The sequence below is a fragment of the Tauraco erythrolophus genome, chromosome 2 (assembly GCF_009769465.1).
Source record: "Tauraco erythrolophus isolate bTauEry1 chromosome 2, bTauEry1.pri, whole genome shotgun sequence".
Taxonomy (NCBI): Eukaryota; Metazoa; Chordata; class Aves; order Musophagiformes; family Musophagidae; genus Tauraco; species Tauraco erythrolophus.
The window spans coordinates 106,499,212-106,643,390 of record NC_141466.1 but is presented as its reverse complement, the minus strand read 5'-3'; the positions used below and the strand labels follow the sequence as shown (position 1 = coordinate 106,643,390).

At 38.7% G+C, this 144,179-nt stretch overlaps 2 protein-coding genes across 5 annotated transcripts; both read right to left on the bottom strand.

Annotated features, from left to right (window-relative positions):
* Nucleotides 1-22,022: 22,022 nt before the first annotated feature.
* Nucleotides 22,023-26,814, bottom strand: SERTAD4 (SERTA domain containing 4). The gene is made up of 3 exons (XM_086629115.1): nt 26,655-26,814; nt 25,938-26,053; nt 22,023-22,775 (listed from the first exon to the last, which is right to left on the bottom strand). Exons 1-3 carry the CDS (start codon nt 26,812-26,814, stop codon nt 22,023-22,025), a joined length of 1,029 nt encoding a protein of 342 aa, XP_086485241.1.
* A 27,833-nt stretch (nt 26,815-54,647) lies between these two features.
* Nucleotides 54,648-110,395, bottom strand: SYT14 (synaptotagmin 14). 4 transcript variants are annotated; one of them, XM_009982125.2, is made up of 7 exons: nt 110,239-110,395; nt 103,453-103,671; nt 76,724-76,992; nt 74,333-74,782; nt 58,990-59,179; nt 56,165-56,221; nt 54,648-54,961 (listed from the first exon to the last, which is right to left on the bottom strand). In XM_009982125.2, exons 1-7 carry the CDS (start codon nt 110,348-110,350, stop codon nt 54,648-54,650), a joined length of 1,611 nt encoding a protein of 536 aa, XP_009980427.1. In that variant the 5' UTR covers nt 110,351-110,395. The 4 variants fall into 4 exon arrangements, with proteins under 4 accessions (XP_009980427.1, XP_086485197.1, XP_009980428.1 ...); XM_086629071.1 differs by lacking the exon at nt 110,239-110,395 and adding an exon at nt 108,017-108,968; XM_009982126.2 differs by lacking the exon at nt 56,165-56,221 and having other exon boundaries at nt 110,239-110,350.
* Between the last annotated feature and the right edge of the window lie 33,784 nt (nt 110,396-144,179).

Sequence of the window (144,179 nt, the reverse complement as noted above, 5' to 3'; positions counted from 1 at the left end):
TGTCGCTGATTTATAGGCAGTGCTTTGTTGTGCCTTCCTGGTGCCTGCAGGATTCTGCTGACTTTACGCTCGCTTAACTCCCAGTAAGATCAGTGGCAACTTTGCCTTCATTGAGATCATAATCTCGGAGCCTCCAAGAGGGAATATCGACAGACCGTGCCAAACCGCTTGGTATTCTGTGTTTAGAAGGCTGTGCAGGCTGGTGGATACAGCAGATGAGAGTAATTCAGGGTGTATTTATTGCCGTAGCGTGACTCTGACAGGACCGTCTAACCTCCTGGTGCATCGGCATGCCCAGCTGGGGAACACAGGCTACAATGGGTGTGAATTCCCATTTGGGAAACGTGTTGAGATGCTTCAGAGAAGCGAACAATTGTTTCTGCAGAGTTATTGTTCTCTGAAGAGAATTATTACTTTTACAACTGAGAACTATCAGCTTTAAACAGAGATTTCTGTCTTAGCCTCTCTCTTCTTTCAAGTGAAGTATTTTTTGTACTGAGGAAGTCTCAAAGGCATTATTAGTAACATGTTTTCTTTCCTCTTTCTAAAATCCCACTTTTCGGTTTTCTTTCACTATCCAGTCTCAGGTTAGTGAGTACTGACAAATACTATCAACACATCTCGACAAAGAATAAAGTTCTGTCTAGAGCCATTTCACTCCCTCAAACATGTTGAACTAAGAAAGCTAAAGAAGAAGCGGGGGTGGGGGAAGAAAGAGAGAAATGAGAAACATTTCCAAACATAACATAAAAGGTCTTGCCTTAAGACCATGGATTTCCTTTTTGGTACTTTCAAAGAATGCGTCTTTAGTTCTTTTTGGCTGTGTGACCAACAGTTGTGGGGTGTGTCTGTGGTTTTCTTCTCTTCACAGTAACTCTATTGTTCAGAAACTGCAGCCAATTTATGGAAAGAGGTGGAATGTTTATGTAACTTACTTTGCTTTAGACAAGAAATAAAAAAAAATAAAAAAAGACTGGTGGAGGAAGGCCAGTCAAAACAGGATTTTTCTTCCTTTCTGGACACAGATGTTGGGGGGAAAAAAAGCCAGCTCTGTCTTCGCGTTAAGCTAAACAGCATTTCCATTTTTAGACACTTTTTTAATTAAGTAGGTCAGAAAAACAAAATCAGCCATTAGATTAGAGCTGTAATTTACTTGTTTCGAAACGTTCCATGTTTGAGAGCTGCTCTGTTGACATCCTTACAACACCATAAACTGAGAAATAGATATATTAGGGTCAGATGATACCACTTTAGCCTAGACTGCTATGTCCCAAACATATAGTTGGCAAGTACTGCTAGACTGCAGATGGCAAGTGTCTCTTCATAACTAGACTGGAGTTTCCTGCCATTTCCAAATTAGCTGAGCTACAAATACGATTTGCAAATAGCAAACCAAAACAAGGTAGCCAAAAGAACAAATCTTTGTAAAAGCAGACAAGTTAGGATCTCTGAATTTCTGCCTTATCTATCCAGTGCCCTAATGCCTTGCTCAAACTCTTCTTTAACTGCGGTACCTATCTAAAAATTTTAGGTCAAATTCAGCTTTTCTAATTGAACAAAACTTCCATTTACTGCAAAGTTTTTGATTAAATAAGAAGAGAGATCTTTAAAGCTTAGGGTATCCTCAGGTGGGCTCTCAGGAGCTTCCATTTGCTTGGTTGGACCTGACCTGAGCCAGGCAGGTGCAACCCACCTGAAGCCAGCACATTTGCATCAAAAATATCTCAAAATGAGGTTTCGAAAGTAAGAAACAATTTCCAGCCATCACTCAGCACCATCACAAAACATACACTCCTCACATCGTAGTGCCACCAGCATGAAACCAACTAGGCACGGAGCCAGGCTGCACAGACACCAGTACTGGCAAGACTGGGTTGCAGAGTCTAAATTCAAATTTTGGTCTTTGTTTCAGACATACACACAGAAGTCTCACAAAAAAACAACATGGAAAATATTATAAACAGAAAACAGAATGGAGTTTGGTGGCTCAAAACCCCAAGTGAATGCAGCGTTCTCTTAAGCCACAAAAATACAGAGCTTGAGAGGCACTGAGGAAGCTGCCCCTGCCAAAATATTTCAGCCTTGACTGGGAGAACAGTTTCTGGAGGAAGATTCTGTTTCTATAATTATCTGGTCCTTCGCCTCACTAAGACCACGACTTTATAGTATTGGGCCAATAAAGTCTTCTCAGGTGCCAGGAATACCCAAGAGTTTCCACCCTCTCCCAGCACTCAGGTGGCAGAGAACTCTTAACCTATTACCGAACCCATTAAGCCTTTCAAGAGCTCCGAAAGGCAGGGCTGCACCAGTGTGAGTGAGGGATGGAAACTGTTCCAGCAACATTATTCAGCTTGAAACCCCTACTCGAGTGTGCAGAGAGTTTATTTGACCCAACGGGCCAGATCGAGCTGCGATTGCCTTACCTCCTCGCCAACTGCAACAGAATTGCACAAGCTTGAGCAGAGCCTGGTCCAATAACAAGTAATTTGCCATATGGAAGCTACTGAGCAGACATCTGCAGGACACTGAAAGTGCTTTTCTATATACAGCGCTGAGTGCTACAGTTGTGCATTCCGCAGAGACTCAGTTTGCAGAGGGATAGAAATGAAACATTATTTAGGGTTTTGGTTTCTTGGCCTTGAAAACTGAAATCTGAAAACAATTAAAGCCCAGTGCCATACCAAATCAGTTATGCAGTCATTCCTGGATTTTCCCATGGAATTTTTACATAAGAATTGGGCTGTATTTGATGCAAACTAACACACACACACAAAGAGCTGTGCTGGTAAGAGGCAGGCCAGCTTTCAGATGAGTTTCAGGCGTTTTTGCAAACGCACGTGAAAATCAATCAGAGGCATACTGAAACATGCTGCTAAAGATTACTAGAAATTTGATGACAGCTCACCCATTAAAAGCTCTATCGTGCCTTATATCTCGTCCCTGAGAGATAGTTTTCCACACCCTCCCATTCAGGCATTGCTTATCTCTCTGTCACCACAGATTTCCCTCTCCAGCCCACCTTGTACAATCTGTCCCACAACTGGGACACCGGAAATACCCTTCCCATCTCTCTTCAGGCACCTTTCAGTCACAGCATTGCTGGGGGATGGAGCAAGCTCTGTCCTTTTTCAAGGAATGAGCTACCTTTGATGGTAGGTTGGCTGCTGTCCAGGAACACACAACGAAGAGGCTCCCTGCAGCTTTCTCAGCTCTTTGTGTACCCATGTAGCAGCTGAGCAAAATCTGGCCTCACAATGGTGTGTCTGTAATGACACAACCAAATCCAGTCCTAGCATGGAAGGGAAACGCTATCCAACTGGAGGTCAAGCTTTGAATTATAATGGTGCCCTCCAGACTCCAGATATCTGAATCAGCTGCTTCCCCCTTCACTCAGAGCACTGTAGCTAATGTTTCTTTATCCCATTAAAAGTCCGATTGCCTTTAGAGAAGAGGATTTCTGCGATTCTTTCAGAAGAGTGAAACTTTTGCCCATGCAAAAGGATGAAAAACCAGCATATTCACCAGGCAGGAAAGTCAGGTGATCAAGTCTCTTTAGTTTGCCTTCATTGCAGGAGACCTGGTGCAAGCTTCTAGTGAGCACAACTGTGCAAGAGTAAGTCTCTGAGTATTTTCTAGTACCCTGTTTAGTGCATTTGATTCACTTCTCTAGACCATTCATGAGGACCAAACCCACTAGATTTAGCGATGGGTGTCACAACTGACCTGTACAAGAGTCCTGGAGGCAGCCTTACCCAGTTCTGAGATGTGGACACAATGGCGCAGAGCGCAGAGTCACCATGGTGGTCTGGCGCAAAAAAAGTTTTCCATTTTGAGCATTTTATGGTTAACGCAAAGCTTTTCTTTCATTGAGCCAAATGTTGTCATAATTTTCACTGCATTAATCTCTAGAGTTCAAATCCCTTTTTTAACATGACACTTTGGAAGTGAGATGACAAGTGTTAATATTCATTATTCTACAAAGCTATAAATATCCTGAGGTATAGCAACTCACTGGAAAGGACACGACCAAAATGATTTCCTCAGCCCTGTGCTTACATTCAGATCTTCATCACAGATACTGTTTTTCACATACTGAAATGCTTTTGTTGCACTTATTTTGGCACTAGAGTTCACTCACGTACTTTTATTTTAATAGATACTTGTAAAGTTAAATTAAAATATTCAGTCAAACTTTCCAGTTCACAGTAGGCAACTTGCACACATGCATTCACGTTCAGCCTATACACCATTATCCTGTTGCAGTGCATGAAGAAAAGCAGTCATTTCAGAAGCTACTGGAGTTTCCCTACTGAATTTTTCCTACAGATTCTTTTTCTAGCAAGATCTTACTTGCAAAGTGTTTTCCCATCAGAGGCTTGCCAAATTTTTAGGGCAACGCTGAACAAAGGTCTTACCACCTTTGTAACACTAAACAGCGTTTAGTCTCTTTCATAAACTTGATAGCCTGTAAATCTGAGATGGTCCACACCCTCTGCATTCCTATGTCGCATACTAACAGCCTCTTCTTTAATTACAAGGTGTGGCATTTCTGGACAAGAGACAGCTAATCCTCCAGACGTGTGTGTGTTATTTACATTTACCACAGAACTTCTCCTTTATGCAAAGCTTTGGCTCTGAAACTGCAAAGGTTAACCCTCACCAACAAAATTTCTAGCTCATGGTCACACTTTGATGACATTTAATATTCCGGTTTACTAATGTTTAAGTAGAAACATTCTGAACGTACAAGATTCAGACCTAAAAGCTGGGAGGCATTTGGATCTAGGAGTTTGGTTCATGCTGGTATCTGTTACAAAACGCAACCATCTGCAAAACTAAAACTTCGACAGGAGCCCATATTAGCATATTACTTCAGAGCGCGCTCAACTGCAGTTGTCTTGATGAATTCTTGGTGTGCTTCAGCCACCAGCTCCAGCAAAGCGAGCACGAAGCTCCACTGCTTTGCCCAGCACAGGGGAGGATGGCTTCCCACAGAAGGGCGGCCGACGCTTCTCCTGGGCCGGTGCCCACTGCACGCCCAGCCATTTCCTCACCTCTGTCCAAGTCTGTCACCCACGGTGCTTCCCACATCCCACAGCTTCAGGAAATCCAAAAAGCCTCAGCCCCAGCCTTCCTCCAGCTGCACATGCCTCCTCCCTGCCTTTCCCTGAAATACTTCTCCTGTTCAACAGCTTCTCTCTTGTTGCCATGTTTTCAGCCCAGGGGAAAAAACACCTTCACTTCCTTCGCTCAGCTCTGAGAAATCCCCAATGAACATCATCCTTCCACGGGGCACAACAGCATGGGCAAGGCTTGACCGACAGCAAGCGCCAGACAGGGAGTTACTTGGTTTCAAAGTGTGACTTCTAAAGGAAGAAGACTTCTGACCCTTTGTGCACACAAGCGACAAAGGTCCCCAGTCTGTAACGAAGCTTTAAAAGGCAAAAAAAAAACCCCAAAACCCAGGACTGAAGCACTCTGGCCAAGGCGATGATTTTGCTGCGGTGTTGCACACGCCACGCGCTCATGCGTCCACATCTCCGTGCAGCAGTGCCCGTGCCACGAGGGAGCTGCAGCCCCAGGATCCGTGTCGCTGGCAGCCCACCGCCACCCTCCACAAACACACCTCTCCCTCCTCTGGAGACATCCTGCCACCATACCTCTGGTTGCCTCCGCCACGAGCCCCGCTCGGCAGCGTCTGCCCTGCTGCACACCCACGCGTCACACTTCACGTCTCCATCCCAGCTCCCGCACTCAGCAGCATCTGCCGGAGGCAGCAGCCGATGGCCCCGGGCACCCACTACACATCACCGCTGGGTTACAGAGAGCAAAAACCTGACTTCAGCCCCTCAGAAGGGACCTTCTGACCATCTGAGTGAAAGTCACAGTGGGTTCGGACTGGCTCCAGTGGACCCACCGCAGGGCACAGTGGAGCCCTTCAGCCACGACGGTGGCACCTTGAGGAAAGCCCATGTAAGAAAGGGCAAAGCACCACACAGGCAGTGAGGAAAAACACACAACAGAGCCCTGCAGACACCCAGGTTAGGCAAGAAGGAGGGCAAGGAGGTACTGCAGGTGCTGAAGCAGAGATTCCCCTGCAGCCCCTGAAGAGGACCATGGTGGAGCAGATTGTTCCCCTGCAGCCTGTGGAGAGACCATGGTGGAGAAGGTCATGAAAGACTACAGCCCATGGAGAGGATCCACACTGGAGCAGGAGAACAGCATGAGGAGGAAGGAGTGGCAGAGAGGACCCCTTCTAGACTGACCACAACCCTCATTCCCTATCCCCTGCACTGTTCAGGGGAGGAGGTGCAGGAGTTGGGAATGAAGTTGAGCCTGAGAAAAAGGAGGGAGGAAAGCTGCTGTTTTGTCTGTCTTTTTTTTTCTTTTTTCCTCACTATCCAATCTATTTTAATTAATTTATTAATAAATTACTAAATTAATTTTCCCCAAGTTGAGTCTCTCTGGCCTGTAACAGTAATAGACAAGTGATCTCCCTGTCTTTATCTTGACCCATGAGCTTTTCTTCATATTATTTTCTCCTCCTACCTATTGAGGAGAGGGAATGAGAAAGCTGCTGGGTGGGCATCAGGCAGCTAGTCACAGCCAACTCACTATAATCATAAATTGGACCAGCCACAGGAGAGAAAGAAGAGAGCAGAGTTACCCTGACACTGTGGTCCAGACTTGGTGCTCATGGTGCTTCCTGATGAATTGAGCCATTATCTGAGGATTTCCCTAGACACAGAGCTTCAGTTCACTTCTTCACTTCAACACGCGCTCATCATGAGGTCGAATTTGTGGGTTTTGAAGTTAGTTATGTGCAAGGGCAAGGCTGTCCCTGCCTCCTGCCCAGAGACAGTGTTCTTAAATAAGACAGGATCTTTCCTGAAGCAGTCCAGGAAAAGTCCACTGAAGAGAAGGAACAAGAAATAAATCAGGAAAGACACAGATGAGTAATCCAGAGCGTAACTGGAAAGATGGTGAAAAGTCATCCCTCTTTGGGACCGCTAAGAAAGCTAGTACGAAATATTGGGGTGGTGTTTTGCTCATAACTTTTGCTAACCAGTGTATCTGTCAGCAGATGCAGCACTGCTACACTAATGCACTCCTCCGCCCTTTCTTCTTGGTACTCCTTTAGCCTGACTTCCAACTCCACTGCATAAGAATGCCAGGCAAGCAAATAAACTGCCTCTGCTTCACGGCTGAACACAGCAGAAAATTTATTAATGGACAAAGAAGAAAGGCAAAAGGAAGATCATCTCTGGACATAGCCCAGGCAAAATGTAACTTGCCATAACACAGCCCCTGAAAGGCACTACTAGCAAAATAGCCTGGCATGTTACAGCATCCTTCCAACTTGTACAAAAGCTGCTTTATTGCTGATCTCAGTTTACTCCAGTCCTAGGCATAACTGAATTGTGGGGTTTTTTATGGGTCATCTGGCCTCCTCAGTAAGTGTTCTGGGCCATCATTAAGGCTGGGCACGGCAAAGCTCTTAGTTTGTTTTTTTTTCTTCCTTTCTTTTTGCAGAGCCTGTTTCTAGCCTTTTATCAGCTGATCTGCAGAAGCTGCAGAATGATATGCAGTCCCTCTCCTGAAGCAGGTCCTGAATAACCAACTGCTGTTTCTTCCTCCTGGAGCCACTAGGAATGAGTCAGGGGCTGGGGAGGGTGGACAGTATCACCAGCGTTGCACTATCTCCCAAGACCCAACGGCCTCATCTTCTCCAAGCCTCTTCTTTGCAGCCCAAAAGCAACATGGAGAAGAAAATGAACTCACATACGAAACCCACTTGCAAATTCAGATCATTAAGAAGTTTCTGGGTGGAAAAAAAAAAACCCACATCTAAACTCAGAATGAAAGTCTTTGTAAGCAAAACTGCTTCCTTCCAGTTCCTCCAGCTTCACCTGCTTCCCATGCTTGACACAGCGAAAAATCCCATAAGAAGCTCATCTATTCATACCCAGGAACTGATCATGTTACTAATGTGCATAATCTGGATGCAAAACTCATCAAGACATTAGTGCATTCTTAAACCATATCCTGTCATATTCATTGCGGGAAGCACAGAATAAAAGTATCAACTTTTATGCAAAAACCTGACTTCTTTTATCTGTGCGGCATGTAGTGAGCATGGAATACTAAGTTTGCAAGGGAAGTCAGAATTATCCGATTTGTTTGTCAGGACCCTCTGGTAATGTGGCAAGGAAAAGGGAATTATTAATGAACATGTTCAGAAAATTGTGGTTGAGGTAAGAACAGGGTGGGCCTCTCTGCTTCTGCAGCTGCGTAAGGACCGGTCCATACGTATGGAAAAGCACCATCAGGGAGACGACCAGCTTAAAGAAAACTAAAGGAAGAGTGATGAGAAATGGTGGTGAAATAAAGGAGGGAAATGGAAACTCTAATGAAAAGCTACTTGTCCATGACTGGAGTCAGAGGAGGGAGGCCGCAAACGTCAGAGAAATACGTTTCAATTCATGACCCAGTTACAGCACATTTCTCTTCCCTCTCTCTGTCCTTCCAGCCCACTGCTGGTGGCCCTTTTGCCATCACTATGTTCTCCAATTTACAGACAACATCCAGCAACGAGCCTTCGATCAGGGGAGAGGACACTGGTGCTATTTGCTTTCCTTTTGCACCTGCTCCACAACTGAGGAAAAGCAACAAGCCACAGCTCATCTGACAGTCCATTGCTTGGGAACTCATCAGTCCAAAACCCAACATTGTTTCTGGGATATTCTTAAAGTTTACAACCAGCAGGGTGATGCAGGAGTAATTGCAGAAGTAACTGCTCTGCAAGCCTACCTAGTGCCAGGGGGCTGCTAACAGATCTATAATCATCTTTCAGAGTGGCAAAAACAAATTTCTAGATCGCAGCTGCCTCTGCCACCTCGATGCTTTGCAGCTCACAAACCAGAGGAAGTGCTTCCTGTAGCTCCAGGAAGGTGTCTTTATCATGCAAACCATCAGGACTCTTTTCTGGCCACCTCTGTCTTCATCGCACCCAAGTCCCCACCTCTGCACTTGTAAAGAAACGGTGGGGGTGGATGCAAGGGAAAAATAGCGTAAGGAAAAACCAGCCTCTGTTCACATCTTTACCTTCAAGAGGTCCAATGCTATTTGTAATTGCTAGTCACTGTCACTGCTCTGGAAAAGAACCTGTCTCTGATTCACTATCTTGGCAGTAGGTTCTACAGCAGCACAAGGCAGAACCAAAGAAGCTGCACTTCAGATCTGCCCATTGTTGACATACAAAGCTCGGACCTGGATTCAAATTTCTGTCTGCAAAATCATGGCTCCAAGCCCACTGCTGGCTTAATTTTGGATTGAAACTCCTAGCTTTGTCCTTTCTAGAGAATATAAAATTTCACTAGTTAGATGGAGGCTTAACAAATGGTTTGAGCAGAGATTTCACAATGAATATATGAGGATTAACTCCAGGATCCCAGAGATTAAAGGTGGGGAAGAACTATTAGATCATTGCAGCCCTATAGCAGTTGCAGAGTTGTTCTCTGCACTGTATCTCTCCCAGCATCTTGTTCAGGCTAGTTTTGAGTGGCTCAAGCAAAGGCTCTCCCAGTTTCTGGAGGCTGTTCCACACATAAGCAGATCTTGCTGATATTTACTTGATATTTAATTTCACCTTGCTCCGTTCTATAGCCAAGAGCAATCTGAAGCAGTCCTTTTTCCCACTGGTGTCTTTGTGTTGCTGTTTGCTGCCCTTATGTCCCTTTGTAAATTCACATCTATTTTTCTGTTTCCCATCATTTCCCATGATCAAGATCAGCGGAGACTAAATAGTATACTTCCATGCATGCTACACCTTTTCCAACCTCCATTAAACCAATCTAGTCTTTCTTGGAACATACGACATTGAATTTCTGTAGTTTGACTCATGATGTCATTCCCTGCTCCTGCTTTTGACTCTTCATGAGGTGCCAGCATGACAGAGAGCAGGACCCGCCAATTAATGAGATGTAAAGATACCAGAAAGGCTTTCTCGAGATGATTGTTTTTGACAGCTTAGTACGACAGGAGATAGATGGAGACTTGACCTGAGGCCGCATGGATGGCTTCAGGTCAGTTCCTGCCCTGGCTTGGATCCGTAGGTATTTTTTACTCTGCGTCGTGGGTTTTAGGCATAAAGCGCTGCAGCTGCTGCCGACGAAAGGACGCTTGACTCGGTCGTAACGTACAAAGCAGCACGCCTCAACTAACTTCACAGACTGAGGCCGGGGAAAAAACACGTTCCTCTCTTCAAGTCACGTTAACGGAATATTTTCTGCTGGATCGGGATCAGACACTGTAAGGTAGACATTGTCTAATACAGAGAAGGATGTGGGATGAACAAATGCCAGAGCCAACAGTCCTAATGACCCTTGCTTTAAAGAGCCCAGAGACAAGACAGAACACGGCCAGGGCTCCAGGAAACAGCCCGGCGAACGTGTGCGCACATGTGCGTGCCCTCCGCCACGCTGCGCCCAGCCTCCCTCCGGCACGCCAGCAGAGCCTACCGCTGCCTGCGGGCAGCCGGCTTCGGAGAGGGTTCAAGTTCCTGTTCGGAGAAAATGACAGCGTAGCAGCTACATGGCTACACTCACAGTTTGAGCTGTGAGAGCTATCACAAAGGCGAGCGCCTGGTGTTGATCCCAGCTCTTCTAAATTTTCTGAATTCCCTGCTTACTGAAGGGTGAAATTAGACTCACGCTCACCACTTCCAGCTTGTGGAAAGCAGCTCAGAGCAGGTAGGGGAGGGTACGATGCACAGAGGATAAAAAAAGATGATTGTGGGTGCAGAGAAATATATTCCAGCAACACAGACTTTGTTGTAGCGAAGTTCAGACTGGGAATTTGCATATGGAAATTCTTTATGAAGGTACTCCTATTAACAACCTGAATTGCACTCTTAAGAGATTACAGCAGTTAGGGAGAGGTAAATGAGCTCTGTCAAAACAGGAACAGCTCTAAGTGATTCCCCAAAGCAGGATCAGGGCATGCACCGTGGCAGACTTCCTCCATATTCTGGCACTGGCTAGGGAAATTATGGAGGTGTTTCTCTTCTGCTTCAAAGCAGAGGGTCTGGCAGCAGTTCTTGTCCAATAAGGTGGAGTTTGAAAGAATATGAGTTAAAGCAGTGTTCATGCAAAGAAATTAAAAAAAAAAAAAAGAGTGAGGGCTATAGTTCATACATCACCGAGCCACTCGCAGTTTGTCAGATTCAAAGGAACAGGAGATGCTGTGGTCATGTCCTTTCAACAGCCTCTGAGCATCACAAAGACTTTAGGAGCAGAGCAGGGCAGGAGGGCGGACCTGTGGGGTCACCTACAGTGGAGGGGTGCACCCGAGACGCATCTTCCCGTCAGAGTGGCTACCTTTGGGTGCCGTGTAGCCACACTTCTGTGAGCCTCAGCAAGACTGCAGCTCTTCTCTAGACAACCGTATGAGAGCCACAAAGCAGCTGTTTCTTCCCAATAAGTCCCACTCAGAGGCAGATCTTTCAGGCAGAATCTGCATGTCTCAGGGAAGTCAGGACCCAGGACAAGCACAAGGACAAAAGGACAGCTGGAGAAGACCACTTAGTCCCATGCAGGGCAGGGGCATGGAGGTGCTTCATACTATGCAGATTTGGCTGTCACTAAACAGTTCCAAATATTCGCTGTTCCTCTTAGACATCGGAAGCTGCATACAGATATACCTACAGAAAGTCCACACACAGAGCTTTCTGATCTACCTAATCTTCTCCTGTTTCTCAGGGAAGGTCTATCTTACAGACCCTCGCAGTATACTTTTAGCCCAAAAGAAGTACAATGGGTCTGGCAAGCATCAAGGGTTTAAAGTGCTGCAGCCAGCTGCTCACACTGACCCCAAAAACTTCTCAATCCTGCTTGATTTCAGTTTCCTCAGTCCAGCTCTTTAAGAAGGAGGAAATAATGACTTCATGGGTGTCCTGCTACGCTATGTAGCCTTGCAGATCTCCTCTGATGAGCCTTGCCCAGGAGTCTGCCCTGATGCCAGGTTGCTAGACTCATTGAGGTGTACCAGAGCATATTGTGTGCCCGTCCTCTGCTGAGTCTGGCATGCTTAGCTTCAATCGACCACACTTCTTATGAAAGAGTGAAATTCGAATGAAAGAAACAGTAGAGCCTGGTTTTCCATATAAGTACTGTGAGCTCTAGAAAATGGACACTGTCAACGGATATGGTTGATGAAGCTATATGGTTGTTATAGACAGGAATAACCTATTTTCTGAAGCTGTGTTAGAAACAGGCTCTGAGAGAACAGACCTGATGGTGCCTCCATAAGACCCAGAGTTAAGTGCCATTACAGATCCTAAGAAAGAGATTTTTCATACATGAGGCAAATCACATTTGCTGTGACTTTGAGGAGACTGTCTCAAGGTCTGTGGCTGTGCACCATGAGGACAGGATTAAAGCACTGTGGGGTGGCACTGCCCCATGCTCTCAAACCTGCAGGGAGCTTACCTGAGATTCTTGCTTTTTAAAATTTCATCAGTGCTCTTATGTGATGCTTTATGCTCTTGGGCTGCAAAGCAGCATTCTCTGCTGTAAAAAGACAGTCTGTTTCAATCACTTTTTTTTTTTTTCCCCCTCCCTGAAATGAATGAATGTAAAGCATCACCCAATGGCACTCCCTACTGCTGAATCCATCGGCATCCTTTGTGTTTTCATGGACATATTTTCTGTATAAAAACCAGTTCTGTCTTCTCCGCTGCTATGTGAAAGGCTCAAACAAATGTCAGAAAACTGACTGACAGACTGTAGAGGCAAAGCGGAGAACCTGACTGTGTTCAGGGGCTGTCAAGTGCACAAAGTAAACAAAAGAACAGATCTATGTAATTTTTCCTCACGAATCTCTTTCAACTACAACTCTTATTTTAGACATTGCTTGTGAAGGAAAGTGCAACACAATGTCAGCACGTCTTAAATGTAAAAAGTCTCATTAGTTTTGACAAATATGTTTCTCCAATAAATTTTATTATCACTATCAGAGGCATAAAGCCTAAGCAACGTTGTGTTTTTAGTAACCATTTGAAAGTTATGGCTTCCTAAAACAATCACAACCATTTAAGAACCATAACGTGTTGTCACAATGCCCTGGTTTCATCCTTCCTCAAAGCCTACCTCCAGCTCTTCCCCCAAGTTATCTCCATTGGAGGCTCAGCAGCACATTCCATGCACAACCAGGACGGAGCACTAGGATCTTCCGTGCTCTTTGCTCAAATTGCATCTCCCTGCTTGACGAGGTTGTGCTGAACGCAAATATCTGGGCAAAGTATATCCAGGTTTTGCAGAAACTGACAGCACCATGGATGACAGAGCTTACACAGCTCCCCGCTGCAATACAGATCACCTGCAGGGCTGACAGAGCCACCCTCCTAAGCTGGGATTTACTCTCCTGCTCTGCCAGGGACGCTCAATCCAAGGGAGCAAGAGAAAGAGTTGTATATGCAGGTTAGATTTCTAAATCCCTCTTTCTGACAGCATGATGCAGCTCCGTGCTGCAAGTGCATCTGACAGACATTGGACCCAGGGGAGGAGCAGCTCTGAAAAACCTTCCCTAGGATATTTTTTCTCCTTTTACTTCATTCTCTACATTTTTTCTAACTCCTGGGGTGGGTAATTTTCATCAGCCAAAAACTAGACAAAAAGGGGGGGAAAAAAGGAAGGAGAGAGGTACACCTCCAGGAGTGGGGAGCCAGACTGCAGGTGGGCACGCTGCACGTAAGTGGCACAAAGCAGCTTATTTCACACGAGCCAGGAAAGGGAGCAGGGTTTTTTCCAAATGCCACAGCAGGCTCCGTCCAGGCTCTGCTGTGGGGCTGGAGCAGACGCGTGGGACAGCTTTACTGCGAGTGAAGGGAACACAACATGCCTGGGAGTGCCCAGGGGAAGGCACTGGGGCATGGAGAAAAGCCTTCCATGGGGAGCGCAACCTCTTGCGTAACTAAACCAGTACGAATCACCAAAGCTCCCACAGATGCGACTTTGCTGTTGGCTAATGACAAAAACGAAGCAAAACATGAAGCGTTTGCATCCGCAGCCTTCTCCTTTGGTGACCCACCACCCGTGCACAGCTCAGAAAGCAGCTGCCAGGGAGGCTGGGGCCATCCGACTCTTCTCCGCTGGCCCAAGCCCACATGCCTCATGTACCCCAGTCCATCAGCTCCCACGCAACTGGAAGAATTCACCCTGCATCCCCCTTGGACCCTCCTGCCAGCTGGGGAAAACCACGCTCCTTTGTCATGTGTGCCGGGCAGCCATGCACTAGCACCTGGGTTTAGATAAACGCACTTGCAGCATGGCTACACTCAAAACATTGAGGATCTCTATATTGGCAATTAGAGCATTCAAATTGTTTTCACTTTAAAGGTGAAGGGATCTACTTATTTTCATTTTATTTTGTGTTTTTCTGGTTCTACCTGGAATTAAGATTTATGGATCATGCAACCGAACGTGTCAAGGTATCTGAAGGCTCAAAATGCACAATGCAATAATATAATATAGCTCTTTGTTATGCTAATTATTTCTTCCCAGCTGCTCCTGCAACGCGCACCAGCCCGACCTATCAATGGGGAACAAAACCTCTAGGCGAGCTTTCTGCTGCAAGGTCCCTTACCTCTGCACTCGAGGGGCTGGGGCTGTATCTCTTCCGGCACCTGTAAACCAAGCCGAGAGGTAAAACAAAACAATTTAATATTGCAGCTCCACTGCCGCTGGGAACATGAGCTAGGTATTAAAAAGTGATACCCTCTTGACAGTCAGGTTACCATGATTTATATATTTCTCTCGGGTCCCCTCCCCCTCTACATGTATCTTCCCACACTGCTTCGTTTTTCCCCGTTGCTCCAAAGTGCTGAGAAAACATTCAGCCAAACCTCAGAGGCTCTGCCGAGGTTCTGATTTTGGCACCCACCAGGGTAGTGCTATGTGATCACGAAGGATTTTTAGTGAGCGGGTGTCAGATTAGTGACAGCCAGAAAATGCTGTGGTTGCATTATTTAAATTAAAATTTAGTTCCCAAATAATAATAATAATTTTAAAAGTTTCTTAGATTCAAAATTAAAAGAATGAAATTATCGGCCTGGTTGCGTTTCTATTATTTATGTTGATATTCAGTTAAAAGAGAGTTTGTCTTGTCCCTGTGTTTCCAGAGCCTGGAAAGATATTTTATTGATAGCACATGGAAATATTCAAAGGGAAAAAGGAGCTTTGGCAGCTGGGAAGGGACTACTGGGGGCCACAGGCAGCTTGAGAGGCTCGTAAGACCACTGGGAACGCGAGGCAAGCTCGTTAGCGAAAGGCCTTATTTATAATGGTCACTGGTGAAATATCTCAAAAGCTGACATTACACTGTCATCTTTAAGGCTCAGAATTAGTAAGCAGGCACTTCTAATGGGTGAGTAAATTCATACAATAAAAATGCTTGTCTCAGACTGCACACAGAATAAGGAAAATGATCTGACAGTAGCTTATGCCTTTCTCATATTTTAAGATTTTCTTCATGACTGTGGTGACTATACAGGTTATTTTGAAGTTTCAGTATTGGAGCGATTCTGCAATGAAGGTACATTTCAGGATTGCATTAACACTACTCACCTTCCTTCTCATAGCAAGCACTAAATGAAATTTGCCACTATTACACCAATTAGTCTGCTGGTAAACCAGAATTCAATCTGTCACGAAGAGAAAGGGGTCAAAGAAGGAATAATACGTATGCAGCCTCCACAGGTATCACGTAGGCTGCTCAACATTTAAAAATTAGTCAAACTATATTTTCAGGATAATAAAAATGGTAATATTAATAGAAGTTGAGAAGCGCCGGTCACTTTGGTCATACTTGTTGAGACTCACAGGGGATAAATTTAGAGAAAACATAATATTGAAAGCACATTACACTTCCAGGGTAGCAACACTTCATGTACGTGCACTGTCTGATGATTTGTGATATAAAGGGTGATTGCATTTTGAGCCCAAACCACACTACTTTATTGAAAGGAATAAACAGCCCCATGGCAGCCATATGGCTAAGAGAATGTAGATGGTGAGCAGCGCCTACTCACAGAAATAAGTACAGAGGATTTCACCCTGAAAGAACAATGGATAGAGGCAAAAAAATATTACAAGAGGTTTTAGGTTCGATGAAGGAATAAAGCACAGATTTTACATGTATACTGAGAGACAGAAATTATTTTGGAGTCCAGGAATAAAACTGGTTTTAAAAATAATCTGCTGCTCAACTCCAACTCCCACTGGCAGAGGCTTTCCCCAACTAAAGGGGTAAATACAGAGTAACCTGTCCCACACTGTATGGGGCAGAGGAGGGGGATTGCCAATTGAAACTAGTTTTGATTAAGACAATGAGGCAGGAGGGAAAGACAAAACCAACAATAACCACAGGAGAAAGTGGTCAGCTGATACAAGCAGGCACAACTTCTCCAAAAATCAGTAACGCAGCATCATCTCAAGCCAGCTGACAGTCTGATCACTCGTCACCTGGCTGCAAAAACTCTCTGAAACATCACCCAGCAAACTGCCAGAGAGCATTTGACACCAGTCATAGTTCACAAGTGAAAATGCCATATTAGAAATATATGGTGGTGAGGGGAGAGCGGAAGTGATGATGTGGGGTCCTCCTGGGCTTGCTGGAGACGTGCAGCACGACAGCTACCACGTTTCTCATGGAGGAAGCACGGTCACTGACCACTGCCACCCCATCACCCACCTTCGCAATGGCCAGGGCCTCTAGTTGTTTCAGGAGGCAGCTACAGCCCATGGTACAGAAAGATGAGCCTGGAGGGGTATTCCACAGGGAAGTACCACAGCAAGAGGTAGCACTAAACAGACTGACCTTGAGCAGATAGACCTTTCATCTCCTTTCTGCAATCCCGGTATGGCAGTTTAGGTGGTCTCTACAGTTAATCAGAGAATCATGCTGTATTAATTGAGAAGAATTACTAGCCATGAAAGAGAAATTGTTTTTCCAATTCAGTATCTCTCTATTCTGGGACTTTTGTTGGGTTTGGGGTATTTTTCGCTCAGCACTCATACTTCTGAGTGTACGTACACAGACCACCTGTCTGTGACTTCTCCTTGCACGCCCTGCATTCCTCAGAGGGGAACTTGAATACAGAGATTAAAATAAGTTAACATATGTGCCTACCTGGCCTTTCAGCTGGATCTGGTGAGAAAGCTTTGCATACCTTGCAGCCTGCACCACTTTTGCAAAACTGAGGAACTGAAACTCCACCTTCCCCAGGGTGTGCTCACTTCCTTGCTATGACTTAAAGACTAGGGAGAGCAACAACGGGCCAACTACAACCCCAAAGACAACCATCTCCACATGATTACTCCCCTGGAGTTTAATATAACCTTCCACACCTGACCCCAGGCCCCCTGACACGGAAAGGCACTGATCTCAAACGGCACATTCAATCTGGTCTTCCAGCCACAGCTGCTTTGCTTCATGCTGTCTGTGGAGAGCCAAGAGGAGCGAAGGTCTCATCCCAAGACCCCTCAGCCCCAGGGCTGGTTTGTGCTCAGCTCCCCGGCGCAGAGCCGGCCGGCTGGGCACCCCTCGCGTTAGCAGCTGTAAGCTGAGCAGGATTAACCGCTGCAAAGGCTCTCGGCACCCTGCCACGGCTGTGTTTACATTGGAGAAAACGGACCTCACAGAGACAGTTTGCAAACACCACAAGACGAACTTTTGTAAACTCCCTCGGTTTAGTCATCTTTCCCCATCTGTCAGAGAAGTTAAAGTGAGATTGAAAAAACACAGGAAATTGCTGTGTATTCCAAGTAGTTGTGACTGAGCGGCTTGGCTGTTACATGGGATGCCTTGCGGAAGATTCACATCTCCGAACGTTTCCAGCAAGATCCTCTGCAGCGCTTCCCCGGCTGCGATCTTTGAGCAGGCTCTGCACACCCTGCCAGGAAAAAGCCTCTGGGGTGCTCCGTGCAGCTGCAGAAAAACTCATACCAGTGCTGAGGAACCCAAAAGGTTACCTCCAGAAAGCGAGAGCAGCTCCTTTCTTCAAGGTCACAAAGCAAGGGACAGGGAATGAAAAAGGTTTGGTCCCTCTGGGAGGCTTCCATGTGAGTTACATTCACTGAATGAAACACCAGATGAAAACCTTTACCTCACAGCGGTCTAAACCTTTCCCTGATGTGACTGACTGGCTCTTCTTGTGATAAACTTAAGAAACTTCTTTTATCAAGGTTCCTGCACCTCTGGCTATAGCCTTTAGCTGTGGCTCTGCCGGCGTTTGTTTTCACTGCGGAGCCAGCTGCTGCGCTGGCACTGCAAATTGGTGCCAGCTGAGGCGATTTGAGTGCTGGGGATGCTTAAGTAACCACGTTAAGCTGTTGCAACAGTCTAGCTAATCCAGTAAAAATAGTAAAATTTTACCAAAAGTGTTAAGTATATATGAAGCACAATGTTATTATGCTAGTGTGTTTTGAAAAAAAGAGCATAATTTTTTCAACTCAAATGAACTATGCAGTTCCAAGGGAAATGTATTACCCAGTGGAAAGCGATCCTGAGGATAGTACGATGCTTCTGTTCTTAGTGACAGTAAAACAGACCTGACAACAGAAACATCTTTTTCTGTTGCTGTTTTCCATGTGTTATTGAAGTACCATTATAGGCAGGGATTAGCCTGCTGAAAGGCACAGTACCTTATAGTCTTACACTTTAGAAGCAAACTATCTTACAACAGAGAATAAAACAATCTCTCTAGAGAGCAGCTCTTCTGGCAGTTCTTCGAGGCAGGTAGACCAGGATCAGGTTCAGGAGCACATCCATTTAGCAGATATGCGTGGGACATATGGATGAAAGGCATTAGTATCATCTTGGAAAAGAACTATTTCTTAAGAAAAAATTTGTGACACTAGCAAACATCCCTAGTACTGGAGTGTGCACTGGAGAAAAGGCCCACCAGGTTTACACTTCTCATATGCCATAAATCAAACAAATTTAAAGCATGAAATCCATTCAGCCTAGCCCCGGTTGGAAATCCTATCAAGGTCTATGGCATTTCTGGCAATTGGACAAGGGTGTTACCAACTCCTTTTTCTAACATGAAATACCTCTGTCTCTTCCAAAGCAAACAGGATAACTCAGTGGACTCCTGAGTTTAACACATCTCCTTTCAGTATTGGCCATCATTTTGTGCTGCAGGGGACAGAGAAAGGCAGAAAAGGTCTCTTACCCACCCTTCCTAAACTAAATGACATTTCATGCCTTACAGACCCTGATGATGCTCAATAAGGCTGTCCAGAGCTGTAACAGGTTAATTTCTAGGTGTCTCTGGAATTGAAGACGCTGTTGGAGAGGCCAGAGTAGACAGAGAGTTCTGCTGATCCACCACTTAAGCCGGTGCAAATTCAACTCAGAAGACTCTGCAACAGGTTCTATGTGCGGGCTTACTCTTGAAGACCAAGGAGCCCCTTGGGGTCAAAATGCTTTCAGCCCCCCGCAAAGTGTTAGCTATTTGTGGCTTGGGCAGCACTCAGTCAGGCATTATCCTCGGCTGTTTGTGCAAATCCACAGAGAAGTCTGTTGCTTCTCTGTGCACCTTCAGACTGTCCTAAAGCCTCCTGAAACCCCAAGAAGGCTGAGCTCCATCCCAGATTCAACTTTGAGATGCACAGTAACTGCAGCCTAACCTCTTCAGCAGAGACCAATTTGGCATTTCCTCAGGTGAAGGAGGGGAACATGGGGGAAAGGACCAGTTAGCCATCGGAGATGTAAAATTAAAATGAATTTTGGTCATTTTAATAAATATATATCAAGGAAATTTCACTTTACTACAACAACACATTAGTATACAAGCATCTAATATTTAAGCTTAAAACATCAAGTGTTTATCAAATATTGGAAAAGAGCAGACATTACTAGACTATCTGGGTATAACACAAGAAAAATCAGCTTTTTTTAAAAAATTGGTCCTTGTGGACAAATGTCTAAATGACGATCCTACTCATACACTGTATGAATGAGATCTATATTTAATATTATTTTTATTAATAAAAAAAGCTTCTGTCTTGGAGAAATCAGATGGGATTTATACCTTGCCATTCTTCACAACAATAACCCTTACAGACTTGTCAGTTCCAACTCACCTGACCACATAAAGGTTATCATTGATTTATGTCCTGGATACTCCCTTTCTGGTCACTTTGGCTGGTGGGGGGGAGCTTTTTCCTGTGACCGCTGGGCTTAGTCACGAAAACTGTCCGGTTTGCAAGTGTGATTGTAGGGTGCACACGCTACCCAAAATAACTGTGGCCCCAGAGGACTCAGGCTGAACCCCTGGAAGCCAGAGCAGGAGGTCTCTGACCCAAAGACCTGGCTGACTCCAGCGCCAATCGGAGACACTCCAGGCGGTATCCTCACGGGGATCCTTGTGCCTGGCACTGAGCTGGCTGCTCCCCCAGCACAGAGGTGAATTTCACCCTTTGGACAAGAACCAAGTGGAGAAGATGTCACTTGGATGCATGACGCTGCGGGAACAGGCAGCTATTATGAGTCAGCCGTGGCTTGGATGTGGCTATTTTGCCGAGCACATCCTGCCAGTTGTTATGGGGACTGCGGGAACTAATTAATTTGGTGGATCTAAAACTCTCAATATTCTTGGTCCAACCTGGACTAATGCCTTCTGGGCATTTTAAACTCCACACTTTTGCAAATGATCTACCTAGGGATGACTAAATGTTGTCCTTAGCCACTGAAATCTCAGCTCATTTCTCCAAAATGTTCTTTTTTAAAATTAAACCCCTTACATTCATTCAGATAAAATCATGTTTATCGCCACATTATCGATTAACATTGTGCTTTTTGCTTTCTTATTTTTTTTAAATCAACAGCAAAAGTCATAGAAAACTCCCGCATGCTTTTGCAATCTAAAAGAGAGAAATTATGCAAAACAGAATAAAGTATAAAACATGCCACTGGTTCATGAACTTCATTATACGAAGAAGGAAAAAAAAGAGCCCCAGCAACAGACAGTTGCCATAGAAACACTCAAGCATCGAATGCTTGTTTACAAGAGACATCTCTCTATTGTTTCTTAAATCCCTTCCTAAGGATGGCAAATCAAAAAGCAATTGAGCATCAAAAAGGAAGAACAGAGATGTTTGAATAGGAAGTTGAACTCAGTACTTCAAAGGTTAAAGGTTTCTAATAATATTGATCCACCCTGTGGTTGGTTTTGTGGTTTTTTTTTCTCTGTTTAGGTTAAATCCCTGCTGTATCACTGATTTATACTTAATTTTCACGCTGGCAAAAATTAAGACAAAAAGTAAGGCACCAAAAAAAAACCTGCCCTGTGTAACAACAAGCCTCATTAGTTATTACAGCTGAGGTGAAAACGTGCAAGTACTTGAGCTGCATGTTGTGTTTCTGATTAACATCCCCAGAAACAGGTTATTTCTTTATGCTACGTCCTATTTTGTCAGTTGAACGTCGACGCTGAATCCAGGAATTCGTGAGCATCAGTACAAAACGTGAGGATGGTTTATTCCCAGTCTGTGAAGACAGTCCTTTGTCAAAACAAATACTGAGTTACAGGGAGCACATCACCCTTGCTGGTAGCATCAATTTGTTTACCAGACTTCTAATTCCTCGGTAAACATAACGGAGGTTCTTCTTAATTAATGGCAGACTTCTTGGGGGCGGGGATATATAAACCGATATGTTTTCCCCATCTGGCTGACTGGTATTTTCAGTAATGAAAGCTACACCATAGCTGTACAGACTATAGCGCTGAGCAGTAACGCAACCGCGTCCTTTATGAAGTCTCCATACTTATAAATAGCCCGCTGATGCAGATCGTAGAGACGCTTTACGCAATCTGCTCGCCAGTCATTTAAAACTACACGTAATGTTTGTGGCATGATTGTATCATTTGTAGAAAACTATTAAAAATCCATTCAAAATAAAAATTTGATAGACGACCGAACATGCTGCACATGCTTCAACAGGGCAAGAAAGATGCCTCATATTTTACTTCCTTTGCTGCAGCACATTTTATTACTTGGTAAAGATTCCTTTTTCCTCAAGGATTTTTTCCAAGATTCACTTATGTTGCTCTTGTCATTACATCCAGTCTCAAAATAGTCGTAAAATTTGCCTTTACATTCAAGAGCATGGGTGCCTCTGACAGGTTCACAGTTTAGGGCAATGCTCTCTCGCTCAGGCTCATCACCTCCTTTCTCGTCATTAAATTTTGCCTTTTCCTGATTACCATGAGACCTGGCGTTAGTGATGAATATTTCATTAGCAGGTATCTGGTCATCACTCCTGTAAGAAGGGGCGTTGCCAATGTCATAATCCACCTGCTGGGAACAGCTTGGCAAAGAAATGGGGGGGGAGGAGGAGGAGGAGGAGGAGGAAGAGGAGGAAGTATTTTCTGTACTAGCATTAACAGAGTAGGGTAGATTTAAATAGTGACTGCCACACTCTTGATAGAAGCAGCACGTGTGGAGCTTCTCGTACTCCTCCTTTGCCATCCGAAGGCGTTTCCTGTATGGACAGTCCTGAGGCACAAACCACTCTTGTGGCGAGGTGCCACCAAAGGAGCAGGCGGAGAAGCACCAGTTGTTCTGCATGATGATTTCTCCATGGATTCTCTTCATGAGATTGTTGATGAGGACGGATCTCCGCAGGTAGACTTCAGGATCATCAATGAATTTCAGCTTTTCCAAAGACATGTAAAGAATATGGGCCCGCTCCTCAAACACGGAGATTGTCTGAAAATGCAAAAGACAGAAGATGTGGAACTGAAGGCAACCAGTTTTGTTCCAGGCAAGGATAAAGAAAATGAAGTAAAGAATTCCCCCTGTGCCACTACTTTTCTCATTCTCCGAGGTGCCTAAAACCAGCTTTTTGTTTTGCACACCCACATAGCCCAGGACTTGCTTTTTCTTGGCCACAGCATTCACCCACGTTTAGGAGGTAAGCAGCTGGGCGTTACACCACAGAGGCAATCGCAGGGCACAAATCCAGGATGGGAGAGCAAAATCCAGATGTGCAGATCTGGCTCTTTATTTGCATTTGGGGGTTAAAACATTAAAACTGTTGTGCAGTTTTGCTACAGCAATGGCTGGGCTCTTTTTGATGTAAACGGACCCGATTCCATCATTCCCTGTGGGGCTTCTAACAAAGCTCTGAAGCCAAGTGAAGGTCCCCTCCTGCAGCCTCAAGGTTTGCAAGACGCAGCCAGCAGCCGTCGCCTCACGCAGCAAGTGTCGGAGCATTTCATCCGCTGCCAGTGGAAGAGGCCCTCCAGCCAGGAGGTCTCCATTTGCCAAGCTCCCTCATACTGCTCTTGCGTACAAAAGAGCATGCAGGGAGGGAGGCAGGGAGAAACCCGTCTCAAAGCATCGCAGCATCTGGAGAGCAGCTGTTGGCCTGCATACGACACCCGGGGCTCTACGGGACCGGTGGGAACGCGAATAGGCAGGGACAAGGTCAGGAAACGAAGAGAGGATAGGGATTTGCAGAAATCCTGGCTGGACGCCCACAGATTTGTTCTCCCTTCCATGGTCCTTCCAGGACTCCCTTTCTCAGCACTGGCAGCACAAGCAGGTTACTGCCCTCGGGAGGCCCCAGGTTCTGCGCTGTAATCGCTACCCTGGGAATCAAAATACGAGAGGGGGCAACGCGTGCTACTGTAAGCACTATTAACTAATTTTCATTTTTAGTAAGAATTTGGTTTGCGTAGGAGGAGAGCAGCGCAGCACAAAGAAAAGACTGCTCTAAATCCCCCCCATCTGTGGCTCAATCATTATTCCCTTTCCCACATGGTTACAGCATTTTTGCAGAGTGGAAGTCGTAGCTATGAGGACTGAAAGAGCTTAAAGCACAGCTGCTTTTCACATCCATTCAGCTCTCCTCAGCCCTCTAGCTCTTTCCACAGCCTGGTCCTGTCTGCAGGGCTGAGAAGCAGCACAGTGCCTCGTAAAAACAAAAATTGGCCGTGTTTTCATGCGAGTTCACAGCTGAAGCTCTTCTTTGTTAGAGAGAGCAATTTTCTATAATAAATGACTCATTTAAAATTATATTAAGCCTATAGGTTAATTTGCATCCTTTGTACCTCCTGCAGCAATAGTCAGTGAAGCCATAAAAGCCTGGAGCAAACCAGTAAGCCTTGAATTGCGATCCTCCTGGAGATACATTCTGGAGGGCCACCAGTAAGAACAAGTTGTCAAAGGCTTTCTACTACAAATGTTTGCCAGCAGCCCTCTGGAGAGAGGCTCTGGGCCCTACCATCACACCATCTACAGGACAAGGAATCTAAGAACATAAATCTCTATTGGGCAGCGGAGGTAAGAAATTCGAAGAAATCTGGTGGGAATCCTCCCTTCTCCAGAGCTCAGTGCTGCAAAGTAGAAAACACATTTGTGCTGAACAGAAGAAACTGGTGACCCAGAGCTTCTGACACGATACACCTCTACAACAGCACAAAACAATGTCCGGGACAGGTCTATCTTACCAATACCCCTACAACTGGTCTTAATGCTGTTAGAAGGGGGTAACTTCCTCCTCTTTGCGATGAAAACAATCACTGATACAAGAATCCAACAACCTAGCCAAGAAAAAAAAACTGGCTGAAATCAAGAGAGTGATGTGACATGTGGGAGACACGCTCACTAACCAGAGCACATTTTTCAACACCCTCAGTGCTCTTTATTCGTTGCTCTGGCAGCAGGACCAGACACCTTCTGGAATGAACGACAGAGCAGCTTTTCACCTTCCCGGTCAGGTATTTATTTCTAACCAAGACTACTTGTAGCTGGAAATTCCTTTGGCTACTCTAAAGTCCTTGGGAAGCGAGCTCAGAGTTACTGCTCACTTCTCCTCTGCAGAAATCGCTCCAGGGAAACAGGATCCCATCTGGCAGACCTCTCCGCCCAGCTTCTCGTGGCAGGGACAAGGCACTCGGCTCTTCTCCCATCTCAGAAGGCTGCCTCTGAGATGAGGCATACATCTCAGACAACATATAAACTTGCTCCACATCTTGATCTGGTTTAGCTTTTTCTCTCTGGGGCTCTTGTGGTACTATTGCCTCCCATAAACTGTGCCTTAATCAGATTATGTTGTACCCTTTCTATCACCAACAGTACCTGGGGAGCACTGGGCTGCCATGGGCCAGGAAAGATCCAGCAAAGTAAGGATGGTGTCTCAAGGCATGAGCTATCCTTAAGCACATCACTCCAGGCGTTCAATTCCCTACAGGACTGAGCCCGTCATGAACAAGAGCATAAAATCTCGCATAAAAAAAAAAAAGTTAGATTTCAATTTATGTACTCACTGGCCTGGGAAATGTTTGCTCTTAATCCCTCCCTTGACAGCTTTCATTCAAAAAAAATATTCTTTCATTAACTAATCTGTTCTTTTGGGAGTTACTAGCTTTCTAATAAACAGGATTAAATAGTGAAGGAGCTTGTGCTCGCTTTCCAAATCATTCTGTTTTTCTACAGGATCTGTAACCCATTTGGGCTACATGGAACCTATTACTTTTTTCTCCCCTGGAAAAAGTTTTGGATAAAGTGGGGAATCATGGGTCCTTTTTCTTTATGTTCTTCGTTTCTGCTGTTCAAACACTGTTACGGAGCTGTTTCTGTAAGCATGATATAAACTATCTGAGAACAAAATAATCTGAAAAAGAAAGTTATTCTCAGCATTTCCCTTTACAGTTGTTATAAATGAAGAAACGCCTTTGCTTCTTAAGCAATTCGATGACAACAAAACAATAAATGTGAACAAGTGACAACTATTTGCTTCTGAGCAAACAGCTGGATCATTCTCCTAATTTCAGCAGAGTATTTCAGCCTTCTGGAAATGGGTCAATCGAGTGTTACTAAGCATCTGAAACTCGGAGTAAAAATAATGACTCTTAGAAAACATACTTTATGTGTACAGCTGCTGAGCGGTGGGTGAAAATCCTCTTCTTCCACATATTTCCTTTTAAAGTATGTGATCTTGGATGTTGTTACAGGATTTGAAATTCCCCTGTAATGTGATCCTGCGGGTAATAAATCAGATATGACAAATGACATGCGGTTTGCCGGAGGTTCTCCAAACAAAATACTTTTCATTTCCCTTCGCGCTACAGGAGAACTCCACCGCATATTTTCACATACATTTGCAGCGACCAGAAATAAACCCTCACCTGACTAACACCGAACCCGCCAGACGCACCGGCTCGGGCAGCCGAGGGCTGTTCTAACAGGCGGCACGGGAAAACGGTGCCGTCCTCAGGACGCTGGGCTCCGGCAAAACTTTGGCTCCAGCCCGCGGCCGGCCGGGCGGGCGGGCAGCCGCCTCCCCCAGCGCATCCAGCGCGCCGGAGAAGCCGCGGGCGGCGGCGCCCGGTGAACCCCGCGCACCTGCGGCCCCACGGCCGCCCGCGGGAGAGCCCCGCCTTCAGCCCCCGCCACGCCGCACCGCGGCCGCCCGGGCCCGGGCCCGGCCCCGGGCCCGCCGCCGCCGCCCCGGGCAAGCCGGCGGAGCCGCCGCGCCTCCCTCCGCGGACAAACCTCCGTCCCCCCCGCCCACCGCCGCGGGGCCGGGGAAGGGGACCGGGCGCCCCCGCGGCGGATCGGCGCGGCCCCGGCGGTGCCTACCTGCGGTGGGGGGCCCGGGGGCCGGCGGGGCCGGGGGGGCGGCGGGGCCGGGGCGGCCGCAGCAGGGCGGCTCCCAGAGGGCGCGGTAGGCGGCGAGGTCGGCGGCTCCCTCGGCGGCGATGGGGCGGCCGAGCCGCTGCATGGGCAGCACCAGGGTCATCGCGGGCGCCGGCACCTGGAAGCGAAGCAGCGCGGTGAGCGCCCGGCACCCCGCCGCCCCCTTCACCTGACACCCCACCCCCCGCCCCGCCGTGTTCCGCCCCCTGTGCCCCCTCGGCACTCGTACATCTATGTACACATGCATAAAAATTACACACGTATATATATCTTACATAGACACACTTCCCCCCCCCCGCCTTCTTGCAGCAGGAAAAAGACCGGAGCCCTCCTCCCACAAAGGGCGCGGGGTCCGCGGCACCGGGAGTTTGTGCGCGCTCCCCCCGCGCCGCCGCCGTCCACCGGCCCCGCCGCCTCCGCCACGGCCCCACGGCTCCGCCGTCGCCCCGACCCCGGCAGCCCTCACACACCGGCACGATCCGCTCACTCGCTTCCCATTTTCTCCCGGCGGTGTTGGCAGAGCGCGCTCGGCACCGACGGGTGTGCGAGTGTGTCTGTGTGTGTGTGTGTGTGTGTGTGTGTGTGTGAGAGAGAGAGAGAGAGAGCGCGCCCAGCAGTTCGGGATCGCGTTCCTTTCTTCTTTCTTCCCTCCCAAACGCAACAAGACAGCGGAGACTTAGGTAGTTGTTTCCACTAGCCCCGATCGGACTGAACTGGATCTGCCTCCAGTCAAAACACTGCGAGGCTGAGACACAAAATTGGCTCCGGTTTCAAGCCGCGAGTTGCGGTCCCACCGGAGCCAAGCACAACATCGGCGGAGCAGGCGGAATATTAAGCAGGAGCGGGGACTCCGGGGCCGGGGCCAGCGCCAGGCTGCGAGCTGCCTCCTGCCGCGGGAGGGGAGGGGAGGGAGCAAACTTTTCTGCGAGGGGCAAGGGATAAGTTCATAGCCACCTACTTCTTGGCAGGGGAGCGCGGAACAATGCGCCCAGACGCGGCCCGGCCCCTCCCTCTCCTTCCTCCTCCTCCTCTTCTCTGCAAGAAAGCGGGATGCAGCTTCCCCTCGGTGCAGCCTTCCCGGAGGAAGATGAGGGCCCGAGCGAGCGGTGGGAAGGAGGGGCCGCAGGTGGGCAGGTGGAATTTCGGCGATTGTTTGTGTTAGCAGCTGAGCGCTCGCTAACAAGAGGAAAAAATAAACCGCAGCAGAAGAGGGAGGGAAAATAAATCATTCACATCTGCCAGTTGTTTTCTTAAATCCTGGAAGAATGCACAAGGCTGCTACTTTATTAAGAAATGGGCTTCCAGCAGGCGCTCTCTGTTCCTTAGATGCGTGTCTGTCCAACGCTCCTCAACAGGGCAGAAAATGGGAGCTGAAGGGGAAATCCTTGAGCAGTTTGCCCAAGTAAAGGCCACCAAACCTCGCTGCAATCGTGCTGAGGGGTGCCTCCACCCCTTCCTCAGAATCCATGTGCTGATCATGCACTGCATGTGGCCCTCAGTCATTTTCGTGCACTAGCCTATTAATGCCATTTTGCTTTTCCTGGGCAAAGAGATGACCACATGGGGAATGGGAAGCCACTAGACTGGCCCGTTGGAAGTCGTCCCTGACATAGACAATAAATATTGCTTATTCCCCACACTTTTTGTTACCAGCTGAGTACTGATACATGGAAAGACTGGTCAAAACAACAAGTGGGTCAGTGTCCTGACCTAAGAGCTGGGCCAAAAAGCAGCCCAAGAACCAGCTAAAAAGTCATGTATTTTGTGGCTGAAAAGATTACGCTGTCATTAGAAAGCACCCATGGACTCTTTTCATTAATCTGCACCGAGAAATCACTCACAGGGAGACATCAATCTTCTCACGTTGGCATGATGTCAACACTCAGTGTTTGTCCTTAGAGAGTAAGGATTGGAAAAACTCACTGCTGCTTTGGGAAAGTCAGGATTTCTTTGCTCATAATGAATTCAGCATCTCTTTGTAGAATTTTTTTCATGAGAATCGAAGATTTTGACTGTACTTTGTTTTTTTACCATATTTCATCACAGATAGGTCTTTCTATTCTTAAGCAGAAAAAGGAAGGAGGGAGGGAGGAAGGAAGGAAGGAAGGAAGGGAGGAAGGAAGGAAGGGAGGGAGGGAGGGTTGGGATGCCTTCTGCAGAGTGCCGCTGATTTATCTTGGAAAATGGAGTTCCCTGGACAGCTGGTAAAGTAAATGAACCGCTTCTACTATTTACAACATGCAAATTAATAGAGGCAGGTCAGTTAACTTCTATAAACAGCTACTGTCCATGCACTTTCTCCATGTTTCCAAATTGTATAAAACCAAGGCATAAATAATAGAGTTTTCCTAGAGAAAAAATAATAATACCCCCCCCCCCCAAAAAAAAAAAAAAACAAAAACAAAACCAGAACTCACAAAACCCAAAACAACCAGAAAACCAAAGCCCCAAACCAAGCTTGTAGGTCTCAGCATGTGTTACAAAGCTGCAGAGGTGGCACTCAGCTACAAAATAAGCCCCATTTTGTAGCGAAGGAATTGCTTCAGCACACAGAAGCTGAGAACCAGGCTTTTAAAAGGACTTGTGACTCGGGGCATGCTATTTATTCCCATTTGATTTTCAGAAGCACTCATTTCCAGCTGCTGCAAATGAGTGGGAAGGGAGCTGTGAGCCCTCAGCACACGGGGAAAGTCAGCCTCCTCGAAGGTAAAGTTGGACACGGCAAAACTGAAAGCTTGAAGTACGAGGTGGTATTTACAGAAAAAGTGCTACTGGACCTAGCTCCATAAACAGGACCTCTGGCATTGCTCCCGAAGAGCCAACCTACTGTTTCTCCCCATTAAAGGTGGCAAAATCCACTCATGAGTATCTCGCCAGAAGTCACACAGCGAATCAGTGTCGGAGCCAGAAATAGAACCAGATCTCATCGTCCTCCAGCCCTAAGCCCAACCCGTTTATATTACATTATCATATGCAATGGAGGGATTTCATCCAAACTCCTGTTCATTTCAACGAGACTTTGCAGAACAGCACACGCATTGTTACATTTCCATTAACGCCACTGGAAATAAAGGATGAAAGATGTACATTTGAGTGTACAATACATTTACTATACAAAATTACAGCAAAAGGTTGACACTTGAGGCTGGATTCAATTTTGAAAAATCCATTTGGGAGCCTTGTGTGGGCTTCAGTGGCATGGAAGCCAGGCACAGTTTTTTATTGAACCCAGCCCTCCATCCTTAGGCTACCACAATTTTTCCGTTTTGTCAGCCAAATGCGTGCAGCGCAAGGACACCCCGAGGCATCTACAGCAGCCTGAAGGTTAAAATGTCAAACTTTTTCCTTATGCAGTTTTACACAGTAAGACTACTATACATTGCCACGCTACTCCATTTGCTGGGGTTTTCACTCACTGTTCCTCCAGAGCCATTATGATGTTAATGAGAGAACTGTAATGATGCCATTCACATTATAACAAGCCTGATACGATGTCAGTGAAAAGGGCTCTTTATACAGTTCCAGAACGCCTCTAAAAACCCAAACTTAAATATGAAATGCCTGTGATGATAATGCTGCAGGTCTCACCCAGACCGATAAAGATGAGGGGATAGACTTAAGACGGCTATTCCTTTCTTAACTCCTTGGTTTGTACCCAAGTACTGCAGCGGTTTCAGTCTTCATCATATATTCTGGAGCGTTTCCATTGCATAACAACCTGACTTGAGAGAATAGCGTTTCTTAACTGCACTGTACCATTGTTAACATCTGGATTGCAGTGCTTAGAAAAGAAAATTGCTGTCATTTTGGTAGCTGTTACCTTTCCGGCGTTATCCAAAATTTGCACTGCAGAAGCAAGCAGTAATTCCACTGCACACAGGCTGTGCAGAACCACAGGCTAAGAAGGCAAGTGACAGCCAGAGGGAGGAAGGGGAAAGGCACAATCACGTACCCAGACTGTTGTACGTACATTAAAACCAACAAAACCCAACTATATTGCATGTAAATAACTCCAGGCTGACCTCATTGTTAACTATCTGCTTTTTATGGTTTCTGCAACAAAGTTTGGTATCACCAACTTAGCTGAGGGAGGCAGGGCGTCCTGTGGGCACGAGCGTCATGGAAGAGGGCATAAAGGCTCCCCTGGGAGCAGCAGATAAACGCACAAGGATGCCAGTGTCACTAGCGAAGAGAGCAGAGCCATGCAGTAGAGACAATGGTGGAGCGATGACAGCTCAGGTGGAGCTGTGACAAACTAGTGCACGAGAATAAAAGATGAGACACAGGCAAATAAGGCGGAAAGGCGGGAGGTGGGTGGCTCTGACCACAGCAGTGGAGAAGGAAAAGGATGTTGGGAGCTTGTGTTTGAGTAGATCAAACTGGCTGATATGTCACAAGTTCAAGGAGGAGGAAGTTACAAACAGAGATGGGAGATAATGAGGGCCTTGATTAAAATGTTTATTGTCTGGATAGACATGCATGGAGTTGTAGCAACGTTATGAATGAAGCAGTGGAAACACTGGGGACACTGAATTGCAGCACACTGCGGCAGCCCACTCACAGCAAATGAAAGCAAAGAGTCAAAGACGATCCCTGCGCTCAGGGCTCTGGAGGCAAGGCCAGCAGCAAGGTTGCAGGAAGTGGAAAAGCATCTAGAATTGGCCATGCTGGATTTAAACTGAGAATTGGACTTCCAAGAGACAGGCCATGAGTTGGGAGCAGACAGAGATCTCCATCTATCCCTTGATGATATAAAATAGTTGAGAAGAACGGCAGTATTTCAGCGTGCCAGTGCAGAGTGGTCCCTGGTCTGCGCTGAGGGAGGTGCTGAGCCACAAGCTGGAGACTGCAGGGAGGAGGCAGAGGGAAGAGAGGAATGAGGACAGGTGGCAGCAAGACAGTGCAGGCCCTGAGTAATATTGGAAATGCATATAACACCAGCATGATTCAAGGGTGAAATGGAAGGTTTAAGGCTGGCTGAAATAACTAGACTGGCAGAACAACAGGTCTGTGTGCCAACAGGGTCAATTCAGCTCTTTATCCTTCAGAGGTATATATAAATTATAGACCTGCCAAGACTAGTGTTTCTCCCTATATTTCTTGGCCCTCACTTCAGGGAATTTCAAGGAATCCACTTTTTGCTTTCTTTTTTCCCCCCTTCTTTTTCTAGAGCTGGACTTACTGTTTGGTAGAAAATAAATTAACTTGAAATCAGAAATTGATTTCTGTGTCAAGATGCAGCTCTTCCATGAAAGCATTTCAAAGATATCTTCACTTCACTTCTATCCTACTTCAGATCATACAACTGCAGATGCTCGAGTGTCCCTTCCTCAAGAGAGAGTTCCAGGCAAATGTTTCTCTAACTTTCCTAATTCCCACATACTAATTTTTTTTCTTTTCGTACTTTTCAGTTGAATTCTTCCCAGAAAGACTTTTCAGAGTTACTCTGTCCCAATTTGTCAGAGCCCTCCGGTTTTCTTAGCAAGCATTTTTTCAGAGAAAAAAAAATTAAAAAGAGAATGTCCTTTTGAATTCTTCTGGTTTCTATGAAGCAGAGCTAGGGAAGTTTTCTGTACGGACAGAAAGGAGGTTTCCTCTTCTATTTCTTTGCAGTTATATGTCAACTGTCAGTGCTCTTGGTAGCCTGTGTGCAATGAGCTCTTAAATGGTGGTGCTAACAGAGTTTGCCCCAGAATTTATGCAAATATATGAAAATACAAGCAAATTTGCAATCTATTTTTTTTGCCACAGGGCTCCGGCAGATATGAGAAAAGGTGACATCAAGTTTACTGCAGCCTTCTCCTGAAGGCTGCTTCGCCTGCCTGCTCGAGGAGAACAATAAAGCCCCATGGTACTTATTTCAGTAAGCATAAATATTTTTTCCAGTGTTCTTAGCCAAAATGTCTCATACGCTCTCTGCCTCCACCCCGCTGGTGGCTGCATGGCCCTGCTAGACATATAAAGCTCGGTCCAGGATCCACTCAGCTTAGTGGGAGTTTAGCTGGCCAAACACTTCAGCATCCTGAGGGTAAAAGTTGCTCCTACTCCTGCAAACTATAGGCGACGGTATTTCCGACGAGTTAACCTTTGCAACGGGTTTTGACACTGAATAGGTGCTAGACGTTATTACTGGGACTGAAGTCAGAGAGAAGAAGGGGTCTCAGCAGTCAGGCAGGGCTGAGAAAGCAAAGCCCTTCTGTTACATAAGGGGACTTCCCAAATCACAAGGCAGTTCTCACTTGTTCTTTAAAGGAGGTACCAATTAAAACCATTTCCCCACTTAACTTTCACCCCGGCGCAGCAGCGCGTGCATGTCACTGGCACTGTAAATTAGATGGTTTATGGGGTTAATTATATTGCCTTCTTCACTTTTGGTCTGCTGAAGAAAGTAAACAAAACAAACAAAAAAGTGTTTTGGAACAAAGAGCGAGTTGTCTCCCGCTTTGCTGTGTGCTACTTTCCACGAAGAATGAGAGCTATTATTATTCTTTTACAAGTTTCCTTCTAAGGGAAATAAACACCAAAGGTAGGATTCCAAGGAAATGACTCACAAATATTGGCAACAGGCTCTGAAAATTGGATCCAGTCTTTGCAAAAAGCCTTTAGCAGAATACTAACCCCTCTTACTGCAAAATAAACTTTTCCCAGACAAGCTGCACATCAGCTCTGCGCGTGCATATGTGTGTGTGTGTGTTCGGAAGCAGAGACAGGAACAGAACCCATTTCTCACGTCTCCCCCTCTTCCCTCCGGGGCACCGCTTCTGATGCCATTTTTAGCTGGAAGCTGGAAATTTTTAATAACCAACTGAGTCATCCTCGGGAGAGGGAGGGAAAGGGATGCGCCTCACCTTGCCGCGCAGCGTGCTGCCCGCCGGCCATCCCTGCCTGCAGAGACCCCCGGGAGAGCTGGGCTGGGCAGACGGTTTACTGCAAGCTGATCGACAAGAGCTGGCAGGAATCTTTTCCTAGAGCTGTAAAAAATGAGGGGCAGAGCAGGGAAAGGATTGTTATCTTTTTTTTTTCTTTTCTTCCAATCCTCTGACATTGTGTTGAATTCAGCAGGGCAGGATCAGCCTCTAATAACCTGTTTTCAGTCACTGAGTTACCCTTTCGGATGTGCAGAAGGTAACCGTGCACCGTGACTCATATTTATTTCTTAATCAGGAACCCCAGGAACCAGGAATGCAGACACCGAAAAATCAGACAGCTGAGCAAAATCAGTGTGGCAGGATTACCATCTGCAAACAGAACAATCTACTTTGCATATTTATTTTTCAGCTGTTTAAAATTTTGAATCATAAATACATACTCTGTATCACTTGTAATGCAAGCGTTCTAAAACACTTGTGCTCTCTCGTGTTGGTTTGGGGGGTTTGTTTGTTTGTTTTGTTTTTGACGACATAAATCTGGTTAGACAAGTGCGACAAAAATTGCAAACCTTACACTGAATTCCTTTGTCGCTTGGTTCTACTTAGACAAGCCTTTTAAATGAAAGAAGCTGGTCCCCTTATTCATTTCCTTTGCAAATTCCTATTTAACCACTCCAAATCGAGATGAAACAAACGGGGATGCTGGTCCAGAGTCAGACTTTTTTTAGAAAGTCCCTTTACAGCGTGCCTAAAGCTGATTGGCAGCCAAGTACCTACTTAAGACACTAAAGGCTGCATTAGTGGAAGTTTTACGTCTGGTTCAAGGTCTCCAGCGTTGCCAGGTAGTTTCTTAAGCCTGTAATTCACTAAGTGCCCAACAGACACTTCTTCCATCAGGATCTCTAAGTAGGAACGATGTTTATATAGACTGTCTGAGACATCTGAATTGTGCTGAACTCCAGCCATTGCTCAACCAGTTATAACCAGCTGTCAGGGTTGGGAAGAAAACCAGGATAAACCAGTGTGGTGTCACCTTCCAGAATCTGCTGGCAGGGTGGCACAGAGAGCAGGGAGGTAGGAGCTTCTCACACCCCACCTCATTGCAGTGTTAATGGGTGAATTTTAATATTCATAATTGCACAGCTGGTCATTTTAGTGACAAGAAGAAGGGATCAGCTGGGAAGCAGCGTCTGCTGCAGGGAAGAAGATGCAGAGGCATGAACACCAAGTCAAGGAAGGGGAGAAACAGGAACAAGGGCAGAAAGAGGGAATAAAGGAAAAAGGTAGCAAAGTCTTGTCAGTCTCCAGGTTTTTCATCCTCTAATCTACAGACTTCATAAAGGAGAAGAAATGACCCATCACTAGGAATAAATTCATTTCGCTAGCACATGATAGAAAACACACAGGTATCCACAAGTCAAAAATCACAGTAACCAACTGGCCTACACCTGTTCTCAGCCTTTTACAGTGCTCAGCTTTTCCCATTTTCTGGAAGCACCCCTGAAGCGGCCAGAGCAGCCACAGCTGCACGAGGCCAGCCAGGATCTGATCCCACCCGGGCATTGCCGCTTCTCCCCATTGCCACTCTGCAAAGACTGAATGAGGGGAAATAGCACTGACCCGCTGTTTGGGTGGAGGCACCAGCAGGAAGCACCTTCCCAGGAACAGATACTGGGAATCACTCTCATGTATTTTGTAAAGGTTAGGAAGAATGAGTTGAGTTCCAGGATAAAGGTCTCCCACCTGTAACAGCACGGCACGTCTGTGGTGAGGAGCTGGAAAGGGAAGAGATGGGAGAGAGTCCACTGTGGTATGGGATGTAAGGACTTGATTTTAAAACATAATTTAAAATGCTTACTTTTCATAATAAATGTTTGCAATGTACATAAAATAAATTAGAAAAAGACAAATGTCTAAATAATGAAAAGATAATAAAATTATGACACCAGTGCTGTTGAATATCCATTCTTATATCTGTCACACAGCTCATAAGGTAACTGGGCAGCCCAAACAACCTGTAATTGGCAAGAAACACTTTTGGTGGGAATGGATTAGTCATTCACCTCTGTGTGCTGGGTACATCTTCCCAAAATCAGGCTTTCTAGGGTAGCATCACAAATTACAGTGTTAAGACAAAATATTATATTTTTATGCAGAATTTCATATTTGACTGAATTTTTTTGAGACTTACAGCATTCATATTGACTCTTACTAACACGACTTTTTCCATTCATTTCTCAGTCTTGTCTGTGTCCCTGTTTTCAGACTTCAACATATATCATCTACAAAAGCAAGCAAACAAAAAAAGATCAATTTTAGAAAATTTTAGCATTTTAGAATCTTCAGAAAAAGATCAAAATTTAAAAGGATTTATTTATGTTTTGATTTACAATGCAGACCCAAAAAGACTAAGTTTTTTTAAAACCAGAACATTTTAGGTTGAGTTTTCATTATAAGTCTGACCTATTGATTTAATAGCTAAGGAAAAACTAATCTCTTAGAACCAGGGAAAAATAACATAAAATACTTGTATCATATGGAATAATTGCACAACCAAAGAAAATGAGGAAAAAAGAAATCTTGCACAGACAAAATTGAGGTGACAAAAGCAGCTGAGGTAACGAGAGAGTTAATATAAGCAGATCACAGCCATTTATAAGCAAAGCATTCCGTTGCACAATTTGTCATTGCAAAAGTGGAAACGTAGATTTTGTCTGTCCTCGGACTGATAGTATTCTACAAAGATCTGCATTCAATCATGTAGCTGGTGCTCCAAAAAGTGGTTATTCCTTTTACTTGAACAGTAGTATAAAAAACTTGAAGTTATTCTGAGAATTAATTTTAATTTAGAGAACTGTTTTAAGGCGTATGTCCTCGTCAAAGCCAGGACTCGCAGCTCTCTGATCTGCACAAGTGGTTCTTCCTCTAGCACTAGAATTTGGTCGTTATTAGCACTTCATTTTTCAGGAGTACTTTATTGCCATGAGTAAGGACTATTTATAAGGACAGCGCAGTCTCACGTGGATGACATTCCCAGGGACCAGGAAGGATCATGTGTCCTGGCGGAGTCTCCTGTGCGTGCTCCTGGCAGAGGGAGCAGATAAGGGTCTGGAGAAGGGGAAAGTGCAGGTGTATTCAAGCTAGAGCAATCCAGCTCTCTGCAGGAAATCACCCCCTCCTTTACACAGGGGCAGCTTCGGGCAAAAAGAGCTCAGATAACCAAACACTGGGCCCAGCACTGAGGAAGAGGATTTACTTTCCTCTGTCATCAACCCGGGTAGCGTGAAATGTCCAGAAAGGAAAACAGTGTTGATGTGTGGGTGGGACAGCATTTTAAGAGCAGGATCTGGTGCAATGGCAATTACCCAAAGACGTTACTGCTTGCCTGGTTCAAAACCTCCATCTAGCTACTGCACAGCTGTGTCAACCCTCTTGTTTATCCACATAGCATGTGCTGGACTACATCTAAGCTCCAGGGACTGAGGAGATGCCCAAGCTAAGTCCTATGAAGTTTTCTAACTAGTACGAGTAATGACTGGGGATGGGTAACTGCTTTAGTTTAGACAAACCTGTGCAGCAATACTCATGATTTCAATGGAATACACTAGTCCCCAAATTTCAAAAAACAGAGAGGACTATAGGGGGAAGCACTTGTGTGTTCCTTTATATTTTCATTGTGTTCACAGTACATCGATACTCCAGTGCCCCTATCCACTTTCACCTTCATCTCCAGCAGCAATAGCAAAGGCTGTGTATCCAGTCCTTCTCAAGCAAGCACTCTGGAGCTGAACAGTGACATTTTTTTGCTAAAAGGTGAGAGATTTTTAAACTTCACTATCAGTTCATCCATCAAACAACCAAGAAAAACTGAATAATGATCAGCTTCAGTTCAATTATTCAGTTGATTCATTTTTGTCATTGCAACGAAATTGCAATATGAACTCTAAAATAAAATTTAGATCTCATGTTAACTCTCTAAAGTATTTTTTAACTCCAGCTAGGCTGCTGTTCCATGATAATGAATTAAAGATTCATTTCCTTCCTACATCTACTTCTGCCTGATGCACTCCTGTTCGCCATCCCTCTCTTGTTGCACAGGCTCTCCGCTTTTCACAAAAGCAGGCGAAGATTTTCCTCTCCCGGCTTCCAAGGACCAGACAGTGCCAGCCCAGTTCCCGTTGAACAGATGCTCAAGCTCACCTCACTCCATGGATAGTTTCACTGAGCACAGTGGGACTACTCAGCCTGAATAAAGCTGGCAGAACCTGGCCCCGAGAAGAAAGATCCAATCAGTCTAAGGATAAAAACAAGCTCGCAGCAACATCGCAGGGTACAGCTCCAGCCCGACTCCAGGATAGCCAGGAGCAAGGTGCCAAGTTTCTGTTGCAGTTTGGGAGAAGTTTGTGCAAGGTTACTCGAGGATTACGCGTAACTGGAAGAGCGATTCGCTGGCGATAGTCTGCTCAAGCAATTTATTATTATGAGCTAGGGAAACACACGCTACTTGTCTTAAATAGGAGTACATTGCAAGCTCTGAAGGATATATCATCTTAAAAAAGAAATCCCAACAGCTAAAAATCTGGATGATGAGAAATGTACCATTCAATTACCAAGTAAATTATATGAGCCTCCTGTGTGTGATTCTGCTCTCAAAAAGCTTTAGCAGCTTCCTACTACTTTACAGCAGTGAGAGCAATTTCTTTACTTAGAGAAGCACAGTAAATCAGAAATAAATGGTCCTCAAGAAAAATTTCTAGGCAGCAGTTCTTAATCTGAGGGGCACAAAACGAGTTAAAAAACAGCAGAGCACAGCCAATGATTGAGAAATAAATTGGTAGGAGACATTATTTTGGGAGCCAGAGTGGGTCACAATAAGTTAAACCATAGACTGTGTTTGTTGTCTGAAATTATTCCAAAATCAAAATTGTTCCAAGAGAGAAGGATAAATACCCTTGAATAATCCAAACCAAAAATCAAATATAAAAGTAAGAATATTATTTAGTTGGTTTCCAAGTCCATGTCATCTTTAAGGAATTAACCGCTCACCTAGGTTTTGCTCTCTATTTGCTTCTAAGGACAGAGGCTGGAGAGGAAAGCATTAGGGGAATGCAGGGAATCTCAGGCAGGGCACTAAATTTAAGTTTCTTATTCAGTTTACATTCTGTATATGTTTTTAAATATAGCTGATTCTACCCTCCAAAATCTGATCCGGCTAATACAGAACACATATTATGTTTCAAAGTATACTTGTACAACGGAAGTAATCACATTAATAAAAACGCAAAGCTAAATACTTACATTTGAATGCAGATTTTAGAACTGGGGTTCACTCTCAGGGCCACTCTATTCTGCAGCAGGGTACCAGTTAGCCTAAGTCTGGTTCACCTGGTACCAATTTAGCAATTCCACATGCAGGTGTAAACATTAAGGCTTTTAATAATTCCAGAGTCGGTAATGATACTTGGTATGTCAGCCCCTTCTCTGTCTGTGTGCTAGGAACTACACATCCACTATGAGGTTAAAGAGAAGAGTAAATGCACAGTTAAAGAAGGAACAGAGAAACAACTATCTCTGCTAGTTCAGCAAGAACTTAGCTTTAACAGATAGCATTAAAAAAGTCTAAATTAATGGATTTGCTCTTTTCTTATTCTTAACAATGAAAGCGACCAAGCTAGTTACCTATTGTCGCTGTTCTGGGGCTGTCCTGGTGCAAAGCAGCATAATGCATCAGTGTTTCAAATTCCATATTGGAAGATTTAAGCACTCATATGAAGTTTGGCTTGTATATTTTTTTTAATCTCTGAAGTAAATACCTTCATATGCATTTTAGAGGCTGTTGCTTTTAAAGGGACTTCTATTGCAGCTGATCAAGTATCACACACTAAAGGTGTTTTACAATAAGAAAATATAATTCCTTCTGTACATACGGTAACTTACATTTTGGGGTTCAGCAGGCTGACACAATTCTTTTCACACGGAGAGCTTCAAAGGCAAACAATTCTAGTATCTGTAAAGGATCAGTTTTCCTTCATTTTTAGGCTGCCAAAGACTCTCCCAGTCATGCTGCTTTTTTTTTTTTTTCCGACCATTAGCTATATTCACAGATAAATATATAAGAAATCCAATGCAACTGATAGATATGGAAATATCTATCTATGGAAAGTAACAAGTCTGGAGACCTTCCTCTTGTTCAGCCTACCTGAAGAGCTTAATAGACTTGTTTGAAATTATTCTGCAAATCAGCAGGATTTTTGAGACAAAAAGGGAAAAAATCATCAATTTAGTTGAATTCAAAGTAGTTCAATTTAATTCAATTCAGGATTTCTTTACTTGCTCAGTGGGTATTTCTCAGTATTGATGTGAGGGTTATTACTAAAATATGAGCCAGCTACTCCTCCTACAGGTCAACGCTTTGAGATCTTCCTTGATGAGAAAATGGTTCTGGCATTTCAGAAGATGGCATATTTTTTTTCAATGCTCCAGCCTGACTGCAGGCAGCATAGTATTTCTGGAGGGAAATGAACATTTTCTGCTATCCCTTGCAGAAGAGATGAAACTGTGATCTCAATTGTTTGCATTCATTAGAGATCCTCTAAAACATTTCATAAGAGTAGGTTCTTTAACCTCAAGGCTTTGGCCAAATTCCAACTCAATTACTGTCTACCTGAAAATTCTCCCATTAAATTAGGATTGATGTATTTGTCTCCTCCCTTAAACTGGTGTGCAGCAGTGGCTTGAACTGCTAAGAGCTTTCTAGGCTTCGTCTTCATTTTGGCTCATTACAGGGTTAGGTTAAAAATATCAATACACTGACTTGACACAGGACTATATACTGCAATTAGTATTTAAATGTTTCAATGTCCATTTACACAAGGAAATATTAAAGTGGAAAGCACAGCTCCACATTGTACCCAGAAAAGAAACCAATTAAGATCACGTGCAATAATTTGCTGAGAAATCCACTGACAGAGTTAGTGGATGCAAGCAAAGGCTGAAGATCTAACCGCAGACCACCATGATGTGTTAACATTTTTTTCAGATCCACCCCTCACATAAACTATGTAACTTCTACTTTTTGTACAAGGCAGAAACGTTTATCATCCAGTGGTTAGTTACATGGACTATAAATTCATTGAATCGTTTTACAGCTTTTGTTCTTTCGATTGTAGCATTTACTGGGGACACTTAATTTGGATTGCCCCGAATGACAACAATGAACAGTTTAAGCGTATTCTGTATTTCAGGCTGTTGATGTAATAGATCTTATGCCGCATGTCTACCTTTTGAGAAAGCTTTCAGCAAATTATTATGTATAATTAGAGAGGGTGGGATACGCACTCAGAGAAGAACAATTCCTTGAAATATTTCTGGCAGTGAAATGCTTGCCCAAGGGCAGATCATCCCATTGCACAGAAAAGCCAGGGAGGAAGCAGAGGAGCAAATCTGTGCGAGATGTGTGGTGGCTTGTATACCAGCATCCTTGGATTTTTACAGATTGCCTGGAAACGCCTGCTTTCAAATTACCTTCAGCAATCATGCTCTCTCAGCTTCCTAGCGGTGTTGGTGCTCCCACATGGGTCACCCACCACCAACCTTCCTCTCCAAGGGCTTCCTGGGGTCCAAGAACCAAGTAGCAATTTCTGTCCCATCAAAATGACTCTCCATGGTGTTTCAAAAGTATTTAGGATGGTTGCTGCCTGCCCCTATGAATTTTACTTCTAACGATTTTTACAAGATTATTTCAAAATGGGATGAGAAGTGGTTGGATAGATTCCTCACAGGCAACAGTCAGCAATGTAAAATGCCTCCATATTCACAACAGTTTTCTCAGGCAGTGGTTTCAGCATCGTATTTAGCTGAGCTAAGCGTGGATTGCCAGGGAAAGAACAGCTCAGCTCCAGCTGTGCACTTCCACTCCCCTCCTTGCCCTGGCACTGGCACTCATTTAGGCTCTAATTAGCTCACAATGGGGTACTGATCCCCCTGAAAACTTTTTCAAAATCTTCTTAGGCTTCATCCTGATTCTTCAGTAACTCTTGTTGATAGCAAGAATCACAAAAAGACTGCGTAACTGAGGTATTCAGCGTACATATTTGGCATGTTTAAGCATTAGCAGAAAAGGATTCCTCCTAATAAAGTACCACATGCAGCAATTTCTATATAACAATGCTTTAGAGAGGATATTTCATGCTACCTTTTAACAGAAGAAAAGATGTGCATCAGTTTTACTGATTCATTTACTAGTATGACAGGTTATTCAGTGCCTGATCTATCAATCTATCTATCAGTACCTAAAGGGGGCCTACAGGAAAGCTGGAGAGGGACCTTTTACAAGGGTGTGTAGTGATAGGACAAGGGGCAACGGATTTAAACTGAAAGAGGGGAGATTTAGGTTAGATATAAGAAAGAAATTCTTTGCATTGAGGGTGGTGAGGTACTGGAACAGGTTGCCCAGAGACACTGTAGATGCCCCATCCCTGGCAGTGTTCAAGGCCAGGTTGGATGAGGCTTTGGGCAACCTGGTGTAGTGGAGGATTTCCCTGCTCATGGCAGGGGGGTTGGAACTAGATGATCTTTGAGGTCCCTTCCAACCCTAACCATTCTATGATTCTATGATTCTAATAACAGGGAAGAAAATGGGAATTTTGGCAATGAGAATAAGGGCCAAGTAAATCAGCTAAGGCTACAAAGCCAGTCTGCATCAAATATGGAATCAAAGGGTATTCCCATGCTTAGACCAACAAATACCACCGCACGCTCACCCTGCTTTACTAACAGGTCTGCTCAAGAGTCTGGAAACAGCCCAATTACCATTTCCCATTCAATGCTACTACTTTACAACACATACTGGTGCTGTCGACGACACCAGTCTGTATCTGCTGGCAAGCCTTCTGCGAAGTTCAGTTCAAAAAGCCCACGTGCTTGGAAATGAGGAAACATATAGAACGACTTCATCCCAACTGTCAGCTTGGCTGCATGCACAACAGATGGTGAAGGCTGAAGGGTTAACGCTATGACTTAGCCTGCTGGCCTGGCTTGTGGGCTTCGAAGTGTTTTATACTGCCTCAGAAAACTGGAACAAGCTTGTGCGACGATTTGCCACTGAGGCTTGGATCTAGCTACGTTTTTATGACCTTTAGCCTAGCTGACTGATTTAGAGCTATTTAAAATAGCTGATTAAATGCCTTTTCTTTTCCTGCTTTAAAAACAAAAAAATTACAAATTATTTCTATGTTCTGTATCTCCCTGGTTTCTTAAGAATACAACATTTTCTGATGAAGGCATTCATTAGCAAAGGCTTGTCTGACTGACATTTTAGTCTATTTGTACTTTAGGTCTCTGCATAGGCAGGTGAAAATGCTGTGATATCACGGAAAACATGTACTTTAACAAACAAATGGGGTTCAAATCTGGTCTCCTTTGGTGTGTTTGAGCCTGCTCCCTTTCTGAACTGTTGTACCACCGCAACAAGAACTGTAACAACAGGATATAACTTAAGCTTCGATTATTGACTGATTATTATCTTTTATACTCTTATTTGTTACATTTATAAAGCTAAGTTGGCATGGTATTCTGAATTTCTGGTTAGAGTTAATCTTTAATTGTAAACAGTTGTCTACAGAGATTGAACTGTCCTCATTGCAGTTCTTGAAACCAGGACTTTCTCAACTAAGAATGAAAGACGATTTGAAGTTTTCTTATTTCACACGAGCAAAATTAAAAGCAGAATGTAATTTTTGCATAATGCAATGAAATAATATGAAAGACTACGAGGGGAGATGTTATTCTGCCTCTAAAATATACATATTAGTTCAACATGATCTTACACAATTTGACAAGAGGATTTTCATTATTAATAAGATGAAATGCAAGGCTTCTAATTAAGTGGAAAACAAACCAATGTAAACTACACTCAGAACACACAAACCTATTAGGTTTTGAATTTAATAATAAATCATTTATTTAAAGCCCAGCTGAGTTGTTGCATGATCTCACTTGATGAGAGTTTATTTCATTTCTGCATTTTTTGCTTCCTTCTATCTTTACTATTCTTAATGCTGATACAGCAGCAAATTTTTTAGAATCCCTGTGCTGAAATGTATCTACTCAAAATGATTAGCAGGTAAAAAAATGCCTTAGTAATGGTCTCATTAGTTTTGGGAAAGTAGAGTAATTTACGAGAAAAATGAATCGAACACTAAATTGGAACTGCATTGCTGGACTGTAAAAACAAAAATACTAGAGAAAGAAAATGTACACTACAAATTTCAGCAGGAAAAATGCTAAACAGCACTTAGCCACAGGAGTTTTTGGAAACAAGTAACTAGTGACTTCAAAGTGATTTTAAACATTATCTAATGTGGAATTTGCCACGTGAAGACAACTATTCAGAGAAAGCCTTTGACAGGTAAAGGTGTATCTGCATAGAAGTGATGTAACTTGGCTCTACCTGTCTGAAGCAATTACTGTTGCACAACAAACTACTTAACAACTATAAGCATTACATGTAATTTGGTTCAGCTACATGCATGAAATATAGGTGACTGAAAGGTGCCACACATGCAGCTGAAAGCTGAATTTGATTCACATGTGTATTAACTCTTTTTTCTGTGATCTTTGAGTAGAAAGTGGCTGTTCTTCAATGGTGAACAACTATCACCATACAGATAACATATCTATTTCACTTATTCTGCTGTGTTTTCACAGTCTCATAAATCCTCACACTTTTTAAACAAATAACTGATAATTCATATTACCACCTCTTAATAGATCTCATATAATCTAGAGAAAAACATTGGTGTGGTTTTTTTTTTTTCTGATAGACAAGGGTACCGAATGCCTTGCGACATCTTCTAAAGAACATGGACACAACTTCAGCGTTGCTCTCAAGTTTCTCAAGTACCAGATATGTACCACTCTCCATATGGAATGACAAGTTATTTTTAAACGTACAGCCTTTTGAAAATGCCAGTCTTAACAGCAGCAAGTACCATGTTATCTTATTTGTAGGAGTCCTAGGATTTGCATGGATGACAAGGATGGGTCCATATGATCAGGATCATAGAGCAAAGAAATGCACCCCTATCTCCACTTTCATCTGGTAAAAGCCACTGAGATATGCTCCTTCCATTTGCAGAAATGGGAAGAAATGACAGAAGCTTTTTATAACTAAGTCTTCCTACCTTTATGATAGCAAAAAATGCTTTAATTGTTGTAACAATTCTTTTTTTCATGTATGCTAATATGTATGAAAACATACATATTATATTCAGGCACATCCTAAAGCAGAGCTGCCATAAGAGCCCAGAAAGCTTTTTTCTAATATGTACCACAAAAATCAGTAGAGAATATAGAAGATCTAAGCTGGGTCACAGTAAAATTATAATTGTTACTTATGGAAAGTGTTCCTTCACATTTAAATTAAACCTCAGTTATTTCAGCCTATTTATTCCTTAGAAAGTGAACTTAGGCATAAATATGTCAGATCAGATCTTTTCTGAGAAATATACATGAGACAAATAAGCAGAGAGGATTGCAGACGACCCCAGAAGAAGTCGAACAGAACGATCACCTGAGTGTGTCTTTATTTGCCAGTATACACATCATATTTGTCAGAACGTTATCACACTGGTTAATTTAAAATTCTCTAAGTAGAAGATTCATGACATCAACAAAGACTGTGAACAGAAAGGAAACGGGAAACCTAGGAAATTTGGAAACGGAGACAAAAAGTGGGTTAGGGTTAGGATTAGTTAGCTTGCCAAAATTAAAAAAGTTTCTCTTCTCTTTAAAGCAGTTCAAATGGTTGACCAAGTGTTACTATCTTCTAAACAGTGAAGTCTATTACATTTGTTTATGATCCAATGAATTTGAAAGGAAAGTGACAACAACCAGTTTTGAAAGTGATTTTTCCTTTTTTTCAATTCTTTCCAGCAATTAAGTTCACATGCAAAAAGCTGATTCCACAGACAGAAAATACTTTGAGATAACCAAAGGATACTAATTCCAGTCCTCAAATTGACAAAAATACATTCTACAGAGGTAATAAATACAAATAGAGAGAGCAAACAAAATACAAATCCACAGCTGCAAAGCTTCAGGTACACAAAATGACTACTTTAATGTTGTGACAGATCCATGGTTTGAAAATATACCATAGCACGATTTAATCAAACTAACACGGGATTAAAGTTACCTGTGCTGTACAGGTAAATACAACTAAAAACAGCTGATGGTTTTCTACCTCTCCCCAAAATCAGAATAGTCATGGGATGCATATGCTGAAAATCCACCTTTTTTTACAAAAAGAGAACTGACAACATTAAAACTAATCTTGTACACAGTAAACCCTCTAGATTAATATACAGTAGCACAAAAATGATAAAAGTATTTTTTTGCTAGGTAATAATAAAGAAAACGAAACAAGTATCTGACAACACAAAACTAGAGATACTGTAGATAAAATGTGACACTTAATTATAAATCCCTCTGGGGATTTACAATCTGACACCCAATATGCAGATCTGCGTGTTCATCGCCAGAGCTCCCGTTTTCACCTGCTGTGGATCGCAATGCCATGAAACGTATGTCTTCATCAGGATTCTAATGACAGTTTCAAACAAAGTCCTAAGACTTTAATAAGCTGCATAAACAGTTGCAAACAGTCATTTGCTCTAATTATGTTACTTGTCAAAATGTAAAAAAAAAAAAAAAAATAATTTTTAGAGAATTTTAATTACTGCTTATTCAACTTAAAAATGTAGCAGAAAAGAAAGCAGCTCAAGGAATTCTGAAAATAGGGGTGAATTCAGTCATGGACGTTTTTAGGGGATCTAAGGTTCTGTACAGAAACAAAAGTATGAAAACAAAATAAGCAAATTCAAGAAAGGAAATGAGCACTGATATTTCACCTCTAAAAAACTTTAGCAAAAATGTTTTTTTAAAAAAATGCATATAATTAGGAGCATGGTTGATAACATGACTGTAATATACCCATTTTCTACAATCTTTGATTGATATATAAAAATAATTCTCTGACTTCTGTGCCAAAAAGGACTTGCCAATCTAACCTGTTCCCATTAAAACTGTGCTTGGTGTCTTCAATGTTTAAGGCTATACATGCACTGAAATTTAAGGAATTTCAAGTTGAAACAGTAGTTGAAAACTGTGTTATACTACATAAATTATACAATGAAGGGATACTGGTAGGAAATGTACGTACAATGCAGCAAGAGTCTGTTTCTGTAAGACCAGCATACACTAGACAGTTATTCTATAATATAAGGACTTCAGACGCAGAAAAGCCAAATCTGTTCTCAAAATTGCACACTTCAGATATAGGTATAAAATGGGTAACACAAGCTAATTTGACAGCACTGACTGACTTATATTTTTGCTTGTGATAGGATTTTGATTAAAGTGCACAAAGAAACACAACTCGAACACTTTGCTACTGGTACAATAATGCACAACCAGTCAGAAAAGAGGTATCTTGAATTCTCAGCTGTGAGTCACATTTACAGAAGCCTATTTTATATTTGTTCAAAGAGATCCATTCTATCATTTCTGGCTTTAAGTAATAGCAAGTCCAAACATTATTTGTCCAAAGAATTAGAAACAGACATGGTTCTTTGGTTAACACCATGTGACTTACATCAGACACAGGAATCAATTAAGAATAAACAGTCGTATGGGGAGGTTTCTTGGAAAGGGGGTAAGGAAGGAAAGGGGAAAACTTCAATCTCAAAGAAATGCATTGTGTTAAACCGAACTGCCATTTGAAACCTCCTGTACTAGGAGTAATCAGGTTAAGACATCTCTTCAGTTGCAGTGACATCGCTTACACAGTAACTTTAGTTTCTCCACGTATTCACTTTATACAAAATAAAGAAGGCACCGAGTGCATCGGTGGCATACAGGCAGTATAAAAGTATGCAAGAAAATGCTACATACTGTATGTTTCATGTTTTAAAAATGCAGTGAGTGTGTGCTTTCTCTATGCAATATAATGCTTCACAAATCCAATTCCTGATATCCCAATAAAGAATGAATTAAAATCATAAGATCATAGAACGGTTTGGGTTGGAAGGGACCTTAAAGATCATCTAGTTCCAACCCCCCTGCCACAGGCAGGGACACCTTCTACTAGATCAGGTTGCTCAAAGCCTTATCCAACCAATGTGAAACACGTTTTAATAATTTTGCTGATAACACCACGATTCAATATTTGTATTCACTAAGATGAGTTATTAGCTTATAGTCACCAGAAAACAAGTTCAAAATTACTTAAGACAAAGGGAACTATAATCTATAACTATACTTTTGGGACAGAGCCAGCAGCCTTTACTCATGACAGATGTCCCACTAAGAATGGAGAGGAGGCTCAGTTTTACCACTGTTATTCATGTTACTAGTGCCTTCCTCTGAATCATCCCGGAGAAACAGATGTAATTGCTTATAGGGAAAGGTACTACACAACATGAAAGACATGTGGTTAAACCAGGACCTGAGTAAAAGGCAGTAGGTTCAGGCCCTTAGTCATTATATTAGCACTTTAGATTGTGTAACAGTGATATAGCTTGCTCATAGAGCATTTAGTTTTACATTGTTAAATCATCTTATATAAAAATAGGTAAGAAAGCTCTGTAAGAAAGTATATATACTATATAAGGAGAAATCTCTCCTTAAAAAGAGCAAAGAAAGGGAAAAATTGAATAAAAGGTTTCACTAATTATACTTTGTCATGAAAATCACATTAAAAACAGTTATCATAAATGAAACAGTACTGAGCACTAATGAACCTTGTGGTTTACTGGAAAGGACAGCAAACTAGCTGTACAGTAAAAAAAAGATCATTGCTCTATCTCCTTTTTTGTAAATATTCCCTAATACATTCAACTACTTAGAAATTTTCTTAAAATGTCATAATAAGCCATTTGCAAAATTTACTATCAAAACTTGTTCAAAGCCCTGCTCCTTGCTCGCACTATGCCCTAGAGATTACATCTCAAAGCTATGATAATGCTTCAAGTTAATTCTGTAAATTCATTCGAACTCACGCTTTGGGAATGAACCAGAAGTTATAAAGCAATCCACTTCAGACTCTCAACATGCAGTGAATGTCCATAGGATTTGCAAAACACCGCAAAAAAATTAACTTAATGCAATGGGCAAGACTTCTGTCTTCAGATATAAGAGAAAAAAGGACGACATTAATTACATCCCTGAACATCTATGAGGTATTCCTTCAGTGGTATGGTATTACTTATTCTGCTCTCCTGAGTAGGGTCCTCAGAGACAGGCAGCTTTTGGAGGCTTCATGCCAGCTCTACCAGTAGATTTTTCCAAAGAAGTGAATGAATTCTTCTTGCTATTAGGCTAGTCTCGTCCATTTTCTGGGCATAGCTGTTTCCTGGTCTTCATTCCTACAGGAGCAACACTATCCAACTTTCCTGACTCCTGGCACAATCCACTCGATAAGGATCTTATTTCTATATTACACTAGTATAAGCCTGCACAGCAAGACATGATCCAGCGTGTATCAGACCAGTTTATTAATTCAGTCACACCATGTTACATATGAACTAATCCTACCAGCGTCAATACGATGGTGCCGTATTCAGGTAGGCATAATATAAGCAGATACATTGGGTGTAAAAGATTTCTGCACAGTCTGCAGAAAGGAAGAAACCCTGCTTGAACTTAAGGAAGTGCAGTGATAAGTTCTTAAGGCTAAACTAATCCATGTCACTGTAGGCCAGTTGGTACTCACCCTACTTACCCTTGGCGAACAAACACCATCTACCCTGCTCACATCTGTAAAATACACTAGGTTAGAAGCCATGGGGTGTCTACACAGACCTTTGCTGACATAACTCACATGTCATGGTTTCTCTGAGTAAGGCCCTCTGAGGGTCACAAGGCTCCCAGAGTGGAATTTCAGTCAATGTCACTACGACTGTATGAAGCCATCTCTTATTTTAATCCTCTCGCTCTCAGATGACATCTCTTCATCAAGCACATCACTGACAAGCAAACGCTCCTGTGACTTTCCCCTCAAAAACTACCATCAGAACAAAGTAGTCTGAAATCCAGCTGTGATGCGCTAAAAAAATCTGGCAGCTGAGTTAAATAGACCAAAACACAGAACACTCTTGATGGATTCATCTAACAATAAGCTTTGCTGAATGTTCCAGTTAAAATGATCAGTATGTATGGAGATTGCTTTAACATTTTTAGTACTAACTTTTAAAAATATTTCAGAAGCTAAGGAAAAGAAGAAACAAAAATAAGAGATAATGATTAAATCGCAAGTTTGTGACGGTATCTGGATATTTGGGGTTTTTACCTCCATTCATAATTTAAATCACATTTGACTGTGTTGCAGGTGCCATGCTGTATCACTGGTCTAATCTGCCGATCCTGTTGCACTGCACACTTTCAGGGTCAGTTCTACTCTCCTGTTGATGCCCATGGGCTCCTCTCATTAACATTAATGGCAGGTAGGCATGCACATCAGTGGGAGAATTAAATGGATGTTTAGCTGTTACTGAGAATTCAGCTTCAGGAGGAAGTCAGTCTGCCTTACAAGTGACAAGCCACAATATTAAAGACTGCTTTAAACAAGAGAGCTTTTTTTCCTCCAGAAAAGTGTGATGAATAAGTAAAGGGCTCAATACAACTCTCATTTATTGGAAGGGCATTCTGCTATTAGTTTCAAGTTGGAGCGGCTCAGGCCAAAAGGCTTCCCCTGAAACCTCATTCGGATTTTACCGCAGACTTCTTGTCAGAACTCATATGCGTAAGAGCGATCTGTATTCAATTCCTACATTAAAATGTCTCCTTCAAAGAAAAAAAGTTTGCTTCTTCTGCGTCACTATATTAAAACTGATTGTTTGCATTTCAGAAATATTAGGGAGTTGTATAGGTCACAGAAATTTTGCACCAGTACCTTATTGAAAGAGGTGCAGAGCACTTTTGACTTCTGAGGTCCAGTGACTGCCACAGACAGCTTCTCGGGTGCTGGGGCATTTGCAGGAGCAAGTCATTAAGCAGAAAAGAAAATCAATCAGTAACATAAACACAAATTTTAGACAGAAAAAAAAAAATCACTCCAAAGATGGAAAAATGGGAAGGTACTGATGCTGGCACTGCATCCGCCATCAGGAATGGGTGAAAAAACTTACAGGTGAAAATATCTCCTTCAGTAAATATCATAAAATCTGTTTTCAGTTCAAGTATTCTCTTAATTGATAAACAATGTTCAGCTCCAGAAAGAGCACACACATTCATTCCGAGGGCTCACCATATTTCAAAATCTAGTTATTAATGAGGTTAGAGGATTTTAATTGGATTTAGAAATTATGTCATATTTCTCCAGTGGCAGAACTTACACCTTGCCCAACTTCTGCATTTGCAGTCAGACCTTGCTGTGTGGTCACAACACGGATGTCTTAAGCCCTGAGCACGAGGCAGCACTATGGGGACCAAGCTTTGAATCTTACCAGTACTGTCCTCCTTCCCTGTGCCACCTGGCTGAATGTGGAACAGAAAGATGGCTCTGCTGACTCCTTGCCTCCATGTATGTGGGAGAGAGTGATGTCCTGCAGAAGCTGTATGACCTCTCGTCCTCATGCACAGTGATTTCATGCTTGCCTGTACTGCCCTTCACAATCTTGCCCTTATCACAGAAAGTAACTAATCAACTTTTTTATATTTTTAATACTTTAAAAAGACCTATGTGAAATGTTCTAAACATGAAACCAAATAGATCATATGCAGAAAGGATGCAATATTTTCAAGAATAGAATCAGTAAGAACATCACTGTTCTATAATTAAGGCTACACTGACAGGAAACAGATTCAATTCAGAAACTGTAATCTCTACATGGCATATTGGCACACAGAAAAAAATAAATAATTCGATAAACTCTTCCAAGTACTTACTGTACTTTCAAACAAAGGTAAACAACAAAAAGCTATGGAAAAAAAAAGCACAGACAACTCTGAGGAAAACACAAGTGCCTCTAATTTGTTTCCAACACTTCATTCTTTAGAAATTCTATTCCATGCTGAAGACCTAAATGAATGCACAAAAACACACTGTATGTATAAGCCCTTATGCAGAGTTTAAAAAATACACAACAATATCTAAAGGTAGATTTCAAATACAAAAGTATAGGTTTGCATAAAGCAATAAGAAAAAGAAAATGACAAATCGTAAAAATGGGATCTAGGAAGAAAAAAACAACATGACAGCTATTGATACTATAATTCATAAAAATCCCAGGGCAAATCCAATTATTGGTGTGGCAAATCCATGTTCTACTGCCTCAAAACTAAACATTCATTTCCATTTTTATACATTCAGTTCCCTGCCTTTGTACAGTATAAATCCAAGTAAGTCAAATCTCGTATGAAGCACAGACTGGACCCGGATATCTTGGGAAAAGTCACATGATCTAGAAAGAGATTCCTCTTCCCAAACGTGCCCAACAGAGACTACTATAAATCTCTGCTATGTCTAAATCAAGATTTCATTGTCTTAGAAATCTGAATGGTTAGATGTAAAACTAAAGCAATGCAACCTACAAACAGAACCCCAAGTTATGACCGAGTTTAGTTTAGTTTGGTTCTGTAAGAGGTTATTTGCTGTGCCTTCCAAACTGACTTCCATATTTGTTCAATGGCAACGTTAAGTATATTCTCCGCTGGAATTAATTTGCTCAGTTCTTGCTGTTAAATACTGTACAGTATTTTATAAAGCAAATAGACAACCATCAGCTTTAGGAAAGAGCATCCAAATATCCACAAACAGAATAAGTAAAAACATTTCCACATGCACTGAAAAATTGCTTTTGGTCTGCCTCTAAACCAGTGTTTCTATTATATGGAAAGCTGAAAAGATTGAGAAAATCTGAGCATTTTCCTTATGCACATAAAATAAATGTTGATTTTTTTTTTTTTAAACTCTACACTCTAACATTACATTTCGCAAACTGAGCAACAAGAAGGACTGGAAGAGACAACCTGTATTGTATTACTGCAAGAGCATTCCTGTTTAAAGAAAGTTTTTGCATTGTTTGTATTTAGTAAATAAAGCTTCTGTAAATGAAGCAGCAGCGCAATACCAGAAGAAAAAAAACAAGGCCTGTAATAATGTTTAAAATCTTTAAATCATTAAAAAATGAAAGCCTGGCTCTGCAAATAAACCCCACAAAAGCCACCAAAGAAACCAGGAAGTGGAATTATAATATCCATTAAAAAGGAGTTAATGAAATTGTTAAGTAGTGTGAGGATTTGAGAATCATGTGAAATATGTTTATTATAGCGTACTCACTGTCTCCAGTCTCACTGTACTTGACTGTCTGCATACCTTAAAGCCAGGATTGTTCAAAGGTATTTTAAAGAAATTCAAGAGAAAAACATTTGTGCTAATAAGAATGCTCTAGACTACCATTAATTCTCTCAACAAAATCCAAAACATCACTCTTCTACCCACCAAGTGCTACAACACTCAGTGAGGTCTCGTGTTAGTAAGACATCACCATCATTTATATGAAAAAAAAATGCTTGCTTTCCATACAGCAACAATTAAAAGTAAGTGAAACTTATAATTACAGACAAAAAGAATATCTGAATTGGGAAGCTTTTTTTTTTTTAAAAAAAAAAATACGTTTACTCAATAGTCTACAATTTCAGTAATATGAATTAGATTCAGCAGTCAGTAAATTAGTGCGATTCCATTTAAATTATTTGGGACAAATAGGAATCTCAGAAGCACTGATATTTCCCTAATATCAGTGGAAGCCATGAGTGTTTATCTGATGGCAAACTCTTGTGATACTGCGGCTTCTCAATCATGTCGTGAGAAAGTTGTGTTTCCCAACCTGAACACAAGCAAAGCAAACTTTTGTTTTGGGTGTGAACATTCATTCAATTGCTGGCAAATCACTAGAAAAGTAACTTACTGATGTTCTCTTCTCCAAGAAGAAAGGTAAAACTCCTGGTCTGCTCTCTACTTCCAACAAACAGCATATGGTAATCCCTAAAACAGCTCAGAAGAGACTCAAACCAGATACCTATTTCAACTAAAGCCATAGTATTTCGCATTCATTCCGAGTAGTTCATCTGCTACCGCTTCTTTCACGCTCTTTCAAACTAACTTCCAACTGCTGACATTGTAAAGAAATCCTTATCAATTTGTTTAACGAAAATATATTTTAGTAAAGTCGTGCTCTATGAGCTTCCTACATTGGAATACATGAATACAGGAAGTGCTTTCAACAGAAAGTTACATAGTTTTACAGTACAACCTGTCTAAGGAGATTTGGAAGGGACCAAACTAATGATCTGGTCTCTTTGGATTAGGCAGAAGTACAGGCAAGAGGGAAAAACCCAATTTATGCCATATATAGAGCTCGTTCCTGTCACAGATTGAAGAAACATTATTTTGATTTCAAAGGTCACCTGATGCCCAAATGCTAGTATTTTTCAAACCAACTGCATATCAAAAAATGAAAACTTACTTGTACTAAGCTCCTGGAAAGAAATTCAGTGTAAAACAACAGTATATTCATATTTGCTATATTACTAAGTGTTCTCCATCGGTGGGTTTTTTTTCTTTTGCTCTACAGATCATTAACCTTTTCTCAAATTATTGATCTTTAATCCGAATGCAGGCAGGTCAGAAGCTACCGTATTAGAGCAATACAAAAAGTACACAAAGAGGAGCTTACATAAATTTGGAGAACCTTACATAAAATGTTTCTGAGTTGAAAACCACAAAACAAACCCAAACAAGTACAGCATCAGGTGGATGGGGGAGGGACCGCTAACGTATCTGCATACAGCAAGGCTTCTCTGACACCAAGGAAGTGTCTGACACGAAGTGAAGATTATACATTAAATCCCGCCATTTTGCATGTTGTGCATTCTTTACAATGGAATGTTGACCTCAATTTTTGTTGTTTATTTCCACAACAAAACCGTCGATTGTGACTGGGGATGATCATCTTCTTGAGAGACCAAACTCCCTTAAAACCACAACTGCACTTTGTACCGTCCATTACGATTCTAGTAAAGTATGCCATCTACATACTTGCTGTCCTTTAGATTCTTTCATTTCAGTCCAGTGATTGAGTTCATCTTCTCCTGAGCTGTTGAGACCTAAGGAAATCCACCCTATCATCTCTTTTCGTTTCATGCTGCGCTTATTATATACAGACAGTATAAGTGTCACGTCTGAAAGCTGAAACAGTGCCACTTGGAAAATGAAGGTTTCTTTGTATACCGGATTTGGCTGTCCTCGGCGGATTGAAGTTTTGCATTTGGACATCTCTTGCCCCATCGAGTTCAGCAGTGTTAACTTTACATATGTATCTACAAAACAGATCGTATTTTGGAATGTCAGATACCGTAGAACAAAAGTTTCTAGAATGAGATATTTACAAGACACATGGATATGGTGTATACCAGGCTGACTGAACACAGCTTAGTTTAGACACATGAAATGATGACAAGTAAGCAAAATATTTCGAACACAATAACAAATTAACTAGCTTCAGTACTATGTAAACGAGTTAAGTTAAAGGTATACCTCATAATCCTCTTCCCATTGACCCCCTTATTTGTTCTAAACAAATTTAAATTGCATTAACACTTAGCAAGCTCCAACTAGCCACAACACTGTAAAGCATACCACTGAATTTTCAGAGAATAAGAATAAACAAAGTAGAATGAAGGCAACCAATGAAGAGGAAAAAAAAAAAAAAATAACGCTCATATGCAGTGATGATATCAGAACAGCCAAAATGAGATGCTTAAGAGTAATCTCTGCATGGATGTGGTTCTCACTTTAGGCTTTTAAATTTTATTTATTTTAAAGACTAAAATGTAGCAAAGTGCATTCAAAGGCAGAAGCTTACACAATTCAAAAAGCCTCTTAATTCCCAGATTCATGAAGGAATACATTTAATACATCTTTAAAGAGAAATAAGTTTTTGCATAATTCAATATGGTTGTTTAAACGTAGCTTCTACAGTGCTCTTAGGAAATACATTTAAGAAGCTGATGCAAGTAAACATGGTTAGCATGCATTGGGTGTCAGTATTTGGGTATAAACTGTTATTTTTAAAGCTCTATTTTCATTTGACTAGACGCACCAAGACATACTCCTGCAGAAGGATGCACATTTCATAAAGTCATAACTGATCTTCAGAAACATTTTAAGAAAAAGTAATTTTAAGAAAACTGTTTAAGACAGTCTGTTTTTTCATTCTTTATTCCTATGATATTCATATTAATGAATAATATTATATTATATATAATATAATATAATAATTATATATAACATTGGAGTTTATGTAAAAAGAAACACATTGAATATTTTCACTTTGCAGGTACTCTGAAATCCCAACATCCATAATCAGAGATAAATGCAACTTTTGCATTAGAGAGTGCCACAAATAATAAAGATATACTTTCATAAACCAATATGGTAGGCAGACGTGGATAGCTTTACTGCTGGCAAGTTTTCTTTTGCATGAAAAAGACAACATCCAATTAGTTTCTACAGGAACTCACCTCGGATTATATAAACCTGTCCACCTATCAAGTGTTTTAGACAACAGAACAGTCCGTCTGACAACAGGGGGTGGAAAGCAGTAAAAGAAATAATGACCAGATGTCAATAGTTGGGTGAGAGAGGATCAAAGGTTAAAGCTTAAGAGGAAATACTAGTCACTGGAGTGGAAGAACACAAAAATATAGCAGTATAGATCAGAAAAAGGATTGAACAAAAGGATTGTTGGGTAAAATTTAATGAAATGAAAATTTTGTGCAGTTTTTGTGTAATCTTTAACAAAAATTACACCACTTACATAATGGGTTATCTTAGCACTAATAGTTACTGGGTTCTAAAGCACACTCAACACAAAGAATCATGCAGACAACTAGGTTATAGAAGACCAGGTAAAAAAAAAAAAAATCACTGTATCCTTTTTATCAAACCTTATGCTTTTTCATGCAAACTCCAGCATATTAAGAAAAACTGCACACAGTAATTATACTTTATATATTAAAAGCAATAGAATGAAAAATCACTGAACTGAAAACTAAGCTGGTTTTGCCCTTAGCTGTTATAGTTAGATATTTGATTGCAATATTTCAGTTCTTGAGTAGCGATGGACTTGGGCATGAGAATGACTCTGACCTAATCTCTAAAAATAGCTGAGGGATGCTTACCTCTGAAATTCAACTCTGGGTCTCTATTTAAAACGTAAATATCTCACTTGTTAAAATTTGTGCATTTATGGACTTAATGTGTGTTGTCATACACACACATGCATTTAATGTGCAAAAGCTTGAACCTCATTTCGACAAAATTTTAAAGGATAATAAGAAGCATCTTTTTCTCAGACAAAACATTAACCTTCACACAGAGAAACAAGGACACATTCTAACATCAAATGTTATTGCCTGCAGGATTTGGCCTATTTGCCTGCACTCAGTTGCTAAACGAGTTACTATATAACATACAAATATGCAGCAGAGGAGTATATGCTCTACTTCAAGAAGTAGAAACGTAGGACTCAATCCATATGTGCTATAGAAACATTTCATGAAAATTGCATAGGTTCACAACCCTTGGACTATGGAAAGGATCACACATGAGAAATAACTGCTTCCCTTTCTATCATTGTTTCTCAAGACCTGAATGAAAACTGACCTGCACATGCACTTTGCAGCACCTCTTAGGATTCTGGACCACTGATGGTCCAAACAACAAACTCGATCAGAGCATTTCATCACCAACCCTATGGGCCTCAGTCCACACTTTGTGGAAATGATGGCACAGAGAGAGGTTGGTGCGTGTCCATCATGCACTTGACAGGGAGTTAGGAAACGGCAGTGGTATGCACCTGAATACAGGAGTTTTTAAGAAGGTGCCCCAAACCCTCATTTGCCTAAACAGAACTGGACTACTGTTATGGTGAACATCAAAACTTCCCCCTATCCTTCACAGGGGACAACAGAAGGTAACGCACAAGATCTTCCTTTGAAGAAGATTAGACAGAACATGATATTGCAGGGCTACAATTTGGATTTCTCTAGAGACTCCAGAATAAGCCACCTACTGTTTTTTGCTTTAAGGGAACACATGGTCCGTTCTCTCCTGTTCATTCCTTCCCCCTCCCCACTGTCCTTGGGCTTTCCTGGCTTTCCCCATCTATTTCTATGCTTTGTCTACAAATACGCAACTCTGGGGCAGCTAAATAATTATGTAAAAGTATTAGATTCTTCTTTCGCCTTCTTTCTCCAGCCATGTTAACAAAGTCTGGCTCCATCAATGTGAAAAACATAGAGAAAATAAAGCAGAGTAAGGCTGAGCCAAATGTAATTAACGAATGGAATAAAACGTGGGTCAAGAAAGAAAGAGGAGAGCAAGAGTCTCAAGTAGTTTGATTTACTTCCTAAACTCTGAAGACAAATTGAGATGCGTAAACCCCTTATAAAATGTTGGCAGCCTGCTACATAATTCAGTAGTGTCAGATAAATCTCCTACTGCCATAGAAATCTGGGGATTAAGAAACAGAAAGAGGCGCTAAAACCTGAGCCTCCGGACAAAATCAAGAGGAATAGGTAGGTATGTCTGGCTACAACTTATGTAAATCAGACTCATCATCTAAAAACCAATAAAAAATAATTTTTAAAAAAGTTCATTATTGAACTTTCTCAAGCTTTATCAAAGAATTAGAGACAGTAAAAATGTTCTGTGTGCGCGACGTTCCATCTGGCTCCAGTTTAAAAGTATAGAAAGTTCACAGATATTTTAGACAAATGTATTTTTGAACAAATGCTTGAACACACAGTTCAAGTCCTTTCCAATGATGAATATTCCTTCTGCACAGTATATATGTCAAAGGTCTCAATTTGTTTCCCTATTGTCTTCACTGACATCCCCAAGTTACATATGTTACTACCACATACATGCAGGCACATAAGCAATTAAAGACTGCAGTATCAACCCCTCTAGGAACAGCAATAACTGTTCAGAGTGTTTATATTAATATTAGCCAGCATGTACTTTCTCTTTAAACCCCGACTTTTTATTCTTGGCCTGTGATGTGAGGCATTAGCAATTTAGCAATTAATCATTATGATAAAGGTAATTTATTAGTCAGTCATCATGAAAAATTAAAATGGTCTTGTCAACTTACAATTAATATTTTGAATTTTACATTTTTGCTATTTCCCAACTGACTAGAAATATAAAACATGAAACAGATTAGTTGATGATTGCTCTATTTCATTTTGATTGGGTAAGACTAAATGATAGGACTGAAGTCCTTGCTACTGAGAGCCCCACCAGTACAGAAGCATTAGGATGAAAAAAGATTTTCACTCACTGGGTGGTCTGTTCGCTGCCAAGTTTTTGAAGTGGCTGCCTTTTATCACTTCTGCTGATAATCTTCCAGTTGTAGCGTTATAAAGGAGGCCAATGAGGATTTCTGGAGCTGAGCCATGTACCAGAGACTGACAAGAGGAGGTACTTTCACTGCAGGAAACTTCTGACATGCTCATTTGAGAGTCACAACCCTATAAAACAGATAAAAAGTTCCATGTATTTTATGCAACAACGTTAGTGTGAAGTCAGTTTTTAGAATAATACATGGAAAATTCAGAAAGCAATGTACTGGCAATAGCAGAAGTCTCATTCGATCACCCAATAAGAAATGTACATCCTTTATAGATACTCAGTTCTCACGTGTTAGAGGTAACAAAGACTAAAGTGGTCTGGAACGAAAATAATTCTTAATTTTGTGTTTCCTTCATAATTCAGGAGAAATAATAGCAGAAGATGAAGAGCAGCCTTTATGGTCTCTGTTTACTTCAATTGCTAAGATAAGACCTGTAACGTAATTTGTCAGCATCCTGGAGAACACTAAACCTTGTATCTTTTACTTTCCAAAAATGGAAACCATTAGTGGAACTTTGGAGATAATAAAATGTAGGAAATTCTTATTCATCCTTTGTAAAGGTTATTCTCTAGACTGAGAATTTATGAGTAGCAAAATAACAGAACACATGCGAATAGAAAAATGCATTCAGTCTAGAATAAATTAGCTTACAAGGAATTTAATTGATCCAGGGATACAGAATTGCAATAGATCCTCGTCTTGGGTGGGAAAGGAAGAATGCCATCCTAAGGCTCAACAAACATTTTGATTTCCAATCTGCAAGCTTCCAAAAAATTCAGATCTCTCACGCATTCTCACCATGTCACATCTTTGATGGGAGCTTCTAATATTAATTTTTATCATTTTAATCTCTCATTACATGCCTTAAGGAAAAAAAAAAAATCTTTCTGTTGCCATGCTAATCATACCATAGTTGTTCCTACTTTCATTTCTTGCTTTCGTGCACTGGCACATAGAGTTGTACCACTGAAAACAAGAAACTGGACAGAATCTAGCCAATGGTAGAGCAAGTTGCTTGGTAGCCAAGAAGAGACTTCTGAATTATCAGCACATTCCTTTATGATTGTCTCAGAAAAAAACATAATTGGATCCACAGATTTTTCAAATATGGCTTGACTCATTTGGGAATCTGGCAGCACTCTTTCAAAGAGTCATGATGATATTGTGAAGCTGATTCTTACAGATTCCAAATGTCTCTATCGTTTCCAGCAACAGCTGACACGGGTGCAAGATCAGTCTGAAAACCTAAATAGCACAAATCTTAAATAAATGTTAACTTTAAAAGCAAGTAACTTAATCTGATATATAAAGTCCAAATGCTTTACAGAAACTCAATATCTACAAGAAGAAATGATGAACTTACAATAATAGCTTTCATATTGACATTAGAACTAGTCCTTCTCAAAAAAACATTTCCACGAAGTCTGACAGAAGCTTCCAGTAGCAATCCAGTTCCTCGTTAATAAAATTCACTGTGGTTAGCAAATGCCTTTTTACTACTAAAGGGCCTCAACAAAATTCTCTGACTTCCATTCTCCAAGCTGCAAATTCTGAATTTTAAAGCTTTGGTTATTTCTCCAAAAGTTCTTTATTCAATTCCAAGAATAAATTTCAAATGGGTTGCAAGTTGTGAATTGCTGAAAATGAATTACAAGTATACATTTATTCTCTGGTTCTTGGCACTCACAAAACAGGAAACTTTTGATTCCTAACTGCAACAGTAGAATATAAAATAGAAAGTTTCAAAGAAAGATGGCTTGATTCAGTAGTCACAGTATACACTGCACACTTGAAAGCCTCAGTCTGTCACAACTGCAGGTATTACTTAATGTTTCCTGTCTTTTAAAATTGTAACACATTATCCCTGCGGTGCTTACTCATCTTACTATTTTGTTGGGCCAGGAATTTAACCAGAGTCAACCTGATACTGTTCAAAGCTTAGGTCTCAAATTTGATTGTGATCATGCTGCAAGTCCGCAAAAAAATAGACATAACAAAGTGAGTAGTTGGGTAACACTCCCCCTCAAACCCTCACAGGGCTTTCACATCTGTACTGAGAAAAGGTGACGATAGCAGTTTTTCCTATTTGTGACTTATTTGTACAGTTTAATGATGTTCTAAGAGGGACTCAGTCTAAATCAGTTTACGACAGAGTTAAGCTGGTTACAATGGGTATCAGAATAACACTTAGAATGCTAGAAATAGGAAATAGTAAATGAAGTGATGACTAAGTGGGAATGAGTCATGAAGTAAACTTGAAAGGGAAGACAAGTAGCTTTTGTGTGATATAACAGACAAGGAGGGAAACCGCTCAAAATGAAACAAGCATGATATGAAAAAGTTACATAATTATGGCCCAGGGATATCATTCCTTTACAGCAGAATCCTGAATGGATGTGAGAAGGACAAGACTGTGTTTGCCAAGGCCAGAGAAAAGGATCTCACCAGGTGAACAGTGGGATGAGAAGATCTAGGTCACACTTCAGATCTGTACGTGAATGAAAACACATCTAAGTGGCTGTACCTTAGAACTGTTGCACAGAAAGAACAGGTAGATGCAGCCTTGATGAAAATCTGGAGAGAGGGTCTAACTTAAATGTTTTGCTACATTTTTTTCTAAATCAAAATATTTGGCCTTTTGTTTTGAGACAGGTAGCGGGTTTGAAACAAACTAAAGTATGTTGTTCAATGCTTAGTGAATAATAAACTTATGAATCTCCTTCTTACAAAATGTTGTGGTGACAGAAGCTTAAAGACATTAAAATAGAGCAACCAAATTCACCGAAGAAATTACCTAAACAATATTTTGTTTTCCATTTCACATTAAAAAAAAGACTCCAACATGTTTTATTCCATGCTGACCCAAACATATTTTTAAAAATACTCTGATTTTCAGTTACTGGAAAAATCTTTTCAGAACTGGAAAATCTTAATACAAAAGAAAGTGAGATGTTAAGAAGAAAAATGAAGCAGTGAGCTAAGAAGCAGATTAGGAGACAGACTGACGTTACTGGATAAAAACAGGGTTAAACAACATAAACCTAAGTATAATTTTGGTGTCTATGATAAGGAAGAAAACAGAGAATTTGGGGCCAGTAGGTAAAAGACATGAGAAAAAAGGGAAGGTGAGGTCATATTTTGTCAGTTTGCTTTTAAAAGAAAACAGGTCCTATGAGGAAGAGAAAAAGAACGGGAATCGGAGAAGGTAAAGAGACAGCTGAGATCAACAGGGCTCAGAGCAACAACTGAAGAAAGACTTTTCATTGCAGGACAGAGTCAAAATCAGGGATACTGAGTATTATTAGATGTCTTCTCAAAAGTATTTTCTCCAGCACAGAGTTTATTGTTCACATTTTGGAAATGTATTCATTGTTTTTTAAGTAAGGCATTCTGTAATAATCACATCTGTTGGTAAGTAACCTGTGTTAATTAAGTCTGTAAGCTGCAGTAGAATTGAAAATACCATTTTTTCAAGTCTGTTTAGAGGTTTTTTTTTTCCATCTACATAGTCAAAATTCAAGAAGAGTGCTAACAAACTCACCAAGAAAAAAGCAAGACAAGAAGTTAAACTTCTTCCTGCTCAAAATGCAAGTTTCATGATCACGTGCCAAATTGTAAAATATTAACACTGAAATTGCTAATTGGTACAACATGAACATAAACTTAGCTACAATGAAGCTTTCATCTCATGGCAACATTACAGTGCTACCAGATGCTTTTCATCTCCATACAGATCTGCATTCAATCTATCTGTAGGTCACTTTGATACTGTAGTTTCACTGTGGGAAACGTAATATTTAGACTAAAAGTTATTATTTGTTTGAAATAATCTGTCTATGTAAGTTTATTTTTATAACTCTTCCCTCTCTTCCTCTATAAACACTATATGTGTATTTTAACATGTAGGGAGAAAAAAGGACTAAAATTCCATTAATAACAAAAGCCTTCCAATGTCAGTGAAGCACCCGAATAGCCTAGTAAGAACTGTTGTAAAATCTTAACTGCAGATTTTTAAGAACTTAGATGAACTGTCAAGGTATTGATGATCTGGAATGCAAGTAGCTGTCTTTTGAGGTTGCCTCCAGGATACTCATGCTAAATCTCTAATCTATTTTTGTCAATTTAGCCATAACAAAAATACATTATTAACAGTAAACACAAGCAAAAAAGCACTAGGTAAAGTCTACTCCAAATACTTGGTTCAAAGGTCTATTTTACTACAGTAAATTACAAATGTTCAGCTTTTCAATTTTATAACACAGAGCTTTGCTCAAAGGATCTAAACCTTTCCCATATACACCACAGGACAGTACTTTATTACTATTATTTATTTTATTTGATCAACACTTACAAGAATCGCTGCTTTTCACTGGATTATAAGAGTCGTATATGTTATATTCTACAAAAACTCAATTACTAATTCTCTAAACTATTGTCCTTGATGACTTCTTTGCATATATTATCTAGGGAAGAAACACAACTTTTTAATAAATATATAATAAAACATTCCCATTAAGCAGTATTTGTATTTCGCTTGTTCCTATTGTACAAAAGTTGGCACTCAAAAAAACTCATTCTTTTTCCCCGAGTGCCAATGGAAGCAAACACATACAATGCAGGGTGTCAGACCTGAACCCCTAAGAAGTACTTTCAATAATCTTTTTCTCTGCTCTCTGACAACACGGAGAAGCCTCTATTTGCAACAATGATAATTATATGTAAAATGTATTTATCTGTCTTCCTTCACCATAATTCCATGGAAACAGGATATTTGTTACTTACATATTCATCTCCTACTGTTATTTTTCTATACCCTGAAGTTCTGCTTCTAAATCCTGCTCTTACGCCAACTGGAGTTAATCACAGAGAATAACGTGACCATGCTCTGAGGGCAGTTAAAAGTTCATTTTCCTCACTGCACAGGTTAAAATCATGCCTCTGTAGGCTTATGAAACAAGAACATCTGATTCTCTTGGCTTTTCAAAATATACACAGAAAAGATGAAACCTTGCTGACAATCCTTCAGCAACAAAAATCTGATTCACAGCATGTTACTTGTCAAAATGTCTCTCTCAAATTTTAAATGTTAATGTTATACCACTAATCTCTTAAAGAACTTTTTTGCACATTGCTTTCTTCTACTTCCATATCAACACAACTGAGAGGCTGGGGAAGGAAATTTGAATCCTAGTAGGCAAAAGAGGGAACTAATCCAGGTCTCCAACGTTTTAGATAAAAGTATTCATCTCTTTTAATCACCAGCCCAGTGCTGAACCCTGAAGCTACTGTTCCACTTTGAGGCAAAAGCTTGCTGAGGTGTTGAGAGCACCCAGGCACCAAACAGGCTCCAGACCAGCGTCTAGCCTGGAGCCCATCCCCAACTTCTGCTCTGAGAGCCAGAGAGAAGGAGAAAACTGAACCTGGAGGCTCCACATCCCTCATTAGTGGCTTAAGCACTAGATAGTTTATAAAAACATGTTTCAAAGCTAAAATACTTCTGAAAAAGTATCAAGATCATTCCTAGGAAAGAGAACTTAAACCACTTGAAGAACCCAGCCCTGAAAACAGAGGGATGTAAAATAATTCAGAATGTCAAAGAACGGAGCTTTTTAATTTTGACTTCTGGCATCTAAATCCCACTTACGTTCTATACCAACACTTTTGGGCTTTTGTGGAGATGTTTGCCTCAGTTCCTCATTACTTCTACTTCTATTTCCCCTCACTTATGGAAGAACTGTAACGACTGATACACTTGGAAACAGGAAGTCCTCAAAAATATGATACTCATGACAAAACAGTTCCTTAAACTAAACAACTGATACTCTTTCTGTACACTAATATCTGCAGGAAGTATCAACTTTTTGTTTCTAAAGGTAGAACTCGAGTGTTACATGATGCTCAAAACAATATTAAATGTCTGAAGTAATACAATTATTAAGATTAATTATAATAAAATTTAGCAAAGATGTTTCAAAAAAAAAGAATTAAATGAAGAAGCAAGTGCCAAAAGAAGGTTTCTTTTTATACTCTATACCATTGTCATTTGGAGGCTTTGGCAATTTAAAAAAAAATACCTGATTTTAAATGCTTGTCAATCTGGATGCTCTAGGGCTTGTTTTGTTGTGTGTTTGTTTTTTTTTTTTTAAAAAAGAAAACCAATACTTTTGAAATCGTACAACACTACCTATCCTTACAACATGTTAGGGAGGAAATTCCAATTTCTATTGTAGTTGGCTGTCCTGTACAGTAAAATTAAGAGAACATATAGTTATCAGTATCCAACTTAAACTAATAAGCTGAACTTGCAAACATAGTTTTAGGCATCTCACAAAGATTCAAGGTTAGGAAAGCATCATTATTTATGACAGGTAATTATTTGGGTTTCTTTTGCTTAATAGCTTCCTTGAAGCACATTCCAATTAAGAATAATGTGCATTTTTATTCATGTACTTAACACTTTACAGTATTAATATCTAAGTCAACTTAAATCACAAACATGAAAGTAAATATTCTAATAATGTTTTAATTATGTAATTCGATTTTAGCAAACAAAATGTATTTCTTTTGGGCAGAATAGCATGCTTTAAAAATTACCAGGATTTCCTATTCACAAATTCCAATTTAAAAATCTTTAGCAAATAAATACATTCAACATTAATGGTACTCTTCACATCAAATACGGAATTGTTTTGATTATTAACTACTATTAATGTAGTTGAAAGTCAGATTATCTGAAGCCATAAAATTCACATTTGTCATCAAAAGCTTCTGCTCTACTTTGCTTTTTACTCTCAAGAGGAAAGCAAACTTCTGGATGTAGAATTTTACAAAACACATCGTTTCCTCACAGATGAAACACTGGAAAATGGCAAATGAAAAATAATAATTCTTTCATTCACTATAGTCAAGAGACTAAAACCTTAAAAATTCGATGCACTGCTTTAATTTATCATAGATGCTATAATGTACAGAGCTACAAAACCTCCTTAGATAGATGATGATACTACATAAATTTCAATTTTAGTGTAATTTAAAATTAATTATAAGAAAAATTAAAACCTTGGTGGGTTTTCTAATAAGAAAAATACAGCATTATTAAAATAAGGTTTGTTTTCAAACTTTAGGATACCGTAATTTAGTCATAAAATGAAAATGACAAAATAAAATGTATATATTCTTAATAATGGTAAAACAACATTCCACTTTTCTAAAAGATTTCTAACAAGTTCCCAGCAAGATTTCTGTGTTGCTTCTCATATTTTACGAGAATTAGCTATTAGTACTGTGTCTAAAAGTTTTTAAAACTATTAGCTCTGCAGGACAAAACATTAATTCTCTACAGAAATGGGAACATTTTAAATGTTCTATAACTTTTGTTTGTCTATATTTAAACTACAGCCTTGGCTTCCTTGTCACACTACAAAAGGTCATCTAGCTGTTCCATAGACTTAATGGGCCTGAAATTTGCACAGCAAACCTGAGGAGCAGTGGAGGAGACTGGAACTGAATGTACAAATAGAATTTACAGCCCTTATGAAAGCATCTATTACTGCAATAGTCTACCAGCTTTTTATACAACCATAGGCAAGGGGAGGAAAAGAGGCAAGAGGCCTCCTATTACTGAATTCTGTCTTCTGAGACAAGACATGTAGCATAAAGAAACATTCAGGTACTAAAAGCTGTTAGATGTTTGTGCTAGCAATTTAGTCAAGAACATCTGACACAAAATGCAGACATTTTACCTGTACTCCTGATGAAGCTATGCTAACAGCTCCTACCCAGACTCACACCTCCCCCTCTCTTTACTCCCTGTCAAACATATAAGACCATGGAGATGTTACTGTGGGATAGCTTCCAACACAACAGACTTTTTAAAATGACAATGCTCTGTCCAGATGGAGTTACTCTTTATGTTCATTGGAGAGATCAGTGGCCAATATTTTCATTTTTCTCTTTTCTCTCTTGATTGCCCTCTTTCAAACTGGGAAAAGAGAAGAAGATTCAGTGATCAAAAAGTAAGCATAATTTATAAGGAGTGAATCTACGGACTAGTATTTGATTGCATAAGCATTCAAGCAATTATTTTTCACAATGAACAAATCCATTAACATTAAATGTATGTTTTTTAAAGCATTTGTCAGTTAAACTATTTGTGATTAACAGTTCACTCAGCTCTAATTTAATCTGCTAGTGGTACCCCTTTTGATTCGTTCAGGTCATGTTTAATCTCATGATCTAAGGATCACCAGGGGTTTGCAGCTGGAAGGGATCTGCTTCAGTTCTTAGAGCTATTGTACATATCACAAAGAACGGCAAGAGGTGGAGATAAACTGGATTCTCCTGGGGCCAGCTGACAGATAGATTAAGCCCAACAGAAAGACAGGAACAGTGAAAGATGCAGCTCAAGGTCAGACAGTACCAGGGCCAAGCCTGACAAGGGGCTAACACTATGACTAAAAGGATCCCTTGCTAAAGGCACCCTGTGAACAGAAATGCTTATCTGATACCAAATACGAGCTGCTTGAATACACAAAAGAAGGGATTACCTGGAGATCCTCAGGTCCGAAATGAATGCTAAGGAAGAACACTTTCATTATACTGCAAAGCCCAAGAGAAGAATTACTCAGTAAGTAAACCAAAAACTAAAATTAGAAGTTCCACAAACATGTAAGTTATAAATTTGCCACCTAGGTGATGTCACCTGTTTGTGCAATGTCTTCGATTAGGGTTTCCCTCAATGGAAATAAGTTGGAGGAAAACTGTATACGCTTTTGCTGAAAAGTGCGCAAACCTGCAAAGAGAATCATTTCTGTGTTTTTCCTTTTTCTTATTTCCTTGAAAGACAGTAACAAAAGTGAGGAGATGTTTGTGTATACAAAGAAAGAAAGAAAAATAATAGAAAGAATTAAAGAATTAAACAAGAAAAAATTAAAACTATAAGAAAATAAAATAGTTGGGAAACTCAGTACCTCTAAGGGAAACAAAAATTTCACTTGAATTCATAAATTAAAGAATCTCTATCCATTGAAAGGGTTGCTTGAGGAAGATTTAAGTAGCAGCTTGTAGTCTTCAAAAGTGGAATTTTTTCCACTATCAGGCTAGTGACAACCTTGATAATTTTTACTTGTAACTCCTACAAAGCCAATTCTGGGAAATTTAGAGTCTGTTTTTACAGTATCATTATTTTCCTTGCTGCTCTTTGAAAGTTCAGATTGGGAGATCATACTTATGTCATAGAGAATGATAGTGTGAGAATCTCACAGATACCTGATGAAATTATAATTTTTCTAGCTTTATGTATTGATGAGTGGGGTTTTTTTTCCTCATTTTATTTTTTTCAAGATGATCAAAGCTACACATATAATTCTAAACAATATATTTGTCACTGATTGACTGGCTTTCTGAAGAAATAAGAGTATTGCTCAAGAGGATTACTTTGATTTAATCTAGAGCAGTCATTCACAGCTTGTCATTTGACTGGGGGCATTTTAGAGACTGAAAAGCATCATCATGCACTCAAAATAGTTAATACTGTGTCTGAAACAGTTTCCATTATTTCCAGACCCAAATATCAAAGATTGTGGGGATCAAACTGAGTAGATAATTTTTTTTAAGCAATATATAGCAGCAATATGGCCCAGGCATATGATGGTATAAGGCAGAGCATTCTAATGAAAAAGATCCTTCTCTTGATCACAGTTGAGACAGTAAATAACTCATGAAAGGCCTGAAGTACTGAATTTAGTTATAGAGGTTAAAAACTTACAAGGACTACTGCCTCTTAGTCTGGATTCAATCAAATAACTGAATATGAATTTCTATCCAGGTTGAGGAAACATTCTAGCAATTCTGGACAGCTCACTCAAGAGGCTCATTCAATCTGTGACAAAAATATCCATATCACCCTCCATGACCGTAATCAGTTATCAAAAACAAGTGGTATATGTGGAAACTAGTCAACCATTTTGCTCCTGAGATGACAGAACAGCTGCAGTCACCTGAGACTAGTTGTACCCATTAAAAAAAAAATAATTCTGACAACTATCTAACTGCGTTCTACAAAGCATCAAAGTTATTCTATATGGGACCAAAACAGTCTAAGAGTCTCAACGCCTAGTCCAGTGAGTGCTTCTTGGATGAATAGACTAACTACGTGTCAAAAATTTGCCATGAATGATTAGACATATTTACATAAGAAAAAATCAGGAGCAAATAGCACTAATTTGGAAAGTCAATTAATTTTTAATTGTGATGCTTGAACTTATCTAGTGGGAGGTCCTTATCATCTGGTCAGATTCTAGTTTTTGAAACTTGAACTTGTCAGAACAGTACAGACACACCATTAGTTTTAGAGCAAAGTAGCCACAGTTGTCTTTTGGTCCTCCCCCACCCATATCCTGATGAAGACCTGAGCAGAGAGCACCATGAGTTAGAGCTCATCTTCTTAGCTGCCAGGAGCAGTGATCAGGGAACACCAAAGGCAAACAAGGTGAGGCAGCCATGACAGAGAAGACAATGGCTGCTGCTTGCCGATACTGTCGTGAAATCCTGCACAACCAGACAAACACAGGGAATCCACTTCATTTGCCAAGTACTGTCAAGTTCTCCTGCACCCTCACTAACATGATCACCATTTTCCAATCACCTAATAATTTTCTCCAAATAAATCACAAGAGTCATCTTTCTTATTGTGCCAAAGGACTAATTCTGATCTTCCATGTTTTACACCACTAACTCAAGTGAATTCAGCAAGCTATTCCCAAGATAAGAAAGTGCTCAGTGTTTAAAGATAATTGCCCCTTACTTTGATGGATGTAATTTTTACAAGCTAACTGAAAGCGTTTATGCACCATCACATAGTAACTGATCCTTTTAGGTAGAATTCTAGTTAAATAAAATACTACGAGTAAAATCTTTTGAGGTTTTTTTTTTTTTCTCCTTCTTGACAAGTTTTAGTCATTGTTTCATTAACTGTTTTAAAGTATCATACTGGTAGCTAATATTTAGTAAAGGCATGTTTATACATACAAATTTTAGTATTTAGCCTTCCAAATACGATCTTGAATAGACCATGCCATAAGAACACAGTGGTAAAGTCACCAATAGGCCTAAACTATTAGGATTCACACAAAACCTGACAGCTTGACTCTAAAATGGCCAATTCACAAGAAAGAAAAAAAGCTTTCAGAGTGGCATTTCTGAGTTTATAAACTGATAAACATCCACTAGAAAGAATACTAAAGATAAGCCACACAAAGGGCAACATGAAATAAATGCCTTGAGCACAATGCATAAACCAACCTATACTAGACCATCGTCCTCGAAGTGCAGAGAGCACGCACACGTGTGTGCAAGAGTGAGCGTTTTTATACATTGCATGCATAAATGCCTTCACTCAAAAAAATTATAATTAATATGGACGTTTATAGTAAACATATACAAAATAATCCTTTAAGCACGTATGAATGTCTACACCACCCATTTGCTGTTACAGGGATCAAATCTGGGAGTTCAATATGTTAGAAATGAAGAATGTTACAGAAAGAAAAAGAAATAAATTTAGTTCTCCACAGCTACCATCTCGTCATTGACAATACATATTAAACGATTACTAGATTTGCTTTGCAGGAAGAAGTGTGTTTCTGTCGTCAAAACTGTACTTCCAAAATCAATCAAAAAAATCTAAACTGTGTGTGTGTGTTGTTATTCTACACCAAAAAGCAACCTATGGGATGGTGAAGAGGACTACACTTGTTTTTTTTTATCTTTTCCAAAGAGATTTCACTCAATAAACTGCGTATATGTTTTTATAATCACATCATACTGGATGTTGTTGTTCACCAAGAGGAAAATTTCTTTGCTTAAGAAGAATGAAGAGCAACTATAACAGGTCCATGGAGATTTCTTGAAGAAAAATAAACATCATAACGGATTCTAAACTCCGAGGTGTGTGAACGAAAATTTGTCTACCATTGCAGACTACAAGTAAATTTTCTCTACAAGATCAACAGAGGTCTTCCTAAGCAAACTATACACAGACACAACCACAATGTACAGCCCTGCTATTAACATTTGATGCAATGGCCACTTCCTCTCAAATCTGAAAGGGACAGTCTCAGGTCACAGTGATAAGAGCACTCTGTTGCTTCTTCCTCACTCAAACATACACCGAACTTAGAAAGAAGTGTGTGATAAATAAGGGAGCTGAGGATACCACGTGAGGAGGAGTTCCTTGTTACGATGGAGAACTGCAGCAACGCAGGACTGTTAAATACAAATGGCAATGGGACTGTGGATAATAGCTGCTAATGCAAAACGTTATACGCAATGTAGGAAGGTGAGGAGTGGGGTGAGGATGATCATTTGTGAATATATTTGTAAATCTCAAGCCATATGTAGCTTTGAAACCTATTTAAGGAACATACTAGCAACGTGTACTCACCACGACATGTACTTGTCTGCATTTTAGGCATAACCAGAGAGTTGCAGGCCCACTCATGTGAACACATCACTATGTTTCAAAGGCATTGAACTTGCTGGTCTAATTTAAACAGATTCCCTTGTGAATAGCTTTAAGGTATGTCAGAAAAAATACTAAACTTCACAGGATAGAAACTGTTCTTATACAATCAGAAGGCAGATGATTAGCTAATAAAATACATACATATAATATCAGGCACCGACAGAAGCAAATAAAGTATGTTTCTGCAGAAGAGATTAGCATAGATGTTTCAATGGATTAGGAAGTTTCAGTGACAGAAGGTATATTTAATACATAAAATCCATGTAATGAGAAGCAGTGGAAAAAAATAGGGCAACTGTCATGTGTCCAAGAAATATCTTCACAAAAAAAGCTGTCAAATATAAACACTTCAGAGCAACAAAACACTCTGCAACTGAACAAGGCAAATTTAATTCACAACTTACGACGAACCTTATCATGGATTTTATAATTACAAATACCCCTGAACAGCTGGATCTCTCCAAATCGAAATAACACTTACCTTCTCCTGTTAAATAAATCCTGCCTGCCATTTATGATTAGTTGGACATAAAGATTGCTGTTGGTTTATTCTAGCAAAAAGACAGTTGAGAAGGAGTATGACCAATGTGTATAAATATACCCAGAGGGAAACACCTGTAAGACCTAATTAAGCTCAAGGACTATGCCGGCATAAGAAGAAATGGTTATAAACGGCCCATGAAGAAATTCAGGTTGGAAATGAAACAAGCTGATGTTTTCAGATGAAAGTTCACAAACTTGTGATCAGGATGATCTGTGTGTTTGCAATAACAATGGCTTGAAGTTGTCAAGTGACCCAGGATGCCTCTCACTTTCAGCCACATATCCTAAAAACAAAATACACTTTAACGCTCTTGCAAAATAACTGTATGTTAAATCCTGAAATAGATCTGTTCACTGAAAAAATATGATATAGGCTATAAATAATAACAGAAAAATACCTATAAAAACTCAGATGTGAATGAATTTCTGAAGGTTTAAAAACTGTTTTGCATAGTCCCAAAAAACCATGGATCCTCATTCAAGCTATAAAGACTATGAAGGTTCCTTTCCAGCAACAAGTAGGGCTAAGATAAATCTGCCTAAATCCCATTACAGCAACAAACTCTGGAAGATACTTTCACTTCCTACCAATATTTCTTACTCTTGTTCCTTCCCCCCCAAAATAAGGGGAAATAAAAATGCAGATATGGCATCTCTTACCATCACAGAAAATAAATAACAGTCTTCTTATCTTTGATGTCTTCTGGAATTTGTTTTTACTCTCCTTGCCACAGAAGCTCAAGTAAATATGCACATATGCATATGGGGTGCACATATGGGATATAACCATCAATCAAAAGCCTGGCCCATTCATTAACCTCTGTCACAGAGTTTGGTAAATTTCACACTAGAACCTATTGAGAACACACACAAATTTAGCAGCTACATTTAGAATTTCATGGGGGGCTTTTTTACTAGGTATGAAACTAGCCAACTCTGCATTAGGAAAGTTCACACTAGCTAAGTGAACCACTTCATCCTTGGCATGGGCTGATCTATGCTTCTTAACGAATCATAGAAAAGATCCTTCATGAGATCCAAGTTTTAATCTCAGCTTTTACTAATTCTAATAAATACATTTTTATTCATTCAATACCACGGCATTTTATTTTGAGTGTCTTTTGTAGTACTCATATTCAACAGAAACGCAACTTCAATCAATCTAAACGTTTCTGAAAACGCAGAACAAATTAACTGCACTGTTTCATCCGCAAAAGAATTTTCCTTTCTTTCCCTTCTCCTATTCTATTTTCTTTTACTGATAGTTTAAAAAAAACCCTGCAAAACACATAGACCACCCAAATAAGGATGTCTTTGCTAAATCACATTCTCTTTCTCCAAAAGTCCATTATTTGGCACATATGCAGCTCTTAAGCAATGAATATTCAACCACTCCTAGTCTAGGAAGCCCTGACCACAACATGACAAACATTCTCTTTCCAGACAGAAGCATACTTAAATACCTACAAAAAAGAAAAAGGAGATGCTGATCACTGCTCATACAGTGATCTCCTGTGGTTTTTGACAGTGATATTTAAGTTTACCCTTAATTACCGTTGTTTTGCTTTATTAAAAAGATGAAGTTATTTTGAAGGACAATGTTTTTTGTTCATCAGATAGGTAGGGTTTTTTTTCAGCAAACAAAAATCTTTTTCAGTTTGAACTACTTTTCATACTATTTTTCACTTCAGACTGAACCAGAAATCAATTATTTACAAGGTTCTAATCTGAAGTTATTAAAAATGGCTTTGTGCTCTCAAAATTCCTCTTTCCTATCTTTCTTTCTTGAAAGGAAAATACCTATTGCAACCAAGATTTAATTGCAACAGAATGGAAGGCACTCGGTAATACAGCTTTTTTTTTTTTTTCATTGAAACACTGTCAGTAGCAGAGTAAAGATTACAATATTAAATACGTATAAATGTATTTGCATGTATACATGTATATCTATATTTACCATCATATCCCTATTTATAGACTGGAAATTTCTAAGTAATTACAAGGCAAAACATGGGCAGCTTTTGCAGGTGGAAAGTGAATGTACTTACAGAAGCTATAAGGAAATTATCATTGTGCTAATACGGTGCTATGACTGTTGAAAAAGACCGAGTGAATGTGATGACTCTATAAATATACACACTGTTCTTACAAAATTCAGGACACTGTATATCACTGTATTCTTATTCTGCCTCATTTAATACTCACAGACAGACTGTAAGAAGGTTCCAGTATCACTGGCACTGACATCTTCCCTTGAAGATTCAATTTTGTTAAGTAAAAAATCTTTTCTCCCACAATCCTCTCTTTTTTCATGCGACGTACGCTGTACAGTCTAAAGCGAACTGCATAATTCCCAATCATCTCAGACTCAACGTGATTAAATTTGAATGTCTCTGTGAAGACAGGGCACGGTCCCCGCTGGATGCTGGTTTTTGCTCTCTGCTTCTTTATAGGGAGAAGCACTAGGTGTACTTGCCACGAGCTTCCACCTGTCCTGCTGTATGTGGGAATGTCTGTGACAGCTGTCACTGTCACCAAAAGCTTCTGTTCCTGTGAGTCATAGTCAAAAGTCACATCCAGTGTGCCGTATTTAGCTACTGGCTCAGGATCAAAAGGTTTAGGAAGCTGTGAAGATGATCCTCGAGCTGACATATCCTGAAGAAGAAGAAGAAGAAAAAGCAGTTTATTTATTTATTTATTTATTGTATTCTATTATTAAATCTAGCGTAGAAATAGATGGCTTTCTCTAAGCAATATGAAGTGACTATGATCTTTTTGTTAATTTCATAAACAAGGTAATTAAACACCGAAAGCCTGAGGAGATGGCTGACTTGCAGCCAAGAAGAAATCAAAGGACTTTACCTGGCCAGTACTGCCAAAAGCCAGGAGTCAATCAGACAGGGTTCACATTAAATTAGGCTGTATTTAGGATCTCTTCTTCTGTGCCCCATATGTTAAAATACATACATATTTCTTACGAGATAGAACTACCTTAATTCAGTGCAAGCATACACAGATTTTTAAGTTAATGTATTATAGTACCAGCTTGAAGAGCTGGCTAGTGATTGAGAGCACAGTGAGATGCCAGCAAAGAATACAGGAATTACAACCCCTACTTGCAAATGCAGCTCTTGTTGCAGTCCACAAGGGCTCTATAAATGTGCCAAAAATTATCATGGCCTTCTAAATGTGATTTTACTGGAATTCTGTTAAGACATGTCTGTTTTGAACATGCTTTCTGAACTTTGCGTAAATGCTATCAGTTCTAAAACTGTATTTTATCCTTAATTTTAATTTCTTTTACTGTCACTTCAAATTTTGAAAAAAAAATATTGATCCTCTGTATTTTTAAAATAGCTACTTTGATAGTGATATTTAAAAGCAAAATGCTTACAAGTACAGGTCAACCTACTGTTCATATAAGAATTTATCCCAAGTAGGTAAACCAAATGTATTTCCTGTGCATTTTCATATTATCAAAGATAGGCTTGTTCATGTAAATGAGCAGACACAACAATGAAGCCTTTTTGAACCATTTTAAACTGGTTGCTACATAGCTATGGGAATTTATTCCTCTGAAAGTTTCATTCTTCAAGTTGTTGAGTGGCTGTAAAAAAGGTTGGCAGTCTTCTCACTTTGTATCGGGTACACTTACATTAATGAGAAGTGTGGCATAAACCAGGAAGAACTAGGATGAGATTTGCTGCCATCTGTTAGGGTTCAACGATCATACGCTATGTCTTTACCAGCAGTGATGTTCATACAGACAGTGGTCCTAGTTGACCACCAGGTACATGTAGACAGCTACTGGAGGACCTTGCATTCACATAGCAGGTGGGGCTTCCAGATGTTGCACCAACACCCCAGGCAGGCAACATCAACTTACCAAAAAGAGGTCTACTAAGACAGAAACAGCTGTTGGCTGATCACAACTGAACCCTAACATGCTCTTCAGAACTTCAGGTAGAGACAAAAGAGAAATTTGTACCAAAAGACATTCTTCTGCACAGATGTCGGTGCGGTAAGTGGTTGTTAAAGACATTTCAAGGAAATATATGTCAGAAAATATTATTTCTTGATAGTAAAAATAAATAGATCTAATTACAGTTCATAGCAAGAAAAAAGGAAAATTAAACAGAACAAACCTTTATATTACCCTCAACAATTTCAAAAAATTATGCATCTTTTGTTGTTGGTTTTGTGTGAATTTTTTTTTCATAAAAGACATTTCACACTATGGGGTGTTGCGTCTGAAAAGTGGTTTTGGATTTATTTTGTTTCAGTTTGAAAAATTATGTGGAAGAAAGAATTTTGACTGCAGTCCTTATAGCGTGATGAAGTTTTCTGACTTGTTTAAAAAAAAATAAAATAAATCACTCTTACTGGGAACTTGTTTGAAAGTTAAGATGCCATAAAGATAACTATAGAGAACAATCTGAAACTCTACTGTAATATTTTCTGACAAACTAACATTTTTTTAATGAATGAGCTGCAATATTAGCGTTCATGTATCTGTACACTGATCTTTTGGGGAGAGGAATCTCTCAAAAGGCTGCACCGCATGACACTTCAGTACACAGAACTGTTTTCATTTACCTCTGGACTAAGGACAGCTGTGCTATCACTTGGTACATCCTCTTCATATCCTTTGTTATGAAAGCTTTCTATTTCGTGTCCCGTGCTCCCCTCACTTGGGCACTTATATGAACATCTTGGACTGTTGCTACACTGTGAAAATTCACATTTACTGTCTCCAACTTCAGAAGGCGTACATGAAAGATGAGGAGAACCACTATCATCCTGGTACGGAGGCGGCTGTAGTTCATCTAGCGGAGGTGTTCTTCTCATCCTCTGAATGCAGTTTGCTGAGAATAATTCAAAATTCTTTATTTACTTTCTGATTATTTACTGTTGAACAGTTCTGTGGAAAATGGTAAGTCCAAATATCTGGACACTATTTAAGAATCTATAAATGTCTTTTTTTACTTTACATTTTAAATTACTAAAACACTAGTGAAAAATACTTGTTTGAAAATGGAAATGAATGATGTCTCAGATGAAAGAGATGTGAGAAAAAGCAAAGCATTAAATACACAGTCATTGGCTGCATAAACCATATATAAATAAATATGGCATAAATATGGCATGACAAGAATTCTAGGCTTAAATTTCAGGGATACTTACCTTGTGAAAACCTTTGGATATCTTAAGTCAGATTCCGTGCAGGTGGAATGTAGACCAATTAAGCAAACAAAATGCATTCCCTAAAGCCATGCTATCAAACTTCTGATTACCTCCCATGCTGTTGCTCACCCAGGGAGATATTAAACTAAACTTTAAAGACAAATAAGGCAGCAATAAAGACAGACAAAAGCCTTTTCGCACAAGTGAACTCTGATCACCAGTGAATTTAACAACAGAAGCAGTGCCTCAGATTCTTTATTACTTGTTAAGAACAGCTAAAGCGTACGTAGCCTGTGTATAGAAGTTAGACACTAGGCCCGGTCAATAAAGACAGTGGAAAAAGGACCATGAGCAATCTTGTGCTTGGAATGAACACTTGATGCGGACCTTCTTTGCTTCTCACTTACACTAGCTATCTAGAGAGAAGTGTGGTGATACATCTCCTCAGAAAATAAACCCAGGATGCATGGCTATGGATACAGAAAGCTAATTCAAACAATCACATTTCAATTTTTCATCTCATCTGTTACTATGCAGCATTACACAGTTGACTGGAGTTGGGAAAAGACACTGAGGTGTGCAGTAGCTGAAATGAAAGGAATACCAACGATAGGTAAAACCTGTATCACATTTTGTTTACATCTTCTGTAGAGGTTTTAATGAAGATTTCGATGTCCCTCACACACCTCATACACAAAAATTTCAAAGCAGCAATGTTTTTTGGTGTCAAACATGCCACTTTCACTCACAGAAAAAAAATCTACCAAACAAGGAAGTTAACAAAAGTATTAACATCAGAACAATATAAGCTTTGACTTCAGATTCATCTGAGAAAGAAACTGATCTTTCCCAAATGACAAAGGTCACACATTTTAGTTTCACCATCAAATTTTTGTATACAGGATTGCCCTGTCTGTGTCCTAAATTCTCACTGAGTACATCAACCTTCTAACTGCTTCAGAGGTAACTACCAGTTGTGCAATATATCACATAAACAGAGTATGCATAAGAGTTACCCTTTATGGAACAAGGCTGAAAACACGCTACTGTGGCTCTCTTGGGAAACAGGCAGTCTTCATGACAGGCTCCCTTTTGTTCTCCTTTCCTTTAGAAGTCTGGGCTGTATCTGACTGTGGCATGCAGGAACATTTCACAGCTTTTGGGACTTGATGTAAGCCCAAACCATTGTGGGTTTTGTGTACACCGTCCATGGAAAGCAATCTCTGACACGCTGGCTAGAAGGGAACACTGCAGGTCCCCAAAGCTGAGAAACTGAAGGACAGGGACAGGACATCTCATTATGGAGCAGATCTACTGCACAGATAAACATAGGCCCCAAAGATAATTGGGGAATACAGGGCTCTTCTCTATTTCACTGGGCTCCTAATGGAACTCATCCTAGCTTTTGCTAAAGCAAATGAGTAATTAAAACAATGCAAAGCACTCCTACCAAATGATACTACTGTCAGGAATCCTCTCTTCTCTGATAAACCCATCAGAGCCAGCCTACTGTTCAAAGTCATTGCAAGTTTCTCTTACAGTAGTCATGCATAAGGTCTTCTGTTGTTAGCCCAGTGTCACTAACTGTTGAAACTCCAGTCCCAGAGGACAGGAAAGGAAAACAGAGCAGGTAGGAGATGCTATACTTGAAACGTAGTCATCAGTCTGACAGATACACATAAAACCTTACATATGAAACAGAGTTTAGTGGGTCAGTAAGAATCTTGAAATCGCCACAAAGGAATAATGAGAAAGTTTTATTTGCAAAACATGGAGAGATCTGAGAAAGCACTTTTTTTTTCTCTTTTTTTTTTTTTAATATTAGATAACTTGTGCCCATGAGACTAGATAGACATAATTTTAGAATCTAGAATGATATTTTAATCATAATAAAATAATAGGAAATATCATTTGACTATACCATAAAAACAGGACTTCGTTTCACGATTTATATAATTAAATATTCTAGCAAATTCAGAGCAATAGCATTTCAGCTTGTTACTAAAAGGCAACAAGCAGCCTTGAATGAGACAGTGACCGCCATGTAGCTTGCTTTCTTTTCACTTGCAGTCTAGTCTGCAAAGACTTTTTAACTCCCAGCTTTTCCACAATCTACAGATATGAAAGCGTGTCTGGGTAACTATCAACACCATTATTGTCTTACATGAGTAAAGAAATGACTGTGTGACTCACTTTTTTCACTTTGATGAACTCCATTACATATCCCTATGGGAAAACTGCACAGGCTGTGTGACAGAAAAGGTGTTTTTAATGTAGGCGGGGAAGAAGTGAAGAAAGGAAAATTCTTATTAGCCAGCTGTGATTCAAAACATCTCAGAAAATGCTGAAATACTGGGGCTGGTTTTAATTACTTATTTCTGAAAGTTTAGTTTACCAAACAGAAATAGCATGTAAATGCTTAAAACAAATATCCAGGTTTAAAAATCTAAGGACATCTCTGTCTAAACAGGTATAAACTGGTTTTGAACAAAAGATATCTCTACATAAAAAGATATCGAAGTTTTCAAAGGGATTTTTAAAGTGAAAATTATTATTTTTATTTATTTTAAATTAATTTCCCCCTCCCCACAGTAAATGATGTAATAAAATGATCATTTCATATTATGGCTCATTGAAAATACCACAAATCTGAATTACATGAAGACATTCTAATGACTGACGATATCAAAGATGAATGATATCACAGACAAAAGTGAATACAGCGACACCAAGTATCTAATATTGGCTATTTTCCTTAAAACTTACATAGAAGTAACAACCAACTTCAACAATCAATCTGTCAACAACATTTTGCATATGTATCAAAGTTTAAAATAAAAAACCACTGCTAACACATGCTGGCCTATCACTGACTATTGGAGAAAAACATTTGACACTGAAAGGAAAGTATGTTCTGTTTATATGTAGAACCACTGACCATAACATATATTGTACCTTTTTTTTAAGGTGCATCCTTACACACAGTTACACTTTTGCATACTCGTATACTGTGGCAAAGCCAAAGAATACCTTCCAAAGACCACCGCATGTGGTTAACATCTGCTAAAGAGTTACTCTTAACGAACAGTTACAGCAAAAGTCTGAAATTAATTGTTGCATCATTTCTATGCAAGCTTTCCAATAAACTTTCTGCTCTCAAACCTGATAGAAAAAAAATTTGCCAATTCTCCCAGTGAAATTAATCATATTGAATTATAATACCATTTTGCACTAGACAGGGTGAAAAACAAGCCAACATATATCCCAAACCTGGAAGAAAGGATTAATCAGAGAAACCAAATCGGGTTTAGCCTGAGGTTCCTACCAGCCAGACGATGTCACAACAGAGGAAAGACAAAAAGAAAGTTAACAGGATGAAGATTCCACATCTAGTTTTCCACCTAATATATGTGGAATAACTTTGCATTCTCGTAACATGAGTGAAACTTGTTGCTTAGTAACAAATATTTAGTAAATTCTAAATTGAGAATACAGTGTATTGCTGTCAATGGACAGATTTCAATAATCAATATTTTAAGGGTTAACTTCTTTTAATTAAAAGTTTCATCCTTCTTTAGTGGGCTGGGAAAAAACTCATACAGCAGCAATAGTAAAGTCATTGCTCAACAGCTGAAGAAAACACAACTGTAAGTGAAACACCTGACAAACACAGATTAGCATTTTGCTGCTACACTCAGAAATTTCAGCGTGTAAACTGTCATTCGCACATTTAAGTCAGAAGTAAATAAACACCTTCTTTTTAGTACTGTTTGTTAAACAACGAAGGTTAATCTGCTTTCCTCAGTCCCTGTACAGGGAACTGACAGACAGCCAAGGGGCGATGGTACATATCCTTGCCATCAGCCTCAAGGGACTGTCAGTAAAATCTGACACAGCAACCATGGCCAAAATGAGTATTCCTGGAACATACTATTGGTAACTATGAGAAAACCCACAAACTTTTTCCAGTATCTTCTCTGAGTGGAATCACAGTTTAAACATACACGAACGTACTACAAGAAATACTTCTTTAGGTTTTCAGTTACTATTTGAACTTTCAACTCTCAATGTTCCTCATTTCTCCTCTCTGTCTAGGTCCCCAGTGGACCACGCTAGGCTGTACAACATTTTCCCATGAAGCTGGTGACGTTCCTCTCCATGTTTACAGTGTTTAGACTTTGCTATCTTAATTAATTTTCCCAAAGGTTGTCAGCGGCAGCGCAAATCTAGCTTTCTTAGCCTGTATATCCTCAGTAATTCTAAGAATATCCATCTTAACATACGGGAAAAGAAACTAACCCTGTTGTTTTTTTTTTTTAATTTCCCTGTCTCATAAGCAGTAATTAACTATGCTTTTGCAACTTGGAGTTTCTCATATATATTACTTCTTTAAATATTCATACAATTGTGGGAGGCAGCATTACTGCAAAACTTCTTTGGGAATCTGATTTCCAATTCCTTTAAAACAAATAATCACTATATAAATTAATAATTTTTGCAAGACGTATTTTGTAATTATCAAAATATCTTCATACTCAAATAGTACCTTTTCTTCCTCTAATATATCTCCACATACACTATGTATGCTTCATAATTATTTATTTTTTTAAATCTAACGTAAATTTCAAATTTTCAAGCCTTCAAGGGGTTCTATATAAATGCTAAGACAATTTAAATAAAACATAAAATGAAATACATGTTTAAAAATTAAAGAAACCTTTCTTATTCTGAATGATTAAATACCCTTAGAGATTTCTAATATGCAGCACAGACAGTCCAAATGGAATTTTCATGTTTGAACTTTTCCACCATCCAAAAGTATTACGTTGACTGAATTAACCCACATTATGGGAAGTATAAAATATAAATATTAAATATTGAATGAAACCTTGGGGTTCTCCTTACTTTAAAATGAAAAGCTTACATGCATCTTTGTGAGGAAAAAATATATTATTTCACAATAAAATGAATTACCTTGGCGTTATTCTATTTCTTTTCCAAAAGAGTTATGGCATGAATCTTGCTCAATGAAAAAAGAGGAATATAGGAGTGGTATGAGGTCATTATGGACAAGAGAAAAAGAATCTTTTAGCTTTCTTTCTGCATTTGCCACATTTTAGACTTTTATTCACAGTTGAATTATCTTCTATACTAAGCAATTCACCAGTAAACAAGAACACTAATCATATCTAGTTTTTTTTCTTCAGTAAAACATAGTTCACATTTGTTTCCTAATACACAGAAATGTCCACTCACTATGAGCTTAATCCCACACCTGTAGAAATCGAAGCAGCATTGATGCCATTTACATCTGATGTCACATAAAGTTCTTAGAACTGCATTTTCGTCACCTTCTAAGGCTAATTCTACTGGTCATTCATGTAATGAAAAGGTTCTCTTTTGTTTTTTAATAAAACTAATCCAAAATTATTGCATTATGTTTATGTCCAGTCCTTAAAGCTTCAATTTTCTTTCTCAAGAAATGTCTAAGACCAATTGAAGTTACTGATACTTGCATAGTAATTTTTTGTTTTATTTGTCTGTTTACATCATAAGCCTGTAGAACTGCAGTTTGGTTTTGCTTGCTGACAAAAGAGATTTGCTCTTTTCTGCGCTTAGATTCTTAAAAATAAGAAGTGCTCTACTATCATTCTGTTTTACAGAGCAATACAGAGAAGTGCTGCACTGGTGAAAAATTCCAATATTTCTTTTCCCCAAATTAGCCCAAATTAGAACATTTAAACTACAAATATATTATTAAAGTATTACAGTGAACTAACTGTCAAAGACATTCTTTTGTTTCCTTCCCAAATATTTTGGTTGTCTTTCAATGAAAATTATACATTAGCATCTCTTGAATTAATTTTCTTTCAATTTAAGTATCGTTCTCTGGTTCCTTATACAGTATTTCTATTAATTTGAATAGGAAGGAGTTCTGTTACCTGGTTCTGTATTCATACTTTCCAGCTGTCCAAAATGCATCTAAATACTGCTTAAATCTATTGGTTCAATATTTTAATCTCTTATTGACGTAAACATCAATAAATCAATTTATTTTTTTTTACTTTTAAAAGGACACTTCAAAAACACTTCTTTCCTGAGACTACATCCAACTCTAAAGATTTTTAAGCAGTGATCTTTAAGAAGTTAATTGTAAAACTGTTTGCCTTCCTTTCCATAATTATATTTCCTTTCAGTGAAGCATTTGTACTAAGCATGCTCACTCAACTTCTCAGGTAGAAAAACTTACTTTCAGTTCTATTTAGATGCTGGTATCATTTTTACTGTTTTTATAAGCAGCCAACTTTCCTTTATGCTACTTTTCAGATCACTATGTTGGCTACCTCTATAAATGAACAGGTATTCCTTCATACCTCTGTTCACCGTTCATTTTTTCCAAGTTATCAAAATTGTCAGAAAAATACCACTTCCAAAAAGATAATAAGTTAAATAAATTCACAGAATCTTCCACACACCCCCGTTCGACCCCTTGCCCCAGTCCCTCCTCTTTTAATCACCACAAGTCCTGCTTGCTGAAGGTGACTGACAACCAGCTTTGAAATCTTGAGTGTCTTGGTGACGAGGAAATGCCTTTTATAATCTCTGAAATTTCACCCAAATTCAGCTCTATCACCAGCATTTACAGATGCTTAACAGAAATTCAGAGCTTAACAGCTAAGAGCTTTGAAAACTCCACCCACTGCAAACCATCTCAGGCCCCTGAGAATCCTCATTTCTGATCAGTGCGTGCATACTAGAATCCCATCATACCTCTGGACCATAGCAGCAGGATGTGAGCTTAGAAAACTTTTCCCTGTCATTGCTATACTTCGTTCGAGTACAATTTTCACTTTAAATTACAGTTCAAATTCCAGTTCAGTTTAATACTACTACAGCTGCAGCATTAAGCACAGGAGTTGAGCAGCAGGGTAAAGTGCTGAAAAGGTGAAAAAGATTCCACAGAGGTCTAAAATCAATTCCCAGTATTGTAACACATAGCTAATATTCCTGTGATGTTCCTGCTCTCATTCTACTTGGTCTCAAATGAGGAAAGAAAGCGTGACTAGAAAGAAAAATTATGCATATAATTTTCTTGAATATCTTAACATTTTTGCAGCTCATTTCAGGCATTTTCATTTTTTTATTTGACAAAAAAAAAAAAGGATATAAAGTTTTCTAAGCAATACAGAAACCCCCTCTAAGATCTCAATAATTACTCATTTGATGATATAAACAGGATCCATTCGGCAGTATATACTGCACTTAAACATGTTCCTTAACTATCAGAATTCCATAATTTTTTTTCCATAATTTATTTTAAATAAGATACAACTACTTCCTCTAATGAGAACTTTTTCTGCAACTTAACATGCAATAACTTTATAGTTTCTTAAAACAGCTTCACCTTAGTAGCTGCATTTTGTAATTTTTTTCAAAACACTGTGTACAGTTCCCTAGTATTTTAGCGCTCTATTTATTACTACCCTAACTGGTGAAAACGAACCAGAAGAGTAGGGCATGAGTTAAATTTTCTGCCATCTACTTAAGATATCTATATGATCCCAATTTGGGTATCTCATAACTTTTAATTTATATTAAGTGAAATATATTATGGTGAATAACAGTATTACTATAATAGTAGAAGTTAACATGTTTGGCATGTTACAGAGAGAGAATTAAAGCACAGGTTTAAATAAGAGGTAATAAAGATTGCTGTGAATCTAGCTCAGAAGTGTTCATCATCACAAAAAGTTTCCAATGAAATGTGGAAATTAAACCAAGTCTTTTAAGACTAGTACCCTAGCTGTTTTCTTCCAGGTTTTGGGGGGTTTGGGGTTGGTTTTTTTTTTGAGGGGGGAGTTTGTTGGGCTGTTTTTAATTCAAGTCTTATAAATTATTATTAATTTAAAATTCACCTGAATTGTGTACCAACACCAACACAGAAACCTCCAAGCCACTAGCTTCTTAAGAGATATACCCTCACAGAATTTTCCATCAGCAGCAGCTCTGCAGTGGAAGAGAAGGACAAGAAAACAAAAAGTACAATATTAGGGTGGAGAAAAAAGTATACGGAAGAAGGGGAAAAAAAAGGTAAAAGGAGAGAGAAGGTGCAATGATTCACAAAAAAGTGATAGGTTGTTGGTAAATGAACAAAGGAAAGAAATAAAGGGAGAAAAGTTCAGTAGATCTGTATAGAAAATAAGAAGAGCAAAGAGAGGAATAAAGAACAGACAAGACGCAAACAGGAATGAAAAATTGCAAACAGCTAAAACAACAAAGCAAAAATGACAGAGGAAAAAATGTGAAGAAATGAGGAAAATAAAACACCACATGACATGCAAAAAAGTGGTTCAGATCTGAGAAAAAAGCAGTGTCAACAGAGCAAAGAGATAAAAGAGAAATCAGTGATGTCTGATGAGTGGCAATATCTATATTTGTAGGTGAAAATCTGCAAACCTAGAGAACGCAGCTAGTTACATTCCAGAAGAGGCGAGACATTTCCCAGAATAAGCACTTATATTTATATTTTAGCTTTATTGTTTTCTTTCCTTCTGAGTGGGGAGAGGGTGGTAATCATTTATTCAGATCCTGAGATTCCAAAGTCCTTGATTGCTCTTATCTATTCAGGTACTTTTTCCCCTTTTCATCTCGGTGTACTGGCTCAGTGACTTAGTAAAATGGACTGTATTTTCTGTAGTATATTAGAGTATACCTGTAGAAAGGATTCTAGAAAATTCGGATTTTTTTTTTCTTTTGTAACAGCTCTCATAACTTTACCAAATAAAAAGCAGCTAGAACCCAGATAAATCAAGGACAATCTCATTTACAGGAGTACCTAAAAGGTCAACAAATAGAAGAAAATTGCCTATATATGCTCAAGAACTCCTCTAAAACCTTTTAGATACTAGTGTCTGCAGAGAGTATGCTTAGGCATAATGGCACTAGTACCGCTTTTGGGGCCAGCTGTCCAGAAAAAGAAAGGCAAAATAGACACTGTGAAATCACAGGAAATGGATATGCTTCAAAACCAAGGTATCTTTCCTTCACACACTCAGTATGAAGACTACGTATTCACAGAAAAGGCATGGATTAAGCAGCAGGGAGCATGTCAGTCTGTTCTAATCACTCCAGCAAGGTCTCAAACAAGTTTCTCCAGGCATTATGAAACACATTTACTCAAAACTAAATTTCTTGTACTTCTTTGCAGCACTTCTGAGACCTCCCACTGTCACAGGCAAGCTGCTTTACTAGGCTTATATGTAACATAAGTTGTTCCTATGTTTCCATACCTGTCCTACAATTCACAAAACAGGTAATTTTTTGCATTTTGAAAGGACTAGATGAATATGAAATCTGGATGGTGAAGATATTTCTGTTCAACCATAGCATCAGTCTTAAGAGCTATGCAAGAACTTACAAGGATAACAGAATAGTAGCTGAGCTGCATATTGCATACAGAGGGCTCATAAGGTCTACAGAATGATGCTTCAGCTCTCAACGAACAGTAGGAGAGGAACTGGTCTTCCATGCCATCCACTCAAAGAAACAATAGTGCTGAACAATCAAGAGTGCAGCATTCTCAACCTACTTAATTTCTCAAAACATTAACTGGAAAATCACATTGTCATGAACATGTTGTTATACCCACAATATTAAACTTACTAGCCATTGTGACAGACTGAAAACATGCATATCCATCAAAACTTCTCATAGACTTTTCTCATGCTAGCAAAAATTTATATACTTAATTTGAAATTACTGTTTGATGCTGCTTGTTGAATAAGAGACTTAAAGGTGGTGCACAGCAGTTAATTAGTAATCAAAGTCTGACAGCTACAGCTGCAAAATGTTTGTATGATAATTTTGAAATTGAAAATTATTTATTTCACTCTACATGAAATTAGTGTACACTCATTAGAAAGTCAGTGATTATCTTGAAAAGTACTACTGGAACATTTCAGTGGCTTTGCTACAACATTAGAAAGCATACAACATACGTCTCCAGACCTACTACCATCTCACCCTTTCTCATAATTTGGTGTCAGCAAAGTTTTTAGATCTTGACATTACCATTGAAAACATACTTAGCAGAATGATGTTTACACATGGTTCATAACCAGAATGCTAATTTGTTTTTTTAAATCTCAGCATTAAGAGTTTAAACTACTTCATTAAGCTATATATAAAGCCGATATGCAACTGATATACGTGCACGTTGCAACAAATGAAATTCTAATTAAATATGAGGAAAAAACTTTGAAATAAGAGTGGCTATAGACTGGAAGATGTTACTCAGAGAGGCTGTGTAATTAATAGCCTTGAAGGTTTCAAAAGCTCTCCTGGCTAGGGCCCTGAGCGACCTGGTCTAACTTGGAAGGTAGCTCTCTTTCAGTCAGGAGATTAGACTAGATGACCTCCACAGGTCCTTTTCAACCTGATTCTACAATATATATTGAAAAAAATCAATTCTATGCTATAATAATGAAGGATGAGGATCATCTCAAATACAGGTATCTCAAATATCTATAAAGCTCCTTTTATAATATAGTAGTTTAACAATTCACAGGCAAGTATTCCTCCTCTGCATATGCTAGTTACATTGCTGCAACCTGCAGTAAATACATATACCTACCAGCATAGTACTTTCATTGTTAAAAACAAACAAAAAATAAAACAACAAAAAAACCTCTACCACCACCAAAAAACCCCAAACAATCCAATGACCCAAACCCAGGTTCAAAGAAACAAATAATACAAGAAGCAAAGAGATTCAGAATACTTTGTTAACTGGTGACGTTCTGCTGCAGTATACTTTGCAGCTGACTAGTTTTAGACGATGTAGTATAACCAAAATTTTTACTTTCATAAAATGAACATGTCAAGATACAGACTTTTAAGTTAAAAACATCCTAACAATAGCTTACATACACACACATATAAACACATATATGTAAACACACACATATACATACACACAGCCGATGGCAATGTATCAGTAACAACTTAAGGTTTATGAAATATTAAATATAATTAAGATTACACTGAGGAAGTAATATCCATTACAAAATGCTGATGTTAGACAGCAAATATTGACCTTTATAATTTATCCAGCGAAAAAGCTTTAATTTGCTTGTTACTCAAACTTTAACAATAAGTATGATAGCTTAGATGGCAGAAAGAAAAAAAACACAAACCAAAACCAGCAATTGCTATCAGTTTGCATTAACATTTTGACCAGTCAACAATTCAGCAGTGATGAAATGTGCAGTTTGATTCAAAGACAGACAAGGCTATTTAAATAACTCAAAATAAGAAATGGGTATTGAAACATTAGAATTTTGATAAGCGATCACAGCTGCACTAGAATTAGTTTCTATAGCAACGGAGGAAATAATGTAGAGAATTGCACTGCAACACAAGATGGATTCCTTACAAACACTGCTGTTCAAATAGAAAACTTTAAAATTATTCACTGTATTAAAATATTTCTATTAAATGGTTATTCAAATATCCTATACCTTGCACTTCATACATCGTCATATTTGCATTCTCCAGGATTCAATTCTAGTGCATCCATTCAAGTTTCATATTACATTTTCACTTTCCCCCATTGCTTACCTCCCTATTATAAAATTAAAGTGACTTATTCTGAAAAATACTGTATCTTCGATCTCAAACTAATCTGCATTTTCAGTTTCTTTTTATTATTATTATGCCTATATAGAAGCACTCATTACATTTATTTTTCCAGCAGTGCACTTGTAAAACATAAGAGAATGCTTTGCCCATGCCATCAATAAGAAGCTGCATCACAGCCATGAGAATTAACATCACTATGGAACTTCTGAAACTTGCAGTCATATGAAACTTGCACTACCTTTTATCAGTGTGCGCTCTCATGTCCTAAGCATGATTAAGAAACCATGGCAAATATATCAGTATTCATGGACAAAATGCCCATAAGATGGTAAGATGAAAGCCTTTCAGTCGAGCATGTCTTTAGATTTCAAACATTACCCACTTCTAATTGTTTCATTGCATTGTCTCTGATTCTAGCTATTTTTGGCAACTAATTAAAAGCATATGCCTGAACCTTTTATGTATTTTGCCCTTATAATGAGACCTATTACTCTGGCTTATTCTATCCCTTTGAGTTCCAAAGTATTTTTCGAGTTACCATGGATACAAGTGATACGCTTTCTCCCACAACTGCTTTGTGTGGCTTATCAAACACCAGAAAACTGACACAGTAGGAATCTGAGCCATCTCTACAGGATGAATATCTAACCTCTTGGAAGTGTGTGTGTGTCCTTGCCTTGCCCCCCCCCAAAAAAAAAAAAAAGAAATGAGGTATGCCACACACTAACATTTGTAATGAAATAAGCAAGCAGGTTCTTTTCTATCTAAAATCTAGTACTCTTTCTCAAAGAAAACAGAATGAAAAAAGGTGCAGACATAAAACAATTTAATCTGATCAACCCTGAAACAATGTTGAAATTAAAATGAGAGTATACAGAATCATTCCGAGTTTGCTGTTTATTTTGAGTTGATAGAGTTTAAGTGTTTCTAGATCAATATATCCGCTGCAAATATAAAACAGCAAATTTCAACAAGCATTTCAGAAAGGAGTTGCAGAAATATTGTATGCAACTCCAAGATTATGCATAAACTAGAGTAAATAAAACTCCCTTAAACAGAAATTGTTAGGCCTCTTTATACCAATTTATTATGGGCATTTTCAAATACGAACTGCATTCCAACAAGCTGGGAATAAATTGTACTAATCAATGAAGAAGAGGGCAGTTAGTAAACTGATTTTCCCATTATACTTCTGTATTCTGACCTCTTCTTAAAAACAAAAGACTCCCTCTGCCTCAGCAGCAAAATCTACACAGGATTCAAAAACCAAGTGCTGATACTAACATAATTTGAATTAATGCATGAGAAGTAAAGGGGAATAAGCAGAAGGAAAAATAAATTATTGTAATATAAACTTAATAAATTCATTCAGAAACATCTCCCAACTTTCACTCCACTAAATCTATGGAAAAACATCAGCTACATAAATGAGTGCCTCAAAGGCAACTAAGAGCTAGACAGAGAAGAATGGGTAGGCAAATGCTCTTCTTGCCCCCTTTCCTCAGTTACCCAAACTCCTCTAAGTATTACAGCAAAACTCTCGACAAAAACCTTGTTCATATCCACAAGCTCAGCCTTGCTTTAAAATGAAGAGATTTTGGAGCACAATATTGAGCCAGAGACACTGAAGTATAACAAACAGACTCTCGTCGTTGTTTGCATTAACATTATGAAACAACTTTATCATTCTGTTAAGTTTCCACAAGCACATATGAACTAAAGACATATTTAATGTTTTCATTTTTCTAATAGTGTCACTGTACATTAGACTTACATTTCCACGGATTTCGTAAGATGTATTTCTTTTTACTTTTAAATTTAACTTTCAACTGTCTCAGGTTATGATACTCTTTTTTGAGGCCAAAAAACATCCACATAATGCTTTCACTGTGAACATTCAACTATAATTAAATCTTTTTTTTTTTTTTTCCCCTGAAAATTCAGAAGTAATTGAAAGCTAGAGAACAATGAAAAGGAACCCAAAATTGATTGCTACATTGTGATATTTATGGTAAGTAATTTGTATTATCACAATATTACTAGTTATGTAGTTTAATGTTGGAACCACTCACAAAAATATTACCATCTGGAACAGTGCAGACTTTTACATGGGCTGTGTACTCCTGCCATCACATTCACCTTCACATGTGCTACATACACAGCTCCTCTCTACAATACTCTCCTGAATTATCTGCACCATGCACAAAAGCACACAAGAGATCCCCCATTTCTCTCTGCATAGAAATAAAGCACAAATTAGTATTTTTTAAGAAACAACCACCATTGCTGCCATTCTTCATAAAAAGGGCTCTTAAGTTCTTCCTTCATGGAATCTCAAAGTTGTCTGGAATGGCCACTGCTGCTGCCTATATCTCTGAGACCTTTAATAGTAATGAGGCCTTAACACACTTAAAGATTGCCTTTAACACTAATGGCAACTAATGTTTTAATTTCCACAGATTTTATTCTTTTAAAGCCTCTTGTTAACAGGAAGGAAATGGCAATAGGAAAAGCAGAAGATTCAAAGCAGTCATTCTCATTGTCAGGGAAAGGAATTTTGCTCTGAAAGCAAAGATAACAGTCATTATCAAACAGGATGATGAGTTTCTCTGAAGGAGAGCATTAGACACTAGTCTCTTAACAGATAAATTATTCCTCAGATATAAGGGAACATGACCACCAACTCGAAATATATTTTCAAATTTTTACCAGACCTACTCAAGAGTTATCTATTGGCTGAATTTTGTGTGGACATAAAATTCATAATTCAATATTTGACAGGAAAAGAAAAAAAAATATATCAGAGCAGTACATTCCATGTCATCTTCAAGAAGAACTTATAAGTCATATATTTACTTGAAAATTTTCATGTGATTATTTCTATACTAAGACCTAAGCTAATACACACTGTAAAGTTTGGGGAAAAAGACATCATTATTCTCTCTCATTATTCTCATAACCTAAAAATAGGTCCATTCTGGCATTATGTGCAGAATTTTACATAGGCAAATATGAAGCAATCCAAGCAAAATGGTTTTTAGAAGGTAGTTACAAATTAATGCAAAAATAAGACTAATTTTCTCATTTGTATCTATCAGATCTTGAAAATAAGTGCAACAGATTTTTTTATTTTCACCCAACTCATCAAATTGCCACAAATGCTATATACACATTAGAAACACTTTGAAGTATAATAAATCTTAATAAAATGTAACATAGATGGCATTGTACTTTTCATTTCAGAGTAGTCTTTTTTTCTATTAAAATTCACAGGAACTTGGATAAAATTCTAAAAAGATACTATCTGGTTTAAATCTTGTTAACACAGTGTTTTTAGTGCTGAGGATTTAAAAATGAAGTTTCAGAAGTTGTTATACGCACTACAAAACTACAGTTACCAAAATAGAGGGATAACACCAAACAGATCAGCTATAACAAAAACAGGAACTATGAGATACTGGAAGCCACAGAAAGTTTGAGCAAAATCAAGTAATGTTCTAAACAGACATAAAGAAATTATTCTAATCAGTAGTGGCCGTCCCTCTTTTTTGTCAAAAGATGCAGAGGTGGCCCTGACCTTTTGGTTACGAGTGTGTTTTCTAGTACAAATCTCAACTCTTTGCAGTAAACAACAGCAATCATGTCACCAGTTCAAGTCATATACATAAACTGTATTTGCTCAGGCTGAGCATTTTCAAAGAAAAGAAAATCACACCTGAAGTCAGTCTCTTGAAGAGATGAACCTTTTGTAGTTTCATTCCCCAAGATTTGGATTTTTCAGATACACATGCTCTTATCAGCTCTATTTTTAACCTGCTGCTCATATAGGATACTTAAAATTCTGAACATGTTTACATTATCCATCCAGCAGGCTAATGGAACTGCATACCAGACAGTCATGCATAATTCAAATCAATATCCTCAGGCTTGCAACTCTAAGTCAAAGCTGCCTTTAAATAAGCTGGGTGTGACTTTAACATGAATAAAATTTATCTAATTTTTAACCTTTATCTGACAAATTGATATATTTGAAAAGGAATGTCATAAATCATCTTTTAAAATTAAAACAAACAGAAAATCACCATAACGGAAAATCTTTTAAAAAACACTTTTAAAGACAAAATTTAGAATGGTTCAACAAGACTGGGCGTAAAGGTTTCAAATAGAGAGCTGGGTAATTAATTTTTTTTTTTTAAGAAAAATGTACAAATATAGACATAAAAATACATGCTGGCAGAATATTAAGTGGCATGGAAGGTGAATGTGGCAGGATTTCCTATTCACAAATTTAAAGATCAAGCTTTAATTGAATTGGGCATAGGTGGCTCCACAGAAAATCTTATACGCAGTTAAGCATGTCTGCTAGTTTCTCTCGAAGGACCAAAATCAGAATTTCCATAATAAAATAATTTTCCCTTTGAATTTTCCTATGTGCTTTCCTAAGACCATGCTTCCATCACAGCAGATAACATTCAGCCACACTGAAATGATCAGAAGCACAGCAATTACACTAGCTAAGGATCTATTCCTAGCTTACTTGAAAATACAATAGAGGAAAAGTAATTGCAAATAAAAAAAAAAACCACAACAAAACACAAACAAATAAAAAACTCCACCCCAAATGAAAAGAACACAAAATAATAAAAAAAAAGACTTCAAGTTGTATAATATAACATATCATGCTTTCTCTTTCCCCCAAGGAAAATATTCCAATAATTTCTAAAAGTTAGGATAACTTTGTAACACAGAAGTGTTGTAAGTAGTACATAAGAGTTTATTTTAACATGAAAATAAAAATAAAGGCAGACCTTTGTTTTCATAGAAGCTACAGACACAATTTTGTGTTGTTTACTCAGATACAATACAGATCCAATAAAAAAATATACACATGCAAAGTAACTATGAAAATAGTCATCCTAACAATAAAATATATGTTATTAGATAAAAATAGTAACATTGTTCATCTCATACCAGGACAAAATATTCATTAAATAATTCCAAGAGAATACTTATGATATAGTTATAGCATGTCCATGAAATCGATACCTACGCATACAGAAAATAATCTACACTGACTAGGTAACAAAACAAAAAGAGTCTAGTTACTAAAATAACCTGTTGTTGTTCTTTTACCAAAACACCAGTTAAAATGTAATGTGATCAGATTATAAAAAACAGTTCCAATGGTAACTGGTCTTTAACCTGGGGGGAAAAAGCACAACTGAGAGGCAAACATTAGTCTCAGACTGGAGTTAAAAATCTTTTGATTTTAACTTTTAAAGGTAAGAAGAATCATCCATTTATCCACAGGTGCTGTGGAGGAAGAACTGATAAACTTCTTTTGTAATATTCTTACGTGAAGTTGTAATAATGTTTTTAGTTCTCATATTTATGTAACAAGTACTCCTCCCTTCTGCAGATCAAGTAGGATAACTATTCTCAGCAGGTGAGTAGAGTACTGGGTGTATGCAGGGTAAAATTCCTTTTTCCAGTGCTCAGAGATTTCCAGTTTACTGTTCAATCCTGTTGCTTAGTCACATATTCCCTGATAGAGCCATGGGATCTCTGCAATTAGGGTTTAGATTAATTAAAACTGTACCTTCTTTTGTATATTCTGTGGGAGTCTTTCAGAACAAGACATGTCTCACGGTATACATGCATAAAGATCAAAGAAACTGCTCCCCTACATCACTAGATATTACCATAATACCAAGAAAAAAGAATGCCCCTACCCAATAGCTTTTAGATCATATTAGTACAAGAAATACCCAGTTTTCAACATGAACTCTAAAATCAGCAAAAGCAGTAGGTTCATCAAGGAAGTGATCTTTTCTGCTGATAAAGTACTACCCTCTTGTGTTTATACCACAAATCAGTTCTACATTTTATTAAAGCAGAACATCTATATCAAACAGAATGCCACAAGACACTATTTCAGCCGCAAATATGTATGTGAACTTTTCCCAGTTAATGACAGATCTTGATCCTTTCATAAATTTCAAATTCAAATAGATGACAGACTTATTAATACAATAAGTTATAATAGGTTTACAATAAAATGGAAGCTTTCCTGTAATTATTAATGTATGATTTAGATCGCTACAGAGACATCACATTGCTAAGGGTGACTTTCTTCAAAGCCTTTACATCAATGCAAAGGGTATTTCTTCAAAGACTTCAAAATGCTGGCATGAGGAACCTAATTTGTGAGATTGCTTTGCTCACTTGTGCACATCAGTAAAAAAGGCCCTTTCCCATTGGAAGACAGTTTTTCCTCCTCTTTGGAGATGGTCTAGCTGGAAAAGGAATTTTCCTGTTGAAAATCTTACCATCGTCACTGACTTTGAGTTTTGTCAGTATTTTTCTTCTCTCAGCAGTAGATCACATGCATGCTTTAATAACATCTTTTTCCAGCATCTCTGCTGTTAATCACGGGGTAAATCCAAGATTTCAGAATTATTCAAATTGATTCTATCAAGCACTTTCATGTGTTCCCTTTGGTTGACAAGATATTTATTGTGCACAACTTTGATGTTGTCTATCTGGCTTTTCAACTCAAAAGTTCTCAATGTAACTCCACAGTCTTCCAAACTGTGTTTAAACTCAGACACAGATCTCCTTTGCATTTAAGTCCCATGTTTATGTCTTGCCACCTGCATAATATTCTTCAAGAAAATTACAAGAATTATATTGAGTGACACATGTCCCTTCTATTCCTACCTGTGAATTCTGTCCATTCCAGATCTCCAGACTCTGTAAACACTACTCTTGTCTGTCGTTCATGGTGGTAAAGAACCATAACCACAAAATGATAATATGTGAATTACTTACATGAAAAGTTCCTTACTATCAGGAACCTTTCAAAAGATAAAGGGTAACATTATCTTGGGAAAAAAAAAAGTTCTGAATTCTGTAAAACTGAATAAGAGACAGAGCAAAAGTCAATCTTTAAATTGCCTAAGTCTCTGCAATGCTTAGTTGACTATTTTTGGGAAACACGCATCATAATTTCAAATACTTATACAGCCTTCTACTGTTGCAGAAGAGTAATAGAGGACTATCATAATACACTAGGAAGATACTTTGAAACTCAAAAAAAACCCCTCAAACACAGCATCAGAGCAATTAAATAGAAAGCAAGACAAACAAAGTTAGCTCTGGACAGTACGCTGCAGATCCTGGAATTACAAAAGCATCCCTAAAACATTATCTTGATATAGATATGGACTGAATCACCACACTCCCGGGCGCTTCAAAACCACAAGAAAATATTTTTCTCCAATTTTTAAGGGCTCGGAGTCAAGGAAGACACACCAATCTACCAATAAATAGAAGGCAGACACACATAACCAATGATCCGAATTTTTTATCATTAGTATTGCATTGTTGCACTTTCTGTCGTACTACATGAAAATTTTCAATTCCTCTTAAAATAAAAAGCGTCAAGGGTAGATGTCCACATAATAGAAAATGAGCATAAGGAAGCTGGATCAACTAAATAAATACTGCAATTTTATGAAATCCCCTTTTTCTCTCCCAAAAATCTCTAAAAAGTACATCAAGAATGATATCAATTGATAGCACAGAAGTACTATCAGCTGAGAAACATGTATGAACATCTGGAATATCTCACAGCTGTAACATGACTCAGCCTTCAAAATACACTCTGAAACACTTGGCAAGTACTGCTCTGAAGATAAGACTTGTCTTAAGTGTCTTTACTGTAGACCCTTTGAAACTACCTTGATTAATGTACAACTTCAAGAACTAGGTCTATCCAAAGCTGCAGAGAAGAGTATTTTCTTCCAATAGGTATTATACTAGAGAAAACTCACAGGTAATCTGATAAAGACACATCAGAGAAAAATAGGTGTCCATCTTCTTCCTAAATATTCTTTCCATTGTATTTCTAATTAATTTCTTTTATGGCACATTAGAGGATAAAGAAGATAAATAACTATTCAAGTTATGATCTATATTCAACTGAGCTTTCGGTCTTCCAGTCTGAATACTAGTTCATAGTTTTTATTCCATGTAAGTCATCTGTGCCTGTAATTCTTAGCATCTGAAACATACAGACAGACCAATTCTGAGAGAACCTTGTGGCCTTATTTTGCTGAACATGATACAACCATACTGAGTCCTTCACTACATAATTTTGAAACAATAAATCTTCATTCACACTTGACTTGAAAACAGATCTGCTTATATGCAAGGAATAATGATCCGTTCTTCCTCTCTCAGCCTGTCCAGTGGCTTTCACCTTAGCTTGACACGTCTGAAGAAGCAGGATCCTGCTTTACAGAAGGTATTTAATGAGGAAAACTCCCCCAGGTTGCTGTAACAAAATGGGGAGATTCACCTATATACCAGTTTTGAGGTGCTTATGAAAAAGTGTTTGCTGTTTATGTTGGGAAGATACCAAAAGAAAATCTCTCTATATACTCCAAGTAGTTCAGTGAAGAGACTTTTCCCAAGACATGAAAACTAACAAGAGAGAAAGAAAAGGCAAAAAGCTGCATAAAGAATCAGATCCAAGAGATTCCAGAAGAACAGTCGCCTTCACGTGCAAAGATTGACACTGAGGAGCAAGGCAAACATATGTCCAACAGACACATCAACATAAAGTGCCGAAAGCCTAGAGAAGAATAAAAGCGGAGAAGATAAACTACAAAAATAACATCATACTCTACCTTCACAATATGGAAAAGATGGATAAAATCCAGTAGCATATGCCTGCTAGAGCAGCAGATTCTCATTTAAGAGAACTTATGTTTTCTCACTGCAGTCTTTTAGTGCTTCCATATGTTTCCAAAAAACCTTGTGAAATCTAACGCATTTGGGCCAATCTCAGAAATAGAGCCTCTGAACAAATACGTCTTCAGCCGTGGGGCTTTATCAATTGAGAAGTTAGAAAAAGACTCTAAAATGGGCTGGAGATGGAACCTGTGGTTGTACTGAATTAGTAAAATAGAGCTAAATAAAGTACAACTAAGTATGCTAAGTAAGCAAGCAAGCTTACTATTTCCATTAGGATGTCACTTATATTGCCTTAGAACTGGGATCAATCCCCCCTGCTTGCTTGCTAATCTGGAATTTTGCACAGCTGTTAAAGAGGTGACTTGGGCAAGACATGCTCTAAGAATATTAATTAACTATAAAAAACCCAGATCTTTTCCTTCCCCTCTTCTACCTTTCTCATCTCAAGGAATTCAGAGAATCTTGATTTCAAAAGCGAAGAACCACCTACAGCTTTTGACACTTGCCTGCAAAACTCTAATTTCATTATATTTACCCTAACATTTCTAAGTTTAAAAACTTCCATTTTTAGGAATTTAAGAGACTGCTTCCTTAAAGAAAACATATTATACCTGCCTATGAAGCTTATAATAGATATACAGACACAACAACTTGCCTGTATAATGCTTGAGTTTTAAAAGTTCAGAAAGTAGCCACTCCTGGAGACAAAAGCGGCTAGTTTAAGATCATATTGTATGATTTTTTGAAATTGATGTTATTAAGAAAGTACGGTCCATTTAAGATCATGGTCAATATAGATACTAAAAAATATTTTCAAATACCGAAGTACAAAAAATAATGCCAATTTAGTTTAAAGTTTGTAAACAAACACACTTCCTTATTTAGATAGCTATTTTAATGTATAATCTCCTTGTTAGTAGAAATATCTTACGGTCTTATTTTTGCTTTTTCTGTGGCTTTTTTTTTTTTGCTTATTTTTGTTCTTTATTTTCTGAAACAGATGTGTAATATCACAGCCTGTATTAAGTCCCTCTTCCAAAATATAACGAATAATTGGAGCACATAAAGGCCATATTACATATTCAACAGAACAATAAAAGCATTTGAAATGGTAGGGAATAATACCAAGAAGTAGGATATACATTATAAAAAATGAAAGGGAATTTGTATCAGGATACATATTGGGGAAAAGGAAAAAAGGTGACTTCAGTAAGTATCCATACTTTATAGCATAACATGGAAAGAACAAAAAGAATACTAGTGGCAAAACTAAGATTTCAAACTTCGAGCTAACCATAGAACTCTGGGCCTATGCACAGAGACTGGGTTAAGTCCACACATAAATATCAATAAATACTGTAGTTATATAGGTTTCTCTTTTCTATGATTAACAGTTTTGAGTCATTTGTGCAAGAGTTGGAAACTTCAGGTATAAACATATCTTCTGTACCATTTTACTTTGCTGTCTGTACCATTTACTTTGCCATTCTGTACCATTTTACTTCTGTTGATGACATTCATCATCATCTTGATTTTCTAAGGAACTAGATTTTCATTTAGAGATACTCTGGAATTAAGCCTGTCCAGGAGGAGCTCACTGCAAAAGTTGTATATTGACAATAGCTTGGAGTCTGTAAAAATACTTGTGTCTAAGCACAATATTTTTTTTTTTCATTTAAAATGTATTTTAAAACTGATCAAAATCTAAGCACATCAAATGCGCTATACAAATCTATAAAGTGGATCAGATGCTGGTTATTAGAACTAGTTATTTGGGAATTAAAATTTTAAAATCTAAATTTCATAGAACGAACTGAAGTGCTACTAGACTATTGCATCATCAAAATACACCAACAAAACCCAGAAAAATATCTTGCTTTCTTCATTTAACTATTAAAAATATTATACAAAACACCATGTCAGTTCTATATAAATATGCTGAAAAGAAAGATTAATATGGCCATCTAGAGGAGAAAAGAATGATGTGAAAACATGCCACACACATTTTCAGGCTTCAGAATAAAACATTTTCAGAGGCACGCAGCCAGAAAATAGATGTAATAAACTAATTATATAATTGATAGCAAGTGAACCTTAAAATAATATGATCAGACATTTTGAAGGTCCTAGTAATGCAAACATATTAATATCATACATGTTTTTAGCAATGCAAGCAAAGCTCACAGGGTGTATTAATAAAGACAAGATTATCTTTTTGTCTCACTGAAATTTTGTGTGTGCACTGTTAAGTGCAGACACATCTCAACAAACAAATTTAAGAAGTGAAGATTAAAGTGCGGAGTAAACAGTTTTACTAATAACTGCTTATTGACTCCTTTGAAAACACACAGCACGCTGCTGCAAGATACAGCATGTGATAGAGATTAACTGCTGAAGAGAAAATAACACCAAATTTTACGAAAATCAAACATCTTTTTCACTGCTCATATTAGTCTACCTCTGATGGAATTTTTAATGATATCATGAGGCTGATTTACTAGCAATGAGCAGGGGGAAACAGAGATAAGACAAAAATGAATTCTCTGCTCTCATCGCTTTGCTGTAACACTATCAAGCCCTAGTAAATATATGGACTAATGGGTGCCTTAAGCTGGAAACACCGCTGGCTGAAATGTTTAAATCTTAGAAGCAGAAATGATAAAGAGTACTTATGAGGAAAACAAAGCACATAAAGTCAAACATATTGACAAATATTTCTCATGTTAAATAAAGTACATAGGAACACACTGCTTGTTCCCCCTGCACTACAAAGAATCAAGAAATGGTTCTATCTTTTGTCTTTACACTTATAAAAATAATTCAACAGTCATATAAACCAAATATTTAAAGAAAAGTTTCATGATTCCTATGGCATCAAATATTCTATAGATTCGTTTTGCAAGTTTAAGGAGCAGTAAAGCTTTGAATTTTTAAAAATTACACTGAATCTTCCAGAATGTTGATGCTCTCCACTGGGAATCGGAGATTTTTAACCTCATTTTCAGTTAACTGTTTCTCTGAACACATTTGAACTGTTTGGTAACCACAGTCTCATTTATTTTTGACTGCAGGCTTTCTTCATAAGGTTTCCACCTTCTCTTCATCAAAGTTCTAGATCGGGCAGCTTTCCCTCTGTAATCGCCATAACATAACAAGGCATACTCTGTCTTTTCCGCTATCCTAACAAATTTTTATCATTGTGAAAAGATTCTTTCTTCCATATTTGAAATAATTTAGGAAGAACATAAAAAGTACTAACACTAATTATTCTAGTGTGCCACCTTCAGGTCACTAAAAAGTGAAAAACATTAGGTGGTTAATCTCTTGCCATGTCCAATATCACAAAATTCTTTTTAATACTATTGAACATAATTTTGTTGAGATTAATAGATTACAAAAGCGAGACAAAACCACCACTCCAATTTGCAAGCATTTTGCAGAAAACTGTAGAATCACTGCAGACTATCGGATAAATAACACTGCTCATTCTCCATTCCCTGTAAAACATGGCAAGAGAACGCTCCCACAAGCAGAAAAAAAAGCAAAATACTGACAGTATATTAAAGCTTTTTTACAAGTACAAATATGCTGTTAAAAATTTACAGTTTTCTAAGTTAGAATATTTTGATAGTTTTTGCTTTAAAAATTTTTTCTAAACCCTGAATGGTCTTTCATTATATTAAATTCAATTTGCATACTAATTTTAGAGTGAATATGTGTGTGCATATATATAAATAGGTTTTACATCCAGCCAGCTTCCTGAATGGAAAGAGTGTTGAGAAGGGACAGCAGCTGGTGACATATCTTTAGCAAGAGAAGAAAAAATTAAAAAGGAGGAGAGGGGAAACAATTGTAACTTTCCCGATGCAATACTTGGACTTGTCAATTATTCTTTTGTCTTAGATTCTAACCATGATATAGATTTCCAGACTGGAGTTCTCACTCCCCAGAAGAGGACAGAAGTCAGTGACTATGAATTTTGATGATCTGAGAAAATGATGAGGAAGACAACTATTAAAAAAAAAAAAAAAAACCAACACCACACCACAAAACAAAGAAAAATTAAAATAATAATAGAAAAAAAACACACAAAAAGAAATCCCAAACAAACACAAATGAAAAACCTGGATACAGGCTAGCACAATACCTTTTTAGCTTAAGTCTGACTGGGTCAAAGTAAAAAGCTCAGATGAAGCGAGAACTTTTCACTGAGATGATGAACTAGGTAGGATTAAAAAAATCTGAACAACTGTGAAATAGAAAGAGGAATGTCATATGTTCCTTCCAACATGAATCATTCAATGACTATTTCAACAACTAGTCTCACTAGTTTGAAACGAGACAAACATTCTGGATATCTGAAAGTAGTCTTGTACAATTTGTATTTGCTATTAATTGTTAATAAATACAACTGAGTTCCATCTCCTGTTAATATACATCACCACTCTTTTCCAACAGTGACATAAGCCATACAGAAGACTAGAATCTCATCTTTCATATTCCCCCCACCAATGCTGCTGAGAGATACCAGCAGACATAAAAACCAAACACGATACTTTCACTATCCCTGTTCCTTGATGTCCTTCTCCATCACAGTGTCCAAGGACTGATTCTTACTACCTGACCTCACCTTTTCATCTCTTTCTCTCCTTGCTGGAACTCCCAGCCTTCCTGCAATTTAACAACTAAGGAAAGAACAGAAATTTCTGATGATCAAAAAATCCTCTTACTCTGAAACTCACTTCAACTATAGCTTTTATTCCCATTGTGTATTAACTTGGAATCATGAGTGAGCATGTGCTAATTTCAAATTTCAGTGGCAGACTTTTACATAATTGAATTACATCACATAGTAGAAAATTTAAATTTTTTCAAGCACTTCCGGACTGTATGGAACGTTTAAGGACAGACATCTTTTAATTACACGTATCCACTTTTTATTGGAAAATATCAATCTCTAAAATAACATATTAAAGGGAGACCAACAAATATCTTACTACAGTACAGCATCTATATTAGAATCTGACTTTTAGGTAACTTCAACCAAAGCTCACTTTTAATGATAGAAAATGGCTATAGACACAGTTCTCACATACAGCTATTTTCAAGCACAAAAAGCATATTGACAAAATATTGACAGCAGAATTCTCAGCCTCTGTGTCACCCTAACTTAAAATAAAGAAATATATACCACAAAAGAAAACATCCATTGATTACATCCAACTTTTAACACCATGGAAAAATTATATTAATCTAATCTTTGTAATAAATCCTTTCTATGAATTCAAGAGAAGAAAAAATACAGAACATGCCAGTAATGCGTACTGCAATGACCACATGCACCATAACCAATAATCAATTCCATTTACTGTGCTGTTATGACAGCTTATCAACAGAGGAATAACATGTCTTCTTTTACTTATAATACCACAGAACTCATCAAGACTTGCCATGTTTCTTTCCTAAATCAAAACAGTTTAAATTCCCCCCAAAATAAAATCACTAATGATAAAATCGTATGAAACTTAACATAACAAGATATTGTATCATTTGCAGTATTTCTGGAAGAATGTGCACAAGTCTGCACCATTCTTTTGGAGCATGCAGGAATATAAAAGATATCTGGATATTCTTGCAGACATTGACTATTTGCAAGTCAAGCTGTCCTCATCTAGGACTTACTTATCCAGAACATAATTCTGAAATTTGGAATAAAAAGAATGCTTTTAAATCACTCTTACCTTCATCTATTGAGGCTTCACTACTGTATCCATCATATTCTGCAGACAGGGGACTATATTTTTGTCTGGTTTCCCATATATAGTTTTTTTGCTGTCTGCCATCCACCACTGGCAGCCTGGAACTCTGGGTTCTAGACAAGGCCTCATGATATTTACCCAGTGCTTCATCTTCACTCTCAGATGATGAACCATGCTGGTCTTTACTCATATAAGAGTTGTCTGTTTGAATAAAATAAAGCAAATCGACTACAGCTCAAAATAGAATACAAGAAAATAACCGTAAGAGGTTATCACTGAAGATATTTAAGCTATTTCAATTAAAATGTCTGTAATATTTTTAAAATATCATCTTGTTTAAGTATTATGTGATTTTTCTAATTGGTGAGAGCTATTTTTATTTTCTAGAAAAGCTGAAAGATCATTAAGTCCAAAAAAAACATTCTAAAATTTATTCAACAGAAAATGGATCCATTTATGGCAGCAAATGGATCCATTGTACGGCAGCACACACTGAAGTTCTTGAAACCCTTCATTAAATAAGAAAACGCTCAAAATAATTTGTGTAAAGTAAATCCAACACTGCAGCAGTATTACATTTGGATACCTAACATATCAAAAAGGCAGCTCCTCATCCTCCATTCCCAGCTGATTTTTGCTGTGAGCATGCAGTATAACATAGAAATGAAACTGATTTACAAAGAGAAGCCTACAACAAAATCATCTTAGGATGTTTATGTCAGTAGTGCTTATACTCTCAATAACAAATGAGAAAATGCTAGCGAAAGATGTTTGCATGCACAATTTTATTTAACTTACAATAAACAGCCCCTTGTTCAATAACTGAAATTAATGCAGATTCTCACTGCAGACATCTGGCAGCAGCAAAAACTGTGCAGAGGAATCTATCTAGTTAATTCTTTTATACGAGTTCCTCTATAATGCTCACTCCTGTGGCCAACTTTTTCGAACCACATCTCAAGTACGACTTCCTCCCACAAGTCAAAGATTGAGCTGCATTTTTATTTTTCTAAAAGGAAAGCTTCCTCCTGCCTTTTCCAAATCTCAAATGGATTCTGTCCAAATTTAACATGCCATGCACAGGTTCTGTAGATCTCAAACTCTAATAGGCATTAAAAGAGTTCATGTAAACTCAGTAAAGGTCAGCATTACCACTACTCTGCAAGCAAGCCCATGGTATATGATTTTCCAATGGTTTTCCATCACCGGCAGAGCTCCAAGATGCCCGTAATACTGTTTTTCAGCTCCTGATTCTGCAAGGGAATACTGTCTAATACGCTATCCAGCCATGCTCAACCGCTTCTCCCCTCCCTGCTTTTAATGCCCTCCTCCCAGTCCCTGACCTAGCTCTAGTTCTGCATTTCTGCTCCCATTAGTCTCTGTCTTCACGCCCGGCCAGTCTCACTCCTCTGCCTCTGTATTCCAACTAAAGGAAGGATTCCGCTTACCCAAAGTTCAGCCATTTAAAATTTCTCAACCTACACCATTCATCTAGGCCTCTTTCACAGTCAAGTGTTTGCTTCTTCCTACTACAGAGGTCCTTCCTTCCCACTTTTTGGTAAGCCCCTAGAGTATGAGTAAAGTCACTTCCCATAGAGGTCTATTTCCCCCTGGTACTCGTACAGAAAAGCCTATGCTGCAAGTTTAGGTAGGACATCTTCTGCAAAATTACATTTATATGAGTAGAATCATCCTAAATTCCCATCTCCCGGCCCAATATTCCAGGTTCCTACTCCAAGCACTCAGTTTGGACTCTTATGGAGACTTCTCCTTTATTCTCTTTGTCTGTTCAATCTCAAATCCTCTTTACTTGCACCTAACCAACTACTCATGCAACCTTAGTCTTTCATCCTTAGTCTCTCCACCTTCATATAATGTTATCAATTCTCTTCATAGCTGTCATTCATCCTACTTTTAAATCCCAGTCTACCACTTGCATCGTGTCACATTTTTTCAGGAAGTTTCTGTCCTCACATAAATCATGTTTATTCTCAACTCTTCTGTACAAACTTCCAATGTCCTTCAGTAACCATAAGTATCAAAGGCAGAATAAGGCCTGCTCTGTTCATTCTTCAACCCCTACAAAGAAGCATATGAGTGCACATGGGATGGTCAGTGAATTTAACAAGCAAACTATAAGAGTTTACTATGATTTTTCAAGAGGAAAATTCTCCAAAGGTTTACAGCTTGATCAAACTTACATGTTTTTTCATAGAAGAACATGGGTATCTCTGACATGGGAAAAATGCTCTCCCACATTTCAAGCGCATACTCCAATATACAAAGGTGCCAAAGCATCTTAGTGAAGCAGATGTGAAATCTACTTACTTTTTGCACAGATAACCAGCATGTTTTTCCCATACTCTATTCCTGGAAACAGCTAAACATTTTAAACGATAACTTAAAAAAAAAGTAATAATAATAATTACAAAAAAATCTCAAACAGAAAGTACATCAAATTTCATGCCAAATACTTCAGATTTGGCACACGGTTTTAAGAAACTGAAAATAAAGTCTTGAAATGGAAAATGTCAGGAAACTTTAACTGCAGATGGTGCTACCAGCTCTACATGCAATGTGTATGCAAGCTTAATTTAGTATTTATAGGAAAATTGGTGCCTTGAATGACTACTAACGAGTAACTAGGTCTTTCAACTCTAGGCTATCAACTTTAATTCAAGTCTGGTTCTTCCCATTGTACGGATTGCTACAAAGCAATTTGAATTTCACTGATCACTTATTGAAAATATCACACCAAGTACAATATATTCTGGCTAGCAGATTCACTGCAAGAGGCTGCCCAGAAAAAGAAAGCTTCTTTGCTGGTACACAGAGTAAAACTTTGTATCTCATATGGCCCTCAAGAGGTTGAAACCTGACACCTGGGAAACTTCTAGATTTGCACAACTATAATTAAAGCAGGGCATACGAGGACTAAAATATAGTGCCAAACATCAGTATTAGATGCATCATTTATCATCACAAGAAATGTATTCACAAATACTAGATGAGGTTCATTAATCAGTCTGCATAAAGAATGGAATAGTATAAAACATGGCAGAAACATGTTTTAAATTAGTGCTGAAAGCTATGTCTCTAATAATACACTGATATTTGTAAGCATCCAGAAGTTCTAGTGATACCAAATAACTTTTTCTTTAGTTCCTAGCATAAAAGAAAAAGAATGAGGATGTATACTACTATTACAAGCCATGAAACAAGACCTCTTCAGAGGACATAAAAACCTCAGCAAAGTTAAAATACAAGCTATCCATACAAACATTTTTTAAATGAACGATACAAATCTATTTCAGTTTCCTGGGAAAAAACAGTGTCCTTCACATTAAAAAAAATCCTCAGGGTTTTATGCCTCTCCTTGCCACTTCTCTTTTGATTTTTATATCTTAGTGGCAAACTTGCCTAAGAGAATTCATGTTCTTATCAAAAAGTTTCCTTTATTTGACTAACAAAGGTCATATGTAATTACTAATCTATTGAAAGATATTAATTGCTTATGATGGGACCTAAAACATCATTTTTGACAGAGAATATACTTCAAAAATATTGTATGACTTGAAGAAATAACAGAAAAGATCATATTTTATCATACAAACATGGAAACCACCTTCTAAATCAAATTAAAAAAAAAAACAAAACAGAACAAACCAAAACCAAAAAACCCCACAAAACTCAACAAAATGAATAACTGAAATTTTCAGATAAAATATACATACTGAAAAAAACCACTCAAACCTGATTTTTATTATGAAATAACTCCTTTCTCTACAGAAACGACATAATCAAAAAGCCTGTGTTGCTTTCTAAAAATTCTTTACATAACCTGCAAAACTGTGTCAAAATGCAAGGTTTTACTTCTTACTCACAAACTATTATTGCAATCCCATTGTCATATTGTTTAAGACTGGATGTCGAAGACAGCGCACACAGCATCCTTATCAACAATACACAGGTTTTCTTTGTCAGACTATAACTTTAAGACAAGCCTCATTCAGTTCTTTCTATACTTAAAATCGCTTCATGGCCACTTGTCATTGAGTTTTCTATCTTGAAATTGCTATCTTACATATCCCAGAAATATATTGTGAAGATCTACTATAATGTAAATGTAACAGAAGTTATTATTTTTCTTCATCATCCTACCACAATTTATGCAATGCTTTTAAAATACACAAAACAAAAAAACACTTTCACAGAACAAGTGTTAATTTTCAGTATTAATTAATCCATATTTTTCAACAGAAACCACACAAAGCACTGCAGAGAAGGTAAGAAAAACTGTATGTAGAAAAAGAAAAGTTAGAACATAGGAAAGGCATTTCTTAATCAGTTCCTTTAAGTAATACTTCAAAAAGTAATTAACTTTCAAGAAATATAAACATAATTAAAGAATGAATCACTAACAACACAGACTTACTTTCATCCACAGGAAACACTATTATTAAATGTGTAAATTAAGTGAAAAAAGTAGGAAGTATTGTAAGTTTCAGGAAAGGCTGAAGAGGCAGTTTGCTGACAGACTCCTCACCTTTTCCTGTTGTCTTCTTATTACATAGCTCTCTTGAACTCTTTTCTGATTTCTTTGAGTTTTTCTTCTTATCAACTTTTGCAATTGTAGGTGACACATTATCTTCATCCTTTGATATAGATTTTCCATCAAAAAAGGCTTCAGATTCCTTTTCTCTGGATTCATTAATGCAATTGAGACGGCCATTGTGTGTCTTCTTCAAGCTGGAGTCTGTAAATTTTTGCTTCTGTACTTCAACGAGCTTTGTTTCTAAATCTTGGGGAACATTCATGCAGTGCACTTCTTCAGAATCCTTAAAATCAACTCCAGGTGACCGTGGTTTGATTTTTTTATGCAAGTGACTCTTAGAATTATCAGATACTGCACGTACGCAATTATCTTGTTTCTCAGTAGATTGCTCCACTGTGAATTTATTACTTTTCAGGTTACTGTCCTTCAAGAACTTGTCATTTACAAAATACTCATTTCCTCCTACTGCTTCCCTTTTAAAAGGTCCTCTTACATTCTTCAAATTCTGAGGTACTTCTGTATCACTTAAATGATTATTACTATCTCTGCCTTTTAACTGGCTCTGGTTTTTGTCCATGACGTGGTCAGATAGGCCATCTTGACTTGTATCTTTTTTTACAGAAGCTAACTCATTAGAACGAGTCTCTTCATGTTCTGCAATACCTCTCTTCGCTCTCATATTAGTTTCCTGAGAATGAGTTAATGATGGTGTACGTTCCTCTCTCCCTTGCACAGGTCTGTCATTCTGTATTTTGGAGCTTTCATCTTCTGCACGAAGGCCGTTTATCATGCTTGTTACTTGTTCTGTCACTGAATCAGCTACACTGTAGCCAACTTCTCCAACAACACTCGTCAGGTCATCCACGGCACTGCTAAGCGTGTCCACCAGAGAAGACACAGAGGGAAGGCTCAGATTTTGGTGGAGGTTTCTGAAAAACGCCATTTCTCCAATCTATTCAGCAACAACTTTTAATACAGAAAGGTCCTCCGTTTCACAAACTGATCAACTCCATTTCTCCAAGTTCAATTTCAGAGCTATTTGCTTTTGCTATCTCAAACTCAATACATTTACCAGGGGAAGTCGCAGCTTTGGTCTTTCCATTCAATATGCATTGAAAATAATAAGAAAGCAGCTAAGTAAATATCTTGAAATGAAGCCATGATCAACCAGCAAAACCATAGTCTTTCATCAACTGCAGCATCAACTGACCATAAAAAAATTTATTTTCAAAAATAAGACAGTGTGAGGTGCAAATACGATTTTTTTATTCTAACCTACAAAGAAGTTGTAAGACATTTAAATTATGTCCTTTCATCCATCAATGCCACACTAAAACAAGCTTTCAACATAGTAGCTCTACAAAAACATGCACTACGGAGACTTCTTCACCCCAAAATATTTGTTGACTTTTACATAAGGTAAGATATTTCAGAATATGAAGACTTGTTTCGTAGCAAAATGAAAGTAAAGATGACAAACTCAATTTCCAGGGAGAACATTTTCTGCCTCCAAGAAAATTTAAAATTAAAATTAAGCTGCACCTTTTAAAGTCGTAGAAGGGAAGACAACTTCTCAAACTTCCCATTCTGTTCTCCGGTGCCAATCTCTTCCTCTCAAGTCATCTAACAAAGCCCATTCAATTTCCACAGCCCAAAAGCAGAAAGGGGTTATTTTACCAACCCTCAATATCTTTTTTGAGGTCTAATTGTTTTTCATTTCGTATTATCCTTAAAGACCTTGTTCTATTAAAAAAGTTTAGAAAAAATTTGTTAGTCAGAGATCAGATGTCTTCAGTTTCTAATGTTTTACTTCAGAATTATTTTCCAGGTGAGTAAAGGCAAGACCTTCACCACAAGGCTGGTGAAGGATTTTAACAGGCTGAGTGAAAATGCAATAATCCCATTCACAAATTTAGAAGATTTAATTATACACAATTATAGAACATTTAAAATACGTTCAAGAGTATTCTCATAGTGCAAGAGAAGTACCTTCCCATAAGTAAATGTCAACTCTTTGGTTATACAGCTGTTGAATTTCTGTGGCTTGTGAATATAAGCTTCTTCCTTTCCATGTACTGCACAGTCACGGGAAATGTCAACACTGTGTGTTTTCATCACTTGAGTCAAGTGATTATTTGTGTATTTCTACACATCCTTGTAAAAAATGTGCATTCTTATAATTAAGTTTAGTACACTAAATTTCAGATACTTACAAAGTTTATCTTGTGAATTCTTTCTTGTAGTGTATCCTGAATCAAGATCTGGGAAACCACTAACATTTTCAAAGCACATCTTCTTATTAATATATAGGAAAAGTAGCAACATGAGAACAATGAACACCCCAACAGCAGACAGGAATCCAATTGCTTCAGGAGATACTAAAAGAAAGAGAGAGAAACACATTTTAAAAAGTCTTGTAAAAGTTTAACTCATGCAAGTTATATTTATCAGAATTGATGATTAATAAATACTACTAAAGTTCCAAACATATATGCAAGATATAACTGAAAACCTACCATTTAAATTTGAGTTAATGTTTGACACTGTTAAATTCCATCAGTTTCTTCTCTTCCAACCATCTTTTCAAAGAACAGAAAAGTATCTGGTCTTAATCTAAGGGAGGACTGACATTGACAGCAATAGGTTCTGCCCATGTACTGGATCCTATAACAGGATGAGGTCTCCACTGAAAACAGGTAGAAGATCAGTAGATGCCAAGGCTGATGATTTTTGATGGAACATCTGAGAGAGAGAGTACTGGAAGACAGCTAAGAGCATCCACCCTTCCTGGAAGTTTGGCAATCTGGATTCAGGACCAACTCTGAGATAGTGCTGCTCGAGAAAGATTACGCCCTTGCTGGTGAAGCCATTACACATAAAGGTATTTCCTGCCCTGGTATCTGTGCCACTTGCATATAAACCCAGAAAGAGCTAAGTGGAATAGAGATAAAGCATACTTAATCAAAACCAGGTAGAGGAAAAAAGGCTGAAGTAGACTGACAGGTCTTAGAAAGTATATAAAATAAAGACTATGCAATTAATATTAAGCAGATAGCGGAAAGGGAGCCTTCAGCAGCTTTTGCAAGGTAGAATATTGCAAATCCATCAGCACCTAAGTAACAACATCGGCAATACTGTTTAAGATCAAGAGTACCTAGGAAATCACAGAATCATAGAATGGTTTGGGTTGGAAGGGACCTCAAAGATCATCTAGTTCCAATCCCACTGCCACAGGCAGAGGCACCTTCTCCTAGATAAGGTTGCTCAAAGTCTCATCCAACCTGGCCTTGAACACTTCCAGGGATGGGGCACCCACAACTTCTCTGGGCAACCTGTTCCAGTGTTTCAACACCCTCAGTGGACAGTATTTCTTCCTTTATCTAATCTAAGTCTACCTTCTTTCAGTTTAAAGCCATTGTCCCTTGTCCTATCACCACATGCCCTTGCAAAAAGTCCCTCTCCAGCTTTCTTGTAAGCCCCCTTTAGGCACTGGAAGGCTGCTAGAAGGTCTCCCCAGGGCCTTCTCCTCTCCAGGCTGAACAACCCCAACTCTCTCAGCCTGTCTTCATAGGAGAGGTGCTCCAGCCCTCGGATCATCTTTGTAGCCCTCCTCTGGACTTGCTCCAACAGCTCCATGTCCTTCTTATGTCAGGGCCTCAGAGCTGAATGCAGTATTCCAGGTAGGGTCTCACAAGAGCAGAGGGGCAGAATCACCTCCCTCGACCTGCTGGCCACGCTTCTTTTGATGCAGCCCAGGATATGGTTGGCTTTCAGGGCTGCCAGCGCACATTGCCGGCCCATGTTGAACTTCTCATCAACCAACACCCCCAAGTCCTTTTCCTCAGGGCTGCTCTCAGTGGTTTTAGAAATACAAAATCTGGGAATGGATGTAGCAAATGGGACCGATGGGGAAAGAATAATTAAGGGACAACTTATTTATTCGAAAGGAGACTAGGCACAGAAAGGGATACAGAAAGGCCTAGAAATGTAAGAAATAACGAACAAGTTGTAAAAGCAGTTCAAGTACAAGAGAGGACAGATCTTTTGAAAGAAGGAGTGCAGATGCCCACCGACTATAACAAAGCTAACCTGCTTCATTAACCAAGGCTGTCAGGATATCAGAGGGAAGGAAACCCCATTGGACTCTCCACTGGGTCTACACCTGAAAGACTTCATGCAAGAAGTTAGAGGTTGACAGAATTGCAAATTTGTTACTAAATGATGTGGGAGGTTAAAGTGAAGGGTTACAGAACTGTAATTCAATATTTGGATGCAATTTATAAGAACAAAGTGATAGAATTGTAACTCAATAATTGTGTGCAATTAGCAATAGTGTAAAGAGTTATAGAACCGTGATTGATAGTCGTATGTTTATTAGTTAATTAATCTGTTCATGGGTTTATCAGTAGCGTGCTGACCAATTTATAAACATTATAGCCTCTTACATTAGTTATGTCTCAAACCTGCATTCTAAAGAGGGAGAGTAAGACTCTGATGTAACAGACACCTTAACACTCAAGAGTGTTTTCCATGGCCTCAACACACAGAGGTGCATCTTTCAGTCCTGAACACGGCTGCACTCATCTGCATGAAAGCTAAGATTTCACATATCCCTTTCTTCCTGCTGTTTCTCTAGACTCTTATGTGCCTCTCTACTCAGTATCATAAATTGCATTCTCAGGGGTTAAATTTTTTCTATTTATAGAAGATTTATCAAGATTTATCAGATTTATGAATTCCCTTCACCAAGGTCTTGGTACTCACTTTAGGAGTATAATGCTATGTGGTAACATCTTTCAATATGTAAAAAGGAGCAGGATTAAAGAAAAGTTGGCAATAGACACTGCATTCTCAGAAATACAATACAAAAAGGGAAGAGGCAACAGTCAGAAGTAGGAACAAGGAAAATTTCAGTTAGAGATGAGGTGAAAAAATTCCAGAATAAGAAGGGTTAAGCTCTGGAACAGATTGCCAGATCTACAGTCAGATGTAGAATCCAACTGCAATGTTACCCCTGCTTTGAGCAAGGGCCTGAACTGCAAATTACTTTCCCAGGAGTCTTCCAAATTAAATTATTCTCTGAGTCTACATATGCCCTTTGTAAATCTGGGCTCATATAAGTGCTGACTGAGAAATACACACAGTTCCACACCCTCCTCTGTCTGTTTTGGGGGCATTATTTCTGGGATGATAGGGAAGATTTGTGTTTGTGGTGCTGTCTTTAAATAATTATATAGTCGTGTTTTAAAAGACCAAAAATGAAAGATCAAAAGAAATACATCTTACACTATCTAAAAGGAATAGGTCAGCTTTGCACTTCTATTTCGCGCTGGACATCTAGACCTATCTGAAATTGTGAAAATAATTTTTGTTCCACTTTTTACCTCTGACCAGAATAAATCACATAACACTATGCCTAGAACCCTGAAAGTTTTCACAAGAAAAGGAACCTGTCAATAGCTTCGAATCACCCATCCTGACAAAATTATCAAAGAAATTCCAGAATGACAACCAAAGAAATCCCAAACGAATGAAACAGAAACCTGATTAGACTGGAATGTCTACTGAGTCAATGTCAAACTTGAGCAAAATTTTTTCATGTTTTACTAGATCATACCCAGAAAGTTGGGAAAAACAGGAGAAACACTCAACTGCATTAAGTAAGGAACACTGTCTTTTGAAGGACTGAAGGCAAAACAAAAATAATTTGCAGTCTTCAAAATCTGACCTTCACATTCCAACCCACTAAAGTCCAAGACAGAACAAGAAATTAAGAACACAGTAAAACTGCTTAATAGAGCCAGGAAAAAAAACCAAACCAAAACAAAACACAACAGTGCAACATGGAGGCACACGTATGTATTATTTTCAATTTCAGACACTACAACAGAAATACAAAGATGCATATAGTTATGAAGTTCCTCATCAGTCCTTCAGGATGAGAGGCCCTGCTGCATCAAGCCAAGCAACAAGGTGAGAAAAGTGGAGTTCTATTCCAGACCAGAGAGGAAAGGAATCTAAAACTTTTTTAAAATATTTTCATTATCACAAACAAATTGAAAAAGAAATTCCTTTGTTTATGAAAGATCTTGGCTGCACATCCTACTAAGATTAGCTGACATTCGCTTCAGAAGTCTGTTTAGAGTTGCCCATAATTTAATTGAAATCACTTGTTATAGTTGAAACTTATGGCAACTGCCTCATACTGAGGAGTGTTTTTACGTTTTTAAGTTTAAAAAAAAAAAAGTTAAGCCATGACAAAGAATGAGCTGAAGAAAAAAAAAATATATATATATATATCACTGTAGTGGTGACTAATTATTCTTCTTAAAAGCCCTAGTGTTCCCTGATTTAGGGCAAGGAAAATTTTGCATGTGTCAGGTGTTCATTTATCATGTGCCAGGTGTCCATTTACCATTTTCATAGAATCTTTCTAATTACAGGAAAGCTCTGAGACTTGACAGAAGTCTCAGTTTGTGTATACTCATTTTTGACCTCAAAGATTAACAGATGAAATCTCCCAAGCTTCTGCTGGCAGTAGGCAAGCTCCCTCACCTCCCAAGACTGCATATGGATAACTGAGAATATCTAGGGCTACTGGAACAACATCCAGTTTTCTTTGAATTACTGATCCTGACTCAAACAAGACTAGAGACTGGGCCAAGAGCAGAAAATCTTCATTCTTCAATAACTTCCAGTTCTAACATCTATCAAAAACAGAGGAAGTGGCAGAAAGGCAGGAAGAAGAAACTGGACCAACAGAAGTGAGAGTGAAGTGGAAGGTGGCAATTAGGTACAAGTTAATGATGTCCAGTGAGGAAATGGAAGTATGAGTTATGAAGAAGGTGCAACATCGGGATGGAGTATGCAGAACAAGTTGGAAAGTGAAGAGAAGGCAGAAAAAGAAGACAAATTAGAAAGACTAGACAGATGAAGAATATGAAACCACAGAAATTTATCTATGAGGGTAATTGCTCTATTATTGGAGCAGGGTGTCCTAAGCAACTTTGCCTGAATTCAGTGTCAACACTGCTCTGAGCAGCAGATCAAACTGAATTCCAATCGTTCTACGATTCACAATAAGGAACAATGAATGTTTCCTTTTAATAGGACAGATTAGTTGTGCAACACCTTCTGAGAAAAGTGCACTTTCAAGTATTTCACATTTGATCTTCTAAAACTGCAGGTTTAAAATTTTATTTATTTGGGTTTTTTATTTATTCTCACATTGTTCAGCAATCAAAGCTGCTTTGATTCATCAAAACATGGGCTCAAGGAACTTAACCACAACCTAAATGTAACTAGAAAACAGAATGCTTTTGGGTTTTTCTCAAGTACTTCCTGGATACTAAGTAGTTAAAAAGGCATTGTATGCAAACCGCATAGTTCTCTGTGGAAACACAGTATCTGATGACATCTTTCTGGAGTGAAGAAAAAAAAACATATTGGCTGATACCTTTCAAAAAGAATGAAACTTTAGCTGCAGCAAGACTAATTAATTATTTATGTAATTCAGTATGAACATAAGACTTGAAAATTATATTTCCGTATCAATTTGCACCCATGTGAAGAATCTTAGAATGCTTGTTCACAGATGAAGTATATTACCAAGTTCAAATTGTTTAATGTATTACCATTACAAAGCCAGAAAAAAAAATACAACCAACAGATAAAATTGTACTTCAATTTTCCACGTGTAAATGTGTACAGATTCCCATCTATGAATAAAGGTTTTATACATCACATTAATCCTTCAATTACTTTCTCTTAGTTGAAGTGTCAAGTAGTTATACCTTGTGGACAGAAAAAAAAAAATATATACTTTTTTGCATATAAAAGACATCTGTGCCACATTCAGGACCACAATTATTTTGATTCAAAACACATTGTCGTAAATTCTGATTGGTTTGGGCATTAATTGTACCATGAAAAGCATTTTAAAAACTCTCAGAGGTTCCCAGTGGTTTCTTCTACAGTCACAAACCAGTAGAAAGGCAATACGTTCTCAATAGTTATATTTCAAATTCAAATGTCCTACTTACATAAAATTCATAATTATCCTCACTTCTTAAGAAAAACAACAATGTATGTTTGAAATCATAATAATATAATAAAGTTTCAGAAATACTAAAATAACAAACATCTTACTACAAAGTTATTAAGACTAATTGAATTCCTGGCTATGGAAATGGCATAGAAAGTTATACTCATTACAGGAGTATTACAATAACACCACTTTAATTTACTTTTACTATTATCATCACTAGAATTAGAATTATTAGAACACAGAAACTTACCATCTCTTCATCTTAAACATCAAATTAGTGTCTCTTTCTCAAATAATAACTTCCCTGTTATTAAACAATTTTTCTTTTCCAAAAATGTTTCAAACTCTTCAGGAAATAATGACATTTTTAAACAAATATCACCAAAACAACAGAAATCCTCAGACATATTAAAACCCATTTAAGGTTTTTAATATTAAATTTTAAAGTAGTTATTTTTTTTTAATATGTATCTACTGCCTCCCATTCTATTTAATATCCAGTCAATTATTTAGGGAGCTCTTGCACTCCTCATCATACTGCTTGCTTAGCTAGTAACGTACAAAGCACATAGTTATCTTAGTGATGTTTTAATTATTCATTTACAAAGGCAATACTATCTCTTCTGTGCACAAATTAAGTAACTAGAGGTATGACCCAAAGAACCTCAATTACCTTAAAGATCCTAGCACAAAAACATTTGAAATGAAAAATGTAAGCTTGTTTTGAATTTATAATACGTTTTATTCGCGTTATTTTTTTTACAATTTGGTCTAAGATATTTTAGTGTTTAAAGTTATTTTAAATAAACAGGATTGTTGTTTTGTATTTAGTCCTAGAAAATAATTATTTATTGTTACCAGTTTTTTACACCATTACATCTTGACATTACATTAAAATAACCTGCACGGTTCAGCTCAAAAATATTTTCATTCAAACACTATTCACTGCTGCTTGTCACTTCATACCAACTTTCTGATTTGCATGAGAAATTAACATATTTTCAGAAAGGTGAACAAGTTACTGAACCGCAAAATAAGAGTCATGCCTTGATTGTCTTTTCTCCATGCTTGATTTTTTTTTTTTACTTCCAAACAGCACATATTTATTTCTCACAGACAACTCATGTCATAATGGAAAAAATCAACCAAACAAAACCTTCTACACCTCCAAGTCAGCTCAGAAGTAAAACACTTTGGACTGACTGATTATCAACAGGAATAAGAACTGTACTTTCGTATGTATCAGTTTACACATCAGTATTTTTTTCTTTTATGGGTAATTACATCGGACAGTATGTTCTCTAAAAGCAAGTAACTGAACTTGAAGGCTAACTAAGATTTTGTGCTCCTTCTAAACAGCTTTTCTTTGACAAGGTAAACTTGATACATAAAATTTTACAGTAATTTAGCAGAATTATTATCTTCCTCTTTGCTGGAGTAGTTGAAGAAGCAATCCCAACTGAATAGAACCTAGTTTATCTAGATAAAGTGCTTCACCTACAAGGGGCAATATTTTAACCAGTGTTGTGCTAGAACACTTAAAAAAATGAATTCCTGACTACCTGCACTTTTTTTTACAAAAAAGATAAACTCTATGTGGCAGCTGACACGACTGTTAGAATGCTTTCCCATATAAAAAACAGAAGCAACTTAACCACAAAAATCAACTAGCTGATGTTTCTGCTAAAAATCAATGACAGACAATGAACTTGGAATTCTCTCTAAACATTTTAGTAAATATGTCAAAAGACAAAATTCCAAATGTATTTCCTATGCTTCCTGTTTTATTTTATATTTACCTTTCTTCTTTCTATCATAAAAACATTAGAACTATGTAATTCCTTTCTACAAATTTATCTATTTCTTTTATCTTTTGCTAAAGCAATCATCAGGAAAAGTATTTTAGCTTTTCTTTTATTTTTTGCTAAAGCAATCATCAGGAAAAGTATTTTAGCTCTACTCAAAATGTGCAATTCAATCTTATCTATTAATGTTTTTAATTTTTTACCTACATTTAGATAACATTAAAACTTAAATTTCTGTGTATAAAGATGCTGCTCCCTTCAACTCAAACTTGTATTTTGCCTCTTCTCTGCAGCACAGACTTCTTAACTTAGCCCCCTACTAATGGTGACATGTTTTTCCCTATGTGTTTGTTTCTCCTGCATCTTGCACTTTGTTATACAGTAAGTTTACACACTCTCCGGTACAAATTACAAGCACGTGCAACATGAGCTACCTGTATTTCAACACTTTCAATATCTATATCCCGTATGTTACCCTGAGTGTCATGCAAATTTAAATGAACATAAACATGAAGTGACAATTGAATTTCAAGGCAGAACTGAAAAGAGCATTTCCTAAATAAGAAAATTATTAACAATTTTTAGTAACATGAACCTTTCAGAAGTTTTGAAAAACTGACAGAATAAAATCAGGATGAAAGTGCTTATTTAACTTTCTATTTGGAATAACAACGCCCTTTAAAAATTCTATTTATAAACCTTTAAAATTAATACTGGGGAAAACAGAAAACTGACATTATCTAAAGTGATATATGATGTGATTTAAAGGTTAATTTATAAAAAATGTCACACAACTAACATCAATTAAAAAATAAATGTGCCTCTCCACACACACACACACACAAAAATACTGGAACTACTGTATCACAACTGCTACACTAGTCCAACTCCAGTGTCACTTTTATTCCAGTGGAAATTATCAGGAATAACAGCAACTTTTTCATCATTTGGTTTATGTCACTTCACGCTGGCTGAAGGATAATCTGCATTGCTACAGAGATAAATCTGAACTTTTTCTTCCCCCTCTTGTTTTCTTAAATCTAATTAGAAGGACTAATAAGAAAAAACACATTTTAACATCAAGGTTCCAGGACTTCCTTCACACAGGAAGAAAGTCTAGAATGCATTTAAATTTAAAAATTCAATTTATTTAATTTTATTATGAGCAATTAAATTCCTTGACTAAATATTTACATGAAACAGAGGTCAATACACTTCATAAATTATAGTCTGTGTTAAAAAGGTCTTGGTTCAGCAAGTTAACTAATCACATGCTTAACTGCACAAAAATACTTGTATCAACTCTAGCACTGGCTCTGCAGTCTTTCATCTAGAGAACTCCTTTCCCTTTCTTTTAAAATAGCATGCTGAAACTGTCTTTTGGAGATAAATTTAATTATATGAAAAAGAGGACCCCAGGCTTCAAAATATCACTGATTTAAGAAAGAATTTAGGAATAACAGAAGCCATATTCCGAAATGGATTTAAACTTTTGACATAAATATTATAATTCCTAAATCCTTATGGGCTGAGGAAGTTGTCAGCCTGCCACCCCTGCTGATTTACCAGTCTCTCAATGTTTTTTCTCTCTAATAGGGAATTCATCTCCTATTAAGTAGTATCTCACAACAGAAATCTCTGAAAAGAAATTGTGAAGTAAACTCCGCATTGCTACTTAGAATAGACATAGATCATGGAATCATCTTGATTCTCTCCAAATCCTAATAATCTCTTGCAATTACACAGCGTATTACACGACTATTCTTCACGCAGTGGGTAAGAGAACAGCAGTGATTACAGGTTTTTTATGGCACTCTCAAATAGTACTCCCAGTGCAAAAGTATTCAAATCCTGCAGGGGTCTAGAGGCTTGCAGTTTAAAAGTTCATAGCTACTACAAAGCAACTCTCCACTACTGGGGAAAAAAACCTATGAAATAAAAAATCTTTTAAAAACACATTTTTCCTATCAGCCACTACAATTAACAACAAAGCGTGAGACATCCAGGATCTTGATTTATGAACAGCACAGTGATTAACTAGGATAGACAGCAAAGTACTGTGCAGTAAAAATGAGAATATTAACATTTTATTAACATTTTAAATGAAGAAATGCCAAGGTTTGGATATAGCAAAGTTCTTACACACAAAACTTGCTACAGAAGAAAAGGTAGTGCAATAGTTGGAGTTAAGTGACCCCAGTAGATGCTGCTTTCTAGAAGACTCCAAATACAGGAGAACACACAGAAACATAACTTTGCCTCCTGTATGACCATCAATAATCTTAACGAAAAATATTTACTTCATATTAAATTTTCTCTAGTTCAAAATGTATAAATACAGATTAGTTTTCCAACAGAGTGCAAAATTTAGTATATATTCTGATGTTAATTCTAATATTATTACTTTCATTTTTTTAATAAGTAGCCAAATTTTTATAATAACTCTCACATCTATTTAGTTTAGTATTAATGGGAGAAAGGACATAAAATTTCTTCTAGCCTGGAAAAAAAATATATGTTCATCTATTTAAAATTAACTAGTGCACAATTATGAACAGATAATTACTATTTTCTGGTATATTATAAAAGTATCTTTAATTGTGTATACTTTTTAATACAGAATTTTTATTTCTATCTCTGTAAAAAGAGAAAATGCACTGTACTTTGTACTATCCAAACCTGAACCCTTAAATGAGTAAAAACAACATATATTTGTAATGTTTTAAATTAATGTGAGGTTATCTAATTCAAAGAAATTTGCTATCATCTGTGGCATCGCTTTTCTCTTGACGAGGAACAATAAGTTCTACCAACTGGATGAGAGCAGAAAGGGGAAAAATTATTTTGCTTCTTTTTCAGAGGCACTTACTTAGTATAGATATCATAAAACTTGTAATATAATTTGAATATCAGATGCAGATGACTTTTAATAAAATAATCTTTCTACTTGTAAAATGAAACTCATGAATGAATATTATTTTTTTCCATTTGAATTAAATGCAGTTCACAACTTATCCTTCGGATACATGCAAATGGATAAGGATAGTTGACCAGAACATTAAAGAGGACACAGTTCTTCTTAAAATATACTTCTGACAAAACAAAAATTCATACCTTCTTATCTTTTCAAAATTATTATTAAAAGTGACATTTTCCATTGTCAGCCCAAGACATTGTCTTTTTGCAACTTTTCTTTTGCATATTAAAGAGCGCTTCTGTTCCATTATTAGTCACAAAGGCAGTTTGCTGAATAATTTCCTTTGTTTGCGCGACTGCCACAACAATAGAAAGAAAAGAACACCCTGCAAAAGAAAAAAGGGCCTAAAAAATAATTTTTAAAAATCTGTGCAACTCAGACCTTACTCAGATACTCAACCTGCATTTCCATGAATTAAATACAAAATACATTGCTGAGTTAGACATATTACTTTGCATTACTTCAGAAACACACAAATGAACAATGAAAGGTGAAAGAGACCTAAAAATAATATGGCCATGCATTTTCTGCTTTAATGTCACTTCCCTGTCGTACAGTATTATAACATCAGAATATATTAGAGAGGGGTTTTCTTCAGTTACAGCTTGATATTGTAAACACTCATCACAAACCTGTCTCGTCTGTACAAACAGAACCTGAAAACAGTCTTAATTAAAATATTAGTACCTCTAACAACAGCCAATTGCTAGTTAGACTAGCAGCCTAGTCTACAGTGCACTACACAGTCAAAAAAGATACATTTTTCTGAAGACTGATCTTAAGTTCTCTGAATTCTTTTATGTCCATAGTAAATAATCAAAGGAAAAATTAACATAACTCTCATGACTCTCCCAAAAACATCTGTGTTAGGAAAATAGCCAGCAAAACGGCAAACCTTTAATTTCAGAAAAACCCTGTCACCTCCTTCTGCTGTCAAGAACCCTATGTGACTAGATGAAACGACAGTCACTACTAACTGACTTTAGTTAGTCACTACTAACTAAACTAAGCAGGACTCTTCTTTCCTTAGCTAGCCTTCAATTTGTACTGTGAGACAAGAAGTAAGAATTTAAATATATATATGTACATAAAATAAACTTGCATTAAATAATAGAAGTAAACAAGAAGTTCATTTATAATAAAAGCAAAAATATGGTTTTCTTTTTTCCATTTTCCAGAATTCAACAATACGTAAATACAAAACTGCACAAACAGCTCAACCGCATAGCTATGCCAAACACAGGAGTCACAAGTTTCAGTGCTGTATTATCAAACTTCGGTAATAATTGATCATACTTCTTTAAAGTTCTTTTCTGCAGCTGGAAAGTGACTTATTCTATATTTTGCCAGTATTAGATGGCATATAACTGACACAAAATAAGCATATTTTCAGGACACAGACATCCTACATTTATGCATTTAAAAGAAATCTCTATTTAAAAATATATACAAAATAGGCTTTGCTGGAAAGCCTTAAAAACTATCAGTCATCTTACTCCTGATTAGCTCTTTGCAGATTCTTCCCAAAAATGCATGAATCTGCTAAAAGGAAACCGAACAAGCAAAACACTAGAAAAGTACTGTAGTACTTCTTGTGCAGACTGCAAGTGGACCCACCACAGTCTATCTTGGGCAACTATGAAGCTATAACAACATAATGTGACATGGGAGCAGGCCATAACCTCTGGTTAGTAAATTTGAGTTCTGTATTGGTACCATGTTTACACAAGAATTCAGGTAATCTCAGCTATTCAATAAGCATAAAACTGGTACTTTCAAATCTTTGAGTCTTAGAAAGCTAAAGATAAATCTACAAACCAGATTAGTTTTATTTATTTCAGTGGAAGCATTGTTAACATCAAAGATGCTTTAATGATGCTTTGAAATGAAAATGCAATTGTTTGCAGTCCCAGTACTGATGCCTAGAGTATGTAAAAAATTGAAGCTAACAAACATGAGAAAAAAAAAAAAAACACCTCTGTGGTTTTGGCTAATTTGAGAAATGTAAAACTTTGGAAAAAAAAAAAAAGAAAGAAAGAAAAGTGAAGTTTCAAATTATTTTCACCGTAAGAGCTGAATATTCTTAGAGTAGGCATTTCCTTTTTAAGCTTTGGGTTTTGTTTTTACAGTTATGCCTTCATATATAGATACAAAGTTTTCATTAAATAATTTGAGCTAAACGGTGTGGTCGCACATAGCCTTGCAGATCTTTCTGGTCCCTTCCCACATTTCATCATCTGATACTCCAAGGTTCCTATTTTCCTAGCAAAAAACGAATGGGTAGGCAAGAAAAAGACCATTTAGGAACGTGTTACTTTGCTAACCAGAAAGAAAATTAATCACCAGCAACAGGTGTTCTTCAAATTGTATAATCCCCACATAAATTCTAATTACACTCCATCACTTGAAACCGGAAAGTTTTTCTTTGCATTATTCATAGAAGACACACGATTGCTTACTTGCTTTTGCCTTTTACCTATTCAGGGCTAATAAGATGGAACATCGCTGTTTATCAGATTAGTTACTTCTCAACAACATACTTGGAAGGACTAGGAGAAAGACAGACAAGCAAAGCACAGTTGTACACTGGACATCTCTAAGAACTCTAGTTACTTACGCTGGCTATTTACTACTCATCTTTCTTTCAGAGGTTTCACACGGGCACTTTAACTACAGTCACAGTTACCTGCTGTCACCTGGCAGAAAGCATCGGAAGTTCTCAGGCAAACAGCAAATGCAGAACCATTTTGTCAAACATGGCACCAACTCTCAAAGCCTCGTAGACAGCATTTGATGAAAATGAGTGAATGAATGCTAGGAATGCCAGGGTGTACTCTCCCAGTGCCACAGCCACACAGACACCAGTGCAAAAGGAGAGGGGGGCAGTGCAAACTTAACTAGCACCAGACAACTACAGGGCATTATCCATGTGTCAATGTGAATACTTTTATTTGTCCATCAAACTTCCACAGTGAGCACATGGACCAAAAAAGGCTTGGCTTTCATGGCACAGCAAGAGATGGTGAAGGGGAAAACCTCTATGCCACAAAACTTTTCAAATCGATCCTGTATAAGCTTGAAAAGAGTACCCAGTCGCATTAAGGACAGAGCTGGAAGGTCTGATCTGACCAGCTCCAGACTGCTAAGAGCCAGGAATTCACAGTTTGGAAACACTTTCCTATTCTGAGGAAATCAATATGGATCTTGAGCACGCACTCTGATCCTGGTAAACAAGTAGGTCTGGACAACTGGCAAATAAAGTAATCCTTAAGAGCCTGGGCATTAATCAGACAATAAAAACATCTTGAATGGGTTATCAGATGATGTACAGTCTTAGATAAAGTAACCAAAACACTACACAACTGGAAGATTTGTAGTATGGTGGTAAGCACCTTCTGCTACAACTCAAGCAGGAAGAGAGGACAAACAAGAATGCACCTGCTTCTCAAACTGCAAGGACAAATTTGTCTGTAACATGGCTGGGCATAGGGGAACGTGAGGTTAGAATACATGTGGAAACTCGTATGGAGAAAAAAGGAATCCAACATATTGCAGGTATAAATGGCACTAAGAAGATACTTCTTCAATTACGCTTACCCTTAGGCTAATTTATAAACACCAATGCTAAAACATAGGTTCCATGCAACATTTATTAAAAAAATATGTTTACAATATCATATCCATGACAAGTGGAGCTTAGAATCTAACGTTCAAACATAACATAGAACCTTAAAAAAAAAATGCACATCTTTTCAATTTAGCTTCCCAGCAATAACATTAAATACCATACTGCACCACCCTCAAGAATGCAGAACAATTATTTTTCCTAAAATCACTACAGTACCCTGAAATAAATAGGGATTAGCAAGATTAATAGATTTTGAAATTTTATCAGTAGGCTTCTTGAGCTTCCAATGAGTTTCATAATTCAGAAAGAAAAACAGAGCCTATTACAGAAGAAATACAGAGCACTGTGTGTACCGACTGATCCATCAACGGAAAAGCAAAGACAGCAATAAAGAAGTTTTTATTAAAAAAACCCAAAACAAAACAAGAAAAAACCCCACCAAAATATAAAAAGGAAAAAGTAATCTCCTTCCCAAAATGAGTACGAAGTAATAAAAACAAAAATAAAAGTTCACAGTTTTAAAAAGCAGAAAATTGTTTTTAATTACAGTACTGTCAAATCACACATGACACTCAATTATTCTATTAATAGACCTTTGGAAAAGATGACTTGTGGTCATAAAGCTATTTTTCACCCCAGTAGACTTAATTCTGAGGTTAGCAGACACTAAGTAAATGTTTAAAATAACCCTAATTTTACTAAAACCTTTAAGTGAATGCAATGGAAACCAAGCTCTAGCCAGAGGCCAAACAAAATTTCTTCCTACCAAGCAGGATGTGGTTTGAAAATACTACTGAGCCAGTCAAACACTTAATTGTCAAAAGTCTTGCAGTCCTCCTCCTCTCCCACCACACTTCCTTACTTCTTTCACTTTGAAAGCACTGAGACTCTTCTGACCTACTAGTGAGTCAACGCGAGGAGCTAATCCTTGAAGGAACTTTTTTTTTTTGTGAAGATTAGCTTTCAGATCAGAACACAGAGATTCAAAAGCAATGCTGCAGAAAGGAGTGCGGGGCTGGCAAAAGGGACAGAAACCAGAACTGTATCGAGCCATTAGATCAGCTGAGCTGTACTCTCGAACTCCAACTCCAGCCATTGTAACTCGGCTTTAAATCTATAAATATCCTCTCTTGAGCACAGCCCTGTTTCATGCTCTAGCAATTACTGGCTTCACTACTGATACAGTTGTTTTCAAAGAAGTTTGAGTCATTAGGGTCTCACTGAAAACACAGGTAGAGATTGCCAGTCCATTATATCAGTTGTTTAAAATACCGTCACAACTTTCTATTAATACTAAAAATCAAATCATCTAGAAAAATTGGACATGGCAAAGATCAAAGTTTTTATGGTTTCCTATCACAGCTGAACAATATTAACAACTTCCATGGAACTTAGTGAATATTGGAAGAGCGCATTTTTCTTTCTTGAGAAAATTCAAATTTTATTTTGAAATTTTACTTTTTTTTTCTCTTTTTTTTTAATGGACAGCGTCAGCATCAAAAGATTTTGCAACATAAAGATGCAACATGAAGATCCAGAAAACGCAAGATCATAACATTAGGTAGCAGATTACTCACCAGTACTATTGACAAGAAAGAAGTTCACTTTCACAAATTATTGCTTACCTTTTCTAATGCAGATTAGCTCATGTACACCGCAGGTTCGTTCTCCACCTATGTGGAAATAAATAATTAGAAAATATTAACAAGTAAAATGTATTTGACTTCTTGGTAAGGCTTATACACAGTGCAAAAGAAAAAGCTGTAAAACCACATTAATTAATAAAAATGCAAAAGATTGATTTAACAAGTTTTCAATTTATATACATGATGTCCTTTGGAGAAAACAATAAATATACCTTTGGCTTAATATTGCCAATGATGGTGCAGTTTGAAGAGTTTTACACAGAATTCATACCGATAAAATTACAGACACAAGTAAATTAACTGAAGCCACAATAATATTTCCCAAGTATAAAACATACTTTCCTGTTCTGAGGGAACTACCATCTACAGAAGAATTCTCAAAGTAGCAAAAATATTTGTAACATAATAGAATGCCAAAATAATGTTATGATTATCTTTCATAGTAAAAAAAGAGAAAGCCTGTTACTAACGGCTGGATTTACCTGAAATTTCTCCTTAAAATTTTTTTTTTTAATTGAAAAAACAGCTGTACAGAATTCGGGACACTTATATGAGAATAACAAAATTGTTGCTAGAAATATTAAGCTTCAGTTTACATTTTAATAAAAAAAAAAATTTAATATTGAATTATAACAGTAAACAAAACACCAACATAATATACCTAATGAGGACAATGAAGGAATCCACAAAGCAAGGAGAATACATTCCGTCAACCATGTGGAAAGAGGAAGGCATGATACAGGGACAGGACATGAAACAAGCTATTGCTAAGCCTTGTAGGAGGTGGAACGGGCAGTTACAAACTGTTGCAGACATCCTTTTAATGGTAACTAGAAATTATTGGAAAAGTTGATTTTTTAATTATGATTACTTTATATTTGATATATTTACAACATTCAGGATCCTCTTCTCTTTTAAATTAATGTATCTTGGAACGATGCGCCCCACGGTCAAACCCTAAAATTCCAAGCTACACCAAGCTATGGCCTACCTTAACCACACCGTAACACCCACTAAGCCTTTTTCCACCGCCACCACCAGACTGCATGTATGTGAATACAGAGATGAAGGGAACTGCCTAGGTTTCCATACCCACTTCTCTGCAATCTCATGAAAATACAAAACAGACAGTTCCAAAAAGTCACAAAACATCTATTTCATATGCATTAATCACTACAGGGCTCCAAACACTTCATAACACTCTAAAACAAGCTTCAGTTAACAAAATTCTTTCCAACTCAAAAACATGGAAATACATTATATAGCACTTACTACTCTCCTTCATTCCATAATAAATGAATTACCCCATGTAATAAAGGATACTATGATACAATATCAACTAACATTTAGAACTCATAATTGATAACACTAACAGATGGTGTTGTAAAAGTTTTAAGAAAATACCTGTATTTGTACTTAAATTTACATTTTAAAGAAATAACTGTAGGAAATGCATATATTAGAGGAAAAAAAGGATTAAAAGGATAAAAGGGATCAAAAAATTGGAGTAAAGCATAACCCTTCTGAAATAAAACTAAATGTCTGTGAGGTATGAAGCTAAAAAGAATCCTCATTTAAAGTCAGTATTTTTTTTTTTCATATTCAGTAATAAGAAATGCAAGCCTCAGATACTTTTGAATGAGAAATCAAGTATCAATGAGTTTGATGATCCCATGAGTTTTGTACAGTCATCACCATTACAAAACTCAGTTATAATAGCAATATAATAACTTCTTCTTTTCAGTGCATTCCAGAACCTGGCCAATATTCCAATATTGTTTTCATTCAGAAAACATTTTGGAAGGAAAACATAACAAAAACTAAGTAAAAAAAAAAAATCTATTTTTACAACAAGGTGTTTGGAAAAAAAAAACAAACACAACAAACTCTGGGAGAAGATTACGATCTTATTTAAAGTCATTGCAATCATCTTCAGGCTACAAAAGAGAAACTAAGAGAATGACTGAAACTCTTATCCCTAGATTTTCTTTCCCCAATGGGCTTAAATTCAGCAGTGAAGAAAGAATAAAAATTACTGGAAAAAATAAAGGACAGTTAGTTAAAAATAAAAATTCATCTATAAATGACTGAGAAGAACAGTGAGCAGCATTAGATTTTAATTATATACTGCCCTTAGTGAAATCAATCAACTTGAAATCTCATCACAAAATATTAATTTTAGGTTTAGATTTTGCATTGCTACCTATTGTTTTCTAAAGAAAGATATCTTTTTTTCAATCCTTTAGATGCTGAAATATGATGGTATTCCACTAAATAAAGCCTTTACATTAATTCTCATGTTATTTTCTATTAACCACAAGGCTACATAATAAATTTATACAATTTAACATGCATTCATTCAGAATTCTAATTTTTTCCTTATGCTAAATGATATTTCTTATTTAATAGGTGATTAATTGACTACTCTTTTTGCAAACTGCATTTAGATGGAAATCAACTTAAATAAAAATACATCAAGTGACTTACATGTTTTGAAAATAAACTTGAAGAAAGCATCTTTTATATTTTTAATTAACCAATTTATTAAACACATGAAATATTATCCTGAAGTGCCCTGGGCAGTTTCATCTTTTTCCTAGTGCTCTTCAAACTGTGGAACTAAAACACTATTGACACTCTGCTTTCACCCACAGACTAACAAACGAACACAAGTTTTTCTGTCTTTCCACCTCCCAAGAAGTCTCTCAGCTTTGAATAACCTAGTCATTGAAAGAAACTAAACTGAAAAAATGAAAACATTTTGCATGACAGCAAGATGTCAACTGCTAATTTAGCATCTCAATCTGAAAAGACTGGTTTTGTCCACAAATCCCAAAGGTTCAGTGGTATGACCCTCTTAAATATTACAGTCTTTAAAATTTACTTTAATTGATTTTAATATAGCGGTAGGTCACCATATGAACATGATCTCAAATACAGTTTGAAGTGTTAAGTGAGTTTGCATATAAAACTACATATATAAACCTAGTCCAAAATTCAATCTGAGAATACAAAAAACCCACCTGGGGACATAAAGCTTTTCATAATTTCAGACAATGGAAGTAAAATGAGAAATAATGAGAGACAAAGTAATTTTAGAATTGCACATTCAACAAAACATTTGCATTTTCTTGAGCACGAAGGACCACCTCGTGGCCCTAAAATCTAAATCACTCAAACATTAAGCACAAATAGAACGGCCAGATGTTTTAGAGGCAACTGAAACACCTGATGAAGTTCAATTTTCTCAATTTAAGACAGAGCTTTTGTATACCAAGTCTCTGTCGGCCAAGATGACTATCACACTGAAAAGATTAAAAGTTGTACATCAAAGAAGATAAAGCATCACCTGAATTTTGTATTGATTAAATTGTAAAAATTTATGCCTTTCTAAAACTAGTACAATTCAAAATTCAAAGTTTTACTACATTTAGACTTTAGCTGAAGATCTACTACTAGGTGCTGAAAATAATTGGCCAGGGAATTTTTAACACAGACATTATCATAGAGTGATCTAGGTTGGGAACGACCTCTGGTACTCTGAGAGACTTCAGAGCAGGACTGCGCTTACAGAAGGTTCCACTGGGCCTCTACCAATCAAGTTCTGCAAGAACAGAGATTCCATGACCTCGTCAGGCATGACCAGTTCTTAGGGGAAGGCAGGGAAGGTGTCACCCCCTTGCTGTGAGCATCTCTTCCTTACAGTCAGTTAAGGACTTCCCTTGAAGTAGCTCACACACATTGCCTCATGTGCTTTCACTGTGCATCTAAAGAACCCATCTTCATTTCTTAGACCCCCTTATATAGTGAAAGGCTGCAATAAAAGTCTCCTTCAGGTTTTCCAGACTACACAAACGTATTTTCGAAGCTTCTTCTCAAGTGCCATGTACTCCAGCCCCCCACCACCGTAGCAGCACTCTGCTGGAATCTCTCCAGTTTGCTGGTCTTTCTCTGTCATGGGTTAGGCCACTCCGGCAACCAAACCCTACACAGTCGCTCATGCCCCCACCCCCAGGGATGAGGGAGAGAATCAAAGAAGAAAAAGAAAAGAGCCCCTTGGTTTTAGATAGGAACAATTTACTACTACCACTACTAATATATATATGTACAGATATGTACAAGGATAAATATATACAGACGAGTGATGTACAGTGTAATTGCTCACCACCCCTTGACCGAGGCCCGTCTCATCCCGAAGCTGCAATCCCGAAACACATAAAACCCGATACCGCAATCCTGGATGAACAGGAGGCCCCGAGACAGAGAGCGAGCGAGAGAGAAAGCACTCTGAGAGTCCGAAAGTGAGAGTCCCGGAAGAGCAAAAGCCCTTCTTTCCAGCTGACCCTCACTTTTATACTGGGCATGATGCTGCATGATATGGAATACTAATTGGCCAGTTTGGCCCTCAATCTTAAGTTCAAGTACAAATCATAAGGAGAGTCGTGGCCCCCTTGTCCCGGCTATGCTCCCCCCTTATCCTGTTGTGCTCCTGCACACTGGCAAGAACACGGCAGCTGAAAAGTCCTTGAGACCTCAGTGCCAACTACAAACATCAGTGCGCTGTCAACATTCTTCTCAGAGTGAGCCTCTGAGTAAAACCAAAACACGGAGCTCTTCTAGCTGTTAAAAAGAAGAGCTAACTCTGTCCCAGCTAAAACCAGGACACTCTCTAATACTGGGTTAACACAGCTGGATACAGGGTCAGTCTACGTTGCTGCAAAGGCACATGCCTGGTCCACATTCAACTTGCAGTTCACTAGGACCCTCAAGTTCTTTTGTGCAGAGTTGCTCCTATTTGCAGCTTGTGCTGCACGGGCTTGGACTTTTCATTTGTCCTTGTTGAAACTCAGGCGGTTCCTTTCAGCCCATTCTTTCAGCTTGCTGAGCACCTGCCAAATAGCAGCCCTGCCCTCCACCATATTAACTGCTCCCCAATCTGGCATCACCCACAAACTCAGCGAGGGTGCATTCCACCCCTTTAACAAGCATGCCACACAGTCTCAGTCCGAGCATCGATACTGTGGTGCAACTTAGGGTACTGCATATAAAATACATTATTCTTCAGTTCAGCAACAAATCCACATTACTTGCTGCAGCAGAACATTACACTGTATCACAGAAGTCTTTTTCATCAAGTGTAACTTGGGATGTACTTTTTATATGATAAATTACCTTCCTGCTGAGGATTGTATTTTAATTAGCATTTTCATAAGTTTGGACCACATTCAACAAACCTTCACTTAACATTTTATTCAACATCAGACAACTATTTTTTCCCTTGACAAATCCATGAAATTCCAGCACAGAATGACAATACCGCACAGGTTGAGTAGCATGAACAGGGCCGGGGGCACAGTGTTTGTTACAGCCCTCTGAGAACCCACCTTGTCAAATTACAAAGGAGTAGCTGCTGCTCACGCACAGCAATGGCAAGGGACCTGCATTTCAGCAGAGCTCCTTCACTCCACGTCAGACACAATCATAGTCAATCTACAAGATCACAGGTAAGGCTGGCCACCTGCCTCGAGCAGGCAGGATTGTCAAACGAGAAGAAAATAACAGTACTGTGCAGCAAATGCATAAAATACGGTGTTTGGTGCAGAAATATAAAATGGGATACAAGTGTAAAAGCCTACCGCGCTGTTAACATTACCATGTCTGAAGCATGTGGAACTACTAATGCTTTGCTATGTATACAAGATACTTAGGAAACCCATTCTTATGTTAAGCTGTTTCATATAACATACTACAAATTTATTCCAAAAGACAACTGTAATGAAAGCGTTCTGGCTTATATATACCAACAAAAATACTCCTTGAAAAATTGCCTAATACCATGAACTGAGTTTCAGGAAAAATTTGGGTTTAGATGAAGAGACAGCTAACTGCAAAGGAAAATAAACACAGCTGAACAGAACAGCATCTCTACAGCTGGCATCAGTACTGTATTTTTCTTTAAAAGGTTACATACACTCATTAGTCCATCCTCACCCACGGTATAAAATCACCTCTGCATTCCTTTAGTACCCTTTTTATAATTTTAGTCGACAAATAATATTGCATATGTAAAAAATGAAATGTTTAAAGTTGAATGCTTGGAAGTAGTCAGAAAGCAAACTAAAAAGCAAACTTCTGAATTTATTAGAAAACAGACAGCAAGTAAAACAAAAAAATAAAATTTGCTATTTTATATACTTATTATGTGCCCACATCTTGTATATTTTGTGCCATTTTCATCTCCTTTCTGTGCCACCACCTCAAAGAGTAATATAGAACCACAGAGGTCACAGAGAAAGGCCAAAAAAAGTCAATAAAAATGGATAAAACACAAATGGTTTCCATATGAGGAGTGATTTAATAGACTAAGACTCTTGGTCCCAGAAAAAAAGACACAACAGATGGTGGATGTTAGCAGGTGAATAAAGAACAATTATCTGCTGTCTAACCCCCTAATAAGAGATGTAAGTATCAGATTAAATTAGCAGCAGACATGTTCAAGAACAGAAGTTTTCAAGAGTAAAAGTTAAAAATCAACATTCTGGTTTTATAATACAAACTCCTACTGTAAAGACTATCTCCTCTGCTAGCACCATTTAAAATGATTGCTATCTATCAATCTTTTAGCCTAAGGATAGGGTCATCTACCTGTCCTGGCTTAAGTTGAGAATATTTTGTTTGTTGTTATCTGACCTTAAAAGTAGTGACAAACGTTAAGATTTTTTTCACTTGGAAAATATTTAATTTTTAATTATATTTGTAATCAACAGAACCAACAACATTGATCAATGACGTGGCAATCAATGACAATTAATCAAGAATAGCATAGTCACTTCTGTTTCTCAAGCAAATTTTGCATGTGATCCTACCCACACTGAAATAAATGGAAGCATCTCCATGAACTTACAGAAATCAAAAAGAAATAGAAATAGCACAGATTTTCTAAGCTGACTATGTCATAAAGTAGAGAGGTTCTCAGGGACCTTCTCCCCCATCATAAAAACATTATCTCAGCTTCCTTTCTACTCGGAATGACCAGACACTTCTCTCTCCCTACTCTTCTGACAACTAAAATATAATTAGCATTAAAAAATAGATAAGTTATTTATTCTACCTTATTCTCAGTCAAATGGAAATGAAGAGATACAGTAAACATAACTAGCAACAGAAACATTCAGTATAAATGGTTCAAATCTGACCTGATATAAAAATCTGTGGATAATTTTTAAATAAGAATAGAAAGAGACCCAGCAGCTACAAGAAGAATTGTTACTTCACTGCAAACGACAAGATTAAATATACATTGCCAAGCAATGTACGCTGCAATCAAACATTCTGGAAATAAAAAGGAAGATGTCAACAACAAAAGTTGATAGCAAAAAAGGGATAAAAAATTAATATGACTTTTAGCTAATTCTTACACCACTGAATCACCAATCTAAAGCAAAGTTTCACAACAGGACATAAACTGAGGAATAGTCTCTTTTTTAATGATTAACCATCTATGGACTTCTGTGTATAATTTATTTTAAAGGTGTAGATTTTAATAATTTTAGCTAGTCAAAGAAATTGTGAGAAAAATATACTTACAAAAAAAATAGTATCAGTAACTGGATTTCTCGTATTTCAGACAAGACAGTAAAGTTTGTGATACAAAAGGAAATTACTACCAAGAATTTACATTTCAAAACATCCCAGTTAGTAGAAAAACTGCTTAATGTAAAACTACAGAAGAAAAATACTTGTAAAATGTGTGTCGATCATACTGAACCTACCACTTTCCACACTGTAGAATATGTTCCTCAGCAGAATATGACCTATTAGTTCCCAAACTCAATACTCACTTGTTGTCTTACAATTAACTTTCAAAACCATCCCAAAGTTTCTCCATCTCACTCCAGAGACAGATCTATACAGAAGCCAGAAAATATGTCCCATTTCCAAGAGTTAGACACTCAAAAATTAGGAAGTGCAAGGATTAAATGCTGACTTGAAATCCTCACTTCAATCCCCTTGTGCACATTTAGTTCTACACACAGTACAGGACCTTTGCCTTACGCAGCCCAAAACCGGACAACATTCAGGAAAAAGCCTGAGAGTATCAGCTGTGGATCCCTCGCATCGTTCATTACAAAAGCTGGAAGAAGCGTAATTGAACCAGGCTGGGAATAAGGTGAAGAGAAAATATGATGTAATGGTTAAAGCAGTTGAAAGTTCTCCGGAAGACAGCAAGATTCTTTTCTCTCTTATAGACTCCCTGTATTTTGATGGGCAGTAATATAAGCCAACATTTTTAATCAGGTAGCAACTGTGTGTTTGCTTTCCCTGCATGCCAATCTTGAGCATCAAGAGTTCCAATTTGCAAAAGTGCTAAGCATTAAAAAAGAACAGAATTCAAGAAGAATTTCGCTCTGAACGCATCGACTGTTCTTATATCAAGCAAAAGAGTTTCATCACGGCCCACAAGGAGCTTGTCAAAAAGAAGTCTGTAGAGTATTAGAGGTTAGATTTTTTATTTTTTTTTAAAGGTAGCCCACTCTTTTACCTAAAAGGCAATAGAGACCTAATGGCTTGCTTTATTTCAATAGATCCATAATACTACAGTGATGATGATGTAACACAAATTCCAACCAGAGAATTGGTAATTCTGCATATGGCACAAGGTTCTACTGTCATCAGCAGATAATGCAGGGAATCATCCTTACAACAACAACAAAAAAATTAATATCAGGTAACACCGACTGAATCATTTCCACTACAGACAGTGAACGAGCGCAAGGCAGCATTAAACAGATTCTGTGTGGCCGATCAAATCTGACACCCTGACACCTGATCCACCTCACATTTAACAGATGTGGGTGGATTATTTAACATTTAACAAAAGTGGGCCTAAGTACAAAATACGGCTTCTTACGTTAGGCTTTATTTAATACTGCTGCTACTACTCAACCCCCGCCCTGGCAGCACCAACTTGGATTCAGAAGCACCACAGTCAATTCAGGTCAGCGCTAACTTGAGGATCTCCATATCATCTTACACCCTTCTAGTACACGCTGCAGTGACACCTGAATATCTCAGGTAACTTGGAAGTCAAGATAAAACTGTTCCCTAGGCCAGATTCAACCTATGAGCCACACATGTGATACTCCTACATAAGAACTGTACACAGCTCATTGCTCTTTTGTTTCCTATTCTGGAAGTTTGCAACTAGGCATAGTTTTCATGTAACCTATACGAAGCAACGTTATAAATCCTCTCTCTTCTTATATCCATAAACAAAAAGTAAGTTCATTCAGTAATTTTTGTCTTTGTTTCCCAAGGCACTGAGGGTTATATAATTAAACAGTTTGTTTCCTGCCCTGTCCTTCCATTGCTTACAAATTCAGGGGCTAATTTAAGCAAAAATTGACAGGAAGTTTCAAGAACTTAATACTTTTAGGATTCTATGTTTCATAAAAAATGAGCAGTCAAATACAACACAAACACATACCCCACCAAACACAGGGACAGCCAACTAGCCGATAAATCCATGTACAGCACACACAGCTGCAGCTGCCTGCTCCCAACCAAACAGCTGGCAGATGAGGAAAGAGAGGGAGGACAATCTTGCCAAACGTCAGAGAGCTCAGGACCCTTCAGAGACACTCAGGAGATGCAGGGACGAAATGAAAGGTATTCAAAAGCCTAGATACACGACAAGGACCTTGGCATACTACATCAAGAAGGACAAGTGTTGGTAGGATCACAGGGGGAAAATATGGGAAGCCATGTTTATTAGCCTCATTACTCTGGCAATAACTTATTAGATGACTGCACCACCCTGCAATTCTTTCTTGTCTACTAGATTCCTTTTATCTGTACAGCTCATTATTCTCTTTAATACTACTTCTCAGTTCTTAACACTAAACTTAACACAATGGTAACCATAGGAAAGAGTTTAAATTCAAAACAAATTAACTCAGTCTGAAAAGGCTCATCTCTGAATGTATCCTCATCCTTAAGGAACACACATTTTGTACAGCCTGTACCATGTTACAGCATGTTGAAGTGCAGCCCAAAAACATGATAAAAGTAGGATGAGGATATGCAAGATATGCAATTCTGCCTTAGGTTACAAAGCATCCCACAACGACCTTTACATTTCTCTTCCCTCCTCCATGCAGTTTCCACCACTAGCTCCTCACCCAGCCCTCAGTCAAACAGAGCTCTTGAGGCAGGTGCCAAAGCTTTGCTACTGCTCAAAAGAGGCCACGAGGAATATTACCACAGCGATGCTGAAGGATTCTCAGAAGTGACTCCTCAACTCTCTCTCTTCCCAACTCCAGCAAACTGTCACAAGACCCTAGTCCTGAGCAGCAGCAGGTGAGAGGACCTTAATCACAGACTGCCTACCGGTTTGGCCTTACTCCCTACCATATTTGTCATCCTCATTCTGAAACTCTCCATATTAAATTACTTCCCTATGAAAAAGTGGAAATACTAAGCAATAAATAACTTTGCACATGGAGCTCCTATTTAATACTAACATTAATTTTGTTTTGGAAGAGATACATACAGAAATAAGAACTGTAAATACAAGTCTTCAATCCCATTTGAGCCAAAACTTTTCCAATTGGGTTGCCCTCTGCTGTTTCCTAGCAAATCTGAGATTGCCTGACCTATGCAAACTATATACCCGATGCCTTTATAAAGAAATAAAAAAAGAACGTGCTTTAACATGACATTAACTTTCTAAAGAAAAAGATGTAATTGTTCCCGCAATCACTAAATTTGGGCTTTGAACTCGGTCACGTGAAGAACACTTGCCTGTTAAAAGTCTGTCAGTGACCACAATGCAAAAAAGTAACGAAGCATTGTCACTGACCAAAATGACAATGGTCCTTGGCCATGTCCAATGACTCCTTGGTTCTCTGTAACGCTTGACACAAAAAGCCTCACTTGGACAAAAACTTTGAGTTTTAGTGTTAGAACTGATGTAAACTGGTATGCTGACAAAGTGACACTGGAAATGGTACATACATATTTTTTGAGAACAGCCAGAAGCACTTAATTTCTTGCAGCTAACAAATCCTATTTTAATTTGAGCTCTTTTAATTTCATGCACTCTTCATCCATAACTGTGTATGTCCTGCTTTGAAGGTTTTTTGAACTATTTTATATTTATTCTTCAATCAGAAGTTTTCAACCTTGTTTATTTCCCATTCCTTTACCAAAAAAAAAAAAAAATCTCAAAGGTCTGAACAACTGCAGTGTCTTTAAAACCCAGCAAAGTATTTTCTCTGTTTACTTAATTAAATACACTTACAAATTTACTTGGACACATTGTAAATTCTGTGTTTTGTCACTTTAAACCAGAAGTCCTGTGGTTTGATCCTGACTTCAAGAGCTAGTATTCACTCAAATCAAACTCGTATTCTCAAACACTGCTGGCTAGGAAAAAGTACAGCTAAACAGTCAAGGCAAGGTACTGTTGCACAAACAGGAAGGAGAGAACACCAAGATGAGGAATAAAAATTGTAACATCTAGTAACAAATTTACAGCAATCAGCTATTGGGCTGAAAACAAAGAGGACACTGCATGCCTGATACAGACTACCGGAGAAAAATACATTGCATTTTCTATCTTCAGGAAGAGTACTAAATCAAAACCTAGCAGATTACTTTCACAATTGGATTTTTTTTTTCCATCCCACCTCACATTTAACCGTAAACTGTTCACCCAATTTTCTCAAGAGCTTAAGCTCCATTTTGGCAGTTTCACATAAGTGTTTACAAAACACCTGGGCTACTTCTAAAGTTTGGCCCTAGTGAGTAGTGCTTTGTTCCTTTCAAAGGCTAGATTTCTTAATTCATTCATAAGTATTTGCTTTAACTTTTAAGAAGTAATACCTTAGATCCTCTGACAGTATTAAACATGAATTTCACATTTTGTGAACATTTTCAGATCTCACAAACTGTCATAGATTTATGGGATAAACGCAGCATAAAATGAAAACAGAGACAGATTTTGAAGGACTGATAAATTTTTTTCTGAGCTTGAGTTACATAAAAAGTCCAGACCCAGCAGAAATTTTCGCTATCTTCTTGATAATATTAAGAGGGTTTTTCAGCAGAAAAGAACCTAGCCAACTTAAAGCTGGCCAACTTAGACTCCCGGTGTGCACAGCTTCCAAGACAGGGTGAACACGCAGCTTTGCTTGCGCAGTGCAACTTCTCCTTACAGAGGCCTGAACTAATTGATGGAAACTGACAGCACAGAGGCATCCTACAGGCAAAACAAACAAGAACAGTTTGGGTTTTTTTCCCCCTTCACTGTTTTCCTAGATTCTTTAAGTTATAAGAACAGATGCTTTCAGAAAGAAGCATTGTGGTCAAAGAAGCAGCATACCTTAAGACCTTCTTTTGCTGGAAATAAAGTTCTAGGATTTTTATTATATTTTTTTTAAGGATTTTTAACGAGGTGTAAAATTACTTTTGAGAATCGAGAGGAAAGGTTCCGAAACAAAGCTCAGAAGCCCTGCCTTTGAAGATGACCATCTCCAAACAAACCCAACAAGTGTCTAGTCCATCTCACTCCTTTGTTGTTGTTTCTAAGTGACGACCAGAAAGATCTGCGGACACAAGCTTCTGTACAGCCTGTTCGCTCTCAGCAGCGGGGCAACGGGCAGAGAGCGGGGAACCTCCCTCGCCGGGGGAATCAGAGACTCCAGGGCCGGGAGGGACCATCAGTTTCAAAGCAGTTCGCAAAGTCTCTCCGGGGAGGATGGACAAGGCTGCGCACGTTCAGCAGCCGACATTTACGACCAGGGTGGGTGCGGGTGGTTCCGAGACACCCCCTCGCTCCGGCAGTCTCAGACCCGGCGGCAGTGGGGCGGAGGCGGCACAGCCCCGGCCCCACCGCCGGCCCCGGGGGGAGCCGCCCGCCCCCGCCTCCCCCCCAGAGCAAGGGCGGCTCACGGCGCGGAGAGGATGGCTTCGTCCTCCTCGGGTCCCCTCCGCGGCGCCCACAGGCGCACGCCCGGCACCCCCGGGGCAGGCGGCGGCGGAGAAAGGAGAGGAAGGATGCTGGCCGCCGTGTCAGGGATTATTTACCCCTTCCCGGCTCCCCGGCACGGAGACGGGAGGAGGGAGCAGCGACGCTCACCTCTCCCCCACGCACGGAACAGCCCCTCCGCTGCAGCCCCCGCCGCCGGGCCGGGGCGGGTGTGGGGGGGAGGGAGACAGAGCGGAGCGGAGCGGCCCCCTGCCGCCCTCCTCAGCCCGGCTCCGGGCACCGCCGGGCGGGGGTGCCGCTCGGCTTCGGTGCGCCCCCACCTCACGCCGCGGTGGGAGCCCTCCCCCCTCCCCGTGCCCGGGGGAGGAGAGGGAGAGGAGGGGGCTGGGGGAGGGGAGCGATTCGGGGCGAGAGGAGCCCGTTATTGGCCTACTTACCATCAATCGCCATGATCCCCGGGGTGGGCCGTACCAAGTAGAGCGCACGCAGGAGAGGCGCTGGCAGGCGCCGCGGCTGCGAGACGGGAGCGCCGGGCGGAGGCGGAGGCGGCGGGGAGGGGAGGGGCGGGGCGGCAGGGGGCGGGCCAGCGGAGCGTGTCGGGGCGCGTGACTCCGCCCCGCCGCCGCCACCGCCCCGCGCGCGGGCGCGCGTGACCGGCGGCCGGTGAACCGGCGGGGCTGGGCGCCCGGCGCGCGCGCTCGCCGGTAGCCGGGCTCGAGACGCCCCGCCCCGCCCCGGCCCCTCCCCTCCCGCAGCAGCTGGTGGTGCGGCCGGTGCCGAGCACCTCACGGGTTTGGGGTGAGGATGGTGGCATTGGCCAACGGAAGGTCTCGTCGAGTTCCGCGGTTCTGCCTTGTGGGTTTTCTTCCCAGAGTCCTTGGTTGGAACAGAAGACAAAGCTGTTGGACCGCTCGTTTCAGTCAGGCTGCGGTTCCGTAAACATCTCCAGAACTTCACACACCCAGCTCCTGCGGGCAGGTGTGCGGAGCTTCCCTCTGCTCGCACGGGTACGGCCGCAGCGAGTGCCCGTACGTCCCTGTGAAAACGCCGAAAAAAGTCTTAGTTCTGTTAAGTAAAGCAGCTGAAAGACAGGAAATGTCAGGATTAAATTACCCATGCGGTCTTCGTTTGCTCCGCAGCGCAGGTGATGCATCACGACACGGTGCTGCTGCACGATCACAGGCGCTTTTTTTTTCCTCCCGTCATACCTCTGACTGACTTGGCGCACAAGACAGATGGCATCTGAGAGTGAATCAGGATCCTGTGGTGAATAAAGATGCCTCAGGTTCCGTGGCTTCCATTTCTAACCGTAACGGTCCGTAACCGTAGCGTCCGATTTCCCATGGTTTTGGGGGTGTAATACTGAAATAACATTCTGTCACGTGGAGCCACATTCATGAACATGCCATGTATCTGCAGAAGGGCTTGACAACTTTGAATTTATAGCAACCTTCGACAAATGCTTGAGGTGAATTTAATGCTAACAGGGATTTTACACAGGGTTGGGTTTTTTTTTGGCAGGGGGTGGTTTCTCATTGAAACTTGGCAGGCACTTTTCTGTGGCTACACCCTCTGTTCACTCCTTTCCACTCTCAGGTCTTGCCTCTGTTGCTACTCTTTCCTCTGTCCCACCTGCCACAGGTCCTTCCTCTCCCTTCCATGCCTTTTCCTCAGCTCCCTCACACTTGGACCAGCCTCTCTTCCCCGGGGGGGTCTGCAATTGTTGTTCCACCCAGGACATCCTCCTTCTGCGCTTTCCTCTTCACCCCTCAGAAGCTCTACACAGGAGAGCAGCACAGTGAGCAGAGGGGACAACAGGGTCTCAACAAGGCCCCATGGTGCTTACCGCAAGGATCCCCGCAGCCAGAAGGACATCTGAGCTACACCGTGCATGGCTTCCGTGACTACCAGAGAAAACAGCCAAGCAGATGAGTTGTGATGTGGATTTGATATTGTGAAAGGCAACACTATGCACATAAAACTCTGTTGCTGTGTAGGTAAGTCCCACTGGTATTTGGAGCCGTAAGGAAACAGAACTCGTTAGTACACGCGAATAGGTTTTTCGGACCCATATGGACGGGCCAAATGTAGGAAAATTTTCACAAGATCGTCAGGAGGAGTATCTTTGGTACCGATATAGTCTTTCTGCCAAATGTAAAGTCACTGTTCAAATCCTGGAAGCATTAATCTTCTTCAGCCTAGCAGCCTTCAGAAATGTTTTGTCATATGGAAAAATCAATGTGTTTTCTCATTTTAATTCTTTGCCTCAGCTAGAAAAAACATCTTAAAATTAAGGAGTTTAAAAGCAAAGTTAGCCTTAGCAAAATTACTACCTTAGACAAACAAGTCCCATATGATGGACATTTGTCCAGACAAGAAGCAACTGTGAAAATGATCTTAAAAGACAAAATGCTGGTAGAGCTTAATGGCAAATATATTCTTCTGTACCAGCGCTGACATTTACCTCAGGTTCCCCGATGATTTTCTGTTCGTTCCTAGAAAGTGTTCCAGCCCTGAAGTTTTCTGTACAATTTGTCTTGATAGCCATCTTTCTGATGATATTACTGTATTGAGTACAGGAATGAAGACTCCTGTGGGATCCAGTACATAGTTAGAGTTATTATTCTTGTCTACATTTTTTTTTTTATTTCTCCCTCTGCTTTTGGCAGCATCCCCATACAAAGGAATTACCAGTCACTGATGTCAGCAAAACTTCCCAGGGCACAGACATCCACCCATACAGAATCCAGGATTCAGTTTGCGAGATGTTTAAAAAGTCATCTAAAATTTTTGGAGAGCCTCCCATGTCATTGCATTTCCGTGATTCATGTATGCAATCAACGTAGTGGGATGCAGAAGTTCGTATAATTGGAAAACTCTTTTTGAGGATGAGGAATGAATATATGTTTGTAAATTAGTAACATTACGATTGGAACTCTTAATCCAGGCTTTTGGTTTTCAAAACACAAAAGAAACATGCAATTTGTACCAAAGTAGTGATTTGCTCCTTTTGGAAAAACAGTTTCAGGACAAGAGTGGCAAACATCACATCGATGAAGAGATGGTATGAAAAGTAAATGTGAGGAACCAAAACGTGACTTTTCAGAGCTGTGCTGAATCAAATCAGTTCTATTTGTGCTTTACTTTCACAAGCACATGTTTAAAATTTCTAAGCTTTAGTCGAACATCAGATACTCCTGCCCACCACCATAAGAGTCTTATTTTCCCACGTTACCAGGAGGGACAAATCTTGAACCAACTTCCAAAATTTAGCTATTTTGGTTTTGTTCCCATGGTATGATTGCGACAGTATAAGCTATAGCTTCAATCCCTTCCCTGCATGCGAAGAGCACAGCTGATCAGTTCTGGCTGTGTCAGAGGCTTTCTACTGCATCCAGTGGCCAACTCGTTCTGCTGAAATCACGTACACGGGATGGTGTGAGTCTGCCATTTGCAGAAAAGGACAGCTGCTTCACAAACGTGACTACAGCTCAACACGAGACCTTAAGTAACGGCGCTGAATCCGTAGCGTGCAAACGATCCACAGTTTATCAAGAGTTTCCTTTCAAAGGAAATAACTATGACCTGTCGTGACGACAAATTTGCTGACAGCAAGTTTGCCACAGTAATACAACCAACTGGCACATGTAGGATAAATTTTATCCGGTAAGCCCTAAAGCTTTCAACAAACCACCTACGCAGGAGAAACTTCTCCCACTGCGCTGATGTGAAACAACTTTGGCAAGTAAGAATGAAAGCTGCTGGAACTTTGGCATGAGGGCCACAGGAGGATAAATACATCAAAGACCATGAAGATCTCAGTTACTGAGAAAAGAAGCACACTAATAGCAAATTATATAAGTATACGTATGAAATATAGTATAGGTTTTTATATATATATAGTGTGGAGACACAATTCTGTCTTAAGACCAAGTCTGTTTAATGTTATCTTAGTGCCATTGTTCTATACATTTTTGTGCGTTTGTTTTATAAAAATATTTTCTTTTTCTGAGTAGAACTCCACACTGTTGTGTTTTGTTTTTTTTTTTCTCAAAAGCAGCAAATATTTTATGGGAGATTACCTCATACTTCTCAATTATCTGACCCTTGTTATAAACAGATTCTTTGCACATTTGAGGCTTGATCCACCCCAAACCTATTTGGATTCTCTTTAGTGATATGATCAAAGAGTCTATGCTCAATGAAGACATAGAATGTATGAAAACCAGAGCGTGTATGAATGAAAAGACTAACTGAAGGATTAGAAAACACAGGCTGTCAATAACCAGAAACAAAATGGGTTCACAGTTAAATGAACAGTGGAAGAATGCTTCAAACAGCTGGACACAGATTTTCCAGTGGAATGTTGCCATTTCGTTCAGATGTAGGTACTTTGCAGAAACACGATGATTTCACTGAAATGCCACTGGGGAGGGGGGCAAAATTAAGCGCATATGCAAAGTCTTTCATTTCAGAAAAAAACTTTTAATCTCAAGCCTTTTTACTTCATATTATATTATAATATTGACATTATATGAATCGTCTTGATTTTATCAAGATACGATCTTTCAGTTAGAAAACTCAACCCTTTGTTGAAATTTCACTGGAGTGTTCCCCGAGTGTGTGTGCATCCACGCCTCTGCGTGTGTGTGTGTGCTTTTTCTTTGATTGTATTTCAGTCTGGAATGAAAACAGGTTTTGAAACAATAGACCAAAACTCCCACATAACTGAAATTCTGGGGTTTTAACCAGGAGCCTTACAAAAGTCTCAGCAAGAAGTGGAATGATGTGCGGTTCTATGGTATTCTACACTCGCGGATTAATTACAAGAATGCAAAAAAAATCAGACAAACTCAAAAGCTCTAACTCATAACATTGAAGTTAAAACGTGACCTCTGAAACATCTTCAAGAGGTGTCTCTCAAAGATATTATTGCTCCAGCAGATGAAAAGATGGCTGAGAATTATAATACAGCGCTGTGCTCTAATTGATCTATCAGTTTACATCTTTCCCTGAGAATTTTTGGCAGCAATTTTGTGAACACTGCCAATCAGATTTGC

Bases quoted from the DNA above. Each gene is read 5' to 3' on its own strand.
- SERTAD4 (XM_086629115.1), bottom strand. From the start codon at position 26,814: ATGACCCTGGTGCTGCCCATGCAGCGGCTCGGCCGCCCCATCGCCGCC. The intron at 26,054-26,654 runs GTAGGCACCGCC...TATTACCCGCAG, and splicing joins CCCCGGGCCCCCCACCGCAG to GATCACATTACAGGGGAATT. The intron at 22,776-25,937 runs GTATGTTTTCTA...TTGCATTTTCAG, and splicing joins TCAGCAGCTGTACACATAAA to ACAATCTCCGTGTTTGAGGA.
- SYT14 (XM_086629071.1), bottom strand. From the start codon at position 108,968: ATGGCGTTTTTCAGAAACCTCCACCAAAATCTGAGCCTTCCCTCTGTG. The intron at 103,672-108,016 runs GTGAGGAGTCTG...TTATTCAAACAG, and splicing joins TAAGAAGACAACAGGAAAAG to ACAACTCTTATATGAGTAAA. The intron at 56,222-58,989 runs GTGAGTGAAAAT...CCCTGTTGTCAG, and splicing joins GGCAGCGAACAGACCACCCA to ACGGACTGTTCTGTTGTCTA.